General features: G+C 41.7%; 5 protein-coding genes and 2 pseudogenes across 12 annotated transcripts; 3 read left to right on the forward strand and 4 right to left on the reverse strand.

Annotated features, from left to right (window-relative positions):
• Window positions 1–1,757: 1,757 nt before the first annotated feature.
• Window positions 1,758–40,286, forward strand: DLAT (dihydrolipoamide S-acetyltransferase). 3 transcript variants are annotated; one of them, XM_016921981.3, is made up of 14 exons: window positions 1,758–2,646; window positions 3,093–3,194; window positions 5,672–5,796; window positions 5,949–6,102; window positions 10,559–10,685; window positions 14,390–14,577; window positions 16,373–16,526; window positions 20,595–20,662; window positions 22,274–22,366; window positions 22,995–23,102; window positions 28,344–28,459; window positions 36,965–37,127; window positions 38,109–38,245; window positions 39,478–40,286. In XM_016921981.3, the coding sequence occupies exons 1-14, from the start codon at window positions 2,368–2,370 to the stop codon at window positions 39,605–39,607; spliced, it is 1,944 nt and encodes a 647-aa protein (XP_016777470.1). In that variant the 5' UTR covers window positions 1,758–2,367; the 3' UTR covers window positions 39,608–40,286. The 3 variants fall into 3 exon arrangements, with proteins under 3 accessions (XP_016777470.1, XP_054517608.2, XP_054517609.2); XM_054661633.2 differs by having other exon boundaries at window positions 2,277–2,646; window positions 3,178–3,194; XM_054661634.2 differs by having other exon boundaries at window positions 2,277–2,519.
• LOC107967215 (peptidyl-prolyl cis-trans isomerase H-like) lies at window positions 6,871–7,685 on the reverse strand (annotated as a pseudogene).
• LOC112204851 (U6 spliceosomal RNA) lies at window positions 9,654–9,753 on the reverse strand (annotated as a pseudogene).
• A 4,600-nt stretch (window positions 40,287–44,886) lies between the features above and the next one.
• PIH1D2 (PIH1 domain containing 2) lies at window positions 44,887–51,085 on the reverse strand. 2 transcript variants are annotated; one of them, XM_009424153.5, is made up of 6 exons: window positions 50,977–51,085; window positions 50,045–50,252; window positions 48,706–48,829; window positions 48,109–48,354; window positions 47,508–47,773; window positions 44,887–45,094 (listed from the first exon to the last, which is right to left on the reverse strand). In XM_009424153.5, the coding sequence occupies exons 2-6, from the start codon at window positions 50,219–50,221 to the stop codon at window positions 44,960–44,962; spliced, it is 948 nt and encodes a 315-aa protein (XP_009422428.1). In that variant the 5' UTR covers window positions 50,222–50,252; window positions 50,977–51,085; the 3' UTR covers window positions 44,887–44,959. The 2 variants fall into 2 exon arrangements, with proteins under 2 accessions (XP_009422428.1, XP_016777471.1); XM_016921982.4 differs by having other exon boundaries at window positions 50,045–50,268.
• Window positions 51,086–51,116: 31 nt separating this feature from the next.
• On the forward strand, window positions 51,117–61,923 carry NKAPD1 (NKAP domain containing 1). Of its 4 annotated transcripts, none has more exons than XM_001146132.7 (6): window positions 51,117–51,405; window positions 52,615–52,691; window positions 55,266–55,366; window positions 57,444–57,593; window positions 59,035–59,088; window positions 59,517–61,923. In XM_001146132.7, exons 2-6 carry the CDS (start codon window positions 52,623–52,625, stop codon window positions 60,022–60,024), a joined length of 882 nt encoding a protein of 293 aa, XP_001146132.4. In that variant the 5' UTR covers window positions 51,117–51,405; window positions 52,615–52,622; the 3' UTR covers window positions 60,025–61,923. The 4 variants fall into 4 exon arrangements, with proteins under 4 accessions (XP_001146132.4, XP_009422427.3, XP_009422426.3 ...); XM_009424152.5 differs by having other exon boundaries at window positions 51,298–51,405; window positions 59,520–61,923; XM_009424151.5 differs by lacking the exon at window positions 51,117–51,405 and adding an exon at window positions 51,826–51,963.
• Window positions 61,924–62,194: 271 nt separating this feature from the next.
• On the reverse strand, window positions 62,195–63,817 carry TIMM8B (translocase of inner mitochondrial membrane 8 homolog B). The gene is made up of 2 exons (XM_001146364.5): window positions 63,689–63,817; window positions 62,195–62,512 (listed from the first exon to the last, which is right to left on the reverse strand). Exons 1-2 carry the CDS (start codon window positions 63,815–63,817, stop codon window positions 62,345–62,347), a joined length of 297 nt encoding a protein of 98 aa, XP_001146364.2. The 3' UTR covers window positions 62,195–62,344.
• Window positions 63,818–63,876: 59 nt separating this feature from the next.
• SDHD (succinate dehydrogenase complex subunit D) lies at window positions 63,877–72,838 on the forward strand. 2 transcript variants are annotated; one of them, XM_508756.9, is made up of 4 exons: window positions 63,896–64,008; window positions 64,906–65,022; window positions 65,919–66,063; window positions 71,872–72,838. In XM_508756.9, exons 1-4 carry the CDS (start codon window positions 63,957–63,959, stop codon window positions 72,035–72,037), a joined length of 480 nt encoding a protein of 159 aa, XP_508756.2. In that variant the 5' UTR covers window positions 63,896–63,956; the 3' UTR covers window positions 72,038–72,838. The 2 variants fall into 2 exon arrangements, with proteins under 2 accessions (XP_009422432.2, XP_508756.2); XM_009424157.3 differs by lacking the exon at window positions 65,919–66,063 and having other exon boundaries at window positions 63,877–64,008; window positions 71,872–72,775.
• The last annotated feature ends 34,658 nt before the right edge of the window (window positions 72,839–107,496 follow it).

Raw genomic sequence — 107,496 nt, forward strand, 5'->3', positions numbered from 1 at the left:
CACTACCAACTAATTTCTCTTTCTCTCAATATCAGTGATATCACCATTCTCTTAAGTATCTCTATTTCAAACCTTTGAGTCTTGAGTCTCCTTTTCCATAATTTCCTTTATCCAGTCTGTTTAGTGGAATTCAAGCTTGTTCTCTCAGGACTGATTTGAGAAACCTAAGCATTCCTAGCCCACCTCTGGGGTAAGCTTGCCATCTCTGGACTGTTTGAGCTATGCATTCCTATAATTTAACTACACTTAAGTCAAAAGTATATTCAAGACACAAACTCGCTATTCTTTGAAAAATGCAAAACAGTGTTTAAGCAAGCATACCTAAGTGCACAACAGATCCTGAAGATCACCTCATACTTTATACCAAAGGCTAATTTAGATCCAGTTATTAAGTTCAAATGCAGCAAAAGCAGCAAGATATTTTAGCCAACTCAAAAACATTTTTATAATAATTTATAAGTCCTGGGCGGGCATGGTGGCTCGCGCCTGTAATCTCAGCACTTTGGGAGGCCGAGGCAGGTGGATCACCTGAAGTCAGGAGTTTGAGACCAGCATGACTAACATGGTGAAACCCCGTATCTACTAAAAACACAAAATTAGCTGGGCATGGTGGCACGTACCTGTAATCCCAGCACTCGGGAGGCTGAGGCAGAAGAATCGCTTGAACCTGGGAGGTGGAGGTTGCAGTGAGCCGGGATCATGCCACTGCACTCCAGCCTGGGCGACAGAGTGAGACTCCATCCCCAAATAATAGTAATAAGTCCTTTCAGTAATTACAATTATTCTTTCATTGCTTCTTCCAATTGTTAATTCATAAGTTGTACATAATTGTAACAATATAATTGCTCTCTTCATATTATTTAAAATATGCCTTTTCATTCAATCTGGAAATTTTATATTTCTCAATTATATTGCTTACATATTATTCTGATAGACAGCTGTACCTGCTTAAACATTCCAATTTAAGTAGGCATGAAATAGTACATCCAATCTGTTTTACTTTTCCAAATTAATTGTTAGCAAGATTAGCCCCCATTTTTTTTTTTTTTTAACAGATGGGAGTCTCATTATGTTGCCCAGGCTGGTCTCAAACTCTTGGGCTCAAGTGATTCCCCCACCTCAGCCTCTCAAGCATTGCTGGGACTACAGGCATGCACCACCGCTCCTGGCTAAAATCTTGTTTTAAGTTTCTTCCCTCCAACTTCCTCTTGCGTTCTTGGTGTTCTCTAACCATCTCTACAGGGGGGAGGTGGTGATACACAGCACATGCTTCCTCCTTATCTAATATCACCTTCAGTTCAGAAACGATGTTTTCTAATTAAAACAACTTTACAAGAGAAGCGTGCCTAACAAAATGTGTAGATGACTTTTTATTCATTGATTCAAAAGACATACATTCAGCCCCCGCTATTTACTGGATATTAAGCTCTGGGGCTACATGGAAGGACCACGCAGACACTCTTCGTGCCTTCAACGGCTTACAGTTAAGTTTTTCAAACATTTGAAACATAACGAAGCTTTTGGTTACTTAAAAGAATTCTATGGTATTAGGGAGCAACACCTGTTTTGTAAACCTATATCTTCATACAGGGAATATGCTTAATCTTGCTACAGTATACATGAATGCGGGAATGTATCTTCCTCTGGGCTGCCTTTCGTACCACTTGGCTGGGTGGAACACCTGTTCACTCCACTTTCCACTTGGGCTACAAACCTGAAACGAAATCTTTGCAACCAGTACAGCCTGCGCGGGGCGCGGCCCAGTCCATCCCCCTTCGGATGCGCAGAAGCAGAAGTCACCACGCCGGACTCCTCGATTCCCTCGCGGGCGATTCCTGGCTCCTTCACCACCCCAGCACTCCAAGACCCCCGCCCTTTGGCCTGAGGCTCCCACTGCCCTAGCCAGTTCCCGGGCTCACTTCCAGCTTTTCCAGAAAGCTTGGCCACGCCCCTCGGCCCAGACTCTCAGGCCACTCGGCCGCAATTAACCCGCGTCTCTGCGCCTTTTTAGGCCCCTCCCCCTCGGTCGTGCCCTTGTCATCTCTTAGGCCCCGTCTCACCCTTTCGGATGCCTCCCCTAGAACCCTACCACTTTCCACCCCTTTCCGTCTGTTATTTCTCCCAAACTTGCGCCCGCACAGGCCCCTCTGGAACACTCCTGCCCCGTAGTGCCCCTCGTCCCCGCTCCGTAGAGAAAGAGCGTGCGTGCCGCGCATTTCTGGCCTGGGGAGCGGGTGGAGTAAACCTGCGGGAACCATTTTACGACAACGTGCGGCTGTGCGGTGTGGCTGACGGCAACGCCGCTGCTCTTGGAGAGGTCACTCCGGAGACGGCGTTGGTTTTGGGGTGTGGGGGGTTGGTGGCACTATGTGGCGCGTATGTGCGCGACGGGCCCAGAATGTAGCCCCATGGGCGGGACTCGAGGCTCGGTGGACGGCCTTGCAGGAGGTACCCGCAACTCCACGAGTGACCTCGCGATCTGGCCCGGCTCCCGCTCGTCGCAACAGCGTGACTACAGGGTATGGCGGGGTCCGGGCACTGTGCGGCTGGACCCCCAGTTCTGGGGCCACGCCGCGGAACCGCTTACTGCTGCAGCTTTTGGGGTCGCCCGGCCGCCGCTATTACAGTCTTCCCCCGCATCAGAAGGTGAGCCCTAGACCCCCCTTCTCGGGACCCCGTTGTCCTTCAGAGCTGACTGGATGCCTGCAAGATCCTCCTTGAGAGGCCTCACTGATCCTCCACCCATTCCCAGTATCTGCTTTGGCCCTTTGTCCAATAGTTGGCTTTGCTGTAGCTCCTTAGTGTCCCTCTCATGATCTATTTCATTGAAAGGAGAGCTTCAAGACTGGGGCTGTGTGCAGAATATCTGCCGAGGTTCATGCTTTGTCAGACCCACAGGACTGTGGAGGAGAAAGCCTGTCACTGGAAATTACTAACTTCTCATGGACAGGAACTCCCTTGGCATCCCTAGTTCCCAATGTGCAATGGAACTGTATACACTTTGCATGAAATTGAATTGAATGAAATCTTAAGCCAGACTGAGAGTTAGGTAGCCCTTAAAAAATTTAATGTTTCTTCTTTTTCTTTTCCAGGTTCCATTGCCTTCTCTTTCCCCCACAATGCAGGCAGGCACCATAGCCCGTTGGGAAAAAAAAGAGGGGGACAAAATCAACGAAGGTGACCTAATTGCAGAGGTAAGTTTTATTTATTTGTTTATTTTTGTTGTTGTTGTTGATCATTCTTGGGTGTTTCTCGCAGAGGGGGATTTGGCAGGGTCATAGGACAATAGTGGAGGGAAGGTCAGCAGATAAACAAGTGAACAAAGGTCTCTGGTTTTCCTAGGCAGAGGACCCTGCCGCCTTCCGCAGTGTTTGTGTCCCTGGGTACTTGAGATTAGGGAGTGGTGATGACTCTTAAGGAGCATGCTGCCTTCAAACATCTGTTTAACAAAGCACATCTTGCACCGCCCTTAATCCATTTAACCCTGAGTGGACACAGCACACGTTTCAGAGAGCACAGGGTTGGGGGTAAGGTCACAGATCAACAGGATAAGAATTTTTCTTAGTACAGAACAAAATGAAAAGTCTCCCATGTCTACCTCTTTCTACACAGACACGGCAACCATCCGATTTCTCAATCTTTTCCCCACCTTTCCCCCCTTTCTATTCCACAAAACCGCCATTGTCATCATGGCCCGTTCTCAATGAGCTGTTAGGTACACCTCCCAGACGGGGTGGTGGCCGGGCAGAGGGGCTCCTCACTTCCCAGTAGGGGCGGCCGGGCAGAGGCGCCCCTCACCTCCCGGACGGGGCGGCTGGCCGGGCGGGGGACTGACCCCCTCACCTCCTTCTCGGATGGGGCGGCTGGCCGGGCAGAGGGGCTCCTCACTTCCCAGTAGGGGCGGCCGGGCAGAGGCGCCCTTCACCTCCCGGATGGGGCGGCTGGCCAGGCGGGGGGCTGACCCCCCCCACCTCCCTCCCGGACAGGGCGGCTGGCTGGGTGGGGGGCTGACCCCCCCACCTCCCTCCCGGACGGGGCGGCTGGCCGGGTGGGGGGCTGACCCCCCCACTTCCCTCCCGGATGGGGTGGCTGGCCGGGCGGGGGGCTGACCCCCCCCACCTCCCTCCCGGACGGGGCGGCTGGCCGGGCGGGGGGCTGACCCCCTCACCTCCCTCCTGGACGGGGCGGCTGGCCTGGCGGGGGCTGACCCCCACCTCCCTCCCGGACGGGGTGGCTGCCGGGCGGAGACGCTCCTCACTTCCCAGACGGGGTGGCTGCCGGGCAGAGGGGTTCCTCACTTCTCAGACGGGGTGGCTGCCGGGCGGAGGGGCTCCTCACTTCTCAGACGGGGCGGTTGCCAGGCGGAGGGTCTCCTCACTTCTCAGATGGGGCAGCCGGGCAGAGAGGCTCCTCACCTCCCAGACGGGGTCGCGGCCGGGTAGAGGCGCTCCTCACATCCCAGACGGGGCGGCGGGGCAGAGGCGCTCCCCACATCTCAGAGGATGGGCGGCTGGGCAGAGGCGCTCCTCACTTCCTAGATGGGATGGCGGCCGGGCAGAGACGCTCCTCACTTTCCAGACTGGGCAGCCAGGCAGAGGGGCTCCTCACGTCCCAGACGATGGGCGGCCAGGCAGAGACGCTCCTCACTTTCCAGACGGGGTGGCGGCCGGGCAGAGGCTGCAATCTCGGCACTTTGGGAGGCCAAGGCAGGCAGCTGGGAGGTGGAGGTTGTAGCGAGCCGAGATCACGCCACTGCACTCCAGCCTGGGCACCATTGAGCACTGAGTGAACCAGACTCCGTCTGCAATCCCGGCACCTCGGGAGGCCGAGGCTGGCGGATCACTCGCGGTTAGAAGCTGGAGACCAGCCCGGCCAACACAGCGAAACCCCGTCTCCACCAAAAAAATACGAAAACCAGTCAGGCGTGGCGGCGCGCGCCTGCAATCGCAGGCACTCGGCAGGCTGAGGCAGGAGAATCAGGCAGGGAGGTTGCAGTGAGCCGAGATGGCAGCAGTATAGTCCAGCTTCAGCTCGGCATCAGAGGGAGACCGGCATCAGAGGGAGACCGTGGAAAGAGAGGGAGAGGGAGATGGAGAGGGAGAGGGAGAGGGAGAGGGTAAGTTGTTTTAAAATAACGGAGATGAGTTCGAAGAGACTGGCTTTGCCTAATTGACTGAACATTGACTTTCTGGATGTGTAGCTACCCCTTTGTTTAAGAAACTGAAGTGTTTTTCACAACTTGATGTTAGACAAGATTGGTTGGATAAGTTGTCAGCAGCTGGCCAAACTGATTTTAACCAAGGCGTTTCTAAAGTAATTTCTTCTTTGAAATCTGTCGTAGTGGCCTTATCTTCATATGAACTGTATAATTCTAGACACAAAGGCCAGGCTGGCCAACATGGTGAAACCCCGTCTCTGCTAAAAATATAAAAATCAGCCGGGCATGGCGGCCTGTTCCTGTAATCCCAGCTACTCGGGAGGCTGAGGCAGGATAATCGCTTGAACCTGGGAGGGGGAGGTTGCAATGAGCCGAGATTGCACCATTGCACTCCAGCCTTGGTGACAGAGTGAGACTCTGTGTCTCAAAAAAAAAAAAAAAAAATTCTAGACACAAGCTAATAAGTTACATACCGACAGTACAAACCTGAGCTGCTGCTTTTTGTGTTAAAAGGTTGAAACTGATAAAGCCACTGTTGGATTTGAGAGCCTGGAGGAGTGTTATATGGCAAAGATACTTGTTGCTGAAGGTACCAGGGATGTTCCCATCGGAGCGATCATCTGTATCACAGTTGGCAAGTGAGTAGTGCACTCATAATTTGTGGAACTTCATTGCTTGGTGGAGTATTTTACCCAGAATTGAGAATTAGGAGTTAAAGACTATTTTTTAAGACTACTTTTGTGAAAGCTGAATCTGCCCATTATATTTATGCATTCTTTCTCTTCCTTAGGCCTGAGGATATTGAGGCCTTTAAAAATTATACATTGGATTCCTCAGCAGCACCTACCCCACAGGCGGCCCCAGCACCAACCCCTGCTGCCAGTGCTTCGCCACCTACACCTTCTGCTCAGGCTCCTGGTAGCTCATATCCCCCTCACATGCAGGTGAGGCTCAGCCTCTGAGTTTTTGCTCTAGGTGATTACTTACTTATTCACTTTTTTTCATAGATGGCTACTACATCTTGGAAACTGACATTAAATGTGGTTAGGTCTTGTCATTTGGGAGTATATAGGTTTAAACATGAAGATTGACAACTATTCTTCCTGGTTGTTATTTCCAGTTATAAGAACTTGAACAGTTCCTGTAACCTTTCTCAGCCTCAGTGTAGTACACAGGGTAATGCGTGGCACTTTTCATTCGAGAACATTACATTACAGATTTTGAGGATGATTTTTACTAACATCTATTCCCTGTATAATTAGAGTTTATAGCAGGCTGTGTTAGTCTGTTTTACTTTGGCATGAAGAAATACCTAGGGCTGGGTAATTTATAAAGAAAAAAGGTTCATTTGGCTCAAGGTTCTGCAGGCTGTACAAGAAGCAGGGCGCCAGCATCTGTTTCTCTTGTGGCCTCAGGAAGCTTACAATCATGGTGGAAGTTGGAAGGGAAAGGGGAAGGGCGGTGTGTCCCATGAGAGAGGGAACAAGAGACAGAGGGGAGTGGGTACCAGGCTCTTTATAGCAATCAGATTTCCCCTTAACTCATTACCATGGGGCATGCAGCAAGCCATTCATGAGGGATCCTCCTCCAATACCCAGACACCTGCCACCAGACCCCATCTCTAACATTGGGGATCATATTTCTTTTTTTTTTTTCCACATACAAAAAAACTTTGTTTACACAGTCTTGGATTCTGAATCTCCAGTACTTCCAGGGTCTCTTGATCAAATGGGGCAGCAGCAGGCAGGGAAGCAAACACAGGGGCCAGTCCAGATTATCTTACTCAAGAACACCACCAAGAAGAAGGGAAGGCCTAATTCAGTCTTGGTCTGGACTACATCTCCCCGCACTTTGAGATCACTACAGTAGTTTGGGCTTATTGTTGGGGCCTGTGGGAACATTCTGAATCTTTCTCATCACTAGAAGTCCATCAGTGATTTTTCCAAACATTACATGCTTCCCATCCAGCCAATCACACTTAGAGCAGGTGATAAAGAACTGACAGCCATTTGTACTGGGACCGCTGTTTGCCGTGGAAAGCAGGCCTGGAGCTGAGTGTCTAAGTTTAAAATTTTCATCTGCGAATGTCTCCTGGTAAATACTGGCGACTCCAGTACCATCTCCATTAACAAAATCTCCACCCTAAATCATGAAATCCTTTATAACCCTGTGGAAAGTGCTTCCTTTGTATCCTATTGGAACCCCATCTTTTCTGAATTCTCTAGTGCAGAACTACCCAAAGTTCTCGGTCGTCTTAGGCACAGCGTCTGCAGAGAGCTCGATCTTTGTGCGGCCAACTTCCTGACTGCCATTGCTGACATCAAAGAACACCATGGGGTTAGCAGGGCTTGAAGTTGCCACCACCATGGCTCTGACCCGGAAACGGAAGTCAGGGGGATCATATTTCAGCATGAGATTTGGAGGGGACAAACATCCAAGCTGTATCATAGGTGTCAAGTGCTGTCTGTTGAATGAAAGTCCCCAGTTGGTGTTCTTTTGACATGAGGTGATCTATTTTCCAAGAGTGGGTGAAGTAGTCCAATAGTATTAATAAATGAGAAAACTGACAAAAGTTAAGTGTAAGATACACATATGTAATAGTGTTGCATCAAAGTTGAAGGCAGTGAATGTAATCACTGTTGATTGTGCTAACTAAATCAGTTTCTAAGAAACTAAGTCAGTTTATTAGGTATTAGGTTTATCGTCTGTATATTTGTGTGCTTTAGATGTTAAAAGTGGATAAAAATCCAGCCGTCCTTTTCTAAATAATTCTGACTGGCATTTCTCCTTAATCTAGTTTATTTGTAGAAATTTTTGTATAGGAATCTTTTTCTTCTTTGGAAATAATGTTCTACTCCGTGGTCTGTTAGTAACAATCATTTAGGATTTTTTGCCAGGTGTTCAGTTCACACATGTATTACATGCTGTTCGGCAAATTCTATCTCATGATGTAAGACTGATTTAATTTTCCTCTACTTTGTGTCTGTAGCTTTGTGTGCATGTGTTAGGGTTTTACCTTAATTATTCTTTAAGATACTGAATTGGATTCTGAATCTCTGATAGTATTCTTTAAGATACTGTATAAAGATTATTGGCTTCACTGTTTCTTAAGAAGCAGATGAAGATGGCAAATTCTGCACAAAAAAAGCACTTACAATTTTTTTTCTAAGGCTTGTCTTACTTTCCCCTCTCTGGAAACATCTTCAATTGAAGTTATTTTCCTCTCCGCATAATCCTGTTGCTAATCAGATACAGAAGACAAAGAGGATAGCAAATGAAACCAAATTCAGTGGATACACAAGCCATATAAATAGTAAAGCAATTTTACATTTAGATAGGCATTCTGATGTTTGGATTTTATTGGGGTGGAAATGGCTATTATAAAAACAGGGCTTTTTTTACCCCTGGTTTTTTATTTTTATTTATTTATTTTTTGAAACAGGGTCTCACTCCCATCACCTAGGCTGGAGTGCAGTGGCGTGATTTCGGCTCACTGCAACCTCTGCCTCCTGGGTTCAAGCGATTCTCCTGCCTCAGCCTCCCGACTAGCTGGGAATACATGCACATACCACCACACCTAGCTATTTTATTTTTTGAGATAGGGTCTCACTCTTCACCTAGGCTGGAGTGCAGTGGTGCAATCTTAGCTCACTGCAGCCTTGACCTCCTGGCTCAAGCCATCTTCCCACCTCAGCCTCCCAAGACGCTGTGACTACAGGCACATGCCACCATGCCCAGCTAATTTTTTTTTTTTTTTTTTTTTAAGAGATGAGGTTACATCATGTTGCTCAGGCTGGTCGTGAACTCCTGGGCTCAAGTGATCCTCCTGCATCAGCCTACCAAAATGCTGAGATTATAGGCATGAGCCACCATGCTGGTCTTTCCTGTTTTTTTTTTTTTTTTTTGAGACAGTCTTGCTCTGTCACCATGGCTGGAGTGTAGTGGCACGATCTTGGCTCACGGCAACCTCTGCGATTCTCATGCCTCAGCCTCCTGAGTAGCTGGGACTACAGGTGGGTGTCACCATGCCCAGCTAATTTTGGTATTTTTAGCAGAGGAGGGGGTTTCGCCATGATGGCCAGGCTGGTCTTGAACTCCTGGCCTCAAGTGATCCGCCCCTCCCAAGTGATCCTTGGCCTCCCAAAGTGCTGGGATTACAGATGTGAACAGCTGTGCCTGGCCTCCTGTTTTATTTTTTTGAATGATCATCACGCCACTGCACTCCAGGCTGGGCAACAGAGTAAGACTCCGTCTCAAAAAAAAAAAAAAAAATTATCAAATAAAATTCTGTGTAAGAATTCTGTGTACATATATTATATACAACAAGTTGTTTTGAAATATGTATATATTGTGGAATGGCTAGATTGAGCTAATTTATATATGCATTACTTTATAGACTTATCTTTTAGGCCACTTAAAAATCTACTGTCAGGAATTTACAAGAATACAATACATTGTTATTAACTATTGTCACCAAATAATGTTTTTGTTTTTTTTTAATATGGAATGCTTCACGAATTTGTTGTCCTTGCTCAGGGGCCATGCTAATCTCTATATCGTTCCAATTTTAGTATATGTGTTGCTGAAGCGAGCACAGAACAGTTCTTAATATTACGTTTTTATCTTGGAAAGATATCTGGTAAGGTTGGGACAAATGCAGTTTCCTGTGGGTAAAAAATAGGTAGATGCTAAGTACAGAGCGCAGTAAAATTTTAACAGAATGGTTTGGACCAAGGTCATTTTGTGAAAATGAAAAACTTCTTGGTTAAAAAAAAATGAAGTCTGGGCGCGGTGGCTCACGCCTGTAATCCCAGCACTTTGGGAGGCCAGGGCGGGCGGATTACTTGAGGACGGGCGTTCAGAGACCAGCCTGGCCAACATGGTAAAACCCCATCTCTACAAAAATACAAAAATTAGTGGGCATGATGGCACCCGCCTGTAATCCAGCTACTCGGGAGGCTGAGGCAGGAGAATCACTTGAAACCAGGAGGTGGAGGTTGCAGTGAGCCGAGATTGCGCCATTGCTCTCCAGCCTGGGGGACAGAGCAAGACTCTGTCTCAAAATAAAAATAAAAATAAAAATAGATGAAAAGATGCTCCATACTTAGATATTGAGAAATTAATTTTGACTGTCTGAAAGAAATCTTTCCCATGTGCTTGTTGCATTTAACTTGGAGTGTGTGTTAGAGTGTGGGTGAGAGTATAAGAGTATGGGTCAGAGTATGAGATTTGAAGGATGATTTACCTGGTGGGAAGCTATTGAGGTGCGAAGCTTTTGCTGTGATGAGTATTTGAATTATCATAGTCACCATCATTCTATGAAACTATATAAGTCTGCCAGACTCTTATTATGTAGAAGTCTTCCTGGTATTAAGCAATAATATGTGTTTGTTTCTGCAGGTACTTCTTCCTGCCCTCTCTCCCACCATGACCATGGGCACAGTTCAGAGATGGGAAAAAAAAGTGGGTGAGAAGCTAAGTGAAGGAGACTTACTGGCAGAGATAGAAACTGACAAAGCCACTATAGGTGAGATTTCTTCAGCTCTTAATGGTTGAGGCACTGAGTTTCCCAATGAGGAAGAGGATTGCCATTCTTTCCTATAATGAGTGAGTGATAATATGAAAACTTTATAATTCTTAGGATTCATTTTCTGGGACAGAATATTTTATTTTTATTTAGTTATATGTATTCTTTAGTTTTTATTTATTTATTTGTTTATTTGCTTATTTTTCAGACAGGGTCTTAATCTGTTGCCCAGGCTGGAGTGCGGTGGCAAGATCATAGCTCACTGTAGCCTCGAACTCCTGGGCTCATGCCCAAATGATCCTCCTGCTTTAGCCTCACAAGTAGGTAGGACTACAGGCCTGAACCACCACACCTAGCTGATTTTTTAAATTTTTTGTAGAGATGGGGTCTCACTTTATTGCCCAGGCTGGTTTTGAACTCCTGGCTCAAGCGATCCTCCTGCCTTGGCCTCCCAAAGTGCTGGGACTCCAAGCATGAGCCCCTGTTCCTGGCCCAGCATAATTTATAACAAAAATAATGCGTAGTCAGATTTGTCAGTTCCATCCTGTGCTCACTGAATCAAAGGCAATCAATCTGTCAATTCACAGATTATTTTTAGGCCCAAGTTTGCTTCTTGGCCTTATTATGTTACTGAGAAGCTATATCAGAATTGCTGCTGTCTAAACTAGGCAAAGGAAGTCAAGAAGAAACAGGAGAAAATCACTTCCATGGCAGGATAATAGCAAAGAATTTAAGATGACTTTGAGGGAAAACTGAAACCAGGGTTGAGATTGTTTTCATAGTTTGAGAATGACTGATAGAATGTATGTGTGTAATATATATATGTTCAGATATGTCATATGTCCACATATCTCCTTCTTAATTCATTTTTAGGCTAAAAAAACCCATATAGACAATAATATATTTATTATTATTATTTTTTTTTTTTTGAGACGGAGTCTCGCTGCGTTGCCCAGGCTGGAGTGCAGTGGCGCAGTCTCAGCTCACTGCAAGCTCCACCTCCTGGGTTCACGCCATTCTCCTGCCTCAGCCTCCCGAGTAGCTGGGACTACAGGTGCCCGCTGCCACGCCTGGCTAATTTTTTGTATTTTTAGTAGAGATGGGGTTTCACTGTGTTAGCCAGGATGGCCTCGATCTCCTGACCTCGTGATCCACCTGTCTTGGCCTCCCAAAGCGCTGGGATTACAGGCGTGAGCCATGGCGATTTGTAGTATTATGAATTTCTTCTCTCTGCACCCCCCCTTTTTTTTTTTTTTTTTTGAGACAGAGTTTTGCTCTGTCACCCAGGCTTGAGTACAGTGGTGCGATCTTGGCTTACTGCAGCCTCCGCCTCCTGGGTTCAAGCAATTCTCCTGCCTCAGCCTCCCGAGTAGCTGGGACTACAGGCATGCACCACCATGCCTGGCTAATTTTTTGCATTTTTAGTAGAGACGGAGTTTCACCATGTTGGCCAGGCTGGTCTCGAGCTCTTTAACCTCAGGTAATCTGCCTGCCTCGGCCTCCCAAAGTGCTGGGATTACAGGCATAAGCCACCGCACCCAGCCTCTCTGCTTCATAATCACCACCAAAGGGAAGCCTTTCCCAAAGATGTAATGGGAGGTACTGGGCATCCTCTGCCTTGGTTGTTTTCAGATTGTGTTCTTCAAATCCCATCATTCCTTTAAGGCACCTTGAGGCAAAGGGGGAATTAAAGAGCAGGACCTTACAGCCCTGCCTCCCTGCCTTACTTCCAGCAGAGCAGTTCTTTTCTATCTTTTTGTATTTTGTGCTTCCCCATAAATTTTATTTGAAGAAAGGATTCTGTTTCTTAAAAACACAGAAACTTTGGAAACAGTAGTTCTGCTTCACCATTTAACTTGAATACCAGTGTCACTATAGAGACTAGTCACTAGAGAAGTGTTACCTTGGTTGAACTTTGAAGTCTATTGTGGCCCAGGAGCCTTTTCATTTTAAACACTTTTTTTTTTTTTTTTGAGACAGAGTCTGGCTCTGTTGTCCAGGCTGGAGTGCAGTGGCGTGATCTCGGCCCACCACAACCTCTGCCTCCTGGGTTCAAGCGATTCTCCTGCCTGAGCCTCCTGAGTAGCTGGGACTACAGGTGCATGCCACTACGCCCGGCTAATTTTTGTATTTTTAGTAGAAATGTGGTTTCACTATGTTGGCCAGGCTGGTCTTGAACTCCTGACCTCGTGATCTGACTGCCTTGGCCTCCCAAAGTGCTGGGATTACAGGCGTGAGCCACCACCGCACCCAGCCTTTTTTTTTTTTTTTTTTTTTTTTAAGATAGAGTCTTGCTTTGTCGCCCAGGCTGGAGTGCAATGGCATGATCTTGGCTCACTGCAATTTCCACCTCCCGGGTTCAAGCAATTCTCCTGCCTCAGCTGCCCAAGTAGCTGGGATTACAGGCGCCTGCCACCATGCCTGGCTAATTTTTTGTATTTTTAGTAGAGATGGGGTTTCACCATGTTGGCCAGGCTGGTCTTGAACTCCTGACCTCAGGTAATCCACCTACCTTGGCCTCCCAAAGTGCTGGGATAACAGGCGTGAGCCACCGTGCCCAGCCTTAAACATATATATATATATGTGTGTGTATATATATATGTGTGTGTGTGTGTGTGTGTGTATGTTTGTTTGTTTGTTTGTTTTTTTAATTTTTTGAGACAGAGTTTCGCTCTTGTTGCCCAGGCTGGAGTGCAATGCAATGGCACAATCTCGGCTCAACACAACCTCCACCTCCTGGGTTCAAGTGATTTTCTTGCCTCAGCCTCCCGAGTAGCTGGGATTACAGGCATGCGCCACCATGCCTGGCTAATTTTGTATTTTTAGTAGAGACGGGGTTTCTCCACGTTGGTCAGGCTGGTCTTGAACTCCCGACCTCAGGTGATCCACCCGCCTTGGTCTCCCAAAGTGCTGGGATTACAGGCATGAGCCGCCGCGCCCAGCCTAAACGTATTTTTTATTGGGTATTCTCAGTTGGGAAATGGAAGGATTCATCAAAGATGTGTTCATCAAGGAGAGGCACAACAGTACAGAAAGCCAATGGCTTCTTTTAGTTTTACTTTTGCAGTCCTAAATGTTTGAGTTCTTTGCAAGGAAGGCAGTAGTTGAATAAAATATAAGTTGTCAACACCATAGGAATCCCAGTAAAGCTGTAATTCTTTACATTGAAATACTTGGTATAATATCAAGTATAACCTCTTTGAAAAGTTCCAAAGATGCTTTTAGGGCTGAAATCCAACATTAGTATCTAGGTTGGTAGCTCCCTTAATTAGGCATGTATGTGGTTCTTATCTTTAGCAGCATAGCTGACACCATCTTAGAGTCCTGTGAGTCTGCATGGGGACTGTCCTTGGAGATTTTTTAATAACTTTGAGAACTAACCACTGTCTGTAATCTTTCATAGTTTTATTGAACAGATTTTTATTTGGCATTTACTTTGTACCAGGTTGTATTATTTCTAAGAACTTGAAAAATATTAATCTGTTTAAATGTATAACATCCCAGTACCAATCCAGTGAGATTGGTGCTATTATTATCCCCGTATTGTAGGTAAAGAAACCAAGACACAGAAGGTTAAATAGGTTGCAAAAAAGGCTATATAGCTAGCTTGAATGAGAAAAATCACTTTACTTAAAACTGTGCTGTGAATTTGGAGGGATAGTGGAATCTCTTAAGTCCCATAATGTTTTTTCTTTCTATTTAAGGTTTTGAAGTACAGGAAGAAGGTTATCTGGCAAAAATCCTGGTCCCTGAAGGCACAAGAGATGTCCCTCTAGGAACCCCACTCTGTATCATTGTAGAAAAAGAGGCAGATATATCAGCATTTGCTGACTATAGGCCAACCGAAGTAACAGATTTAAAACCACAAGCGCCACCACCTACCCCACCCCCGGTAGGTATGCTTCTAGAATTCAGGAAACACTTACCTTGTTCATCTCTAAATTAAGGAGTTTTGATTAGATGATATCCTAGGTTCCTTCCACCTCCAAGATTCTATAACTGAGGAGGGAGATAGTTTATTAACATTTGTGGAGACCTATAGTGTTTGTTGTACTGCACTGTTCACCTAATGGTTGATAGTTTGGGCCTTGTAGCTTTTTTCTTCCTGCTATCTAGAGTCCTGCTGAGAACAAAGCTGAGTGACATGTTCTCTTTCTGCTTTAGATATAGATACCATGCTTGTGGAAAGTAAGGCTTCATTGCCCCACCCTTTTTTTTTTTTTTTTTTTAAGAGACAAGGTCTCACCCTGTTGCTGAGGCTGGAGTGCAGTGGTGCAATCATAGCTCACTTCATTGCCCATTTATTATTAAATATACTGAATAATCTCTGTCACTTGAAATCCTCTTGTTATTGACTTAGTAGGTCAAGCATATATTTGTGATACAGTGGAACCTTGACATGACTTGTTTTGCCTAGAATTTATTATATCACCAAATACTTTATACACTATATAACTATAACCTGAACTTGTATTAACTCCAACCAGAGATAACACTGACAGTGAAGCTTCAGTGATTCTCACAGATGCTAGAATCATGTGAGTTTAAACTAGGTAAACATTTCTATAAGAGAAAAGTTGATTTCTGACTACTGTACATTTGTGGGAAGCTGGCAAGTAGCATTGTTGTTGGATTTCTTTTGTTGTTGTTGTTGAGACGGAGTCATGCTCCATCACCCAGGCTGGCGTGCAGTGGCGTGATCTTGGCTCACTGCAGCCTATGCCTCCCGGGTTCAAGCAATTCTCCTGCCTCGACCTCCCGAGTAGCTGGGATTACAGGTGTCAGCCACCATGCCCGGCTAATTTTTTTATTTTTAGTAGAGAAGGGGTTTCACCGTGTTGGCCAGGCTGGTCACGAACTCCTGACCTCAGGTGATCTACCCACCTCGGCCTCCCAAAGTGCTGGGATTACAGGTGTGAGCCACCACACCTGGCCGTATTTCTTAAGATACTTTTCAACATGGGGCCTTACAGCATAATTTTATATTTTGAAATTAGCTGGCTGGGTGTGGTGGCTCATGCCAGTAATCCCAGCACTTTGGGAGGCTGAGGCAGGTGGATCGCTTGAGGTCAGGAGTTCAAGACCAGCCTGGCCAACATGGTGAAACCCCATCTCTACTGAAAATACAAAAAATTAGCTGGGCGTGGTGGTGCGTGCCTTTAATGCCAGCTACTTGGGAGGCTGAGGCAGGAGAATTGCTTGAACCCAGGAGGCGGAGGTTGCAGTGAGCCAAGTTTGCGCCACTGCACTCCAGCCTGGGTGACAGAGCAAGACTCTGTCTCAAAAAAAAAAAAGAAAAAAAAAAAAGAAGTTAGGATAATTAAAAATAAAAATCATGTTGGTGATGTAAAAGAATGTGAATAAAGAAGTGGTAAGAGATTAAAGTGAAGAAAGGCTGTAGAATACTATACACTGATTGGCAATATTCAGTTCTGTGCTTCTTCATGTTGTTATGGAATAAGGTAACTGTTCTGTCTTTGATATAGAAGTATATTGTTCTCGCTGTTCGTATTACTACATTATGTTGGTTAAGCTGGAGAAAAGTACATTATGATCTTTGGAAAAATGAAAGTTATTAATATTTAATTAAAATAGTTTTTAATTTATTAATAAGATGTAAACTTTTAATCTTTCAGACCAGTCTTTGAAGTGGTGAATTAAAACAATTTGTAATTTTTTTTCAAAAGGTGGCCGCTGTTCCTCCAACTCCCCAGCCTTTAGCTCCTACACCTTCAGCACCCTGCCCAGCTACTCCTGCTGGACCAAAGGGAAGGGTGTTTGTTAGCCCTCTTGCAAAGAAGTTGGCAGTAGAGAAAGGGATTGATCTTACACAAGTAAAAGGTAAATCTGTTTCTATAGAATGGACTTTATAAAGTTAAAATTTAGTTGAATTTCCTCCTTAAGACTTGCAAGTACAACTATGTATAGCCGTACTTATAGTTGGGATAGTAGGGACAATCATTAATAATTCCTTCAGAAGGGAGAAATAGTTCTTTTGTTGCCACCACAGAGTAGGGAAACTTTTACTGAGCTTTATTTACTCTGCCTAGAATCTACCCATACACTTTAGATACCTTTTTTTTCCTCTTCTATTCCTGGAAACTGCTTGTTTGGTGAAAGTATATGTAAAATTTGGTTATGGGACTTGATTATGTAATAAGAAACCTCTGTTAGTGCTTGGTTGACTGTAGCAATAAGCAAAGCAAAATAAAATTTGAAGTTGGGGTGATTTGGAATGACTTAATAAAATTCATATAAAACAGAACTAGAGCTCCCTGAAGGCAAGGGAAAACGCCTTACTTGTCTGTCTGCCCCCAAAGAAAAAATATAGCTTTGTGATAAGAGCATGGGGCCTGGAATCAGACCACCTAGCATTTAATCCTGGCTTTATAATTTTCTATGTAATATGTTTTCCAGTGAATTACTTAGATTGTATGTCCTTATGTCAATTACTTTTCTATCTGTAAAAGTGAGGTACTGTACATCGTATGGATTGTGAGAGTTAAATGAGCTATAACAGGTGAAGTGCTTAGAACTGTATCTAGCATATAAGTACTCAATACATGTTAGTTGTCATTCATATTGATATTACTGCCTGGCACTTAAATAAGTTTTTTTGAATTAAACTTAAGCTAAAATTTAGTGTAGGATAACTAAGGTACTTATTTGGAATAGGGGGGAAGTTATTATGCTTGGAACTTGGTTTTATGGCTTGTACTAGGTGTCAGTCATTTAACTTACCATACTTAATGTACACAACACTTCTTGAAGTAAGAATTATCATTCCTTATTTTCTGGATAAGAAAACAGACTCTCAGACTCTTCAGGGTTCTTCCTTCCTGTTAAATAGTAAAGTTGCAGTGTAACTCTAGATTTGTTTAACTCTAAAGCCTGTTTCTTCACACTACCCTATCCTGCCTTCTGTTTTGATGCTCTGCCATCCATAATTACTAAAGAAAAATATGCTTATTTCTCCAATTTTCTAGTTATGGGTACTCAATGGTGGTTATCCCGTATCTGCAATTTGCTATCTTGTAGTTAGAAGTCAAGCCAATCCAAGACACAAGAGTAGAATGTAAATTTTTTGGACCTCAGAGATTCTTGTAATATTGGAAGACTCTTTTTTTTCCATCTTAATGCCATTTCAGTAGTATATTGCTATCATATATGTATATATGATTAGAATCAGGGACAGCAGTGTAAGTTGGAATAACTTTTAAAGGGAGAAAGGACTGGGTTAATAATTATATCTAAAGAATTTAGACAAGCAAAGAAGGACCATTTATTAGATATTCAGCAATACTCGTTACCTTACTAAAGATATAAGTGGAAAATCCCTTAGGTATGAGCTGAGAGGAGTGTTAAAAAAAAAAAAAAGAAAGAAAGAAAATCCCACTGTTCTTACTATGCAGGCAGAGTTAGGTGATAAATATCATCAACTGCTATCTACACATCAGACACTTGTTCATCAGATGGATAAGATTTCAGTTTCAGTTGCTTATATGACCAATAATAAAGAATTAAATGAACAGAAAGGGAGTATAGCATAGTAGTTAAGAGTGTGAGATCCGTAGCTGGAATGCTTGGGTATGAACCTCAGCTCCTTATACTAGCTGTGTGACCTTTTGTGTCACAGTTTCTTTGTATATAAAAACAATAGGTTTAATGGTTGTGAGGTTTAAATAAGTTAACCAGTGCCTGTACAGAGAAAGCATATCTAGGTATTAGCTATAATGATAATAATATTTTTGTTATTAAATAAGATGATTTGAGTGCTAAGAAAGAAAGAAACTCAGTGATATACTAGTGAGTGAAAGGGTGGATGGATATATGTGCAGTCATGAGTACTTTTAGACAGGTTGGTTGGGAGATCTTTTTGATGAGGTGACATTTGATTTGTTTTGAAAGATAAGAAGGAGGCAGCTTGAGCCAACCATGTGAAGAACTGGGGAAAGATCGTTTTGGATAGAGAGACTAGCTGTACACAGTCTGAAATGGGAAAGAGTTTAGCATGTCTGAGTAACATAAAAGAGGCCAGTGTTGGCCAGGCACAATGGCTCACGCCTGTAATCCCAGCACTTTGGGAGGCCGAGGCAGGTGGATCACAGGTCAGGAGATGGAGACCATCCTGGCTAACACGGTGAAACCTCGTCTCTACTAAAAATACAAAAAAATTAGCTGGGCATGGTGGCAGGCGCCTGTGGTCCCAGCTACTCGGGAGGCTGAGGCAGGAGAATGGCGTGAACCTGGGAGGCCAAACTTGCAGTGAGCCGAGATAGTGCCACTGCACTCCAGCCTGGGCGACAGAGCGAGACTCTGTCTCAAAGGAAAAAAAAAAAAGGCCAGTGTTAATGAAGCATAATGAGCAAAGGGTCTAGTAGGAGATGAGACTGGAAAAAAACAGGGATGAGAACATAAATGACCTTATAGATTATGGTAAAGAATTTGAATTTTATTTAAAGTACTTGAGGAAGCCATTGAGAAATTTAAGCAAAGAAGTGAAATAAAATGATTATGTTTTTAAAAGATCATTTTGGTTGCTCCATGGAAATGGATGAAACATTTATCTAGTTTATGTTTGACAAGATCCCTACTTTTTTTTACCCATAGTCCAGTGTTCTTCCCTTTATACCATATTGCTTTATGGATGGCCTGTTGTGCCGCCCAAGAGAGATAGGGAAAAGGGTTTACAAGGTTTCAACTAACTCCTAAGTCAGGAAATTCTTGTGGGTGGCTGAAGCTTAGCATAAGGCAGGTGGTACTATGGATTTCCTCCTCTTGAGGGGCTGTGGTGTCTAGATCAGCCTTGGTTGTAAGGGGAGGTTATGGTTTCTGTCTTTTATAAAGGAGAGAAATCTAATAAGGGTACTACCACCTCTGTTCTAGAGCTCCTAGTGAGGATAAATATAATCCTAGCCAACTCAGTTTTCGTAATGAAGGAAAGGAATTGGGAAGAACTACATACAACAAGAGTCCTTTTTAAAGTCTGCCTTGGGGGAAGATGAATCAATTTGACCAAATTTTTCCTAGAAGTGGGCCAGTGTAAAAGGTATTCTATAATAATAACTAAATTCTGAATCTCCGTAGAATTAAAGGTCAAGATTATCTACTTGGGTCCAAAATTAAACCTAAGAGGCTGTAGGTGGGAGGAGGGAGGAAATTGAATGTAAGTAAAATTAAACCTACTGAGAGAACTTTGAAGATCCTTCCTCATGTGTGACATTGCACCTTTTTCCTTCATTTCCTTTAACACGGGCCAGATTAGAGCCTTGGCTACTGTGAAAAAGCTATGAGTCATAGAGACCACATAAGGAATGAATGATTCTAAAGATAAGATAATTGCAGTAAAGAGTTATTCGTGCTATTTTGGGGTGAAAAAATCGACTTGATTTGTCAAAACAATTATTGTTATACCTGTAAATTCTGTATAAAAGGAATTCTTTATGGTCACATAAATCCAGAACCCAAATGAAATCTATTTCACGGCTTAGGAATGGTTTTTTGGAGCTAACCAGGAGGAGGCAGCTAGTTTCCCTTTTGGAGATATAAACTGTGCTCGGCATTATCCTTATGCCACATTTCCCAATTTAAAAGTAAGGAAGATGAAAAAAATTAAGTACAACTTGGATAAAACTCTAAAAGAGAAATACATAAAGGAATATTTGCAGTAGTTAAAAAGAAAAGACCCACTCCAGATCACACACTGGTACTCTGTGTGAATTAAAATTAATAGCTGACAAAAGCTGGTATTTGTAGGTAGCACCTTAAGGGGTAGGGTTAAGGCTGTGAACCTTTCAGAATGTTTTTGGTAGTAAACCCTTAGGAGCTTGCAGTTTAGGATCACAGCGTTGATCTCCTTGGGGAACCAATGGTATGTCCTCATGTATGTGATATTTATGTCTCTTACAGGGACAGGACCAGATGGTAGAATCACCAAGAAGGATATCGACTCTTTTGTGCCTAGTAAAGTTGCTCCTGTGAGTTATGTGTAGCTCTTACTTTTTTTGCAGTTTGTCTCTACAGCCTGTTAGACCATTTCATACATTATTTATGAACGAAATAGCTCAACCAAGATTGTTTTCTTCTAATTTCAGTGGTTTAATAATACAGTCATCCCTCGGTACCCATGAGAGGTTGGTTCCAGGAGCCCCCTTGTATACCAAAATTCACAAATGCTTAAGTCTGTTATATAAAATAGTGTAGTATTTGTATATAACTTACCCACATCCTCTCAAATACTTTAAATCATCTCTAGATTACTTATAATATTAAATACAACGTAAATGCTATGTAAATAGTTGTTATATTTTATTGCTTAGGAAATAATAATAAGGACAAAAAGTCTGTACTTCTGCAGTTCAGATGCAACCATCTGTTTTTTTCTGGAATATTTTTGATTTGCTTTTGGTTGAATCCAGTGATGCAGAACTTATGGATATGGAGGGCCAAGTGTATTTAGATATTTGTGTGCTATCATTTATATACAAGATCAAAGATGATATACTACATTGACATGTATTCCACATTATGTTTTGAGCTAGTTAATCGGTTTTTGCTTTGAAATAAAAGATTTGTTCTTTTTTTCTTTTTCAAAATATTTCAAAGTACAGTTGAATGAGTTGTTTTTGGTGTTTGGTTTTTTTTGTTTGTTTGTTTTTGAGACAGTCTCACTCTGTCGCCCAGGCTGGAGCGCAGTGGTGCGATCTTGGCTCATTGCAACCTCTGCCTCCTGGATTCAGGCGATTCTCATGCCCCAGCCTCCCAGGTGGCTGGGACTACAGGTGCATGCCATCACACCTGGCTAATTTTCGTATGTTTAGTAGAGACAGGGTTTCGCCATGTTGGCCAGCCTGGTCACGAACTCCTGGCCTCAAGTGAGCCATTGTGAGGCTCAAGTGAGCCTCCCAACCCCCTTTTCTTAACATTGTTTAGGATAATGGATTAGCTTGTTTATACTTATTTATTATTCCTTGCAGCTTAAGAATGCTTCCATTGCTTTTCTTGAACATAATTTTGCAAAAACAAAATTATTTTGACATAAACTGGTCATTGAACATACTCTGATACAAAGAAAAATGACACTTAAAACATGATTTCAGAATTCTAAGTAAAAAAATTAAAACTCTTAAAACAAGCAGAAGTCTCTTTTGCTCACTGGGGACAGAAATAGGTATTCTATAAAGCTTAGTTTTTAGACTGGACATGGTGGCTCATGCTTGTAACCCCAGCACTTTGGGAAGCCAAGGTGGGTGGATCACTTGAGCCCAGGCATTTGAGACCAGCCAGGGCAACGTGGCTAATTTCCATCTCTACTAAAAATCCAAAAAAATTAGCTGGGCATGGTGGCGTGCACCTATAGTCCCAGCTACTCTAGGGGCTGAGATGGGAGGATTGCTTGAGCCCAGGAGGTTGAGGCTGCAGTGAACCATGATTGAGCCACTGCATTCTAGCCTGGGTGACAGAGCAAGACTCTGTCTCAAAAGACAAAAAAAAAAAAAAAAAAACTGCATAGTCACTGGCAGTCTTTCCCAGGTACTTACGCTAAGATTGAATCACAGTTACTAAGAGCTTTTTCTTTCCTCCCATAGGCTCCAGCAGCTGTTGTGCCTCCCACAGGTCCTGGAATGGCACCAGTTCCTACAGGTGTCTTCACAGATATCCCAATCAGCAACATTCGTCGGGTAAGAGAATTACCATCATCTGGAATCAGCTGTTAGGGGCATCTTTAGTTGTTTAGTTGCTTCCATAGTTTTTAACACATTAACAGAGGCTTTTTAAGTTGGGAATATTAGATGATTACTTTAAGGGAAGTTTTGGCCAACTGAATACTTGAATCACTTTGTTCCTATTAGAAGGGCCAGGCGCAGTAGCTCATGCCTGTAATCCCAGCACTTTGGGAGGCCAAAGCGGGCAGATCGCAAGGTCCAGACTTCGAGACCAGCCTGGCCAACATAGTGAAACCCCGTCTCTACTAAAGATACAAAAATTAGCCGGGCATGGTGGCACATGCCTGTAGTCCCAAGTACTCGGGACGCTGAGGCAGGAGAATTGCTTGAACTTGGGAAGTGGAGGTTGTGGTGAGCCGAGATCGCACCACCGCACTCCAGCCTGGGCAACATAGCGAGACTCCATCTCAAAAAAAAAAAAAATCTAGGAGGTGTTATATTATGGCGGAGTCCTCCATCTTTCAATTATAATAATGCTTGAGGTAAGTATTAGCAGAGAATAAGGTGAAGAGACAAACAGAGCCCTGAATTAGTTAAGGTCTTAACTCAAGATAATTGATTTTTTAAATCTCTTTGGTTTCAGGTTATTGCACAGCGATTAATGCAATCAAAGCAAACCATACCTCATTATTACCTTTCTATCGATGTAAATATGGGAGAAGTTTTGTTGGTACGGAAAGAACTTAATAAGGTAAAAGTTCTGAAAATTCCAACTTTCTAAGTTATAAAAATTTTGTCTTTCCCCACCAAACATTTATATTTTTGTCCATATATTTTGTTACAATATATCAGTTGGTGGTTCCTTTCTTGATCTTGTCCTTTGAAGCACAAGATTTTAAATATTGGTTATGTCCACTTTTATCAATTTTTTTCTTCTGTGCTTTTGGTATTATATCTAAGAAACTATTACCTAGTCTAAGGTCATGAAGATTTATACTTTTGTTTCCTTGTAACAGTTTTATACTTTTAGTTCTTATATTCAGGTCTTCGCTCTATTTTGAGTTAATTTTTTATAGGTGGTGTGAGATAGGAATCCAACCATTGTTTTGCATGTGGACATTCATTCTTTCATCCCAGCACCATCTTTCCCCATCGAATTGTCTTGGTATCCTTGTCAAAATTAATCATATATGTGAGAATTTTATTTCCAGATTTTTTTTTTTTTTGGTAGATCTTGTTATTTTTTGTTTTGTTTTGTTTTATTATACTTTAAGTTCTGGGATACATGTGCAGAACGTGCAGGTTTGTTACATAGGTATACACGTGCCATGGTGGTTTGCTGCACCCACCAACCCATCATCTACATTAGGTATTTCTCCTAATGCTATCCCTCCCCTAGCCCCCCACCCCCCTACAGGTCCTGGTGTGTGATGTTTCCCTCCCTGTGTCCATGTGTTCTTATTGTTCAACTCCCACTTACAAGTGAGAACATGCGGTGTTTGGTTTTCTGTTCCTGTGTTAGTTTGCTGAGAATGATGGTTTCCAGCTTCATCCATGTCCCTGCAAAGGACACAAACTCATCCTTTTTTATGGCTGCATAGTACTCCATGGTGTGTATGTGCCACATTTTCTTTATCCAGTCTATCATTGATGGGCATTTGGCTTGGTTCCAAGTCTTTGCTATTGGGAACAGTGCTGCAGTAAACATATGTGTGCATGTGTCTTTATAGTAGAATGGTTTATAATCCTTTGGGTCTATACCCAGTAATGGGACTTCTGGGTCAAATGGTATTTCTGGTTCTAGATCCTTGAGGAATCGCCACACTGTCTTCCACAATGGGTTGAACTAATTTACACTCCTACCAACAGTTTAAAAGCGTTCCTATTTCTCCACATTCCAGCATCTGTTGTTTCCTGACTTTTTAATGATCGCCATTGTAACTGGCGTGAGATGGTAACTCACTGTGGTTTTGATTTGCATTTCTTTAATGACCAGTGATGATGAGCTTTTTTTCATGTTTGTTGGCCACATAAATGTCTTCTTTTGAGAAGTGTCTGTTCATATCCTTTGCCCACTTTTTGATGGGGTCATTTGTTTTTTTCTTGTAAATTTGTTTAAGTTCCTTGTAGATTCTGGATATTAGCCCTTTGTTAGATGGATAGATTTCAAAAATTTTCTCCCATTCTGTAGGTTGCCTGTTCACTCTGATGATAGTTTCTTTTGCTGTGCAGAAGCTCTTTAGTTTAATTCAACCCCATTTGTCTGTTTGGGCTTTTGTTGCCATTGCTTTTGGTGTTTTAGTCATGAAGTCTTTGCCCATGCCTATGTCCTGAATGGTATTGCCTAGGTTTTCTTCTAGGGTTTTTATGGTTTTAGGTCTTACGTTTAAGTCTTTAATCCATCTTCAGCTATTTTTTGTATAAGGTGTAAGGAAGGAGTCCAGTTTCAGTTTTCTACATATGGCTAGCCAGTTTTCCCAACATCATTGATTAAATAGGGAATCCTTTCCCCATTGCTTGTTGTTGTCAGGTTTGTCAAAAATCAGATGGTTGTAAATGTGTGGCATTATGTCTGAGGCCTCTGTTCTGTTCCATTGGTCTATATATCTGTTTTGGTACCAGTACCATGCTGTTTTGGTTACTGTAGCCTTATAGTATAGTTTGAAGTCAGGTAGCATGATGCCTCCAGCTTTGTTCTTTTTGCTTAGGATTGTCTTGGCTATACGGGCCCTTTTTTGGTTCCATATGAAATTTAAAGTAGTTTTTTTCTAATTCTGTGAAGAAAGTCAATGGTTGCTTGATGAAGATAGCATTGAATTTATAAATTACTTTGGGCAGTATGTCCATTTTCACGATATTGATTCTTCCTATGCATGAGCATGGAATGCTTTTCCATTTGTTTTTGTGTCCTCTCTTATTTCCTTGAGCAGTGGTTTGTAGTTCTCCTTGAAGAGGTCCTTCACATCCCTTGTAAGTTGTATTCCTAGGTATTCTATTCTTTTTGTAGCAATTGTGAATAGGAATTCACTCACAATTTGGCTGTCTGTTTGTCTGTTATTGGCGTGTAGGAATGCTTGTGATTTTTGCACATTGATTTTGTATCCTGAGACTTCACTGAAGTTGCTTATCAGCTTAAGGAGATTTTGGACTGAGATGATGGGGTTTTCTAACTATACAATCATGTCATCTACACTACAAACAGACAATTTGACTTCCTCTTTTTCTATTTGAATACTCTTTATTTCTTTCTCTTGCCTGATTGCCCTGGCCAGAACTTCCAATACTATGCTGAATAGGAGTGGTGAGAGAGAGCATCCTTGTCATGTGCCAATTTTTGAGACTGAGTCTCACTCTGTTGCCCAGACTGGGGTGCAGTGGCATGATCTTGGCTTACTGCAACCTCCACCTTCCACGTTCAAGCAATTCTCGTCCCTCAGCCTCCCGAGTAGCTGGGATTACAGGTATGAGCCACCAGGCATGGCTAATTTTTGTATTTTTAGTAGGGACAGGATTTCACCATGTTGGCCAGGCTGGTCTCGAACTCTTGACCTCAAATGATCCACCCACCTTGGCCTCCCAAAGTGCTGGAATTACAGCCATGAGCCCCCATGCCTGGCCTATTTCCAGGTTCTTAATTCCATTCCATTAATCTCTGTATACCCTTAATGTCAGTACCACAGTCTTGATTACTTTAGCTTTGTAATAAGTTGTAAAATCAGGAAACGTGAGTCATCTTTGTTCTTTTTTCTCAAGATTTTTTTTTTTTAAGACAGAGTCTTGCTCTGTCGCCCAGGCTAGAGTGCAGTGGCGTGATCTTGGCTCACTGCCAGCTCCGCCTCCCGGGTTCATGCCATTCTCCTGCCTCAGCCTCCCAAGTAGCTGGGACTACAGACGCCCGCCACCATGCCCGGCTAATTTTTTGTATTTTTAGTAGAGACGGGGTTTCACCGTGTTAGCCAGAATCAAGATTGTTTTGTCTGAGTCCCTTGCAATTCTAAGTGAATTTTAGGATTAGCTTGTAAATTTCTGCATTGAAGCCAGTTGACATTTTGATAAGGATTGATTGGATGTATCTGCTGATCAGTTTGGCAAGTGTTGCCATCCGAAGAATATAGTCTTTTCATCCATGAACATGTAGATGCCCGTGTATTAGTTAGGTGTTCTTCAGTCTCTTTCAACAATTTTTTTATAGTTTTTCAGAGTGTAAGTTTTGCACTCTAAATGTGCATTTGTTAAACTTATTTCTAGGTATTTTATTCTTTTTGATACTACTCTAAGTGGAATTGTTTTCTAAATTTCATTTTCAGATTGTTCATTGCTACTATATAAAGGTATGATTGATTTTTTTTTTTTTTAAGACTAGTCAGGTATACTAGTGAGAAGGGGGAAGAGCAGAAAAGAAGTTAGATTTATAACGGACTCTGAGCAATCAATTGAGATAACAATTCATTTTTCTATATTGATCTTTTTTTTCATATACCTGCTGAAATGGGATCTATATTGACCTTGTATCCTGCAAATTTGCTGAAGTCATTTATTCTTACAGTTTTTTAGTGTATTTCTTAGGTTTTTCTGTAAACAAGATAATGTTATCTGCAAATAGAGATAATTTTACTTTTTTCATTTTGACCTGTATGCCTTTTATTTCCTTTCTTGCCTAATTGCTCTGGCTGGCGCCTCTAGGCAATGTTGAATAGGTGTAGCAGAAGTGAACATCTTGTCTTGTTCTTGATCTTTGGGAGAATAAGTCTTTGGTCATTAAATAGTTGTGAGGTTTCCCTAGATCAGGTTGAGCAAGTTCCCTCCTGTTCCTAGTTAGTAAGAGTGTTTTGATCATGAAAAGGGGTATTGAATTTTATCAAATGCTCTTTCTGTGTCTGTTGAGATGATTATGTGTTTTTTGTCCTGTATTCTGTTAGGACATTATTACATTAATGGATTTTCAGATGTTAATGGAAATTTGCATTCTTGGGATAAATCACATTTGATCATGGTGAATGATCCTTTTTATATATTGCTGGATTTTATTTGCTAGCGTTTTGTTGAAGATTTTTACATCTATATTCATAAGAGATTAGTGTGTACTTTTTTTTTTTTTTTCTTCTAATGTCGTCTTTGGTTTTGGTATCAGGCTAATCCCGGCCTTATAGAATGTGTGGGGAAGTGTTTCTTGCTCTTCTTTGATTTTTCTTTGAAAGAATTTGTGAGGAATTGATATGAATTCTTCTTTAATATTTGGTAGAATACTGACGAAGCCATTTGGGTCTAAGCTTTTCTACATGGGTAGTTTTTAAATTACCAGTTCAATCTCTTTGTTAGTTATAGGTCTATTCAGAGTTTTTGTTTCTTCTTGGTTCAGTTTTGGTAGCTTGTGTCTGTATGGTTGTTCATAGTATTCCCTATAATTCTTTTTACTTCTGTAAGGTAGATAGTAATGTCCCCTATTTCACTCCTAATTTTAGAAATTCTAGTCTTCTCTTCTTGGTCAGTCTAACTAAACATTTATCATTGTGGTTGTCATTTGATTGATCTTTTCAAAGAACCAAATTTTGTTATTGTTGAGATGAATGAAAATGATGACATAACATACTGTAACTTATGGGATTATGCTAAAGCAGTGCTTAGCAGGAAACAGCTGTAAGAGTCTGCATTTAAAAAGATGAAAGAACCAATGTTTGGTTTCATTTCTTTCTTTCCACCTCAGGATATTTGTATATTCTCTTTCTCCTCCTCCTTTTCTCACGATTATACAGTTTTACTCTTTGGTGAGAGAATTTAGAAACTACAGTTGTCCGGGGAGGGAGAGCATTAGGAAAAATAGCTAATGCATGTGAGGCCTAATACCTGGGTGATGGGTTGACAGGTGCAACAAACCACCATGGCACATGTTTACCTATATAATAAACCTGGACATTCTGCACATGCACCCTGAAACTTAAAATTAAAATTAAAATTTTAAAAAAAGAAACTACAGTTCTTCTTGTCTTTCCAGATATTAGAAGGGAGAAGCAAAATTTCTGTCAATGACTTCATCATAAAAGCTTCAGCTTTGGCATGTTTAAAAGTTCCCGAAGCAAATTCTTCTTGGATGGACACAGTTATAAGACAGTAAGTATAACTGGGGAAGATATATATCCATCGGTAGTTTTCTTGTATTATTTAATGTGTGAGTGGAGTTGAGGGGATAAGGAGAAATGGAATACAGAGAGGCAGATGACTTACATAGGTCAAACAACTTGAAAACAACACAAAAATGTTTATGAGTTACTGCTTTTTACTTTTTTTTCTTACTGGCTCCAATTTTCAACCTTGTTTTTGTTTTTTTTGTTGTTGTTGTTGTTGATTTATTTTTTAAAGAGATAGGGTCTTGCTCTGTTGTCCAGGCTGGTCTTGAACTCTTGGGCTCAAGCAATTCTACAGCCTCGGCCTCCCAAAGTTCTGGGATTTCAGGTGTGAGCCACTGTGTCCAGCCTGCGATATTGCTGGATTTAGCTAGTAAAGGCTATAGATTCTTTGTATGAGTTCAGCAAAGGGAGATTAGTGAACAAATATGTGTAATTAAGTTGATAACGACTGTCACAAAGCAGGGTTAAACAGATGAGTTTCATTCTCCTGAACTTTACGGGCAAAATTAGAACAGTAATTGTTAATAATACAATGGTATAGAGTAGTGTGGTACTCAGTGTGTCTGTTTTATCTCATTCAATTCTCATGACTATCTTATGATTTAAGTGCTTTCACTTCCATTTCTAAATGAAGAAACAGACTCCGTGAGTTAAGTAACTTGCCCTGAGTTAATAAATTAGTGTTAGGACTGTGATTAGAACCAAGATTCTGACTCCTAAGCCTATTTGTTTCTTGCTGTGTAGATGCTTCTATGTTATTCTTATTCTGAAAGGAAAAAAACAAACTTTTTTCCTTTGTACTTTGCTGTCACACAGTCACAGCACCGCTTCTGTGACCAGATGAGTAGAGGCAGGGGTGGGGAGGATTTCCCCACACACCAACCAAACAATTAATTCTGCAGTGATTTCCTCTAATGCAATTCAATTCAATTCTGGTGCTGTCTACCTGTAGATAGTGTTAGATCCCAAAGATTGAGGGCTCAGTCCTACAAGACTGCCCTCACTTCAGATGCCAGTCAAAAGTGTAAACTGACTGGCTACAAACTTGTTGCTGTGACCTCTTCCTTGGGTTTGATTAACTTGCTAGGACAATTCACAGATCTTGGGGAAACACTTTATGTTTATTTTAAAGGATATTACAAAGGATATGGATGAACACCAGATGAAGAGATGGCTAGGGCGAGGTTTGAGGTGGGGTGGTGCAGAGCTTCCATGTCCTTTCTGGGCATACCACCCTTCCAGCACTTCCACAGTTCAGCAACTGGAAGCTCATTAAATCTTGTTGAAGGGTCTTAATAGAGGGGGCTGGGGAGAAAAAGGAAAGGAAGAAAAAAGTCTTTGTAGAGTTTGATCTCCAGGATCTCCAGCCTACATCTCCCTCCCCTTTCCCTTAGGTCAGTGGGTAGAGCTAAAAGTTCCAACTCTCTAATCCTCTAGTCATTTTGACCCTTCCAGTGACTGGCCCCATCCCGAGGTTACTTAGGGATCCCACCCTAAGTATCCGTCATGGAGCTTATTATATAAGGGCTCATTATAAATAACAAAACATACTCCTATCACTCAGGAAATTCCGGTTCTAGGGGCTCTATGACAGGAACTGGCAACATGGGGACAAAGACCAAGTATATATTATACCACACTTACTAATATTTATTAATATTTTAGGGCCGGGCTCACACCTGTAATCTCAGCACTTTGAGAGGCCGAGGCAGGTGGATCACTTGAGGTCAGGAGTCCGAGACCAGCCTGGCCAACATGGTGAAACCCCATCTCTACTAAAAATACAAAAATTAGCTGGGCGTGGTGGTGCATGCCTGTAATCTCAGCTACTTGGGAAGCTGAGGCAGGAGAATTGCTTGAACCCAGGAGGTGGAGGTTGCAGTGAGCTGAGATTGTGCCATTGCAGTCCAGCCTGGGTGATAAGAGCAAAACTCTGTCTCAAAAAAATATTTTTCTAATAAATATTAAATTTAGGTTAGAATACTGCTCCATGGCTTAGAGTGACTTGTTCTAACCCTTAATCTGAGGTCAGTTCCCAGGAGGCAAACACAACTGTTTGTTTTTTTTTTGTTTTTTGTGTTTTGTTTTTGTGACAGAGTGTCTCTCTGTCGCCTAGGCTAGAGTGCAGTGGCGTGATCTTGGCTCACTGCAACCTCCGCCTCCCGAGTTCAAGCAATTTTCCTACCTCAGCCTCCTGAGTAGCTGGGATTACAGGCATGCGCCACCACTCCCAGGTAATTTTTTTGTAGTTTTAGTAGATATGGGGTTTCACCATATTGGCCAGACTGGTCTTGAACTCCTGACCTTGTGAGCCGCCCACCTTGGCCTCCCAAAGTGCTGGGATCACAGGTGTGAGCTACCACGCCCAGCCCTTAAACACAGCTTTTAAACTATTGTTTCTTCTGGTATTTATTTACCTGCAGATTTCCAAATAACATTTTTCTGTTGCCTTTTATGAGTTTTTCATTTATTTTACTTTATTGACTGACTCCCCGTTAAAGAACATTAATATTTAGCTTTAGCTCCAGTCTTGGGACTAGAGAGAAAAAAAAGGCAGGTTTGTTATGCCCTTCCTACATACACACACATAACACCATCTTCCCAAATTGATTGTAGCACAAATTTGGATTAAATCTATATTTGGGGCCAGGTATGGTGGCTCACACCTGTAATCCCAGCACTTTGGGAGGCCAAGGCAGGTGGATCGCCTGAGGTCAAGCGTTCGAGATCAGCCTGGCCAAAATGGTGAAACCCTGTCTCTGCTAAAAATACAAAAAAAAAAAATAGCTAGGTATGGTGGTGCGCGCCTGTAGTCCCAGCTAATCAGGAGGCTGAGGCAGGAGAATTGCTTGAACCTGGGAGGCGGAGGTTGCAGTGAGCTGGGATTGCACGCGCCACTGCACTCCAGCCTGAGCAACAGAGCAAGACTGCGTTTCAAATAATAATAATAATAAATAAATATAAACCTATATTTGGTTAATTTTTTTAGAGTATGTGTGTGTGTCCAGTGTTAATATTTGAATGCCTGTGACAGTGATTGTGTATGACTAAGACATGTATGATACCATGAATGCTAACCTAATTGATTTTAATAATTGCTTTAGGGAAGGCTAGTTTTCTACGTATATGTGAATTCTTTCTGAAACTCCACAAGCGAGGAGAGGAGATTCAGAAACCATTAAACCATTTCTCAATCTGATCAAACCTATTGGGTAAACTCTTTGTTCTAACTTTTTCTTGGTCATTCTTCATTTGGAGAACATCTGGACATCTAATATTCTTTATAAACTGTATAGTTTTCCAGGGCTGCCATTATTAATGACCACAAAGTTGATGGATTAAAACAAATTTATTCTCTCACAGTTCGGGAAACAAGTCTGAAATCAGGGTTTCAGCAGGGGCAATGCGTTCCCTCCAAAGACTATAGAGAAGAATCCTTCCTTGCCTTTTCCAGTTCTGGTGGCTCTAGGCATTTAGTGGTTTGTGATTGCATAACTCCAGTCTCTTCTTCCATCTTTACATGGCCTTCTCCTCTGTGTCTGTATTTTCTCTTCTCTTAAGAGGACAGTTGGCATTGGATTTAGGGCCACTCAGATAATATAGCATGATCTTATCTCAGGATCCTAATTATACCTTCAGAGACCTTTTTCCAAATAAGGTCACATTGATAGGTTCCAGGGATTAGGACAAAGACTTATCTTTTGGAGGGCCACCATTCATCCCACTAAACAGACTTTAGTCTTCCTGTTTTCAGCATTATTCATACTACTGACTCGTGGAGAGTTTTCTGGAGCCTGGCAGAAATGGCTTGCTTAAGGCATTGACAGTCTTCCGTAATTCAGTCAAGGCCTATTTTTTTTTTTTTTTTTGAGATGGAGTCTTGCTCTGTCGCCCAGGCTGGAGTGCAGTGGTGCAATCTCGGCTCACTGCAACCTCTGCCTCGTGGGTTCATGCCATTCTCCCGCCTCAGCCTCCCGAGTAGCTGGGACTACAGGTGTGCACCACCACGCCCGGCTAATTTTTTTGTATTTTTAGTAGAGATGGGGTTTCACCATGTTAGCCAGGATGGTCTCGCTCTCCTGACATTGTGATCTGCCTGCCTTGGCCTCCCAAAGTGCTGGGATTACAGGCGTGAGCCACCGCGCCCGGCCAAGGCCTATATTCAACTATTGCTCCTCTCTAAACCCCTCTTCTTGTGCCATTCTGAGTTAGCCACTGTTACTGAACATACCTTTCAGTTCTCTCCTTCTAGGATGCTGTTTGGGCTTTCCTGTTCCTTGCTTTTAGATGCATTCCTTTTCCATGCTATGGCCACCGTGATGATCGTCACAGCAGCAAACATTCAAGGAATTTATATTCCTTAAATATAAATACAAGATACTTAAAATCTAGATAAGAGGCAGGAATTTTTTTTAAATATTCCTTTAATTCTCCTCTGTGCCAGCATATAGACACTTTTTTTTTTTTTTTTTTTTGAGGTGGAGTCTCGCTCTGTTGCCAGGCTGGAGTGCAATGGTGCTATCTCCGCTCATTGCAACCTCCGCCTCCCGGGTTCAGGCGATTCTCCTGCCTCAGCCTCCCGAGTAGCTGGGACTACAGGCACATGCCACCACACCCAGCTAATTTTTGTATTTTTAGTAGAGATGGGGTTTCACCATGTTGGCCAGAATGGTCTCAATCTCTTGACTTTGTGATCTGCCTGCCTTGGCCTCCCAAAGTGCTGGGATTACAGCATGAGCCACCGTGCCTGGCCACATGTAGACACTTTTTAACATTTAATTTGCCATTTTACGTATCATAAAATGTACCTGCTCTAAGTGTACAATTTCTTGATTTTTGTTAAAGGTGCAGAATTACGCAGTGTTTACCACAATCTAATTTTAGAAATTTTCATCACCCCCAAAAGATCACTCATGCTCATTTATAGTAAATTCTTATTTTCACCTTAAGCCCCTGGGCAATTTGTTATAGTGCTTGAGTCTATAGATTTGTATTTTCTAGACCTTTTATAGAAATGGAGTCATAAAATATGTGGTCTTTTGCATCTACTTTCTTTCACTTAACGAAATGTTTTTGAGACTCATCCATGTTGTAGCATGTATCTGTAGTTTATTATTTTTTATTGCTGTATAGTGTTTAATTGTATCAATATACCTCTTTATCATTCACCAGTTAACATGTTTTCCAGTTTTTTGCTATTATGAATGATGCTACTATGAGTATTTACATACAGTTATTTGTGTGGACATATATTTTTATTTCTCTTCAGTAGATTCCTAGGAGTGGAATACCTGAGTCATAGGGTAAAATTATGTTTAATTTTTAGAGAAACTTCTACATTATTTTTCAAAGTGGTTGCACCATTTTACCTTCCCACCAATAGTGGATAAGTGTTCCAGTTTCTCTATGTCCTCATCAATATTTGTTACCGTGTGGGTGTGAAGTGAGAACCATCTACTTGTGAGAGTATCTCGCTTTATTGCACTTTGATTTATTGTGCTTTTTTATAAATTGAAGGCTTTTGGCAATCCTCTGTCAAGCAAGTTGATGGCACCATTTTTCCAACAGCATGTGCTCACTTCCTGTCTCTGTGTCACATTTTGGCAATTCCTAGAGTATTTCAAACTTTATTATTATATCTGTTATGGTCACCTGTGATCAAGGATCTTTGATGTTACCATTGTAATTGTTTCGATGTCCCATGAACCATGCCCATATAAGATGGCAAACTTCATTGATAAATTTTGCATGTGTTCTGACTGGTTGATAGAATTGATAGAATTATCAACCAGATGTTCCTCTGTCTCTCTCCCTCTCCTTGGGCCTCCCTATTCCATGAGACACAATAAAACTGAAATCAGGCCAATTAGTAACTCTACAATGGCCTTTGAGTGTTTCAGTGAAAGGAAGACTTTCACGTCTCTTACTTTAAATCAAAAGCTAGAAATGATTAAGCTCAATGAGTAAGGCATGTCAAAAGCCAAGATCGGTTGAAAGCTAGGCCTCTTGTGCCAAACAGCCAACTTGTGAATACAAAGAAAAAGCTCTTGAAAGAAATGAAAAGTACTATCCTGGTGAACACACGAATGATAAGAAAGTGAAACAGCCTTGTTGCTGATACGGAGAAAGTTTTGAGTGGTCTAGATAAAAGATTAAACCAGGTACAGCATTCCCTTAAGCCAAAGCTTAATTCAGAGCAAGGCCCTAACTCTCTTCAATTCTTTGAAGGCTGATAGAGGTGAGGAAGCCGCGTAACAGAAGTTTGAGGCTAGCAGAGGTTGGCTCATGAGGTTGAAGGAAAGGAGGCCATAATAACATAAAAGTACAGGGTGAAGCAGCAAATTATTCAGAAGATACAGCTAAGATAATTGATATCCCTCATCAGTCGGCAGCCATCAACATCAAGGCAAGATCTACCAGCAAAAAAATTACAATTCACTAAAAGTTCAGGTGATTTTTAGCATATTTTAGCAATAAAGTATTTTTAAATTAAGGTGTATACATTGGTTTTTTGTTAGTCACAATGCTATTGCACTCTTAGTAGACAACAGTGTAGTGTTAAGCATAACTTTTGTATGTACTAGGAGATCAGAAAATTCATGTGACTCGCTTTATTGCAATATTATTTTGGTGGTCTGGAACTGAACCTGGAATATCAAGATATTTCTATACTTAGATGAAGAAATTGAGGTTGTCTGTTAATTCTAACCAAACACCATTCATTTACTTGTTCATACACCCATTCAACATTTATTTAACATGTACTGTTTACTGGATTCAGTGGTGAACAATATAGGGAATACTGTCCTTACTGTCTCAAAGGGAAGATGATTGAACAAGCAACATTGTAATAATTTATTCAAGAAAGCAGTATTTGCTGTGTGATACTTTGGCTAGAGTTCTGTGGTAATTAATGAGTCATACACGGTATTTTTATTAGAGCAGGTTCCTGTGTTTGTTTGCAAGTGACAAAATCCTGCTCTAGCCAACTTAGGCAAATTGGGGGATTTGGTACCCACTGATCTTTTTGGAGCTTGTGCCTAGAAAGAGCTGGAGTTCTTTGGAGGCAGAGCTGTGCCTTTGTTTGAAGTCTTAACTTTTTCTCGATTGCAGAACACTAGCAGGGGCCCTTACGCAGACCCCAAGGAGACCACGGATAAAATCCATGAATCCATGAGCTTGTGAACTTCATTTGGGGTGGGGGAAGCGGGGGGGGGGGTGGGAATCACCTTTTTTTTTTTTCTACTAACATTTAGCATTTCTTCCTTTTATAAATGTAGAGAACAGATCAAATGTTAACAGTACTTGTGTCTGGTGACCAATAAAAATCAGTTATTTTCATATCACATTGTAGTTGTATATATCTCAAAATGTTATTTTGTTCATCCCTGCTTCAAAATGATAGCCATTATTAGACCTGCAACAAGATCTTATTATTGAGTGAATACAGAAGCACATTTGTCATAATTTTGCTTTTGAACCGTTTGATAACTGAATTTCAGTATAGTTTCTCTCTTTTTTCTAGTAATTTGAGTATTTTCAGTGTTAAAAAGGTATTCTGAGATAAGATCCAGATGCATAGGGACACCTTCTGTAGAAAAGATTGGGACTCCTTGATAACAGAAGATCTGATATTGTGTAAAAAAAAAAAAAAAGATTGGGAACCCTTACTTTTACGTTCTTCTGAGGTACCACCACCCATGTATCCTGAGCACTCCTATTTCTTGCTACAATGCAGTTCTTTCCCTTCACTCTTCCTTTCATCTGCTCAAACTACTTGCAGAGACTTAACTGCAGCCAATGTACTTCCACTCAAAATCCAAGGAGTTCTGATTGGTGGGGTTTTCTTTCAGCTGCATTCATGTGTCGGTCAAGGCAGACGGCAGGGGATGTTAGACGATATGTGTGAAACCAACCTACTGCTGCTGACACATTTCTCATTCTTTTTTTTTTTTTTCTTGGCAGGCGGTGGGGTCAGGGGCAGGGGCAGCATTGGGGGATGGAGTCTCGCTCTGCTGCCCAGGCTGGAGTGCAGTGGTGTGATCTCAGCTCACAGCAACCTCCACCTCCCAGGTTCAAGTGGTTCTCCTGCCTCAGCCTCCTGAGTAGCTGGCACTACAGCTGTGCACCACCATGCCCAGCTAACTTTTGTATTTTTGGTAGAGACAGAGTTTTGCCATGTTGGCCAGGCTGGTCTCAAACTACTGACTTCAAGTGATCCGCCCACCTCAGCCTCCCAAAGTGTTGGGATTACAGGCATGAGCCACCGTTCCTGGACCTCTCTTTGATTTTTAATAACTACAAGTCAAGGAGAGGGCACAGCAAAATGTAAAAATTAGGATAGACATCTTAATTTTTGTCTTTGGCTGAACAATAACACACATTGGTTCAAAAAATTTTTGAAGTAAATATAAATATTCTTGCTTAACCTGGCACATAGGCTCTTAATAAACAGTTTTTTATTATATTTATTTTTCTTTTTAAACAGAAATCATGTTGTTGATGTCAGTGTTGCGGTCAGTACTCCTGCAGGACTCATCACACCTATTGTGTTTAATGCACATATAAAAGGAGTGGAAACCATTGCTAATGATGTTGTTTCTTTAGCAGCCAAAGCAAGAGAGGGTAAACTACAGCCACATGAATTCCAGGTAGGGTATTAATTATTGCTTTCTAATTATGTTATTTTTAAGGTTTGCATAATGCATTTATTGCATTTTTCACCTTTTGATTCTGTCACGTAATTTTTTTTTTTTTTTTTTTTTTTTGAGACAGAGTCTCTCTCTGTCACCCAGGCTGGAGTGCAGTGGCATGATCTCGGCTCACTGCAAGCTCCACCTCCTGGGTTACGCCATTCTCCTGCCTCAGCCTCCCAAGTAGCTGGGACTACAGGCACCCGCCACCACGCCCGGCTAGTTTTTTGTATTTTTAGTAGAGACTGGTTTTCACCATGTTGGCCAGGATGGTCTTGATCTCCTGACCTTGTGATCCGCCTGCCTCAGCCTCCCAAAGTGCTGGGATTACAGGCATGAGCCACCACGCCCAGCGTAATTCTTTTTTGAAACAGAGTCTCACTCTTGTCACCCAGGTTGGAGTGCAATGGTGCAATCTTGGCTCACTGCAACCTCCGCCTCCCAGGTTCAAGCAATTCTCCTACCTCTGCCTCCTGAGTAGCTGGTATTACAGGCATGCACCACTGCACCTGACTAATTTTGTGTGTGTGTGTGTGTATGTTTTTAGTAGAGTCGGGGTTTCACCATGTTGGCCAGGCTGGTTTCAAACTCCTGACCTCAAATGATCCACCCGCCTCACCCTCTCGAAGTGCTGGGATTACAGGTGTGAGCCACTGTGCCTGGCCTGCCACGTAACTCTTATTGACACACCGTTCTGAAAATAAAGTAAAATTCAATCATATATCCAAAAGAAGACATTGTTTGAAAATAAGACATTTTCCAGCTGACATTTTTGTTCATATTGTAATGGTTGTATATCTTCAGTAATGTGTATTCCATTCAGGCCTTTCTTAAGACCTTGCACCTTTTTAGCTTAAGGTCTTTTCACAGAACATTTGTCAAGTTTTCTGATTTATGTTGACAAACAATATAATTTATTTTTAATTTTTTTTCCTCTAGGGTGGCACTTTTACGATCTCCAATTTAGGAATGTTTGGAATTAAGAATTTCTCTGCTATTATTAACCCACCTCAAGCATGTATTTTGGCAATTGGTGCTTCAGAGGATAAACTGGTCCCTGCAGATAATGAAAAAGGGTAAGTGCCAAAATGGAGGGGAAGTCGTAAGCTAATTTTTATTAACACTGTACACTTGTCCTGTGGTATCCTCAGGGGATTGGCTCCAGGAACCCCCTCAAATATCGTAATCCACAATGCTCAAGTCCCTGATATGATATGATGTAATATTTGCATATAACCTACACACATTATTCTGTATACTTTATTCTTGACTTATAATAATACAATACCTAAACAGCACTTCATTCACATGGATCCATTGTAGTGCCCGGTGTGCAGCAAATTCAAGTTGTGCTTACTGGAAATTTGTGGAATTGTTTACTTTCTGGATATTTTGATCCATGGTTGGTTGAATCTATGGATTCGGAACCCATGGATATATGGAGGGTCAACCATACCTGTTTTTGAGTATCAGTGTTTTTTTTGTTTGTTTGTTTGAGATGGAGTCTCACTCACCCTGTCACCCAGGCGGAAGTGCAGTGGTGCCATCTCGGCTCACTGCAATCTCCGCCTCCCAGGTTCAAATAATTCTCCTGCCTCAGCCTCCCAAGTAGCTATAGCTGGAATTACAGGCGTGTACTACCACAGTTGGCTAATTTTTGTATTTTTAGTAGACATGTTGTTTCACCATGTAGGCCAGGCTGGTCTTGATCCTGACCTCAAATGATCTGCTCACCTCAGCCTTCCAAAGTGCTGGGATTACAGGAATGAGCCAGTGTGCCTGGCCAGAGTCTCAGTTTTATATATAGTTATTGGCATGCTATATTGTATCTTCAAATAAAATTATATATATATAAAAAATATGAAATTCTTCAAGGCAGCAACTTTACTAAATGCAGTTAGTCCTATTTGAGGTGGAAAGCCTTATTTATTCTAGGTGAGGAGTCAGCATGCTTTTTTTTAGTTGTATAGTAAGTATTTTAGGCTTTCTGGGACATATGGCTGCTGTTGCAAATAATCTGCCATTGTAGTATGAAGGGAGGCATAAACAAGACAAATGAATTGCAGTAAATCTTTACCTAATAAAAACAGGCAGAGGACAGGATTTGGCCCATTGCCCACCCATACTCCAGGTATCTGGTCTGTTTCTTCAAGCTATAAATTTGAGCTAAAGGTATAGGAGACTGGAAGAGTAGATAGGAAGTATTACCTGGTTGGGATTATAGGGTAGGAGTGAGCATTTGGGTGGTTACTGGCTGAAATGCAGTATTTTCTTTCAGAATATCTAAAATGTCTTTATCTTTTTCTAGGTTTGATGTGGCTAGCATGATGTCTGTTACACTCAGTTGTGATCACCGGGTGGTGGATGGAGCAGTTGGAGCCCAGTGGCTTGCTGAGTTTAGAAAGTACCTTGAAAAACCTATCACTATGTTGTTGTAACTAACTCAAGAATTTCTAAACTCTCCCAGGTCACACTGATTCATTCTTAACAAGATATTTATATGTTATTAAACAGGTGGTTCTTTTTATTTTAACCAGTTATTTTTATTATTGAGTCTGTCCAGATAAGTTATTTGTAATGGGCATTACTGAATTTTTAAAATGCCGATTACACCCAAATATTGTGCACATTTAATAATCAGACACCAGATTTTTAGCTCTGTACTCCTAATTAAGGGACATGTATGTGGCCTTGCCTAGCCCTTTGGTGATAAGTACTTCCTCTAGGAAATGTACGATAGGTAGAATTGTGGTTCCCTAAAGACAGGTACATAAAGGTGACCCTGATGAAACCTTGAAGTTCTGAAATTTAACTGCCTAAAATGTTCTCCTTAGATGTGAGAGAAAGAGAAATCAGGAAAATTAATTCTCTTGGGGGAAGGGCTTGAATTGAAGCTTTACTTTAGAATTTAGCCCTGGTTTGAAATTTTCCATTACATGATCTTGGTTTATCATCGATGGGAAGGGTAGAAAACTTCAAGGAAAATAAGTGAAATTTTAAAAGTCAGCATTTTCTTAGACCTCTTCAGCTGATTGTTTATTTTTCTATGAATTCCTACACATGGTTGTTCCCCCCTACTTGAGATAATCTAAATATAAACCAGCTACTTGATGTAAATGAGAATTTGTGTGGATATTTATTTAAACAAATGTGTAATTTTGAGTACAGAATTCAACAGTTACCTCCAAAAAAGAAACATTGTTAATATAATTTAACAGAAGTTGTGAAACTAAAATTTTCTAAGATTAACTGGTAGTTCATTGTAAATGAACCTAATGAACAGAATTTATGACTCCACTGTGGAAAATGCTATCAAATAACTAAGGAATATATATGGAATAAGTGTACATATGTAAAATATTGTTACTAGAGTTAGATATGTGCCAAAGTCCATTTATCCCAAATCCTGTCTGAAAAGGAGGGGTACATTGGTAAACATTTTGGAGTGCTTAAAAATGCCAAAAACAAAATCGTAATTTCTACTTTGATAAAGTAAAAAAGTTAAATGTGTGTAAAAAAGTGTTCTGTGTCCTTCTACTCCAGCATCGTCTCATGTAAAATAAGAAAGCCCTAAAATACTGTTGGAGAGAAAAAATTAACTAGGTTGCTACTTTATTTGCCTAAATACTTTTTTCTATTTTGTTAGATTTTGCCTTTCTTTTGGAAGGAAGGAAGGAGGCGATATTCTGGATTATAAAAATGAATTGGGAACATTATCACAATTCCAGACTTTCTATTAATATTTATGTGTTTTAATAAACGTTTGAAATTATTTATGACTACTTAAAATGAATCTGACCAGTGCTTCCTGGTATATGTAATATGTGGAGTTAGCCCCTGAAATTTGCTTTAAGTGTTTCAGTGTTGAATCTGTTTCTAAATATTCATTATTACATGGTACACAAGTGACACTCCATATATTCCACACAGACTTTTACCTTGCTGTATTATTATGAAAACAATACATTAATCTGATTTTTCAGTAATTAGTAATTTTAGGTTGAAGATTATCCAAAAGAAACAAGCTTATCACAAGGGACCATCATCAATATGATCCAAATCTGGTTCAAACATTCAAAACTTCAAAGATAATACATCTTTCGCTAATGCTTGTGGTTCTGTTGTTCCCTTGAAAAAAAATAAAAAGTTGCCTTCTAATAAACATTGTTGAGTTAAAAATTAATCTGAGCTATAATCTAAATCTGGATTCAGTCTCTTACCAGAACTGAAAGAAAAAAGTTAGAAATAGTGTTTTTGGTTCCTGTGTGATTATTTAAAAATTAAAGTATAAATCTTCAATATGTCTGGTTTAATTTTTGACCTGTTGGTAATTATTTTCACATTTAAATTATTTAGATCTAGGGACAGCCATGTATGTATAAGCTCTCAATACAGATAAATTTTGAGTTTATATAATTGGCAAAATATGGACTGCATTCAGGAGAATATAATCTAACACTTTTAAGCTCAAAGAGTTCCTGAAGCACCCCATGTTGGGGTGTGGCACTTATTATCAAGATGGAAAGTGTGGTCTGGTTCTGTTAGGTGATTTATTCCCAATTCTGAAGCTTGTGATTGTGAAGTTAGGGTATCCCAAGGCATGGTCTAGAAAGGAGTAAACCAGCACGTTAGAGAGATAGGAGGAATGTTCATCATGTGTAATGCACAAGTCCTGGAATACATGGGGAAATCATCATCACTACTGGTAAGTGATCTAAAAATGAAGTCTGTAGAAAAATCTGGTCTCCAGATTTCTTTTTTTTTTTTTTTGAGATGGAGTCTCACTGTGTCGCCCGGGCTGGAGTCCAGTGGCACAATATCAGCTCACTGCAACCTCTGCCTTCTGGGTACAAGTGATTCTCCTGCCTCAGTCTCCTGAGTAGCTGAGATTACAGGTGCCTGCCACCACGCCCAGCTAATTTTTTGTATTTTTATTAGAGACAGGGTTTCACCGTGTTAGCCAGGATGGTCTCTATCTCCTGACCTATTGATCCACCCACCTCAGCCTCCCAAAGGGCTGGGATTACAGCTGAGCCACCGCGCCCAGCCTCCAAATTTCTAATTTGAGAAAAAGAAATCTCAGTAAGGTTCCAATTTAAACCAGTCCATAGTTCATTATTAGTTAATGCCCTTACTGGGCCCCATTTTGTTTTTTGTAGGGAGGGGAAGATAGAGCTGTTTTTATTAATACAAAATGAGTGAGAATATTTTGGAAAATAACTAGAATGTAAATTTTACCACTTTAAGTATATTAGGTCTTGATGTGCATTTTAATGAGTATACAAACACAGATACTGATGAAAATAGCATCTAAGTGCTGAGTGCAAGGGTAGAGATTCAATTCTATGTGGTTAGGAGTTTTTAGGAAATACATTTTGGTAGTGATTTTGTAGGAGTAAAGATAAGGTGAAGGCACTCAGTTTTTTTGAGGGGTGAGAATAGGTTTGTTAATTTTAGGACATGATACAGTTCCAGAAATTTTTCAGGAGATAAATTATCCTGTTGCTAGTAGAATTTAAATCCAGGCCAGGCCTTCAAAAAGGAGATTTGAGGCAAGGAAAAAAAAAAAAAAAATCCAGACCAGGCTTAAGAAAATTATATTTGCTTTTAGGCTAGGCCCAGTGGCTCATGCCTGTAATCCCAACATGTTGGGAGGCCGAGGCGGGCAGATCACTTGAGGTCAGGAGTTTAAGACCAGCCTGGCCAACATGATGAGACCCAGTCTCTACTGAAAATGCAAAATTTAGCTGGGTGTGGTGGCAGTCGCCTGTAATCCCAGCTACTGGGGAGGCTGAGGCAGGAGAATCACTTGAACCTCGGATGGGGCAGGGGTAGGGGGCAGAGGTTGCAGTGAGCCAAGATCGCGCCACTGCACTCCAGCCTGGGTGACCGAGCGAGACTCTGTCAAAAAAAAAAAAATTATATTTGCTTTTAAATGTCATGTATCAGTTATTTCTGTTACACAACATTAGTTTCTATAGTTAAAAAGTTTTAAAAGTAGTAAGAACTTTGGCCTGCATGTTGAACTAGAAACTTTATTACAAGGATAATTAAAGGAAACTTGTATCTAGAAAAGATAATTAAGGGATGTTTAAAGTCTGCATATAGCTTACTTGATGTATAAATTGGATAGTTGGTACCTTTGTATTTCAGAGCTTAGAAGAGATGAATGTACATCACTTTTGTACTTCTGATCATTTCTTTAGGGGAAAAGCACTTGTCCCAATGTCAACTACTTTTTTTGTTCAAATATGAGATATATTTTGCAGGCCGGGCGTGGTGGCTTACGCCTGTAATGTCAGCACTTTGGGAGGCCAAGGCAGGCGGATCACCTGAGGTCAGTTCGAAACCAGCCTGGCCAACATGGAGAAACCCTGTCTTTACTAAGTATACAAAAATTAGCTAGGGGCGGTTGCGGGCGCCTGTAATCCCAGCTACTCGGGAGGCTGAGGCAGGAGAAACGCTTGAACCCAGGAGGTGGAGGTTTCAGTGAGCTGAGATTGCGCCACTGCATTCCAGCTTGGGCAACAAAGCAAGATTCTGTCTCAAAAAAAAAAAAAAAAGATATATTTTGTTTGCTGTTACTATGTCATTGTATCCAATCTATTGACAAGTCTATATATGATACTAAAATGTCTGGCTGGGTAGCTGGGTCTCCTGGCAGAGTTGTTTAACTGAAGTACAGAGGTTAGGGGCTGAGTGCCATGGCTCACGTCTGTAATCCCAGCACTTTGCGAGGCTGAGGCAGATGGATCACTTGAGGTCAGGAGTTCAAGACCAGCCTGGCCAACATGGTGAAACCCTTTCTCTACTAAAAATGCAAAAACTAGCCAGGCGTGGTGGCACATGCCTGTGATCCCAGCTACTAAGGAGGATGAGACAGGAGGATCGCTTGAACCTGGGAGGCGAAGGTTGCAGTGAGCCGAGATTGTGCCACTGCACTCCAGCCTGGGCAACACAGCGAGACTCAGTCTCAATGAAGTACAGAGGTTAAATAGGCTTGAATATTATATTTGACCCTGTATTTTTATTGTTGGAGGAGATTCACTGATATGGCCCATCCTGATAATAAAAAACTTCTTGCACAGTCTGGAATTTCTTCCTGATAGAAAAATTTACTAGAGACTTTTTCAAGCAGTAAACCAAGAGTTCTCACTTGTTACTTGGAAACAATTAGAATTTTCCCAAATTATAAGTTACTTAAGATATTTTTAAAACAAGTGTGTCATAGCAATAGTTTTTAATTCTGGTTGATGTTTATTTGAGAAGAAGTGAGTTAAAAAATATAAGACATGGCCAGGCATGGTGTCTCATGCCTGTAATCCCAGCACTTTGGGAGTCCGAGGCAGGTGGATCACCTGAGGTCAGGAGTCCAAGACCAGCCTAGTCAACATGGTGAAACCCCGTCTCTACTAAAAATACAAAAAAATAGCCGGGCGTGGTGGTGCATGCCTGTAATCCCAGCTACTCGGGAGGCTGAGGCAGAATCGCTTGAGCCCGTGAGGCGGAGGTTGCAGTGAGCTGAGATCGTGCCACTGCACTCCAGCCTGGGCAACAAGAGCGAAACTCCGTCTCAAAAAAAAAAAAAAATATATATATATATATATATATATATATACACACACATATATATTTGACATAACAGGCGAAGAGAAAATCTCAGTCAAAATGAACTTAGAAAATAATGGAATTGGTGTTTAAGATAAACTACTACCTCTTTAGCCAAAATGAAGGTCCTTTAATTCCCATGACTTTAGCACTGAAAACCCAAAACATATGATGCTCTTCTTTTACACCAAAGGCATTGTGATGATTAGCGTGGATTTTTCTTTGATAAATTTTGCTGTGGTCATTTCAGTATCAATAAGTTTTGGAAGATTCAGATGTAATCTGTACTTCTCAGATACTTCAATCAATAAATCATCCTAAGAATAATAAACCAAGAGATTTATTTCCTGCTTAAAATTTGCGATACTAACTTATTGTTCCCAGTTATTCACTCCTTTGCCATAAAAAGATCCCATTTGTTGCCATGTGACTTGGAATGAGCAAAAAATTACTGTTGTAAATCCCTTAGATTTTAAGGTGGTTACTGCTGCTCACTACATCACATGTTAACTGATACAGTACCACAGTAGAGTGTTGCCATCCTAAATTATGTGGCTGACCAGCAAACAGCAAGGAAACTTATTGGAGCCTGGAAAGGTAGTGATCCATGTTTCATAATGATGAAGCCTTTAGTGAAACTATCACAGTAATTTGGATGATAAATACTCTGTGCCTAGTTGATTTGTGGCTTTATGTGAAGAAGTGGGAAAATAGATGGTAATGTGTTGGTTCTGTTCACTACATTTAACAGGGTATTACAAGAAAGATGAGCTTAGAATGGACCATTTTGCAAGTCAAATTAAAAGGGAATTGGCTGAGTGCGGTGGCTCACACCTGTAATCCCAGCACTTTGGGAGGCTGAGGGCAGGTGGATCACTTGAGGCCAGGAGTTCGAGACTAACCTGGGCAACATGGCAAAACCCCGTCTCTACTAAAAATAGAAAAATTAGCCAGGCTTGGTGGCACATGCCTGTAATCCCAGCTACTCAGGAGGCTGAGGCAGGAGAATCGCTTTAACCTGGGAGGCAGAGGTTGCAGTAAGCTGAGATGGTGCCACTGCACTCCAGCCTGGGCAATAGAGTGAGACTGTCTCAAAATAAATAAATAAATAAAAAGGACTTTATAGAGCCCCAAGATTCCAAGACTCAATGACTGAAAAGTGGAACTAATTTTTATTTTCAGCAAGTAAGGGATAAAATTGAGAAATTACTTTTATCAACCAAGCTGATTAAGGCAATATAGAGGCAAAGATTAAATCTTTATGCTCTTTGTTAAAACCTCTGAATTTTTTTGTTTTTTTTTTTTGAGGGGAGCCAGAGTCTCGCTCTGTTGCCCAGGCTGGAGTGCAGTGGCTCGATCTTGGCTCACTGCAACTTCCGCCTCCCGGGTTCAAGCAGTTCTCCTGCCTCAGCCTCCTGAATAGCTGGGACTACAGGCTCCCACCACCACGCCCGGCTAATGTTTTTTTTGTATTTTAGTAGAGATAGGGTTTCACCATGTTGCCCAGGCTGGTCTCGAACCCCTGAGCTCAGGCAATCCACCCCCCCTCGGCCTCCCAAAGTCCTAGGATTACAGGCATGAGTCACCATACCCAGCCAAAACCTCTGACTGTATTAAGGTGGACTTCAGTAAATCCTTACATTTGGCTAAAATGACAGCAATTAAGTCTAAAGAGACAGGTAAGTCTTGAAATATGGGCAATGTCTAAAAAGGAATTATGGGTATCACTGACTGGAATCAAAATGCTACCAGCCTGGACTAAAAGAAACTGCCTTCAAAATTTAAAACAATCCTTTGAGCCCCCAGATTCCATGAGCAGGAACCAGGCTGAAGAGGCTACTTAGCATATAAGAATGGCACATTCTCCAATACTCTTCAGATGTGGCCAAGGTGGATAGTGGGAAAGGGGAAAAAAAAGAAAACATCTTCCTGAAGACTGAAGCTAAAGGTCGTGGAAAAAAATGGAACTGGGGAGCTAGGTAATTACAGAACTTTCTCAAGGAACCTAAGTAAGAACATCCTCTACCTCCAGAAAAGGAGCCCTCACAATGTCTGCCTACTAGGATTTCAGAATTGCTGTGCACCAGTAACTGCAGTGTGCCTCTTATTTTTCCCATTTCTGAATTGAGATGGTTAATTACGGTTATCTTCTCCCCATTCCACATTGCATGACAGATGGGACTGAGGGAGTACATAACTTTTTTTACATGTCTTAGTCCATGGTTCAAGAGGAAGATAAAGCAAAATTCTGTCCTTTGGAGTCTGATACTGGGATTGGAGGTGTTTTCCTTCCAGAAAGAAGCAAATATTTGCAACCAAGAGTGTAGACTGGTAGACTGTAGGACTGACTCTAACTATTTGCTCTTCTGTAAGAGGATAGTACATTTACCCTGCCATATGACTTCCTGTGACTGTGAGAATACACTTCTCAGTCCTACTGATGTAGAACTGGCCTTGTGACTTACTTTGGCCAGTGGAGCGTGAGTAGAAGTGATATCATGAAGTGTCATGTCTGAGTAGAAGTATTACGATCCACTGCATGGTTTGATCATTTCTATTTTCCCTTTGCTGAGATGTGAATGGCACATCTCAGAAGGGAATTGCTCCTTCACCGGGTAACCTGAGCAAATCATTGTAAGCCCCTGAAATTATGTAGTTTGTTACTGTGGCATAATATATGTTAGTGAATGCTGGCCAATACAAATTTACAGTGTTATCTATTCAACTTACCTCAGAAACACTAAGGTCACAGAGAGAGACAGAATTAATACCAGGTAATTCAACTTTCAACTCAATTTTCAGAGGTTTCTCACTGTGATCATGCACAATTTTTAGTTCATAGGCTGGCATCTTCATCTCCACCTGGATTTCAGTACTGGAAATCTCTTCTATCAGACACACTGCTTTGCCTGAAACTTGGTCTTTTGGCAGTAACAGTTGAGGAAAGTGATCTGGATTGCTCATAGTACTGCTTCGTATCTGTCCAAGAGTTAGTTCTTTATGAAAAAAAGGGTGGAGGGGAGATAAAAAATAAATCTACAACATAAAATACTATGAGCTGTAATATATGTGGTGTTAGTAGAGATGGTAGATAAAGCTGCCGTTAAATTAGTTTGGGAATCAAGCCAAAAGAATCTTAAACCAAAGAATTTGATTGAAAATTTTTCAGGATTTAAAAATCATGATATGATATTTCTAATATTTAATATTTGCATTTTTCTATCTTAAGTTTTTCACCTTTTAAAATAGAGATTTCTAGTTTGCAAAATGTATACAGGATCCAAAAACATCTTAAAGCAGTTTAATTTTCCATTTACAATCATCAACTTACCCCTTCTCATTTTTTCTCTTAAATCTATGGAATCAGTTTGGATTCCCATCAGATTTTGTTTCATTCTTTGAATGCTTCCTTTTATTCTAAATTTGGTAATATGGTAAGAGTGTGAGAGGGTGAACTGGAATTTCTCCTCAATGCATTTCATGGCCATCTGAATTAACTGATTTTTTTTCACTTGGTCCTTTTCTGCTGCATGAAGAACATCAGGATTGTAGGCAACATCAATGACTGTGTAAGCATCTGTGTGTGTAATTGAAAGGGTATGAAATGAAGACAAATTGTTGCACTAATGATACTGTCAGGCAATATATTAAACCATATTCCTGATAAAGCTAGAGAATATTCCTGTATTTTTCAGAGGTAATCACAGTAGTGCTACAGCAATTATGACATTTCTTGGCACTTTTGCATGGATTAAAACAGCTCATCTTATTACAAAAGTTAAACAGTATTAAATTTGGATAAAGATACACTAATTGTAATTATATTATCAACAAATAAAGAATTTTACTTGAAATGCTCTCAACCAAGTAAGATCTTGTCCATTCCTAATAAAATTTTTACAATGTGCTTTCTCTCAATTATTTGTACCTGATATCTCAGTTGTATCTTCTGGTTTGCCAACAGTTAGAGGTACTGGATGAGTGGTTGATTGGGGAGCTGGGATCCTTGTCCACTGACACAGGTTGATAAAAAGTATTTTTTCTTTTGGTTTCTGGAAAGCAAATAATTTTGCACATCTCAAAACCTAGTTTAAAACCATTTAAGGCCAGGCATGGTGGCTCACGCCTGTAATCCGAGCACTTTGGGGGTCCAAGGCGGCCGGATCACCTGAGGTCAGGAATTTGAGACCAGCCTGGCCAACATGGTGAAACTCCGTTTCTACTAAAAATACAAAAATTAGCCAGGTGTGGTGGTGGATACCTGTAATCCCAGCTACTCGGGAGGCTGAGGCAGGAGAATCGCTTGAACCCAGGAGGCGGAGGTTGCAGTGAGCCAAGATTGTGCCATTGCACTCCTGCCCGGGTGACGAGAGTGAAACTCCATCTCAAAACAAAAACAAAAACAAAAACATTTAAAAAATAATATCCTAAAAGCCACTCACCACAGGAATGAAAGAATTTTAGGCTCCAAGTAAGTCATTTCATGTATTAAAACTGCGTTTGATTATACTGTTGTTATTTGATTTCCCCAAGGCTGCTGGCTTTTAATTAGGAATCCAGACCGGGGTGGTGGCTCACGTATGTTACCCTAGTACTTTGAGAGGCTGAGGTAGGAGGGTTGCTTGAGGCCTAGGAGTTCCAGATTAGCCTGTGAAACACAGGGAGACCCTGTCTCTACAAAAATCATTTAAAAATTAGCCGGGTGTGGTGATTCCCAGCTGCTTGGGAGGCTGAGGTGGGAGGATCGCTTGGGCTGCAATGAGCTGTGATTGTGAGCTGTGATTGTGCCACTGCACTCCAGCTTGAGCGACAGAGCCAGCAAGACCCTATCTCAAAAAAAAAAAAAAAAAAAAAAAAAAAAAAGTCTGCCAGGCGCCGTGGCTCATGCCTGTAATCCCAGCACTTTGGGAGGCTGAGTCAGGTGGATCACCTGAAGTCAGGAGTTCAAGACCAGCCTGGCCAACATGGTGAAACCCCGCCTCTACTAATAATACAAAAATTAGCCGGGCATGGTAGTACACACCTGTAATCCCAGCTACTTGGGAGGCTGAGGCAGGAGAATCGCTTAAACCCGGGAGGCAGAGGTTGCAGCGAGCCAAGACCACACCATTGCACTCCAGCCTGGGTGACAAGGCAAGACTCTGTCTCAAAAACAAAACAAAACAAAACAAAACAAAAATAGCAATACCTAAGTGTAAAGTATTCTCTGGTTATTCTGGGATCATTTCATTCTAGACCTCCCCATCCCTGGCACCAACTCGACATACCAGAATCCTGGTCTGTAGACAAAGCTGTGGTTCTGGGGCAGCACAGAGCTGTTTCCCTTCTTTCAGCTGCTGCTGAATAAACTTCTCATAGCCCTCAGGGTCACTTTCAGCTAGATCATCTAGGAGGTTCCAAAACTGAGTAACTTGGGTAAGCAGACCTTTTGAGGATGTCTCCATGACTGATGAGTGGTGAATAATTTTCTTAAGCCTGTGGAAAAACACGACTTCAGGAAGAAAACTGTCTGTGTAATTATTGATTCATTTCTGCTTTGGGGAGGTGGAATGGGTCAGGAATTGTTTTGGTGAAGTTAGGACAGCATTTGTGTCTAAAAGGTTGTGGATCAGCACCACTTTATGTTTTCCTTATTCTTTAATTATCTAGTACCTCTTTCTAAATTCTCACATTGTCCTCTCAGATAAGGCCTTACTTCTACTTGGACCCTGACAAGTCAGAGTAATCATTTTAAGTCTGGGTTTCCTGATCTTCTTGTTCCAACACCTGACTGGTGGCTCCCCACTTCTGACATTGCCAGAGGTGTGGTGTGGGGTGAGGGCCACATAAGACTTCCTTAATCCTCAGTATAGTTTAGTATTTCAAAGCATGGACTTGTGAGCCAGAATGCCTAGATTCCGGTCTTAGTTCTATCTCTCACTAGCTCTGTGACCTTGAGCAATTAATGTTCTGTTCAAAATGAAGACGATAATATCTCTACCATAGGATTATTGCGAGATTAAGTAAGCTAATAGAGAGGCTGGGACACTTCTCTACGTCTTCAGATAAATCTCCTTAGCCTCTTCTCCCATTGGAGAGGTGTCCCACAGCATCTTTAGAATGAGGAAAAGAGGTTTAGATTCTTCAATTACTGTGTAAGGGTTACGCTAAACGGGAAACTTAACTAACGGGTAATCATTCCATAGGTCTGCAAACCCACCTCTTCTCTCAGTTCTAACGGGTAATCATTCCATAGGTTGGCAAATCCACCTCTTCTCTCAGTTCCTTGACAAACCGCGACGCCTGTTACCAGGGTAACCAGCCTGGGTACAACATCTAATTGGGTCCGGGGAACTTCAGGGAGAAAAGTCTCTTCATATCTAGTTCCGGAATGTCCCCCTTCTGGTGCCAGGCTTGCTTTTCAGTTGGGCCTGACCTACTTCTCTTCCAGGAAAGCGCCCGCCTTCCTTCTGCACCCGTCAACCTCTGGAGTGTCCTGAAAACCCTCCCTTGTGGGAGTCTCTGGGCTTGCCTGTTGGTGGGACGATTTCTCAGGAGCACGACTTCCGGCCTGAAAAGGAAGTCTCCTCCTTTTTCTCCCAAACCACTTCTTCCCCGCTAACCCCGCCACGCGAGGCTGCGGCGCACGGTATGGGTGTGTTTGTGTGTATTTGTGTGGGGAGGGCGTTTGGAGGGAAGGTTACCGGGAGCTCCGAGGCCGCTGGGGAACAGGGATCCCGGTGACAAAGATGGGGATATTTTCTCTGTCTTCCACTTGGAAACCTCAACCCCCGCTTCAGGCTCCCTAGATACTTTCTGGGGCCCAACCGAAGGCCGTAGCCATCCAAAGCGTTCCCAGCCTTTCTGGGGAGTGAAACTTACCCCCGGGGTTCGTCCTAGAGGAGCGTGAGCGGGGAATGCCCAGGTCAACCGGGCTGTCCGAATTCCGCCCCGGCTCAGCCTCCGGCCTCAGTCCGGGAGAGAGATCTGCCTGTCGGTCTGGGCTGGGGGAAACGCGGCAGTGGCCTGGGCCACAGGTGAGGGCAGAGTAACCAGTGGGAAGGCTGCGTTTTCACGAAGGACTCGGGTGAAGCTGCAGAGCTGCCTTTGAGCCCTGACTCCTTGGCTTCCTGGGTCGGAGGAGATCTTGTAATGGAGTGGTTCTTCGTCTCACTAACAAGATGCCTGATTTCCTCAGGATCAAGGGGTGAGTGAGCGTTGGGGTGGTTGCACAAAGCTCCTGCTAGCTACACACGAAAATATTCTTGTCATCTAGTTTTTGGAAGCTTCCGTACCAAGTAGGAAATAAAATGCCCCCAAATGGAGAAATTTAGGACATCTTTGCATTTGATGTTTTGAGTCATCAGTTTCTGTTACTGTTGACACCTGTGGTTCCTGACACTCTCAAATCTACGTATTTGCTTCAGTGCAAACTGTATTGGGATTGGAGGTTTAATTTTTAATCTAGACAGTGACATACATCATTTGCCTGGGACTATGTGGCTTGGGACGTTACAGCTTTAAGGGAACTTCATCTACAAAATAGGGATGGAGATACTTGCCTCATATAAAAAATAGTTATTATGAGGATTAAATAAAATGGTGCTCATGAAAGCACCTAATTTTATGTAGTCTTGTGCATTTTCAAAGTACTTTAATGTACATTATCTCCTTTCATCTCACATTAGTGTGTTTAGGCATTTCCCTCTTTTAATGGTAAAGGGAAAACTATTCTTTAGAATCTCTGACTTCTAGTTCAGTGATCTTTCCTGTACCTCATGCTTCTTTATAAAACTTCAAGAAAAGATAAAGTAATAACAGAAATTATTACTAAACGTTATTTGTTGATTCATTTCAGATTGAAGAATGTCACGGATTCCACTGGGGAAGGTCCTCCTGAGGAATGTCATCCGGCACACAGATGCTCACAATAAGGTGGGAGGTACAACCTAGTTACTCCTCAACGCTTACTGAAGGCAAGCAGTGTGCCAAGCATTATTTTGGCACAACTGGGAGATACAAAGAATATTCTTGTCATCTAGTTTTTGGAAGCTTCCGTACACAGTGGGAAATAAAATGATGAATAAAATAGATAATTATAATACAGTTTGATAAGTACTGTGTAACAGAGATATTTGCAAAGTGCTTTGGAGCACTAAGGAGGAAATAATAAAATCTACACTGGGGAATTAGAAAAGATTTTACAGAATTAGTGGTATTTGAGCTGCTGATCTTTGAACTGGTTCTTGAATAGCTATATGTTTACCAGGTATGAAAGATCATTCTGGATAGACAGCATCATGCATTAATATGGCAACGAGAAAGAGCATTAATCACTTGGGGCATGGCAAGAAATTTATCCAGAAAGCAGGGAAGGTAGGGGATAGTGGCAGAAAATAAGGCCTCAGTGGTTTAGAGTTGGATTGTGATGTTTGGAGCTGAGACTTCTTCCTCTAGGCAATAAAGAAGCCATCAAATGTTTTTAAACAGGGTGTGGCATGATCATAGTTATATTTTAGAAAGATGGTTTGTCAGCTGGGTAGGGAATGAATCAGATGGGGAGATACAGAAGGGAGAGTAATTAGGAGGCAATTGCAGTATTACAGGTGAGAGATGATGAGGGTTCGCATGAAATTAGTGACAGCAGGGATGAAGAAGAGGAATTTAGGAGATAGAATCCAAAGAAGTTGGTGGCTAATTAGATTATAATGATAAGAATGGAATCTAATTCAGTTGACCCTTGAACAATGCAGGGGCTAGGGGCATCAACCCCCTGCATAGTCGAAAATCCATGTATAACTTTTTACTCCCTCAAAATGTAAGTGCCAATAGCCTACTACTGACTGAAAGCCATAGCGATACCATAAACAGTGGATTAACACATATTTTTTATGTTACATGTATTATATACTGTATTCTTGTAGTAAAGTAGCTAGAGAAAACAACATTTCATTAAGAAAATCACATTGAGTAGGCTGAGGAGGAAGAAGAGGGACTTGTTTTGCTATCTTACAGGTGGCAGAGGTGGAAGAAAATATGAGGATAAGTGGACCTGCACAGTTGAGATTCCTGTTGTTCAAGGTCAACTGTGTAACCACCTATGTGACTGGGTAGATGATGACGATTCTGTTAATTGAGATAAAGAACAAAAAATGGGACAATTATGATAGCAAAGGTAATTAGTTTGGTTTTCAACATGTTGATGGTGAGGTGCTTATAGGATGTCCAAGCAGTTGAAAATTCAGACTTGGAGTAGAGGAGAAAAGTTGGGGCTGGACATAAAGGTTTCGGGATTATTGATGTATAGGTTGATGATAAGAGGTCATGAGAGTAGATGAGGTCACCTAGGAGAGCACATATAATGAAAAGAGGGCCAAGGCCCCTGGTTTAGTTTTCTTCAGTAAACTGTACTACTTTTGGTTTGATCATATTATTATTATCATATCACCTGATTTTTAAAATTATGGGCGAGGGTAAAACTGTTACCCAAGCTGCCTATGCAATTATGTTAACCTGCCCCTAGTTATATAGTAAGCTTAGATTTAAAATGGTAGCTAGAAAAAGATAAATCTAGCACAGATCTAACGAAATTATGCAGGAAGACTTAGAAATAAAATGTGTTCTTGTTCTTTGGGTAATCACATTCTGCTTTTCAAGAAATTCCCTAGCAGCCATACTGATTATTTTATTTTATTTTATTTTTGACAAAAATTATAATATTACCAGAAGAGATTTAGCTTAGGGAGTTTAAAAACCTGTCCTTACTAGTTTTTTGACTTCGTTAAAATCTCTGAGCTTTTGTTTCTTTACAGTAAAATGTAATAATGGTAGCTGCTATATTTTCCTCATGAGATTGCTTAAGATTCAATTGAGATGATATAATTAAAATCATATTGCATTTTGGAAATGTGGCATTATCATTTGCTAATTGCAGCATAATTGCAAGATTGATAAGGTGATGTTTGTCTGTGCAGGGGTTTAAAAATTCTATTGGGGAAGAATTCCACATATTTGAGATTTACTGGATTGGACTGTTCAGCCACTTTCTAGAGAAACCAATTTGTTTTCCAGGTTCCTGATCATAGCCCAGTCTGTAGCCCAATAATTAGTCAGATTGTATTTTCAGTTAGTTGCTTTTTTTTTTTTTTTTTCTTTGTTGATACAGAGTCTCACTCCATCGCCCAGGCTGGAGTGCAGTGGTGCAATTTCGGCTCACTGCAACCTCTGCCTCCAGGGTTCGAGCGATTCTCCTACCTCAGCCTCCTGAGTAGCTGGGATTGCAGGTGCATGCTACCACGCCTGGCTAATTTTTGTATTTTTATTAGACACGGGGTTTCACCATGTTGGTCAGGCCGGTGTCAAACTCTTGACCTCATGATCTGCCTGCTTTGGCCTCCCAAAGTGCTGGGATTACAGGTGTGAGCCACTGCGCCCGGCCAGTTAGTTACTTTTCTGTAATGTAAAGTTATTTTTAGTAACTTATTTTTATTTCCTTTTTAAAAATTCTAGATTCAGGAGGAATCAGATATGTGGAAAATAAGAGAACTGGAAAAACAGATGGAAGATGCTTACCGGGGGACCAAAAGGAAAATGCTACCCAGCAGTTCAAGGTGAAGTTGCAGCTCTGAGAACTAAGATAATTCTCATCTTTTTCAGAATCATCAACTTTTGTTTAAAAATACTTTGGTATATTAAGGATAAATTCAGTTCTGTGAGTCCTTAAGCCTTCCTTCTTTCGTAAATCTAGACCCAGGCATAAAGATAATGGCTGTGATGCATATGGCCCTGCTCTTTGTACTTATTTACAATGGAGAGTTTAAAAATTCTACCTGAACAATTATGAATGTGTAGGGTTCTGTGGATTCTAACCTTACCTGATAGCTTTTAACTGAAGATTTTCTACTGGAATCTTGTCACTAAGCTGATCAGTCATTCTATTCTCTATTAATCTTTCATTCTTTCAGGCTTTTCTTTTTGTAGCTGGAACTGCAGGTGCATGCCACTATGCCTAGCTATTTTTTTTTTGTAGAGGTGGTGTCTTGCTGTGTTCCCCAGGCTGGTATAGAATCCTGGGCTCACACAGTCCTCCCACCTCAACCTCCCAGTGTTGGGATTATAAGCATGAACCACTTGCCTGGCCTCAGACTTTTCTTCACCCTGTCTATTCACCCTCTTCACCAGATCAACAGCCTTTTCACATTACCTTAATAGCTTGAGTGTAAATATGAAGGATTATGCAGGCTTAGTTATCTTCCTTGTGGAGAGGCCTAGGAATGCTTGAATAATTGGGAAAATCCTTACATGCTTGTAAGTGTAAGAGCTACATATATAAGAAATACTTAAACTCTTTAGGAGCAGGGCTTGTGATTTTCTCATTTGCTGCTATATTCCTGCCAGCTAGACCAGTACCTGGTACATAGGAGGCCCTTACAATTTTTTTTTTTTTTTTGAGACAGAGTTTCGCTTTTGTTACCCAGGCTGGAGTGCAATGGTGTGGTCTTGGCTCACTGCAACCTCCGCCTCCTGGATTCAGGCAATTCTTCTGCCTCAGCCTCCCAATCAGCTGGGATTACAGGCACCTGCCACCACGCCTGGCTAATTTTTGTATTTTTAGTAGAGACAGAGTTTCACCATGTTGGCCAGGCTGGTCTTGAACTCCTGAGCTCAAAGTGATCCACCCACCTTGGCCTCCCAAAGTGCTGGGATTACAGGCGTGAGCCACTGGACCTGGCCCCTTAAAAATTTTTGATAACCGATTAGCAGCTTACTGGCTAGTTAGTAGAAATGGTAAACAGAAGCTGGATCAGTGGTTCTCAACTTTTTTCCTACTCCAGTATTCCCATGGGTTAGACCTTGTTCCCACTGTTATTGGGACCTCTCTATAGTAAGTTGCTGGTTTGCACAGAGGGAAGTGTATTTCAGAATCTCTAGGGTAGTTTGAAGTGTCCCTTGCTATGATTATGTTCTGCTTCCCTCTTTGCATGCCCTCCTAGTTGAGAATCAGCGAGTGAACTATCACATGACACAGTCCAGAGTTGATTTCATCTCTCTATGCTTTGCAATAGGATGGGTACTAATGGTCAGATTTTTTTTTTTCTTTTTTTTTTTTTTCCTGAGACGGAGTCTCACTCTGTTGCCCAGGCTGGAGTACAATGGCATGATCTGGGCTCACTGCAACCTCTGCCTCCCCGGGTTCAGGCAATTTTCCTGCCTCAGCCTCCCAAGTAGCTGGGACTATAGGCGTGTGCCACCACACCTAACTACTTTTTTTGTATTTTTAGCAGAGACAGGGTTTCACCATGTCCCCCAGGCTGGTCTTGAACTCCTGACCCCAAGTGATCCACTCGTCCTGGCCTCCCAAAGTGCTGGGATTACAGGCATGAGCCACTGCACCTGGCCTGGTCAGATTTTTTTCCACTGGACTTTACAAATGTACAGCGGAACAGATGAAGTGCTGGGATTACAGGCATGAGCCACTGCACTAGGCCTGGTCAGATTTCTTCCACTGGACTTCACAAATGTATAGAGAGGAGCAGATAATGTCTTTGCCTTTTTTTTTTTTTTTTAAACAGTATCATGTTGTTTCCTTCCCCCTCAGCTTGTTCCATGAGTTTTGTGCATGATGTTCCATAAAGTAAACTCACAGATTGCTTTTACATCTAAAAGTTCTTCTGCTTTCTCTTTTAGCCGGATGCGCAGTGATGGTTTTGATGAAGAAAGTCAAAGAGACTATTGGAGGCCAAAGAATGAAATTTCTGGGACACTGGAAGATGATTTTCTTAAGGCTAAATCCTGGAATAAAAAGTTCTATGATTATGAAGCAAACATGCCAGACAGGTTTGTGATTAATTCCTGTGAGCATTAATATTTGGCCTGAGAACGTGTACTTATCAAAATTAATTGTCCCCACAAAAAACTTGTGTACAAAAGTTCATACCAGCATTATTAATAATGGCCCCAAAAAATAATGGCCAAGTAATCCAAATGTCTGTCAACTGATGAATGGGTAAACAAAATGTGATATATCCATACAATGGAATATTATTTGGCAGTAAAAGAAATGAAGTACAGATACATGTTACAACGTGGATAAACCTTGAAAACATCATGCTAAGTGAGAAGGAAGAAGCCAAGTCACGAAAGACCGCATATTGTATGATTCTATTTATGTACTATGTCCATACATAACTGTATGATTCCATTTATGTGGTAGGCAATTCCATAGAGACAGAAGGTAGATTAGTGATTGCCCTGGGCTGGAGGCACTACACTTTGAATGCCATGATATGTGAATTATACTTCAATAAAGTTGTTATTTAAAAAAAATAGGCCAGGTGCTGTGGCTCATGCCTGTAATCCCAGTACTTTGGGAGGCCGAGGCAGGCGGATCACGAGGTCAAGAGATTGAGACCATCCTAGCCAACATGGTGAAACCCCAGCTCTACTAAAAATACAAAAATTAGCCGGGCATGGTGGCATGCGCCTGTAGTCCCAGCTACTCGGGAGGCTGAGGCAGAAGAATCGCTTGAACCCAGGAGGTGGAGGTTGCAGTTGAGCCGAGATTGCACCACTGCACTCCAGCCTGGCAACTGAGTGAGACTCTGTCTCAAGAAAAAAAGAAAAAAATAATAATAAGGCTGGGCGCGGTGGCTCATGCTTGTAATCCCAGCACTTTGGGAGGCCAAAGCGGGCAGATCATGAGGTCAGGAGTTTGAGACCAGCCTGGCCAACATAATGAAACCCCATCTCTACTAAAAATACAAAAATTAGCCAGGCATGGTAGCATGTGCCTGTAGTCCCAGCTACTCGGGAGGCTAAGGCAGGAGAATCACTTGAAATCGGGAGGCGGAGGTTGCAGTGAGCTGAGATCATGCCACTGCACTCCAGCCTGGGCAACAGAGTGAGACTCCATCTCAAAAAAAAAAAAAAAAAAAAATTGTCCCCATGTAGACAGCATGATATTATGAAGTGTTTTTGGAAAAGTGCTTCATAGCTAAAGAGCAGAGTGTAAGAGTTCGTTAGTGTTTCTTAAGGAAAGCAATGGCAAGTTCTCTTACAAATGGACAAAATAATCTTGTATGTCTGAAGTGATAGTGTACAGTACAGGAAATGTAGCTGTTACTGAGCTATAATGGGGGCTTGGTTCTACCATATCTCTATTTTGTGTTTATGTTTGTGTATGCATGTACTCCAAAGTCTTTCTAATGTTGCTTTAATTTCCAAAAATGTATGCATTGCTTTAACAATACATGTGATCATGTGATGTGTCATATTACAGATGGGGTCACAGTGGTTATAAAGAGTTATACCCTGAAGAATTTGAAACAGACAGGTAAGGAAAATAGGCTTACTGAAAGAAACTAAGATGGTACAAAATCTGTATTATAAATTGATTTCCTAACTTTTACAAAGAATATACTTGCCATCAAAAATGTAGCTAGAGAAACAATAGGTGATTTAGTTAGGAGGTGATCCGTGTTTTCCCATTCTCTGGTTGATGTTTGGCATGTCTGTAAGCATTTTGGTTTTTATATATAGTATTCCATACAGTAACTCAGTATGGCAGCTTAGAATTTTTACCTTCATTTTAAAGATGAGGAAACAAAAACTCAATGAGAATATTGAAGTGTTAAAGTATACATTAAAGTGCTTATTTAAAATTCAGATGTTAACCTCAATTTTTTAATCTAGAATGCAAAATATTAAAATAATACGCTTTTTTTTTACATAAAAGCTTCTATTTTTTACTTTTCTTATTAGTAGTGATCAGCAAGATATTACCAACGGGAAGAAAACATCTCCCCAGGTAAAGTCATCTACCCATGAATCCCGCAAACACAAGAAGTCAAAGAAATCCCACAAAAAAAAGCAGAAAAAAAGGTCACACAAAAAACAGAAGAAAAGCAAAAAGGAAGCCACAGATATAACAGCAGATTCCTCGAGTGAGTTCTCAGAAGAAACTGGGGCTTCTGGTACAAGGAAAAGGAAACAACCACATAAGCGCAAGAAAAAATCCAGGAAAAAGTCTCTCAAAAAACCTGCTTTATTCTTAGAGGCAGAAAGTAACACTTCACATTCAGATGATTCAGCATCCAGCAGTTCTGAGGAAAGTGAGGAAAGAGACACTAAGAAAACCAAAAGGAAAAAGAGAGAGAAAAAAGCCCATACCTCTGTAGCCAACAATGAAATACAGGAGAGGACAAACAAACGCACAAATTGGAAAGTAGCTACAGATGAAAGGTCTGCTGAGAGCTCAGAGGATGACTAAATGGGAAACACTTTTGTTTTCCACATGACTGTGGATATTTACAGTTCTTACTCCTTGTGGTTTTGCCAGTGACTCTCGTTCAGCACGGGGCCTGAGGTCAGAGCTGTCTTGTGCCATCTGTATGTTCTGACAGACGTCTTGTCTTCTATTTTGGTGTTAAGCTTGATCCCCTTTTCTTGTTAAAAGGGAATCTGGTATTTTGTTATGAAGGTTTCTTGAAGAGATTATTTTTTTGCAATTAATTACGTTTAGTGTAGAGTGCATATACAGCAAATTAAAGGACCCAGAAAGCTGGATCCAATAGTGACCTGGGTACACCAATCGGAATATTGAATTTGGGGAAGTCAAGGGCTGGGATCAAGAGGTGGATTGGAACTAATGCCATGTAGGATGGTATGACAAGGCAACACTGTATTGCTCTCTGTTTATATAGCAGGTGTCACAACTAACTTGTCTTTAGCCTTGGTGCTTTGATCCTTCTATATTTTGACCCCACAGGTGTGGTCCGGTTTACTTAATCAGGACATGGGCCTAAGAACAAACCTTTTCCCTTCATGATAACATCCATAGACAACTTATTAGAAGGGACTAGAGTTTTTGCAAATTTCCCTGCTGGATGGGGCCTATAGCTATACTTAGTATACGCCTAAACATGGTAATTGGATAGTAAATGGTTTTCTAGTTCCATTGCTGTATATTTGCCTAAATGGACTTGTGTTCAAATTATTTCTTCAGTTGTCATAGATAATCCTGTACCAAATGGGGAAGAATTAGGAAATAATCATGTTGTCTAATGGTACTCTGGATTCAGGGCAGCAACTGCCATTTAAATGTTGTCTTGTTCATTTCTAAATCTGTTCATGAAGTTTAGGTTTTCCCTGAAACTAAGTTGAATTATTTCCAAAATGAAACAGGCTTCTCAGGGACATATCCACTTCTTCCAGTCTGCCTTTGGATTAAAGCACCAAGCAGAGACCACATTATTTCCCTTTGCTATACTGTGATCCTTAGTATGTTAATTCTTAAGAAACCAAAATATCACTGAAAGAAGGCTGGCAGAACACAAGTGCATTTTTTCACTGTGGGAAGAAAGATCAAGTGACATATTATTTTTTCCTGGTTGTCACTTAATGGGCTGAGTAAAAAGCTTGAAAACTCAGACTTTCGGTCTTGGTTCTGCCACTCATTGGTTACGAGGAGGCCCAGAGCAGGTAAGTTCACCTTCCTGGCCTTACTTTCCTGATGTGTAATACGGAATTACTTCACAGTAGCATGACAGTATAAGACACCAGCAGTAGATACAACTATGATGACATTCCATGAGTTGGTATTTTTAGTTCTAACTGCTAAATTTGTTCTCTTTACGGGACAGATTTCTAATAAAGTGCTTGGTCTTAAAATACATGGTTGGACAGAGGTGCACTATCCCTTAACTGTGAGCAGGTGCTACCTTTTGGGATATTTATTTTAAATTTTAATACTTTGGTACTCAATTGTCAGTGTTCCATGGTGTGTATTTTTATTTTTGGGATTAGTGGGGGTCTAAAGGGAGAGGAATAGTCTCTAATTACTACCTCTTAATCTAAAGCAATTATTTTGTTCCTGGAGCAAGTTAAATCTTTGTTGGAAGGAGCTTTGGCCATATATGTTTTAGCATGCATTGTTTCTGTGCCCTGAAAGTACCTGAAAGGTTTTAAGCACAGACTCAGGAAAATGTGCCAGTAGAACAGGCCATCTCCAGGAAATTGGCTCTATTTGGGTCCTGACCTTCCCTTCCTCCCAAGTTAGCAGGCTTGTTCTTTCACAAGGAATACACATCTTGCCTTTTTTTTTTTTTTTTTTGCCATGTTTTCCTTTTCTTGGTCATGTATAAGCAATAAAGCTGTTTTTTGTTCTTCATCTTTCTTAACCCCAAATTTTCTTCTATGCCTTAGGCTTTGATGGTTCTTCCAACCCCCTTAATATGGCTTAGGGTGGTTTTTCAAAACCTACAATCCCCCATTTGCACTACTGGCCATGGAACATTTATTTCTAGTGTTCCTGCCAATCAGAGATCTCTATATTAAATTCTAAAATGGGATTAAAAGAAGAGTTGGAGAATTCACACTTATTGAGTAACTGATGTCATACAACCTGGAATCTCTGAATTCCAAATAAATAAATTTCACTCTTTGAACATTTCATCTTTTACTTTTTAGCACCAACAGACTTGATAACAGCCTGATGCTGATCTGACAATGGGTTGACAGCCTTCCCCCACTGGCCCTTAAGTCTGCTTAGTAACAAGTCCTTTGCTTCTGTCATTCTCCTGGGGGATGGCCTACTGCCCTCCTTTCTGTACAATCTGGGCAAACCGACTGGTGATGGCAAGAGTGGTGTCAATGAAGCGGTCTACACAGCTGGAGAGACAATTTTCAGTGCGAGAGTCTAGGCGATTCCCTGGCTTCTCCACACATTTATCCCAACATAACTCCATGAAGTGATGCACCTAAAAGGAAAGAAAAATAGTAACCATTGGGGTCTGCAGATAGGCCTAACTCTTGTTTATTAACTTCTCACTTTTTGACACCTGACAAAACCATTCTTTAAATCAACCACGGAGTCACTTTGGGCTCTTCTCTTTCTTCATTTCCTAATTAGTCACCAATATTGATCCAGATCCTCGTCCCTACAGATTGTACATTCTCAGGTAGGACTAATAACCTTTTATATTCCCCAAAGTAGCTAGAACCATTGTGAACAAACTAGGGAACCAATTAATTTTCCCAAACTATTGCACTCATTTTATTCCAAACCTATCCCCTAGACAAGGTAATTCTTCCATTAACCTTTTGGGGGTTATAGATCCACTCCCCAGAAAAATGCACATACAGGCACAGAAATTATGTGCACTTTCATTAGAATGTTCAGGGCCCAAAGATTTCTAGCCAGGGTTCTTGCTGGTCATCCGAGCACCCTCTTCCTCCCACCCAAAAGGAAAAAACCATTTTACCAAGAGCTTACTATTTGTGAGGCTGGGTACTAAGAAATCAGTTCTCTCTAAGGTCCTCAAGGATAGCTGTCATCACCTCCCATTTAAGAGGCGTGATTATGTAGTCCAAGGTCATGTAGCCAGCAAGAAGTCAGGCCGCGTTAGAACCATGTCCGAAGGGCTCCAAACCCTTGTTCTACATCCATAGTCTACAGCGACTACTTCAGAGTCCACCTTCCTCCGATAATGTTCTAGTCGTTTTCAAATACATTGTCGCATATGATCCTCACAATCCAGTGAGGCAGTGGGGTGACGGCGAAACCAAAACCCACAGTGGATGAGTATCTTTTCTACGGGCACGTGGCCTGCAAGGAGCAGAGGGAGGATGAGAACCCAGATCTTTCGAATGCCAGCCCAGTCATGTCGCCGGCTAACTAGTCTCCCGTACCCTTGCGTCGCCCAAATCTTCCCTGCTTTACACCTTTTCTTTTCTCCACGCTACGCTTATATAGCTGGCACCTGAGCACTACCGGTCACCAGGGACAGGAGAGCCATAACTTGTCTTTCGTGAGGGGAATGGGATGCAGCCGGGATCGAGCACCAGTGAGCCGCCAGTGTACAGACCTCCGAGCGTGCCCAGGACCACCAAGGAAGGTGAAACTTCCTTTCCCTTCACCCTCCCCGTCCCCGCACCTGTGCAGTAAACTGCGCCTTCTGCTGCTCGGCGGCCACCAGGCGCTGCAACTCCGCTTCATCGGCTTCGCCCAGCTCCGCCATTGTTCGCCTCAGGCTCGCCACCTTCCGACAGCCGTGTTTGCGCATGCGCGACGGGTGTGCACCGCCTCTCGACTTCCGGTTCACCCAGCATTTCCTCCTCCCTGTTTTCTTTCGTCGTTGTGGGTGGGAATTGTCGCCTAAGTGCTTCCGGGTTGGTGGATGACCTTGAGCCCTCAGGAACGAGATGGCGGTTCTCTGGAGGCTGAGTGCCGTTTGCGGTGCCCTAGGAGGCCGAGGTGAGGGGTCTTCCCACCCTGAGGTGCTTAGCGCAGCCTCCAGCCAGGGAAGGGGATGGAAGTGAGGACTCATCTGCCGGGTGGGAGATCTCTTGAGGAGAAGAAAATACCGAAATCACAGCAATGACCACTGTAGTCTAGGGGTCCAGATGTTTACCCGAAGGTATATTTCACTTGCTGTGAGCTGACGAGTTGAGGGAATAATCAGAAAGAGAGCTCCCTCTGGAAGTCGCAGTCCTGATGAGGCTAATCCACATAGCAGTTCTGTTTTCTTCCCGTTCACTGTCCCTAGAATGCTCCCCACTCGCTCCCACCCTGAGTCGGGAAAGAGGGTTAGGAGCTTGCCCATTTCTTCTGGAGTTGCTGTGTTTGGATGTGGGAGTGGAGGGGGGATCAGTTCGAAAATCATTTAACCTGGGCATTTGTGTTACCTCAGGTACTGTAGTAATGCTAGGATACAAATGTGAAGAAAACGTAGTTCCCGCCCTCAACGAGCGTTCATTCTGATGAGGAAAACACTGTCATAGTAGTCCGGGCAAGATGAGGTCCTGAACTAGGAAAGTAGCACAAAGAAAAGAAGATTGTCTCAAGAACTGTTAAAGAGATACGCCAATAGGATTTGGCGATTGAATTTAGGGGAAAAGTCTCTCATGATTTCCAGATTACTGAGTTAGGTTAAAGAATGCCTGAGGTGTCATTAAATAAAGTAGGGAACATGCAGATGTTCCCTAGTCTTAACTTCACAGTAACCCCAGTGAAATAGATGCTATCTTCATTTTACAAATAAGATGTTATCCCCTATTTATTGTTAAGTAGCTTACCTATGGTCATTTAGAAAGTTTGTCAGTCCTGTTAAAGGAGAGGTTCTTATGATCATCCTAATGACTCTTTCCTCAGCTCTGTTGCTTCGAACTCCAGTGGTCAGACCTGCTCATATCTCAGCATTTCTTCAGGACCGACCTATCCCACAATGGTGTGGAGTGCAGCACATACACTTGTCACCGAGCCACCATTGTATGTTCTCTCCATCGCTGCTGCTTTCTGGGCTCTAGCCATCTTTACCTTCACTAATGGTCATGCCTTTAGCAGGACTTCCTACCTGTAGGGGGGACTCTTGGGTCCAACTTTGTCAAATGAAGACCTAGTTTACACCTTTGGGCAGACAGTGCCATTATGGTTGAATGATGCCATTTATAATCATAGAAGACCTTCTAGCCTAAGTCTTTACAAATTTTTTTCTTTTGTTTTCTTTTTTTTTTTTGAGACAGAGTCTCGCTCTGTTATGCAGGCTGGAGTGCAGTGGCGCGATCTCGGCTCACTGCAACCTCCACCTTCTGAGTTCAAGCAATTCTCCTGCCCCCGCCTCCCGAGTAGCTGGGATTACAGGCGCCCACCACCATGCCCAGCTAAGTTTTGTACTTTTAGTAGAGACGGGTTTCACCGTGTTGGCCGGGCTGGTCTCAAACTCCTGACCTCCTCAAACTCCTGACCTCAGGTGATCTGCCCACCTCAGCCTCCCAAAGTGCTGGGATTGCAGGCGTGAGCCACCACGCCCGGCCCACTAACTTACATTCATAAGGTGTCTGTTCACTTCACTGAACCAAGACTGGCTTAATTCTGTAGCAATACAGCAATTCTGTTTTTTATCCATCTTCTTGGATCTGTCTTCTAATCAATATGTAGGCATTGAGATACCCTTGTGCTAAAAGACTTCAAAAAACAGAGATAAAGCCTTCAAAAAATAGAGATAGCTTCTCTCAACTACTATTTTGATATTTTACTTCCTTTGTACTCAGAGTTATATCCTATATGTACACTGCCTGTCAGTTTGGGTTACTGTGTGGCATATGTTGAACATGAAAGATGTGTGTTTCTCACATCGACTTTTATGAATCTGGTCCTTTTTGTAGCTGGCTCCAAGGCTGCATCTCTCCACTGGACTAGCGAGAGGGTTGTCAGTGTTTTGCTCCTGGGTCTGCTTCCGGCTGCTTATTTGAATCCTTGCTCTGCGATGGACTATTCCCTGGCTGCAGCCCTCACTCTTCATGGTCACTGGCAAGTATAGCAATTCCAAATATAGTTGTCTGCTCAGTTTGTTTGCTGTGAGCTTGTCTTATGTATTATATATGAGGGAGAAGTTGATTGAAATGCCCTAAATTTGTTGAAAACTTTAAAATATATATAAAATATGTATATGCCTAGATTTATATATCCGCCTGCCTATTCAATGTCTTTCAATTCGATTTCCGTGTCTAATAGCATTTTGAATGTAGCCTGTCAAACTGAATTTCTGATCTCCCCTAATCTGTTCCTCCTGCACTCTTGCCCCATCTGAATTAATGGCATTTCCAGTTTTCTCTTTGTTCAAGTCTAAACCTGGTAAGCTCCAAACTTGGTCATTATCCTTGACTCTAGTAGTAGTCTCCTAACTGGTCCCCATTTGTGTTCATTCCCAACACAGCATACCCAGTGATCCTGTTAAAATGTTAATTAGAATAAGACATTCCCCTTCTCAAAACCCTATTTTGTCTCTTCATGTTACTCAAAGTCAGAATTCTTAGGGTTGTCTGTAGACTCTACATGATTGAACCACCCTGTTTCTTCCCTCATTTTTAGCTGCTCTCTCTCTCATTCACACTGCCTTCCTTGAGATTCCTTGAACATGCCAGGGACATTCCGGGTCTCAGGGCTTCTCTTACTGTTTCTGCCTGAAACTCTTTTTCTAGCTATACACTTGGCTTATTCCTTCATCTCCTTCAGGTCTTGAGTGCCATTCTCTGAACAAAGCCTTCCCTAACCACTTATTCAAAATTGCAGTTTCTGTCCTGCCATTCCTTATCTCTCTTGCTTGTTTTATTTTTCTCAATAGCACTTACTGCCTTCTAATATACTACATCATCTGTTTATTATTTTATATAGTAATTGCTTCCTTGCATTTTATCACCCAAATGTATATCCCTAAATAGTATAGTTTATTCTTGCCTCTTAAAAAAAAAAAGAGAGGTATGTGGGTGGATTATTTTGTTATTTTTACTGTATTTGTTTGCTGTTGTGCCTCTAGAGCCTAGAACTACTCTCTGGTACGTGACATATAGCACTCAGTAAATACTTGCTGAATGAATGAGCATCCAGCGCCTGTTTGTTTGTTTGTTTATTTATTTATTCATTTTTTGAGACAGAGTCTCGCTCTGTTGCCCAGGCTGGAGTGCAATGGTGTGATCTCAGCTCACCACAACCTCCGCCTCCCAGGTACAAGCGATTCTCCCTGCCTCAGCCTCCCAAGTAGCTGGGATTACAGGTGTGCACCACCACATGCGGCTAATTTTTTTGTATTTTTAGTAGAGACGGGGTTTCCCCATTTTGGCCAGGCTGGTCTGGAACTCCTGACCTCAGGTGATCTGCCCGCTTCAGCCTCCTAAAGTGCTGGGATTACAGGCGTGAGCCACCATGTCCGGCCCAGCTTTTGTTTATTTTATCTGGTATAGTTTGTATGACTTTCTACGTAATGAACCTTCTAAAATGAGGGTAAATGACAGGTTGGGTTCCTTGAGTTGTTCTTTTTAAGTTTTGCAGGGACAATATGTTGTCATTGTGGGGGGTAGGGAGCCACTTTCAGATTGTTGAAACTGGAAGTACTTTGGAGAGTATCTTAACCAACTCTTTTATTTTACAAATTTGGAAACTAAGACCCAGGGAGGTTAAGTGACTTGTCAGAATCATTTTCTAGCTAGTGTTAAAGATTTTTTTTTTCTTTTTTTTTTTTTGGGACGGAGTCTCACTCTCACCCAGGCTGGAGTGCAGTGGCGTGATCTTGGTTCACTGCAACCTCTGCCTCCTGGGTTCAAGCAATTCTCATACCTCAGCCTCCCAAGCAGCTGGGATTACAGGCATGCGCCAGCACACCTGGCTCAGTTTTGTATTTTAAATCGAGACGGGGTTTCACCATGTTGGCCAGGCTGGTCTTGGACTCCTGACCTCAAATGATCCTCCCACCTTGGCCTCCCAAAGTGCTGGGATTATAGGTGTGAACCACCGTGCCCAGCCTAAAGGGGTTTTAATTATCTGGTTTTGTAGGACTGGTTAGGAGAATGAGTTGTTGTTGTTGATGTTGTTTTTTAACCACATAAAATCCAAATAAAAGATTCCAGTTGCATATGAAATATTAGATCACAAGTACAGTAAGTAATATTTCTCTAACATGTCATCCCTCTTGAAGGAGCTGTCTGTAATGTGCTCCACTTCCTCAACACTGAGTCTCTTTTAGCCTGTATTAATTGGGGTCTTATCCCAACTATATAACTTAGGTTATTCTTACCAAGGGCACTGAAGGCCTTCATCTTTCCAAATCCGGTTGTCTATTCTCTGCCCTCCACTTGCTTGAAGTCTCAGCAGCCTTCAACTCAATTAACAATTCTCCCCATAAGTCACTTTTCTTTGGCTTTCCAGATGCATAGAAGTCTCCTCTGCCAGATCCTTCTCCTCTTGTCTGACCTCGAGATGACAAAATCTCCAGGGCTGAGTCATGGCCTTCTTAATTTCTCCATCTGTACCCTTTTTTAGGTGAGCTCAGATCTGACCTGTTTTTCTGAGCTGCAGACTTGTTTATCTAATTGTCTAATTGACATCCACTTGGATGTCTGATAGTTATCCCAGATCTAACATTGGCCAAATCACTCTTTTTTCCCCCCAAATCTCCCTTGATTTCTCCTTTAAAACCCCCTTCTCAGTTAAAGCTATGCTCAAATAAAATTCTTAGGAGTCATTCTAGATATTTCTTTTTGTTCTTACCCCACTTATTCCATCAGTTCTGTTCTTTCTTTAAAAAATAGTCTGAATCGGCCAGGCGTGGTCTCACGCCTGTAATCCTAGCACTTTGGGAGGCCGAGGTGGGCGGATCATGAGGTCAGGAGTTTGAGACCAGCCTGGCCAATATGGTGAAACCTTGTCTCTACTAATAATACAAAAATTAAGCTGGGCGTGGTGGCACACGCCTTTAGTCCCAGCTACTTGGGAGACTGAGGCAGAAGAATCGCTGGAACCCAGGAGGCGGAGGTTGTAGTGAGCCAAGATCGTGCCACTGCACTCCAGCCTGGGTGACAGAGTGAGACTCTGTCTCAAAAAAACAAAACTCTGAATCGGTCAAGGGGAAGGGGAGGGAGAGCACTAGGATAAATACCTAATGCACGCGGAGCTTAAACCCTAGATGACGGGTTGATAGGTGCAGCAAACCACCATGGCACATGTATACCTGTGTAACAAACCTGCACGTTCAGCACATGTATCCCAGAACTTAAAGTAAAAGAAGAAAAAAAAAAAAGGAAAATGGACATTATTAGAAAAAAAAAATAGTCTGAATTGTCACTTTGCACCCTGTCACCAGCCTAGATTAAGACAACAGTCTCACCTAGGCTACTTCGGTTGCCTTCTAACTAGTTTCCTCTTCAGTTGTTGCTCTGTCCCCCACCCACTCTGTTCATTCATCACACTATAGCCATAGTGACCTTTTTAAAACGTAAAATTATATTCCTCCAAAGTAGATATACAAATGGCCAATAAGCACATGAGAAATTGCTCAGTATCATTTGTCATTAGAGAAATGCAAATCAACACCACAATGAGATGCCACCTCACACCCCATTAGGATGGCTGTAATAAAAGATGGACAGTTTTAAGTGTTGCTGAGGACTTGGAGAAATTGGAACCCTCGTGGTTCTGCTGGGAATATAAAACATTTCAATCACTTTGGAAAACATTCTGGCAGTTACAACAAAAAGTTAACCTTAGAGTTACCATCTGACTCAGCGATCTACTTTTAGGTGTATACCCAAGAGAACTGAAAACGTGTCCACGCAAAAAACTTGTACAGGAATGATCATAGCAGCATTATTTATAATAGCCAAAGAGTGGAAACAATCCAAATGTCTGTCAGTGGATGAATAGCTAAACAAAATATGGTGTATTCATACAATAGAATATTATTCAGCCATACAAAGGAATGATGTATTGATAAATGCTATGACATGGATAAACACTGAAAACATTATGCTAAGTTGACACAAAGGCCATATATTGTATGGCTTTTTTTTTTTTTTTTTTGAGACAGAGTTTTGCTCTTGTCGCTCAGGCTGGAGTGCAATGGTGCGATCTTGGCTCGTCACGATCTCGGCTCGGCACGATCTCGGCTTACTGCAACCTCCGCCTCTCGGGTTCAAGCCATTCTCCTGCCTCAGCCTCCCAAGTAGCTGGCATTACAGGCACGTGCCACCACGCCTGGCTAATTTTGTATTTTTTGTAGAGACGGGGTTTCTCCTTGTTGGTCAGGCTGGTCTTGAACTCCCAACATCAGGTGATCCGCCCGTCTCACCCACCCAAAGTGCTGGGATTACAGGTGTGAGCCACCACGCCCAGTGGTGTATGGGTTCTTTTATATGAAATGTCTAGAACAGGCAAAGCCATAGAGACAGAAAGTAAATTTGTAGTTGGGTAGTGGGCTAAGAGGTAGAGGGTTTCTTTTTGGGGTAATGAGAATGTTCTGGAATTAAATGATGATTGCACAACTCAATATACTAAAAACCACTGGATTATATACTAAAAAGTGTGAATTTTTTCTGGCATTTGACTTACATTGCAATAAAACTGTTATAAAAATAGTAAAATTAGGTCACTCCTAACCTCAGGCACTCCCTGCTTAAAACGTTATCAGTGGTTTCCTATTATATTTCATATAAAATTCAGATTCCTTATCATGACCTTCAAGACCCTATGCAACCGACCCCTGCCTTCCTCTGATCTCTGCTTCACCCATGTGCTCCAGCCACACAAATCTTACTATTCATTAGAGATGCCACTTTGGTTTGGATGTTCTCATTCATCCAAACACTTCCTTTCTAAAGTGTTTCTTCTCAGTACATATATATTTACTTTTTCCTTCTCATTCACTAGTATATTCCATAAGGGTAGGGATGCTGTCTCACTTACTATACTCCCAACATTTATGACAGATTCTGGCACATGATATCTACTTAATAAATTCTTTTTGAATTAATTAAAAATACTGTAGAGTTTTAGTTATTTTTAGTTATTGGGGCGAAAGGATCACTTGCAGCCAAGAGTTCAAGACCAGCCTGGGCATCATAGTGAGACCGCATCTTTAAAGAAATAAAAAACAGGCCAGGCGCAGTAGCTCACGCCTGTAATCCCAACACTTTGGGAGGCTGAGGCGGGCGGATCACAAGGTCAGGAGTTCGAGACCAGCCTGGCCAATATGGTGAAACCCTGTCTCTACTAAAAATACAAAAATTAGCTGGGTGTGGTGGCGGGCGCCTGTAGTCCCAGCTACTTGGGAGGCTGGGGCAGGAGAATCACTTGAACCCGGGAGGCGGAGGTTGTAGTGAGCCGAGATCGTGCCACTGCACTCCAGCCTGGGCAAAAGAGCGAGACTCTGTCTCAAAAAATAAATAAATAAATAAATAAATAAATAGAAGGAAATAAAAAACAATTAGCCGGGCATGGAGGCATGCTCCTATAGTCCCAGCTACTTGGGAGGCTGAGGCAGGAGGATCACTTGAGCTCAGGAGTTCGAGGCTGTAGTGAGCTATGATCAGGCCACTGCACTCCAGCATGGGCAACAGAGTAAGACTTTGTCTCTAAAGAAAAGTCACTAGAAATAGACTTACTGACATACACACGCAAAAGGCTATACAGAATCCCCTAAAGAAGCAAACAGTGACAGTGGAGTGGCAAATGGAGACATTGCATTTGAACTTGACAGATTGTTTTTTTGCAGCCAAGTTATCTGTATAGTCAGTCTTCTAATTTCACTGTGGTTTTTCATTGATGTTATGATTTTTTCTTTTTCTTTAGGGGCCTTGGACAAGTTGTTACTGACTATGTTCATGGGGATGCCTTGCAGAAAGCTGCCAAGGCAGGGCTTTTGGCACTTTCAGCTTTAACCTTTGCTGGGCTTTGCTATTTCAACTATCACGATGTGGGCATCTGCAAAGCTGTTGCCATGCTGTGGAAGCTCTGACCTTTTTGACTTCATACTTTGAAGAATTGATGTATGCCTCTTTGCCTCTGCTTTGTCATGCCATTAAGCTCACAATAAGGAAGAAATAACAGATAAGTCCATTGGTGGACAGCCTTCTTAATCACAAGATTATTTTCAGAATTTAATCTTTGAGGAAAAGGTTTGAGAGGAATTATATCTAAGTTGTGAGACTGAGTTCTGTATTCTGGTGAGTTAATGGGGTTGCCTCCCAGCTTCTTATAAGACTCACAGTATAACTAAACATGATATATCAGCTTTTGCCTTTTAATTTATCAATCTCTTAAAGAGAATCCAACTTTATTACGATTAGTATATGATCAAACTTCCATATTTGCCTTGGGAATAATGGACAAAGGGAAATACTCTTAATTCATGAATAAAAACTTTGCAGAAAATTAGACAGTGTTTAATTTTCAAAAACTTCCCTCTCTAGACAGTAGATACCACCTACTGATGGTTACATATACTAGGGAAATTTTAAAATTAGATAATGCTGATAGCTCATATTACAAATTTCTAAATCCTAGGAAGAAACGCTTGGAGTGCTTCTGAATATACAGAAGTTCCATTTAAGGGCAAGTTTCCCCGTAGATGTATCAAAATACTACCAACTGTAAATTGAGATTTAATTCTCAAATGTATTCTACTTGTTCTAAAACAATCTGTCCACAAATATAAAACTATAAGTAATAAATTGTTATTTTCGCACAATGGGAATCTCTAATGTGAAAATGTATTCTATGAAAATAATTTTTTTAAATAAAATGTTATATAATAAAAGTGTCTTCTATGCTTTTATATATTAGCTATCAGTAGTTTTATTCATTAGAATTAGGTGTCCGTTGCATCCACAGCATGAAAACAAAATTGGGTTTTTTTTTTTTTTTGAGACAGAGTCGCACTCTGTCACCCAGGTTGGAGTGCAGTGGCGTGATCTCGGAGCACTGCAAGCTCCGCCTCCCAGGTTCATGTCATTCTCCTGCCTCAGCCCCCCGAGTAACTGGGATTACAGGCACCCGCCACCACGCCCAGCTAATATTTTGTATTTTCAGTGGACATGGGGTTTCACCGTGTTAGCCAGGATGGTCTCGAACTGCTGACCTCGTGATCCACCCATCTTGGCCTCCCAGAGTGCTGGGATTACAGGCATGAGCCACCCTGCCCAGCCAAAATTGAGTGTTTAAATTTTCTTCTGGGGCTTAGCAGTTAGGTAAATCAGACACAAAGTACTGGAAAACAAAAAGGACTTGTAATAGGCAGAAAAATACCAAGTGTATAAGTAATTTGGTATAAACAGAGTATAAGATTTAGTATTTAAGTAGGAATAAGAACTATGTCCAGATTATGGTGTTCTGTGAATACCAGCCTTTGGAATTCATATTATATTCTATGTGTATTTAGTCTGGTCTAAGAGTTGAGTGTAAGGCATGATGCTGTCTTCTATCAATATAGAGTAACTGGGACTAAGCACATTTTACTCACCAAGGACCTTACTGGGAAGCTGAGGCAAAGGAAGAGTATGTGTTTATGAATGTGTACTAGGGGTTAAAGACATGCTCTCCTTGATGTGCCTGTGGTCTTGTAGAGACTCAAGTGTGCATTAGGGTTTAGGAAGAGGTGATTAATTCTGTTTCGGGGTGGGTAAAAGGTTTCAAAAGAGGGTGATGCCTGAATAACAGTGGCACACCAACAGATAGTGGTGGTGGGACCAGTCCACCCTGGTGGGAGAGAATATATAAACAATATTCTGACATTGTTTAGAATTGCTGATGCTTGATGATGATAAAAAACAAATGGACTAAAAGTCAATTTTATTGTTTTAAAATTCTCTATAGACGATCCCCTCCCTACCTTGTAGTGTCATTCCTTCCCTTCCCTAGCTCTCAGTATACTGCTGCTGTAGAGTGGAGTGATGAAATGGAGTCTTCCATAAAGTCAAAATGGGGATGGCAGTGACTCTGGATAATATGGGAATCCATAGCTATCTCTAATACCATCAGATCCTAGATATACAAGGCTGTCTAGTGCTAATAAGCTTCATTAGATGGTGAACGAAGTTGGAGTGGAGGCTGGTTGGGCACTGCCTGCCCCATGTCCCTGCTGGTTTGGTCATTAGGATGGAGCTGAGCTGTCTTTGGGAAGTCAGTAGGTTGCTGTGAGCTGCCGGAAAATGAGGCAAGATTCCGGAAGGGTGCTGTGGCTCATGCCTGTAATCCCAGCACTTTGGGAGGCTGAGGCAGTAGGATTGCTTGAGGCCAGGAGTTTAAAACCAGCGTGGGCAACATAGCAAGACCCTGTCTCTACAAAAATACAATAAAACAAAAAAAAGATTAGCCGGGCATCACTAGCAGTGGCATGTGCCTGTAGTTCTAGCTACTTGGGAGGCCGAGGTGGGAGAATTGTTTGAGCCCAGGAGTTTGAGGTTACAATGAGCTATGATCATACCACTGCACTCCAGCTTAGGTGACAGAGTGAAATCTTGTCTCTTTAAAAAAAAAAAAAAAAAAAAAAAAAATCCAAGGGCTAACAGCAATAGCAGTTTCTGACAGTAAGCAGGACTTGATCAGAACTGTGCTTTAGAAATAATTTGGGTACCATTAGGTGGGTTAATAAGCTAGAGGTAGAAGGACATGTGAGGGGATAGAGACAGAATAAAGGGTCTGAACTTTGAGAGTAGCAGTGGAAGTAGGAGTCAATCTCAAAAGGTATTGTAGAAGTCAAAAACATTAATTCATTCATTTGATAGATACTAAGTACCTCATGTAATCAGCACTGTGCCAGGTACTGTGGATAAAGATAAAATTTTACCTGCCTTTGAAGGGAATTCATAGTCTAATTGGGGCAACAGAAGAATGACTGCAATACGGTGTAGTAAGTGCAGTGATGGTGAAGCACATCATGCGCTGTGATGTAACAAAGGGTGCAGTAAGGATTTGCCTGCAAGTTTCCTGGAAGAGAAGATTTGTAACCTGGGTTTTGAAAGATAAGGAGCTGACAGTGGCCGGGGAAGCTGGGGTGAGGTGTAGGGTTGACTGGAGGATGGCAGATCAAGCAAAAGATGATATGTAGTTTGGTATGACCCAGCAGAGGGAGGGACTGATTGTACAGGACCTTATATGCCACGATAAGTAATTGAAACTTTATCTTTTTTTTTTTTTTTTTTTTGAGACAGAGTCTGACTCTGTGGCCCAGGCTGGAATGTAGTGGCGCGATCTTGGCTCACTGCAACCTCTGCCTCCCATACTGAAGACATCCCTCCACCTCGGCCTCCCGAGTAGCTAGGACTACAGGCACATGCCACCATCCCTGGCTAATTTTTGTATTTTTTGTAGAGATGGGGTCTTGCTCTGTTGCCCAGGCTGGTCTCAAACTCCTGGCCTCAAGTGATTCACCCACCTCCGCCTCCCAAAGGGCTGGGATTTCAGGTGTGAGTCACTGTGCCTGGCCTGAGACTTTATCTTGACAGCAATATGGAGTTATTGAAGACTTAATTATGCAAACAGCATGATCCGATTTTTATTTTAAATAGGTTTTGCTGACAGCTATGTAAAGAATGGATTTGCGGGAGGTAAGCATGGAAATATTATTTTAGTGACCCAGAAAAGAAATAATGAATTGTGAAGGCAATTGTAGCTAGAATGAAGGAGAGAACAAATTTAAGAAATATTTAGAACTTAGAATCAATGAGAGTTATACTAAGATGTGAAAGCTTGAGGGAGGAAGGAGCCTTTGCTCAATTTTTTGTTGTAAATAGGTGGATGGGAAGTAGTGTCATTAAAGAAAAATGTTGAAGGAAAATTAGATACGGTACTGGAATCAGTAACTACTGAAGTTTTGGATTTGTGATACAGCTAGGAAGAGATAGAATTTGTAGACTTCTATTTTTTGGCAATATGGCAGACTCAATTTTAGAAAGTATTTACTTTGATATGAAGCCTGTTAGAATGTTAAACAAGAACACCTTTAAAAATATTTCATTTATTTATTTGGGACGGAGTTTCACTCTTGTTGCCCAGGCTGGAGTGCAGTGGCATGATCTCGGCTCACTGCAACCTCCGCCTCCTGGGTTCAAGCAGTTCTCCTGCCTCGACCTCCTGAGTAGCTGGGATTACAGGTGCCCATAACCACACGTGTTTAATTTTTGTATTTTTAGTAGAGATGGGGTTTCAGCTATGTTGGCCAGGCTGGTCTCAAACTCCTGACCTCAGGTGATCCACCCACCTCGGCCTCCCAAAGTGCTGGGATTACAGACCACTGCACCCGGCCAAAACATATTATTTAGTTTGCAAAAAGAAATCCTCTGGAGCCAGACCAAAGTAAGTCTGCAGCTAGGGAGGTAAGCAAGTGCTTAGGGTATCAGTTGCCCCTAAGAGCATCTACTAAGCCCAGGTGACCCAGAGTTCTAGTCTTCTTCTTCTTCTTCTTATATATATATTTTTTGAGACAGAGTCTCGCTCTGTCACCCAGGCTGGAGTGCAGTGGTGCCGTCTTGGCTCACTGCAAGCTCTGCCTGCCAGGTTCACGCCATTCTCCCACCTCAGCCTCTGGAGTAGCTGGGACTACAGGCGCCTGCCACCATGCCCGGCTAATTTTGTTTTCATATTTTTAGTAGAGACGGGGTTTCACTGTGTCAGCCAGGATGGTCTTGATCTCCTGACCTCGTGATCCGCCTGCCTCGGCCTCCCAAAGTGCTGGGATTACAGGCATGAGCCACCACGCCTAGCCATTATTATAATTTTTTGAGTCAGAATCACGCTCTGTTGTCCAGGTTGGAGTGCAGTGGCGTGATCAAACTCACTGCAGCCTTGATCTCCTGTGCTCAAGTGATCCTCCCACCTCAGCCTTCTGAAAGTAGCTGGGATTACAGACTTGTGCCACCATGCCTGGCTAATTTTTTTGGTTTTTAGTAGAGATGAGGTCTCACTGTGTTGCCCAGGCTGGTCTCAAACTCCTGAGCTCAAGTAATCCACCTGCCTTTGCCTCCCAAAGTGCTTGCATTATATGCTTGCGCCACCGTGCCCGGCCGGATTCTAGTTTTAAGGAGGTGGCACATAGGCCAGGAGCAAAGCTTAGGGCTCAAACCAGGGAGTTAGAATGAAGATTCCCCTAAACCAAGAACCATAAAGAGTTTTGCCCTCAGAGAAAGGGTGAATTAGAAAAAATGATATTTGCTCACACCTGTAATCCCAGCACTCTGGGAGGCCGAGGTGGTCGGATCACCTGAGGTCGGGAGTTCAAGACCATCCTGACCAACAGAGAGAAACCCTGTCTCTACTAAAAATACAAAAAAAAAAAAAAAAAAAAGAAAGGCCGGGCGTGGTGGTGGGTGCCTGTAATCCCAGCTACTCGGGAGGCTGAGGCAGGAGAATTGCTTGAACCCGGGAGGCAGAGGTTGTGGTGAGCTGAGATCACACCATTACACTCCACCCTGGGCAACAAGAGAGAAACTCCATCCCCCCAAAAAGAAAAACTGATATTTATCTGAAAAAGCAGAGAGCAGAGCAATGTGTGTATCTTGCCTTGGCTCAGGTTGGAGGAAAGAGTCTCTTCTGAGAATGTGTGGCTAAGAGCCAGTCCTCATGCCAGTTTGGAGTCTGAGTTCAAGTTACCTGCATATCTAAAAAGGTTACATGGGGCAAATTTAACTTTGACCTAGGTTTGTAGGGCATGGTAGTCAGCACAAATCCTTACCAGAGAGAGAAGGGTTACCCCAACACAAGCTTCAAAAATCCCCATAAAGTTCCAGTGAACGTGAACTGTCAGCAAAAATCACAGTACTGGAATGTCCTGAGCAAGAGTCAGCACAAATAAACAGAACCATACCCACAAAGAATTCAGACCCTGGAATTTTCAGATACACATTATAAACATAAGATGAGATATAAGTCTAAATATAAGTCAGCTTTCTGCTCAGGGATCAGAAAGCTTTTGGAGACAGTGGTATATACTTGATGTTATCGTCTCAATTCATAGAATCTTAAAAAGTAGATGTCTACTTAGGAGAGTTTTCTCCTCTGGACACCTGATAATGAGTGTCAGGGTCAATTCCCAGTGGGGCTGAATGTTCAGTTTCTGAGACCTAAGCACCACTGTGAAGCATGTATCCATGACTATGGGCCTGGAGCTTCAGAACGGTGTCTGTGAGATTAAAATACCCCAAATGGTCATTTCCAATGTGGTTCTAACTCTAACTTTCATCAGTGACTGTTTCTAAACTAGTCTTCCAGGCCAGGTGCAGTGGCTCATGCCTGTAATCCCAGCACTTTGGGAGGCCGAGGCAGGCGGATCACCTGAGGTCAGGAATTCGAGACCAGCCTGGCCAACATGGTGAAACCCTGTCTCTACCAAAATATACAAAAATTAGCCGGGTGTGGTGGCATGCGCCTGTATAGTCCTAGCTACTTGGGAGATTGACGCGGGAGAATTGCTTGAACCCAGGAAGTGGAGGTTGCAGTGAGCTGAGATTGCGCCACTGCACTCCAGCTTGGGTGACAGAGTGAGACCCTGTCTCAAACATATAAATATAGGGCCTGGCACAGTGACTCACGCCTGTAATCCCGGCACTTTGGGAGGCCGAGGCAGGTGGATCACCTGAGGTCAGGAGTTTGAGACCAGCCTGGCCAACATGGTGAAACCCCATCTCTACTAAAAATACAAATATTAGCCTGCCATGGTGGCTTATGCCTGTAGTCCCAGCTACTCAAGAGGCTGAAGCAGGAGAATTGCTTGAACCCGGGAGGCGGAGGCTGCAGTACGCCAAAATCATGTCACTGCACTCCAGCCTGGGCAACAGAGTGAGACTCAGTCTCAATAAATAATAATATAATATAATATAATATAAATATAAATAAATAAACTAGTCTTTCAGTTGTAGATTATGCTGGTGATGATGGGAGACACAATGTATCTATTGGTATTCCTTTGAGAAACAGAGTTTGTAAATTGGGCATAAGACTATGTATATGAGATTCATTTTTGAAAAAATACAAGATTACTACATACCAAGGATGAAATCTGTTACGGGATGTGTCAAGCCCAGCCTCATAGAGTGTTTCTATAATAGTTTAATATGAAAGCTTATGAAGATTTTAAGAAGTAAATTGCAATATCATCAGGCCTAGGTATAAAACTTAAAAATGTAAAACTAAGGGAGGCCGGGCGCGGTGGCTCATACCTGTAATCCCAGCACTTTGGGAGGCTGAGGCGGGCGTATTATAAGGTCAGGAGTTCGAGACCAGCCTGGCCAATATGGTGAAATCCTGTCTCTACTAAAAATACAAAAATTAGCCGGATATGGTGGCATGAGCCTATAGTCCCAGCTACTCGAGAGACTGAGGCAGGAGAATTGCTTGAACATGGGAGGTGGAGGTTGCAGTAAGCCGAGATGTGCCACTGTACTCCAGCCTGGGCTACAGAGCAAGACTCTGTATCAAAAAACAACAACAACAACAACAAAAAAAACCAAAAAAAAAAAAAAATAAGGGAAAGCTGTAGTCTACCAGAAATGTTATAAACTATTATTAAAAAGTTTTTTTTTTTTTTTTTTTTTTTTTTGAGATGGAGTCTTGCTCTTTCACCCAGGCTGGAGTGCAGTGGTGCAATCTCAGCTCACTGGAACCTCTGCCTCTGGGTTCAAGAGATTCTCCTGCCTCAGCCTCCCGAGTAGCTGGGATTACAGGCACCCGCCACCACGCCTGGCTAATTTTTGTATTTTTATTAGAGACAGGGTTTCACCGTGTAGGCCAGGCTGGTCTTGAACTCCTGGCCTCAAGTGATCCGCCTGCCTTGGCCTCCCAAAGGATTACAGGCGTGAGCCACTGCACCCAGCCTCAAACGGTCTTTAATGTTGGTGTTTCTTTGTATATTTGTTCTGGATTATTATAATTAAAATGAGCAATACATTGATATGATTAATAAATTAATGCATTGATATGATAAATAAAATGAGTAAGCCTCTTAGGTAAGACTTTTTTGACTAGTACTTTATAAAGTTTGAGCCAGTTTGTCCCTGTCAATTGAGCTATTATTATATTATTATTTTTGCAGCATGAAAATTATTGAGCTGGAGGTAGTTTGGGAGAAACCAAGCAGTATGAAACAGTCTTGACAAAACCAATGTCCTTCCTCTTATCCACCCTTCTACCCCCAATGAGGGCAGAGTGTTGTATTTTAATCCCTCTTATATACAGAAATCAGATTGAACAACTATTGTTATAATACCAATGCTGGTAAAGCTAGAAAGGCCTGTTTGTATAAGGTGGCAGCCTTTTTTTTTTGAGACGGAGTCTTGCTTTGTCACCAGGCTGGAGTGCAGTGGCACGATCTCGGCTCACTGCAATCTCTGCCTCCTGGGTTCAAGCGATTCCCCTGCCTCAGCCTCTTGAGTAGCTGGGATTACAGGCACCCACTACCATGCCCTGCTAATTTTTTGTGTTTTAGTAGAGATGGGGTTTCACTATGTTGGCCAGGATGGTCTCGATCTCCTGACCTCGTGATCCACCCGCCTCAGCTTCCTAAAGTGCTGGGATTATAGGTGTGAGCCACTGTGCCCGGCCAAGGTAGCAGGCTTTAAAGCATGACCTTTAGCATGCACTTTATTCTTAATGACTGAAATTTGCTTTGGGTGTTGGAGTATCTTTAGTAAGTCATTAGTTTCTTTTCCATTTTTGATTCAGTTGTCTGAGGAAGTTAGGAAACCCCTTTGTTTGCACAATGTGCTGAAATCACAAGCAATCCTGAAAGTTCATCTGTAGACAATATGGATGTTAACTCTTAATCCTTTAGCGTGATGGCGTGTTCTTAATAGAGCTATCAGTTTAGCTGTCTAAGCTGTTGCTTATAAAGTATTCCAAAATGGAATATTTCAAAGTTATAGCATATTTGGTGCAAAGTATACCTTGATTCATTTTTAATTATGAGTCATAATCAAAAGGCAATATATCAGGGTTGTACAGGAGAACATCAGTCAAATCAAGACTGGGCATGCTTAGATTTTAAATATTGGACAATATTGAGATTCCTCTTCATCAGGAAGGGGAAATAGGGCAGCTAGATTTAGATTGGAGCAGTATTTAACAGCTAAAAAGGAAGCAGACAAATAATATAGAAGGTAATGAGCTTGTAATGAGTCCCTAGTTTTGAGTAAACATCACTAAAACAACCAGTCTGTCTTTTTTTTTTTTTTTTGAGATGGAGTTTTGCTCTTGTCTACGCTGGAGTGCAATAGCACGATTTTGGCTCACTGCAACCCCCACCTTTCGGGTTTAAGCAATTCTCCTGCCTTGGCCTCCCAAGTAGCTGGGATTACAGGTGTGCGCCACCACACCTGGCTAATTTTTGTATTTTTAGTATAGACGGGGTTTCACCATGTTGGTCAGGCTGGTCTCAAACTCCTGACCTCAGGTGATTCACTCACCTTGGCCTCCCAAAGTGCTAGGATTACAGGCATGAGCCACCGCACCCAGCTGACAACCAGTCTTTCATGTACAAACAATGAGAAGGCTTTAGCATAGTTAGGAAATGCCCAAGTTCGAGATGATTTTGAGAGGTTATTATTTAAGAAAGAAAATGCCTGTTGAACATTTGTATCCTATGGGCAGAGCTGTGAGTTATTAAGTGAACTCATACAGTGTTTTAGTTAATCTAAATATGTAAACTACCAAACATGTCTAATTATATTTAGTATCTCTCCTTTCATGAGATAATAAAACATTATGGCCATCCGGGTCACTCCAAAGAAAGTTTAGATGTAAAAGGCCTCTTAATAATTCAATCATTCTTCATTTAGGTCTTAAATTAGGAAATTAAGAAAATTGTCAAAGAAAATTGGCTTAAATATATGCATAAGTCAGGGTGGGCGCGGTGGCTCACCCCTGTAATCCCAGCACTTTGGAAGGCCAAAGCGGGCAGATCACGAGGTCAGGTGTTCAAGACCAGCCTGGCCAATATGATGAAACCCCGTCTCTGTTAAAAATACAAAAATTAGCCGGGCATGGTGGTGCGTGCCTGTAGTCTCAGCTACTTGGGAGGCTGAGACAGACGAATCTCTTGAACCAGGGAGGTGGAGGTTGCAGCGAGCCGAGATCATGCCACTACACTCCAGCCTGAGCGACATAGCGAGATTCTGTCTCAAAAAAAAAATATATATATATATATATATATATATAGAGAGAGAGAGAGAGAGAGAGAGAGATGCATAAGTCATAAATACCAAAATACAAGAAAACATCTTGCTTTAAAGCGACAATATGCACAATAGGAGGGTTTTTTTTAAGAACTGAGGAGCTTTTGGTTAGATTGATTCAAGAGTGTGATGACAAAGGTACAAAAACTTTATTTAAAGATTGAACTTATTCTGTATTACGAATTTTCTCTTTAAAAATGGTTTATGAGCTTTTTTTTGGCTACTAATCTTAATATTTCATTATATGTGTATGGTTATATATATACAAATAGATGGTATTTTAAAGCTTTTGACTAGTTTTTTTTTTTGGAGACAGAGTCTCCCTTTGTCGCCCAGGCTGGAGTGCAGTGGCACAGTCTCTGCTCACCGAAGTCTCCACCTCTTGGGTTCAAGCAATTCTCCTAACTCAGCCTCCCAAGTAGCTGGGACTATAGGTGAGAGCCACCATGCCTGGCTAATTTTTGTATTTTTAGTAGAGACGGAGTTTCACCATGTTGGCCAGGCTGGTCTTGAACTCCTGTCCTCAAGTGATCTGCCTGCCTCGGCCTCCCAAAGTGCTGTGATTACAGGCATGAGCCACTGCATCTGGTCTTGACTAGCTTTAAAATATGGTTAACCTTGTTAGCATAGTATGTAAGCAAGCACATGTATCTTATTGAATTTTTTGCCTTAGTAAACAAAAAATTCTCTTGATAAATAGACAAAACATATCCATTTTCAAGTATATATATGTATATATATAGCAACAACTATATCTAGTGTAGTCTTTTTTTTTTTTTTTTTTTTTTTGAGATGGAGTTTTGCTCTTGTTGCCCAGGCTGGAGTGCAATGGCACAATCTTGGCTCACCGCAACCTCCACCTCCCGGGTTCAAGCAATTCTCCTGCCTCAGGCTCCCGAGTAGCTGGGATTACAGGCATGCGCCACCACATCTGGTGGCTAATTTTGTATGTTTAGTAGAGACGGGGTTTCTTTATGTTGATCAGGCTGGTCTCGAACTCCCGACCTCAGGTGATCTGCCCGCCTCGGCCTCTCAGAGTGCTGGGATTACAGGCGTGAGCCACTGCGCCCAGGCTATCTAGTGTAGTCTTAATCATAGACATTAGTTACAATCATTAACTACAGCAATAAATTTGTTTCCTCACAGACAAGAGAAAACCATCAGGCAGGTGACTAAGAGCTGACACACAGAGTACCTTCATAAACACTAATATCACCCAAAGGCATAGGGACATTCTCTTAAGCATGCTAATTGATGCTCAATATATATAAAAATACAGTTAAAGCCATAATAAAACTAGATTGGTGACCTATGCTTTGTATTTTCTAGCTTACCTAGAAATTGTCCAGGTGTCTAAGGATGATTTACTAATTAACTTAAATAATAGGAGGGGAAAGAGAAGAAATACAGGGTAAATGGCCCCAAATAAGATGGTAAAAATGAAAACCAGATATGGCACTAATCTCTGACAGAATAAATGGGTTAAATCTACTGGTCAAATTATAGATATCAGGTGAGATAAAACAAAATACAGCTATATACTATATAAGAGATATGATTAAAATATAAGGACGTAAAAAAGGGCAAAAGGGATAAAAATGGATATTCTTTCAATACAAACCAAAAGAAAGCTGGTATATATGTATTTATATCATTCAAAGTAGACTTTAGGGCAAAAAGCATTATTAAATATAGAGTCAGGCTGGGCGTGGTGAGTCATGCCTGTAATGGCAATTTGGGAGGCCAAAATTGTTGGATCTCTTGAGGCCAGAAGTTCAAGACCAGCCTGGGCAACAAAGCGAGACTCCGGTTCTATAAAAAAATGAAAATAATAAAAAATTTGCCTGGTTCAGTGGCACATGCCTGTAGTCTCAGCTACTTGGGAGGCTGAGGCAGGAGGATTGCAGGAGCCCAGGAGTTTGAAGTTGCAGTGAGTTATGATCAGCTATTACACTCCAGTCTGGATGACAGAGTGAGACCCTGTCTCAAAAAAATAAAAGTCATTACATTACAATAAAAATTCACCAATATGTTATAACAGTCTTGACCTTTATGTACCTGATAATAGCCTCAAAATTTCTAAAACAAAATGACAGAATTCCAGAAGAAAGCATGGAAAATTTCAGGTGTATTTCAGAGGTGGACAGATTAGTTAAAAAAATTAACGACATATTTAAACAATAAAATATTTAACAATAAAAGTAACAAGTTTGATTTAGCGGATATATGTAGAACTTTGTACCTACCCGTAAGAGAATATATGTTCTTTTGAAAAACATACCTGACCATGTATATAGACTACAATAAAAAAAAAAAAAAAGCCTCAACAAATACTGATGAGTATCACACAGAACGACTTGAGGAGGGGCTCAGGATGCAAGATGTATCTAGTACTTTCTTCTTCTACCAAGAAGATCAAAAACAATGAGTAATGTGTCATCTAAGAGAGAACACTGGAATCCAACAGAGAACTTACAGAAAACACCAGCAGCAAGGAAGGAGAAGGAAGCGAGGAAGTCTGCTCAGCTGGGGTCATCTGGGAACCTATAGAGGCTCCCTTAATGCGGAGAAAGGGTAAGTGAAAGACCCCCAAACGTCCACATTCCCACCATGGTTCCCTGCAATCCTAGCTATAGGAGAGTCCCTTGACCTTTGTGGTCCCTGAGACTAATATAGGGAGCTGCCCGGAGACCACATAACAGCATTGCTCCACAGAGGGAGCTCATGCTGAGTCCTACAAACTCCAAAGTCCTTAAGCAGTGGCAGCTGCCAACCCCCAGCAGACTGAATCCTGCCTTAGGGCCCAACAGCCCCTGCATCTCCACATCCCTGGAGCCCCATTGACATTCCCTATCCACAGCTGCTACCCATGGAAATGCAAGCAGCCTTCTCAGTGCTTTTGTGGCAATCTCAGGATATTCTGCCTTGACTTTAATACAGACTATATGAAGATTTGAAGTTTTCTCAAACATACTTTTAAGGCTACCGTCATTTGCAATCTCAAGCAGTTGATCCTCTTCTAGCATAGACAAAGTCGATTCACTTGGCTTATCCACAAATGGGTCATGGACCCATTCCTTGCCAGTTTGGGGGGTCTTTAGCGGTTGGGAAGTAGCTCTCAAACTCTCTTGAAAGCTGAGATAGGTGATCAGGCACCAGTTGGGGGAAAGAAGGCCCTGGCTTGGTCTCTCAAAATCTCTGCTAATGTTTGAAACATGTAAAAAATCCCAATGTTCACTTATCAGCCCCATAATTTTAGTTTGGCTTTGAATGCAGCCGCTTTATCTGCCAACTTGAACACAGTTGTTGTTCTCCAATGAAGTGATAGATTGAGTTCGTTGAGCAGGTTGAATATGTTACACAAGTAAGCAAGTTTTGTGACCCATTCTGTGTCACTGAAATGTACTGCCAGATTTCCTTTCCTGAAAGAAATCTCTGGAGCGGCTCTCATAACTCAAAAACTCTGGCTAGTGATCTACCTTTAGAAAGCCATCTCACTTCTGGCTGGACACGGTGGCTCACGCCTGCAATCCCAGCACTTTGGGGGCCGAGGTGGGTGGATCACAAGGTCAAGAGATCGAGACCATCCTGGCCAACATGGTGAAATCCCGTCTCTACTAAAAATACAAAAATTAGCTGGGCGTGTTGGTGTGCACCTGTAGTCCCAGCTACTTGGGAGGCTAAGGCAGGAGAATTGCTTGAACCTGGGAGGCGGAGGTTGCAGTGAGTCGAGATTGTGCCACTGCACTCCAGCCTGGCGAGAGAGCAAGAATGCGTCTCAAAAAAAAAAGAAAGAAAGAAAGAAAGCCATCTCACTTCTGTGTATAAGAGAAGAGGTGTGTGTTCTGCTTCCATCTCCTCACAAAGCTGTGCGAACAGATGTGAGTTAAGGGCATGTGCTTTGATGTTGATAATTTTAATCACATCCTGCAAAATGTTATTATGTTCAGGTGACATTTTTGGCCAGCCAGAATTTCTCTATGGATGACACAGAGCGTAGACTCACATTTAGAAGCTACCTCTTTGACCCAAGAAGTGAAATCAGAAAGCCGTCCAGTCATGGCAGCCGCCCCCTCTGTGTATATACCGACACAAAATGACCAATTCAGATTTCCTGATACGTAGTCATTCAAATACTTGGATAGTTCTGCAGCTGGGGTGTTGGTTGGCAAGAAAAGCACACAAAACATCCTCGTGCACATCCTCTTGAAAAATATATTGCACGAAAACAAGCATTGTTGCCTTGTTGTCAACAATGGTAGACTTGTCAATCTGGATTGTGTACCACAGTGACTCATTAATCCTCTCTAAAAATTGTGCCTCGATATCCTCTGCTATTTCATCAATTGGTCTAGTTATGGTACTGACTGGAAGAGGAACATGTGGCACCTTTTGAACTGCAGCCTCTCCTAAAAGTTCATAACAAATGTCCTTAGCAGCAGGCAGGATCAACTCTTCCCAATAGTAAAGGGCTTCTTAGCTTTAACAATGCAGTTAGCCACTAAGAATGATGCTCTCACTGCAGACACATTTGACAAAAGTGGTGGCCTTCAATAATGGCCTTCAGTAGTGGTGGCTTCTGTTCTTTGTGTTGACGTTTTGTTTTCTTTTGAAAAACTCCAAAGCTTGTCTTTTAATGCAGGGTGATTTGTCTCCATGTGGCAAAGCAGTTTTGAAGGTTCCATGGCTTTTTTGGATAGTTGGTCACCACATATTATACAAAGCAGGCTTGGAGAATATGAATCACCTGTTGCAATGAACCCATAATTTAAGTAGGACTCTTGGTATTTTCTTTTAAGTGCAGTTTTCTTTTTTTGTTAGTGTTAGAGTCTTCTGCTGTCTCCTCATTGGGTCTTTCCCCTTTTCAAAGAAGCTCTCCATTGACATTTGGTTTTCACTCATTTTAGCTAGAGCTAGCCTGTGGGTTTACCAAAACTGTGACTGATACAAGTTGCGCAGTGCTCCTGCCTCAGCCTCCCAAGTAGCTGGGATTACAGGCACTTGTCACCACACCTGGCTAATTTTTGTATTTTGAGTAGAGACAGGGTTTCACCATGTTGGCCTGGTCTTGAACTCTTGACCTCAAGTGATCCACCCACCTTGGCCTCCCAAAGTGCTGGAATTACAGGTGTGAGCTACCGCGCCCGGCCTTGATTTGCATTTTTTCTGATGCTCAGTATTGTTGAGCACCTTTTCTTATGCCTGTTTTCTATTTATATGTCTTCTTTTGAGAAATGTGTATTCAAATTTTTTGCCCGTTTTAAAATCGATTATTAGATTTTTTTCCTTTAGAGTTGTTTGAACTCCTTTATATATTCTGGTTATAAACTTCTTGTCATACGGGTAGCTTGCAAATATTTTCTTTCATTCTATAGGTTGTCTTTTCACTTTGTTGACTGTTTCTTTTGCTATGCAGAAGCTTTTTAGTTTGTAATAATCCATTTGTTTATTTTTGCTTTTGTTGCCTACGCTTTTGAGGTCTTATTCTTAATATCTTTAGACCAATGTTCTAAAGTATTTCCCCTGTGTTTTCTTCTAGTAGTTTTGTTGTTTTGCGTCCAACATTTAGGTCTTTGATCAATTTTGAGTTGACTTTTGTATAGGGTGAGAGGTGGGGGGAGTGTCTGGTCTCATTTTTCTGCATATGAATGTCCAGTTTTCCCAGCACCATTTATTGAAGTGACTGTGCTTTCCCCAATGAGTATTCTTGGTGACTTTGTAAAAAATCAGTTGGTTGTAGAGATGTGGATTAATTTCTGGATTTTCTATTCTGTTCTATTGGTCTATGTGTCAGTTTTTATGCTGCTACCATACTGTTTTGGTTACTACAGCTTTGTACTGTATTTTGAAGTCTGGTAGTGTGATGCCTTTAGCTTTGTTCCTTTTGCTTAGAATTGCTTTAGCTATTTGTGCTCTTTTGTGGTTCCATACAAATTTTAAGATTTTTTTTTATTGCTGTGAAGAATAGCATTGGTGTTTTGATGGGGATTTCATTGAATCTGTAGACTACTTTGGGATGTATGGTCATCTTAAAAATATTAATTCTTCTGATCCATGAACATGGGAGGTCTTTCCATTTGTTTGTATCCTTTTTATTCATCAATGTTTTGTAGTTTTCCTTGTAGAAGTTTTTCACCTCTTTGGTTAAATTTATTCCTAGGTATTTTATTTTATTTTTTTGGTAGCTATTGTAGATGGGATTGCCTTCTTGATTTCTTTTTCAGCTAGCTCATTGTTTATGTACAGAAATGCTACTGATTTTTGTGGGTTGATTATATATCCTACAAATTAACTGAATTTATCAGTTCTATGAGTTTTTTGGTGGAGTCTTTAGGTTTTTCTTTTTTTTTTTTTTGAGACGGAGTCTCGCTCTGTCGCCCAGGCTGGAGTGCAGTGGCGCGATCTCGGCTCACTGCAAGCTCCGCCTCCCGGGTTCACGCCATTCTCCTGCCTCAGCCTCCCGAGTAGCTGGGACTACAGGCGCCCGCTACCACGCCCGGCTAATTTTTTGTATTTTTAGTAGAGACCGGGTTTCACCGTGTTAGCCAGGATGGTCTCGATCTCCTGACCTCGTGATCCGCCCACCTCGGCCTCCCAAAGTGCTGGGATTACAGGCGTGAGCCACCGCGCCCGGCCAGGTTTTTCTATATATAAGATCATGTCATCTGCAAACAGACAATTTGGCTTCTTCCTTTCCAATTTGAACTTCCTTTATTACTTTCTCTTGCCTAATTGCTCTGGCTAAATCTGTATATAATTTTGGAAAGTATTGCCATCTTTACTACATTTAGTTTTATTTTTTTTTTTTTTGAGACGGAGTTTTGCTCTGTTGCCCAGGCTGGAGTGCGGTGGCATGATCTCGGCTCACTGCAACCTCCGCCTCCCAGTTTCAAGCAATTTTCCTGCCTCAGCCTCCCGAGTAGCTGGGATTATAGGCGCGTGCCATCATGCCTGGCTAATTTTTGTATCTTTAGTAGAGACGGGGTTTCACCACGTTGACCAGGCTGGTCTCGAACTCCTGACCTCAGGTGATCCACCCGCCTCAGCCTCCCAAAGTGCTGGGATTACAGGCGTGAGCCACCGTGCCCGACCTACCTTTAGTCTTCTTGATCAAGAGTATTTCTCCATCTGTTTTAGGGTTCTTTTTTTTTGTCTAAATAGTTTTATCATTTTTCTGAGTGACTCTTTTATTACTAAATTAGGTTATTCCCAATATGATCTTTCTATTATAAATGGGATTTAAAAGATTATGCTTTCTAACTTATATCACTTATATATTGAAGTAAAATTATTTTTTATGGATGTATGTAATGTTTTGCAATTTTGCAGAATTTACTTATTTGCTGTTAAATCTTTAGTTTCAAAAACTTTTATTATATACAAGCCAGGTATGGTAGCTCATGCTTGTAATCCTAGCACTTTAAGAGGCTGAAACACAAGGATTACTTGAGCCTAGGAGTTTGAGACCAGCCTGGACAAGATAGTGAGACACCATGTCTACAAAAAAATTTTTTTTTTAAATTAGCTGGGCATGTGGTCCTAGCTACTCAATAGGCTAAGGCAGGAGGATTACTTGAGGCTGGAGTTTGAGGTTATAGTGAGCTATAATCACACCACTGCACTTCAGCCTGGGCAACAGAGTAAGAACTTGTCAAACAAAACAAAACTTTTGTTATATACAAATGGCCAATAAGCACATGAAACGATATTCAAAATCACTAATCATTAGGTAAATACAAATCAAGACTACAAACAAGATAGCACTTCACACCCATTAGGATGGATATATTAAAAAAATTAAAAAACAGAAAATAACATGTGTTGGTAAGGATGTGAAGCAACTGGAACCCTTGTGCAATGTTGGTGGGAATGTGAAATACTGTGAGCTCTGTGGAAAACAGTATGATGATTCCTCAAAAAGTTAACAATAAAATCACCATATGATGCAGTAATTTAACTTCTGGGTATATGCCCCAAATAACAGATAACAGAATCTCAAAGAGATATCTGTACACCCATGTTCATAGCAGCATTATTTACAATAGCTAAAACATAGAAGCTACCCAAGCATCCATTGATAGATAAACAGATAAGCAAAATGTGGTCTATACATACAACAGGATATTATTCTGCCTTAAAAAGGATGGTTGTAATCCCAGCACTTTGGGAGGCCGAGGCAGGCGGATCACGAGGTCAAGAGATCAAGGCCATCCTGGCCAACATGGTGAAACCCCGTCTCTACTAAAAATACAAAAATTAGCTGGGCATGGTGGCAGGTGCCTGTAATCCAGCTACTTGGGAATCTGAGGCAGGAGAATCGCTTGAACTTGGAAGGCGGAGGTTGCAGTGAGCCGAGATCGCGCCATTGCACTCCAGCCTGGGCAAGACTCTGTCTAAAATAAATAAATAAATAAATAAATAAATATTTAAAATAAATAATTAAATATATGATATATATGTTTGCATATATAATGTAAATTACATATTAGTGGTGTGATCATAGCTCGCTATAACCTCAAACTCCATACTCTCTCTCTCTATATATGTATATATGTAATATTTTGCAATTTTGCAGAATTTACTTATTTGCTGATAAATCTTTAGTTTAAAAAAAAATAGAGAGAGAGAGAGAGGGGGAGAGAGAGAGAGAGAGAGAGAGAGAGAGAGAGAGAGACCTAGACCACAAGAGCAGATTTTGATAAACTAGTCCTGAAGTATCTCTTTCTTTCCACTAGGGGGAGCAGATTTCCTGCTTCTCATCCAGTCTCTCCTTCACCGGAGGTTGCACCCTTTTCCCCCAACTCCAAAAAAAGAAAAATCACACTTCTATAGCTGAGATTTTTTTCTTTTCTTTTTTTCTTTCTTTCAATCACATGAATTTCAAAAAACTATTGGAAGAACTGTCTAATTCTCACTTGCGTGTAAAAAAAAAAAGAAAAAGGAAAAAAAATTTTACAAATCAAAAAACTGTTGGGCAGAAAGTTTGGGGAAACTAACCAGAATTCAGGTGTAACCCTGGTGTGATTTAGAGTTAGGGGAGAGAACAAGGAAAATCTTACTAGGGCTCCATTTTAAAAAAAATCACAATTCCTCATGTAGTAGATTAGCTGAGACTAACAGAAAACCAGGAAATAGAAGCAAAAGGGAGATGCAGCTTCAGCAGAGCCGAAGTACACCAAGTGAAAAATGGCTAGAAACTGGGAATGAGGAGGCTGGGACACATGCACATGACCTGCCCTCCAGATAGAGACTTTATTTGTTTTGACTGATTGATTGACACAGGGTCTTGCTCTGTCACCCGGGCTGGAGTGCAGTGGCACAATCATGGCTCACTGTAACCTTGAACTCCTGGGCGCCCGTGATCCTCTTGGCTCAGCCTCCCAAGTAGCTAGGGCTACAGGTGCACACCACCACGCTGGGCTAATTTCTGTATTTTTTGTAGAGGTAGATCTTGCTATGTTGCCAAGGCTGCAGGTACAGATTTTAAAGGAGGATTCAACCATCCAGCTATCAGACAGAAAGCAGAACCAAAGGAAATCCTCACTCACTCTGCTTGGTAACAAACACTGAATCTGAATAGCTATCACCCTGTTCAAAATTGAGCACGGAGAAAAAAAAATCAGCATGGGACCTATTAAAAAAACAAAACAAAACTATAAAACAAGTGAAAGAAAAAAGTATAATAGAGGTTCAGAAGTTTTGCATAGGTCCAAATGATTTTTTGCGGAAGCCAGGAAAAAGTTCTAGGAAATTGCTGGGTATCTTAAGTGAAGTGAGTGAGTCATGAGCTCTGTAACAGAAGAAGATGAAGGTAGGCTAAGATGGAAGATAAACTAGGTGTGATGAAAGAGGAAAAAGAAAAGGAAGGGTTGAAAGGAAATGAAAAACACAGGATAAGGAGTAAAAAAGCAAAATTAATTCTGTCAAATTAAAATTAGCAAAGGAAGACAAATGTAAATAAATTTCTCAGGCCAGGCACGGTGGCTCATGCCTGTAATTCCCGCATTTTGGAAGGCCGAGGCAGGCGGATCACCCGAGGTCAGGAGTTCAAGACCAGCCTGGCCAACATGGTGAAACCCCTGTCTCTGATAAAAATACAAAAAATTAGCTGGGCGTGGTAGTGGGCACATGTAATCCCAGCTACTTGGGAGGCTGGGGCAGGAGAATCGCTTGAATCCAGGAGGTGGAGTTTGCAGTGAGTGGAGATCGCAACATTGCACTCCACCCTGGGCAACAGAGTGAAACTCCGTCTCAAAATAAATAAATAAATAAATAAAAATAATAAATAAATAAATTTCTCAGATGCAGAGGGTAAAGACAAAGACCAAAAAAAAAAAAATGCTCACCAAAAGACAAAGATGCATATTCAAAAACATTCATCAACATTGTTACTTCTGATAGAAAAGAAAATCGAATCAAGCTAAATGTGTAACTAGAGGACCAATTAAATAAATTGTGGGATATTCATACATATAAGGTAGGTTTCCTTTTGGCTGCAAGCAGAAGAATACACACCCACTATCTCCCATTAAAAGAGTACTACCACAGAATCGCTCATAGAAAAAGATGTCTGGGTAGGCAGGTCCAGTTTTGATGCAGTGGTTAAGGATGTCATCTCAGACTAAGGTTCTTTCTGCCTCTCTGTTCTCATCCTCAGCATGTTGGCCTGTCACTTTTAGGCTCGTCAATTTGTGGTCACAGTACAACTGGAATGGCTTCAAGTACCACATTCTCCTTTGATTGATTCAAAGGCAGGAAGCAGGGTTGCAGGTAGGGCAGTAAAACCCTTGGTCGTCAGAACATCTTTTTCATCATTCCCTGCAGACTTCTTCTTAGAGTTCATTGATCAGAGCTGGCACATTTGGCCACCTCTTGCTGTAAAGGCTTAGGGAAAAGAGTGTGTGCTGTTCTCAGTCTCTGCATTAACAAGGGAGAAAGGGGCTGGGGATGGCCTCTGGGTGGTCAACAATATAACATGAGTACTCCATTGCTATTCAAAATGATATACATCAATCTTTGACTGCATCTCTGATTATTTCCTTAAGATAGAGTCTTGAATAGGAATTTCTAGGTAAATCATCATGAGCCTTTAAAAAGCCCTGATTATGTCATGCAGTTGATTTCCAGAAAGCCAATAGAAATAGATATGTGTCAACATGTGTATCTCCTGATGCCCGCACCAGTACTGAGTGAAAAACTTTGCTGAATGTTCCTGTTTGTCTGAACTTAAAAGGAGCACATGCATAGAACAAAGAGCCAGCATTTGTTAAATAGCAAAGATAAGCTCATCGAAACTAAGATAAAATAGGCCAGGCATGGTGGCTCACACCTGTAATCCCAGCACTTTGGGAGGCCGAGGTGGGTGGATCACTTGAGGCCAGGAGTTCGAGACCAGCCTGGCCAACACGGTGAAACCCTGTCTCTACTAAAAATACAAAAACTATCAAGGCGTGATGGTGCACATCTGTAGTCCTAGCTACTCATAAGGCTGAGGCAGGAGAAACACTTGAACCCAGGAGGTGGAGGTTGCAGTGAGCCGAGATTTGTGTCACTGCAATCCAGCCTAACCAATAGAGTGAGACTCTGTCTCAAAACAAAAAAAGGAAAAAAAACCTAAGATAAAGCAAGAATGTTTCCTGTCCTCCCTCATTTCTGTTTAACAGAGATACTAACCATAGAATCATTGGATTCTTAAAAAAATGAGGAACAAATATAGGGAAAAAATAACAATACAGCAGGATTTTTGGATGACATGATCATAATTAGACAATGCAAGTAAAAAAAAAAAAAACACCTAAAAATCTATAAGGGAAATAAGGGGGGAGTGGAGAAATAGAAGAAATGAGATAAGCAAAATGTCGATAATTGTTGAAGCTGGATGATGAGTATTTGTGCAAGTTTTAAACTTTTTATAATAAAAGTTGTTTTTCCAATCTTATTGTGTTAAAATATAAATAACATAAAATTTACCATCTTAGCCATTTTCAAGTGTACAATGCAATGGTATTAAATACATTCATAATGCCATATGACCGTTACCACCATCCAGCTCCAGGACTCTTTTCACCTTGCAAAACTGAAATGCTGTACCCATTAAACTCCCCATTTCCTCCTCCTTCTGGTCTCTGGCAACCACCATTCTACTTTATGTTTTTATCAATTTGACTATTCCAAGCCTTATATAAGTGGGATCATACAGTATTTGTTTTTTTTAGACTGGCTTCTTTCACTTAGTATAATATCCCAAGGTTCATCACATTGTAGTGTATGTCAGAACTGCCATCTGTATTAGTCCATTTTCACACTGCTGATAAAGACATACCCGAGACTGGACAATTTACAAAAGAAAGAGGCTTATTGGACTTATAGCTCCACATAGCTGGGGAGGCCTCATAATCACAGTGGAAGGCAAGGAGGAGCAAGTCACATCTCACATGGATGGCAGCAGGCAAAAAGAGCTTGTGCAGGGCAACTCTCATTTTTTAAAGCGTCAGATCTCATGAGACCCATTCACTATCATGAGAACAGCAGGGGAAAGACCTGCCCCCATAATTCAATCGTCTGCCGCTGGGCCCTTCCCATAACGCATGGGAATTATGGGAGCTACAAGATGAGATTTGGGTGGGGACACAGAGCCAAACCATCTCACTATCTGTTTTTTTTGTTTTTGTTTTTGTTTTTTTGAGACAGAGTCTTTCTGTTGCCAGGCTGGAGTGCAGTGGCGCAATCTTGGTTCACCGCAACCTCTGCCTCCTGGGTTCAAGTGATTCTCCTGCCTCAGCCTCCTGAGTAGCTGGGATTACAGGCACAAGCCACCACACCCAGCTAATTTTTGTATTTTTAGTAGAGATGAGGTTTCACCATGTTGGCCAGGATGGTCTCAATCTGTTGACCTCAGGTGATCCACCCACCTCGGCCTCCCAAAGTGCTGGGATTACAGGCGTGAGCCACCGCACCCGACCTTTATATATATATATATATGTATATATATATATATATATATTTTTTTTTAATCAACACAAATATTTTAAAATACCATACACTTAAAAGGAAGTTCAATTCATATCTTAGACGTCAGGAATAAAGGAGTGGCACTTTCTGTTGTCCACCAGTTTTCCTGTTTCTAATCTGAATATTCTTTCCTAAAAAGATGGATGTGGGCCAGGTGTGGTGGCTCATGCTTGTAATCCTAGCACTTTGGGATGCCAAGGTGGGCGGATCACTTGAGGTCAGGAGTTTGAAGCCAGCCTGGCCACCATGGTGAAACCTTATCTCTACTAAAAGTACAAAAAAAATTAGCCAGGTGTGGTGGTGGGCACCTGTAATCCCAGTTACTTGGGAAGCTGAAGTAGGAGAATTGCTTGAACCTGGGAGGCGGAGGTTGCAGTGAGCTGAGATCACACCAGTGCACTCCAGCCTGGGCAACAGAGAGAGACTCCATCTCAAAAAAAAAAAAGAAGAAAGATGGATGTGACAGATGGTTGACATAGTATTAAAGGTGCCTCCTGAGCCATGACTCAGCTATGTTGGTGGCCCTGCTAAATTTGTGGCCAGGGCACCTCCTCCCTTTCCCCCAAACTGGTTTCATCTCCCTCAAAGCTGGTTTCTCTCCCTCAAAGCTACTACTGCAGGATTAGGGGCTTATTTGGTATGGGTTTATTCCTTCCTGTGACTTAGAATCTTGGAGAATTCAATACTTTTTAATTTAGCTTCTTTGTTTTATCTAATAAGTTTAGTAGATCAAAATATTCTTCTGGCCAGGTCAGGGTCTAACCACTATAGGGTATCTTCAACTCAATGTACATTTTAACCGAAACACACTCAGCATCTCACCTAAACACGATCAATATGGGCCTCTATTGTATCTTTTTCCAAGGTAATATGATCCTGACAATATTCTCTGGAAAAATTTCACGCATAGACTAACCCACATTTTTGTTTTTCCTCATTCCCAGCCTCAAAGGTAATATGAATGCAAATAAAATTTAAAAGAACCTCCCATGGAGAGGAGACATTGCTGTTTTCCATGAGGTACCGAAGCCCAAGTTTCTAAGTTGGTGGACACAGTGGCAGAAGTAGGAAGTTTTAGTTTTGAGGTTTCCTTTCTTCTCCCTCTTCACATCAATGTACTTTGGTTGTCTAAAATGCGTTGAAAGCCTTATTTTCTGTACTTTATGTCTCTCACAATGTCATCTAAAAACATTAATTGGCATTACAACATTAATCTTGCTTTTACATAATTTTTAAAAAATTAATTATTTTTTTTTCTTTTGAGATAGGGTCTTGATCTGTTGCCCAGGCTGGAATGCAGTGGCACAATCACAGCTCACTGCAGCCTCGACCTCCGGGGCTCAAGCCATCCTCCCACCTCAGCTTCCCAAGTAACAAGACTACAGGTGTACACCACCATGCCCGTCTAATTTATTTTTTATTTTTTATTTTTTTGTAGAGATGGGCTTTCACCATGCTGTGTCGGCCATTACCCAACTCCTGGGCTTAAGTGATCCACCTGCCTCAGCCTCCCAAAGTGCTGGGATTACAAGCCTGAGCCACTGTGCCCAGCTGTTAATCGTGCCTTAATACATGTGCATCTTCCCCTGTTTCCTGTGTTTGCTTTCATATGTCCACTGCTCCTGCTGTGAAGATGGGTACATTCATCTGTCATAGCTTAATGACACCACCTTAAAATTTGCAAATGGGTTCATATACATCTTATTATTCACTCACTCATATATTAAAAAATATTTAAGTATCTACTATGTACCAGGCACTGTGCTGGGTCCTAGGGATACAGAGATGAAAAAGATACCAGGAGGCTGGGCATGGTGGCTCACGCCTGTAATCCCAGTACTTTGGGAGGCCAAGGTGAGTGGATCACTTGAGGTCGGGAGTTCGCGACCAGCCTGGCCAACAGGCTGATGGTGAAACTCCGTCTCTACTAAAAATACAAAAACTAGCCGGGCATGGTGGTGCATGCCTGTAGTCCCAGCTACTTGGGAGGCTGAGGCAGGAGAATCGCTTGAACCTGGGGGAGTGGAGGTTGCAGTGAGCCAAGATCGTGCTTGGGCGACAGAGCAAGACTCCGTCTCAAAAAAAAAAAAAAAAAAAAAAAAAAGACACCAGAAGCTCACAGACTTGATGGACAGGCACATAAGCCAATAAAATGTGTTCAAAGCAAACTTCTGATAATGGCTTGGTTTCTAAAGAGACTTTTTTTAAAAAACTGGGAAGTCAGTATATTGACTAATGGACACTGGAATTTTGTTCATTTGACAGTTTTATTGTGTGTGTGTGTGTGTGCATAAAAAATGAATATATTTATATTTTGGCTTATGTCCTATGTCTTAAAAGCATGGCTAGCACTTAATCTTTAATACGGGTAACTGGACAAATGTAAGGTTGTGACCCTTAAACTTGAACCCCATATGCATTCCCCCCTGGCGATCCCACCAAGGCTCAGACAAGCAGGGGAGTCTGGTCTGGTCTATTGACTGTCCTCTTTCTCCTTCTCAACATATAGAACATCCCATTGGTCACAAATGCCGGATAAATGAAGGATTGCAAAAGCTCAAACTTTTTTCTTTTTTGCTTGCATTGATGTTGTAATTAACACATAGGAGCTGAGCTTTTTCCTGTGCTGACTTGTAATTTTGGCATCGTTCAAACTGGAAACGGGTTCTAATGATCAGTGTTATTTCCTGGGCAATAAATATCTCAAATAGAGAAGTGAGTCATAGGCCCAATGAAACTTATGAACCAAGATTAGTCACGCGGATAGTGGAGCTGCTTAACATCAATATAACTTTCTCTTCAGGTCGTTTCCCACAAAATTGGGTTGGGAAACTGCTCAGTTGGGCAGTTGCAACGATGAGCTAAATCAATTGTACTCTGGCAGTACTGTAGTAATAGCTGTAGTTTAAAAAATCACGGTAGTTAATCCACTTTGTTTCAAACTCTTCTATATGCTTTAAAAGGTATGAATTGGCAGGGCGCGGTGGCTCACGCTTGTAATCCCAGCACTTTGGGAGGCCGAGGTGGGCGGATCATGAGGTCAGGAGATTGAGACCACGGTGAAACCCCGTCTCTACTAAAAATACAAAAAAAAAAAAAAAAAAAAAAAAAAAAAAAATTAGCCGGGTGTGGTGGCAGGCGCCTGTAGTCCCAGCTACTAGGGAGGCTGAGGCAGGAGAATGGCATGAACCCGGGAGGCAGAGCTTGCAGTGAGCCGAGATCTTGCCACTGCCCTCCAGCCTGGGCGACAGAGCGAGACTCCGTCTCAAAAAAAAAAAAAAAAAAAAAAAAAAACCAAAAAAACAAAAACCAAAAACCAAAAAGGTATGAATTATTAGGGATATAATATCCAATTAAGAAGAAAGATGTTAAAAAATGACTCAGAACTATGGCAAAAACTATTCTATTTTGGAAGTGTTTTGAAATTAATTTTAATTTATGGGTGTTTTGGAATGAAGCAGTCCTGTCCTCTCAAAAAGCAAACAAACAAACAAAAGGGCAGTGTGATTTTGATTGCTTTTGAATGTCAGTAGGACTAGTTAGTCAAAGTCTATTTCTAAAACATACCTCGTTTTCGTCATTGCAAAGGAGAAGTACACTTTACTTTCAAGGCTGACTTTGGGCATTGAGAACACAGAAAGATGATTTCCTACATTCTTAGCTAATTAATTTTAAGTGTAGCTGGAAGCCTGGTGAAGCAGAACTTGAAGAAGATGCTACTTCTTGACTTTTAAGCAGAGGCAGCAAATCACTTGCAGTAAAAATTACTCAAGGAAATCACTCAATTGGCCTTTTTTGCTATGGAATTGTGACTTTTTTCCTATAATGCCCTAGGGAAAGAATATAACTGTACCTCCCTTCCTTCCAATTGCTTCAATGTCCATAGCTTTAAAGAAGAGGTCAAAATTTTGTATAAAGGACTCAAGAACCTCTCGAAAGGACAAGCTCTAAGAGTCCAATCTCTTACCATTCTCAGCGTCAAGGTTAGGGCACCTTCATTGGAAGGAAACTGCACGGTCCAGTTCTAGACTTGGGGGCAGATAAGGCCAGGAGTTCCAGTTTCCTGCCATAAAATTACCACAATGGCTGGAGATGGAACCAGCTTGACGGCCCCTGCACTGGCGAAGGCAGCAGGAGAAGGGCACAGCTTTTGGCATGTGAAATGGCTGGTGCTGGAAGCTGGCCTTACCCAGCTGTCTTGGGGCAGACTTACCTCCTGAGAAAGTAACTATGTCCACAGAGCTGTTGTCTTGAGAACCCCTGACTGAACTAACAGTGAGACATGAGCTTGTTTTTTTTCAAGGAACTCTTTAGTCTAGACTGTTGCAGCAAGTGGAAAGCCCCTTAGACCTTCTCGGGACATCTGTGACCCTAGCTCCTACAGTGACCCTTCCAGGAACAACCAGTCTGGTGGTGATGGGGGCATCTTTTGGCCTCAAATGCCAAACAAGCTTGAGCCTCTCTTTCCCCGTCTTCTGACACTCAGACTCACATAGGAGCCTGCAAGCCTAAGGGGGATGAAACTGCATGCCTTTGGAGATGAAACTGGACTTGTGTGTGGGCGCTGAGCATTAAAGGTTGGGAGGTGAGGGTGTGTGCAGTTGGATATTATAATAACCTCTGTAATGATTTACACATGTAAGGCAAAAATAAGAAGCTCAATTCTTCCTGTTAAAAATAAAGGATGCCGGGCATGGTGGCTCACGCCTGTAATCCCAGCACTTTGGGAAGCCAAGGGGGATGGATCACAAAGTCAAGGAGTTCAAGACCAGCCTGGCCAAGATGGTGAAACCCTGTGTCTACTAAAAAACACACACACACACAAAAAATTAGCTGGATGTGGTGGCGGGCGCCTGTACTCCCAGCTACTCGGGAGGCTGAGGCAGAGAATTGCTTAAACCTGGGCGGAAGAGGTTGTAGTGAGCCCAGATGGTGCCACTGCACTCCAACCTGGGCGACAGAATGAGACCCCATCTCAAAAAAAATAAAAATAAAAAATAAATAAATAGATAAATAAAATAAAATAAAATAAGGGATGAGACCTGCCCTGGTCCCTTTTCTTAGAGTATTTACTTTAGAAAACGTGTAAGTTCTCTTCAGAATACATAAAATCCTTGTAAAATTTAAATACGAATTTTGCTAGCTTTACAACCCAGGAATGTCTTTCTCAAGGACCCAGGAGCCATCTCTTCTGAATGTAAACTTCCAGGGAAAATCATTTCCCTGTGTCGCAGTTTTTGTGAGAGTGTAGGAGCCTAGCTTCGGCAGGTGCCTGGCACCCAGTGGCAAAACTCCCTGCTGCCAAGAAGATAGCAGAAGTTTCTTTTTCCTTTGTATTAAACCAAGTGACTAACACAGGTGGTCACCCCTGTTACCAGGTGAATTTAGGATGAACGATGTGTTATGAATGGCGCTGTCAAGTCCTCTTCCTTGGACTGATGATTGTTTATCTTGAGAACACGTGTGTAATGGATTGCGTCTGCCTGGCTGTATGAAAGGGTGAGATTTCTTTCTGCCTTTGCAATCTTTTAGTGAATTGCTTGGGATGTGCATCACTTTCTGGTTTAATGCTTATTCAATAATAAGTGTGTTTTCTTTCTCTTCCTTTGTGGAGAGATTTTCTGGGTTGAGAGAAAAGTTTATTTTTAAGTATATTTCCCCAATTACACTAATGCCACAACTCAACAATATGTGAAAAAAGGAAAATTTATATTGACTTGAATCCTTCAGAAGACCTGACTTTTAACAAATTTATTTTCTCAGACTTTACAAGAAAATGGCCTTTTTTTCTTTTGTCTCTTCCTCTCCCCCTCATTTTATCCAATTTTCCTATATTGCCTGTCTCTCTTTTATCCTATTAAAAGACCACTCTTAAAATAAGATAAAGTCACGATTCTCAAACAGATGTAAAAATGAACACGTTGAAGATTTTATTCTATTCACTTAATCTATGAGAGAATCAGGAAGCTGTTGCAACCAGTTCAGAAGATAATCTGAAGAACAGACACATTTATAGAGAAGAAATATTGAAATAAATGGGATGGAGGCAAAACTGGTTTTCAGAAGGAAGGAGGGAAGTCAATGGCTCTTCCACTACACAGGAGAGAACTGCATGTCTATAGACAAGAATTATTTTGGATTGCTATCGGTTCTATACAACTTAAAGAATAGTAAAATAGCTTCAGCAGAATTGGAATCAGATAATTAGAGGGGCCTCCTCAAGACCATGCATAATATAATTTTCCACTAAAGCATAAAATTTCTCCTAGAATCTTCTTTCTTTCTTTTGAGAGACAGAGTCTTACTCTGTTGCCCGGGCTGGAGTGTGGGGGCACGATCATAGCTCATTGCAGCCTCGAACTCCTGGGCTCAGGTGATCCTCCTGCCTTAGTCTCTTGAGAAGCTGGGATGACAGGTGTACACCACCATGCCCAGCTAAGTATTCTTCTTACTGTAAAAAAAGATTAATAACATATGTGGGCTGGGCGTGGTGGCTCAAGCCTGTAATCACAGCACTTTGGGAGGCTGAGGCGAGTGGATCACTAGGTCAAGAGATCCAGACCAGCCTGGCCAACATGGTGAAAAACCCTGTCTCTACTAAAAATACAAAAATTAGCTGGGCGTGGTGGCGGGCGCCTGTAGTCCCAGCCACTCAGGAGGCTGAAGCAGGAGAATCGCTTAAACCCGAGAGGCGTGTAAAGACACTTCTGAGAAGTCGACAATAGGTAGTAATTATTTTCTTTTTCTCTACCTAAACAAGTTTCTTACCTTAAGTGTGACTTAAAATTATCTATTCTAGGAAGAATTCACTGATTAACTCAAGCTGGCTTAGCTCCTCTATTTACTATCATTATTAATAAACATTTTTTGTCTTTAGTGTGCTGTTGCTGTGTCTGACAGGTATTGTTTGCATAAATAATTATGTCTGTAAAGCCATGAGTAATTGCAATAATTATTAGGATTACTGGTATAGGTAAAAATAATTAAGAAATTTCTTTTCTTTTTAAAATTATTTTCTTTTTAAAATTTTTTATTTCCTCTATCTGAAGTCTACCCTGCAAGCAATTGCTTTTCTTCAACTGCAGGATGTCAGAAAACCAGTGTGACAAGTTAAAAAAAAAAAACAAAACAACCAATTAAAAAACTAATTGACAAATAATTATATATTTTCAAGGTATACAATGTGATAATTTGATATACATTGTTTGATGATTACTACAATCAAATTAATTAACACAACCGTCAGCACACCATAGTTACCATTTGTGTGTGTGTCAGGGTAGAGGGCGGTAAGGACACTTAAAATCTGTTCTCTTATCAAATTTCAAGTAAACAGGACAATATTATTAACTGTAGTACTTTGTGTACATTAGATCCCCCGAACTTATATAGAAAACCCTAAAGATTCCACCAAAAAAACAGAACTGAGAAATGAGTTCGGTAAAGTTGCAAGATATAACAGGTTAATTTACTAACTTGATGGATGATTTTGGCATATTATAGACCTGGTCTATAGTGTCTTTTTTGTTTGTTTTTAATATTTAAAAAATACATATATTTTTCTCTGTCTTATAGATACTCAAGTTCCTTAAAAGCAGGTATTACGTCTGGGTCATTTTTGTATGCCCAGCACCTGGCACAATGCCAATGCCTGGCACACAGTAGGTGCTTAATAATACCTACCAAATGACCAACTCTCTGACTTTAAATTTCTATTTTTCTTTTGAGACAGGGTTTCACTCTGTTTCCCAGGCTGGAGTGCGCGATCATAGCTGACTGCAGCCTTGATCTCCCAGGTTCAAGTAATCCTCCCGCCTCAGCCTCCTGAGTAGCTAAAGGCAGGCGCCACCATGCCCAGATAATTTTTTTAATTTAAATTTTTAGTGGAGATGAGATCTTGCTATGTTGCCCAGGTGATCTCCAACTCCTAAACTCAAGGGATCCTCCCTTGGCCTTCCAAAGTGCTGGGATTACAGGCGTGAGTCACTGCACCTGGCCTCTGATTCTAAAAGTCTTGAGGGCAGGGATCCTGCTTGCTGTCTCCTTGGCATGCCAATGGATACTGGCTTTATGCTTCTGCTAAGGTCTCAATTAGTCTCCTTATTTTGAAATTATCTTTCTTGTCTCCTTGGGGCCCACAGATACCCAATAGTATAGTGGTTTATTGGAAAATTATATGTCGTGGTGGAAAGACTAAGGGGCTGGGAGCTCTGGCACTACCAGGGACTAGCTGGGTGATCTTCGGGCAAAGCATTTCACTTCCTGAACCTCTGTTTATTTTTTCCTCTGCACCTCAGTATACCCTTCTGTATAACAAGGATAATAGCCTCTTTTTTTTTAATTGGAGCATTGTGATTATAAACAAGACCTATTCTGTATGTTGAATTCTATAGAAGCCATGAAAGGACTTAGAAAACTATGAGCTGCAATTTAATTTTTGATCTCAACTAATTTTTAAAGCAGCAAGCATGTGTGTGGGTTGTGTATGTTATGAATATGCATCCAATAGATTTATCTTTTAGTTGCTTTAGAGACTGAAGGTGCATTTCCTTTGTACTCATTGTTTTAAATGTGAGATTTGATACTACCAGGCCTGTCTGGACACTTTTTTTTTTTTTTTCGAGACAGTTTTATTCTGCCTCCCAGGCTGGAGTGCAGTGGTGTGATCTCAGCTCACTGTAACCTCCACCTCCCGGGTTCAAGTGATTCTCGTGCCTCAACCTCCCGAGTAGCTGGGACTACAGGCATGCGCCACCAAGCCCAGCTAATTTTTGTATTTTTAGTAGAGATGGGGTTTCACCATGTTGGCCAGGCTGGTCTCGAACTCCTGACCTCGAATTCTGCCTGCCTCGGCCTCCCAAAGTGCTGGGATTAGAGGTGTGAGCTGCCGTGCCCAACGGAGACCTTCTTAAAGATGTCTGTCCCTATGTGATTCTGAATATGGAAAACTCCATTGCCAATGAGGGTCATGGTTTTGTAGAGAAAGCAGATGGTAAATGGACTCTACTCTTCAGGAATTCAGCTTGCTTGGCAAGTAAGGTCGGATAGGCCAGGTGATGTCAGACCTAAACCAGGAGTCATCCTGCATTCCTCCCTACCCTTACCCTCACATCCAATCTATTGGCGATTCCTGCTGACTCTCCAAAAAGTATCGGAATCAGAGAGCTCTCTCCTCCTGCACTGCTACATCTGGTCCGGTGTTGTTATCCCTCATCTAGGCTAGCACACTGCCTCCTAACTGGTCTCTCTGCTTTCACCTTTGCCCAACTCAAATCCATTCTCTTCCCAGTGGCCAGAATAATCTTTCAGAAACATAAATCAGATTGCATAATTCCCCCAACTTAAAGCCCTGTGTTGGCATTTAGATAAAATCCATACCCCATTCTTGAGTCCACAAAGACTCTGACCAAACCACAACTGCCTCTCCCACCTCATTTATGGCCACTCTCCCTTCTGCCAACTCTCCCCTGGCCACAGGAGCCGTTTTCTCTGCTTCCTACACTCCAAGCTTGTTCCAGCCTCAGGACCTTTGCACCAGCTATTCTGTGCCGAGAATGCTCGTCCTCATAATCTTGGCATGGGAGATCTTGTCTTGGCTTTCACATCTTAGTTTAACCATCACCTCTTCATAGAGGTTCTTTTTTGTTTTTGTTTTGTTTTGTTTTTGTTTTTGAGATGGAGTCTCACTCTGTCACCCAGGTTGGAGTGCAGTGGTGCGAACTCAGCTCACTGCAATGTCTGCCTCCTGGGTTCAAGCAATTCTTCTGCCTCAGCCTCCTGAGTAGTTGGGATTACAGGTGCCTGCCACTACGCCTGGCTAATTTTTGTATTTTTAGTAGAGACAGGTTTCACTGTGTTGGCCAGGCGGGTCTCGAACTCCTGACCACGGGATCCACCCGCCTCGGCCTCCCAAAGTGCTGGGATTACAGGCATAAGCCACCATGCCCAGCCTTCACTGAGGTTCTTAATTTTTCAGATAGCATTTTGTGTTATCTGATTTTTGGATCTTTAAAACATTCTGTCTACATGTCATTTTCCCCCTACTAGAATGTAAGTTCCTTGGGAACAGGGATCTTTCTCTGTTATTTTCTGAATACTTAGTGCCTTGAAAAGAGCTTGGCTTATAGTAGGTGCTCAATAAATATTTGTCAGATGCATGAAACGCATTTTAATACTTCTTGTTAAATTGGGGTCGGGTGTGATGGCTCATGCCTATAATCCCAGTGCTTTGGGAGGCCGAGGTGGGTGGATCACTTTGAGCTCAGGAGTTTGAGACCAGCCTGGCAAACATGACAAAACCCCATCTCTACTAAAAATACAGAAAATTAGAGGGGTTTGGTGGCATGTGCCTGTAGTCCCAGCTACCCCAGAGGCTGAGGCAGGAGAATCGCTTGAACCCCAGAGGTGGAGGTTGCAGTGAGCCCAGACTGTACCACTGCACTCTAACCTGGGCCACACCACGAGACACTCGGTCTAAAAAAAAAAAAAGAAAAAAAAATTAGTTTGTCTTCTTCTACCTAAGGGTGAAAATAACATGTGAGCTTCAAGATTCAATGCATGGCTTCCAACCCTGATGGGCTAGCTGGAGAGTGGTGGAGTGAGAAGACAAGGTGGCAGACCCAAGGTGGATTGTCAGATGGCAGAGATGGGAAGACACCAGGAAACCAGGCTCATATTTTCATGGAACCACTGGCTGCTGAAGCCTGTGACTTTGGCAGGCAGCCCAGGGTGAATCACTACTTAGATGAATGAGGAGATTCTGCTTTGTCCCTGACACTTCAAATTGTTATTCCTTCCTTAAGCAATTTATGGGCACTCCCATAGACTCTCTAGCCTTTGGAGCCTTTGCATTAGGAACTTGATTTATGGATATCTGTATAGTTACAGGAAATAATGTCGTATAAAAGGCATTTAATATGGAGGGGCTTTATGACCCCTTGCTTGGGTGTAACCATCCCTGTCAGGGTGCCAGGAGAGAAGGGTGGAGCCTTTTTGGATGCTGGGAAGTGAGGGTGTGAGGTGTTATCCAGGTGGGAAAGGCATGCTGAGAGGGAGGGCCCCTGTGTGGTTCTGAACGCTGTGCTCCATCCACACAGCCCTCCTCAGGGACTGGGTGCAGCAGCTGTTGGAGTTCTTTCTTCACAGTAAATATTTAACCACGTAAGATGCCCAGGCTACCAGCCACTGCTAAGTGACAGGCAAAATCCTAAGCCACAGATGTTGCCCTCTGGCTCTCAGCTCAGAGAGCTGAGGCTGTTGACTGGAGTCCTCAGAACTTCAGAGAGCTTGGAAGTTTGTGCATTTCATCAACTGACTTGCTTTGTCTGCCAGAAAGCATTAAGCCTCAGAATTTATACCTTCCCTTCTTCATTCATTTGTGTATATTCATACATTGAGCACCTGCTCTGGTCCGGGTTCTGCGCTTAGGTGATTGGGATACATCAGTGAATAAAACAGACAAAGGTCTCTGCCTCTGGGAGCCAACGTTCTACCAAGGAAGAGGGACAATAAACAATGAGCATACTATATATATTAATTGTATGTAAACATTATATATTATAAGGTGATGGGCCTATAGATGAAAAATAATGTGGTGTAAAGGGAACTAGAATGTGTGGAGGTGGGACGGGGCAGGTTATGGTATTAAATAGTCAGGGTAAGCTTCACTGAACAAGTGAGATTTCATCAGCATCCTGAAGGAGATGAGGAATTTGTCAAATGGACCTCCGAGGGGAGAGAATTACAGGCAGAGAAAATAACTAGGCCCCAAGCTGGAAGTACGCTTAGAGTGTCAGAGCAACAGCAAGACCGGTGTGGCTGAAACAGGCTGAATGAAGACTAGAGAAGTAGGAGACAAAATTGGAGTGGGAACTGGGAACTGGGGACCAGGCAGTCAATGGGGACCAGAGGTTGCTGGGCCTTGTAAGCCGTTATGAGGACGTTGGCACTTACTCCAATGGAAAGAGGAACTTTTGCAGAACTTTGAGCGGAGATGTCTCATGATTTGACTTCTGTTTTTAAAAGGACCACTGCAGCTGCTCTATTAAGAACAGATTGTAGGGAAGCCAAGGCATGGCCCAAGGACTTGGGAGGAGGGTATAGGGGTGAGGTTGCTGCAGTAACTGATCACATGGCTCAGATGAGGCTGATAGTGGCAAGGACGCTGAGACGCAATTGAACAATCAGTATGTTTTAAAGGTAGAGCTAACCTGATTTCCTGATGGATTAGATGTGGGGTTGAGAG

This window comes from Pan troglodytes, chromosome 9 (assembly GCF_028858775.2).
Source record: "Pan troglodytes isolate AG18354 chromosome 9, NHGRI_mPanTro3-v2.0_pri, whole genome shotgun sequence".
Lineage (NCBI taxonomy): Eukaryota > Metazoa > Chordata > Mammalia > Primates > Hominidae > Pan > Pan troglodytes.

Excerpts from the sequence above, each read along its gene's own strand:
- PIH1D2 (XM_009424153.5), bottom strand. The coding sequence starts at position 50,221 with ATGGAGACATCCTCAAAAGGTCTGCTTACCCAAGTTACTCAGTTTTGG. Across the intron at positions 48,830-50,044 it reads GTCTACAGACCAGGATTCTG|AAACCAAAAGAAAAAATACT; the intron begins GTATGTCGAGTT and ends TTTGCTTTCCAG. Across the intron at positions 45,095-47,507 it reads GTGACCTTAGTGTTTCTGAG|GATGATTTATTGATTGAAGT; the intron begins GTAAGTTGAATA and ends TATTATTCTTAG.
- TIMM8B (XM_001146364.5), bottom strand. The coding sequence starts at position 63,817 with ATGCGCAAACACGGCTGTCGGAAGGTGGCGAGCCTGAGGCGAACAATG. Across the intron at positions 62,513-63,688 it reads AGGCGCAGTTTACTGCACAG|GTGCATCACTTCATGGAGTT; the intron begins GTGCGGGGACGG and ends CTTTCCTTTTAG.
- SDHD (XM_508756.9), top strand. The coding sequence starts at position 63,957 with ATGGCGGTTCTCTGGAGGCTGAGTGCCGTTTGCGGTGCCCTAGGAGGC. Across the intron at positions 64,009-64,905 it reads CGGTGCCCTAGGAGGCCGAG|CTCTGTTGCTTCGAACTCCA; the intron begins GTGAGGGGTCTT and ends CTCTTTCCTCAG. Across the intron at positions 65,023-65,918 it reads CTTGTCACCGAGCCACCATT|CTGGCTCCAAGGCTGCATCT; the intron begins GTATGTTCTCTC and ends TCCTTTTTGTAG.
- NKAPD1 (XM_001146132.7), top strand. The coding sequence starts at position 52,623 with ATGTCACGGATTCCACTGGGGAAGGTCCTCCTGAGGAATGTCATCCGG. Across the intron at positions 55,367-57,443 it reads ATGCTACCCAGCAGTTCAAG|CCGGATGCGCAGTGATGGTT; the intron begins GTGAAGTTGCAG and ends TTTCTCTTTTAG. Across the intron at positions 57,594-59,034 it reads GAAGCAAACATGCCAGACAG|ATGGGGTCACAGTGGTTATA; the intron begins GTTTGTGATTAA and ends GTCATATTACAG.
- DLAT (XM_016921981.3), top strand. The coding sequence starts at position 2,368 with ATGTGGCGCGTATGTGCGCGACGGGCCCAGAATGTAGCCCCATGGGCG. Across the intron at positions 16,527-20,594 it reads TGATCTTACACAAGTAAAAG|GGACAGGACCAGATGGTAGA; the intron begins GTAAATCTGTTT and ends TGTCTCTTACAG. Across the intron at positions 38,246-39,477 it reads CCTGCAGATAATGAAAAAGG|GTTTGATGTGGCTAGCATGA; the intron begins GTAAGTGCCAAA and ends ATCTTTTTCTAG.